Source organism: Peromyscus californicus, unplaced genomic scaffold, assembly GCF_007827085.1.
Source record: "Peromyscus californicus insignis strain IS unplaced genomic scaffold, ASM782708v3 Scaffold_2__1_contigs__length_46816999, whole genome shotgun sequence".
NCBI lineage: Eukaryota > Metazoa > Chordata > Mammalia > Rodentia > Cricetidae > Peromyscus > Peromyscus californicus.
The window spans coordinates 1,372,193-1,489,818 of NW_026294540.1; the positions used below are offsets into that span (position 1 = coordinate 1,372,193).

Genomic DNA, 117,626 nt, shown 5'->3' on the forward strand with positions numbered 1-117,626 from the left:
TTCCTAGTGAGAACTTACTCATGGTCCAAGGATCTGAGCTAACCCAGCAGGGCTGCATAAGGGGATGATTTGACCACGAGCGAGCGTGGTTACCAGGTGTTTGTTTGGAAGGATCTACACTTGGCTGTGCAGTGTGCTTTGATCTAGCAAGGGGGAGGTCTTTTGCCCGACCCTTGGCATTGTTATAAAAAGTCCTTTTGAAGAGCCAGAAGGGGCTGGTGGGTTTTGACCCAGGTCCTCCTGAAGCTGTCTTGTGTTTCTGTCTTTCTCCTCTCTGCTATCTTTCCATCTAAAAGTTTCTTATCCTTCTCTCCTCCTCCTCATAGGAACTCTTTTAAAAGGTGGGAGCTGGCCTCCCACATCCAACAACAAACACACTGGGAAAGAGATCAAGGACACAGAAAGAAAATAAAATATCTTAGAATAAACATAACCAAGATGACATAATACTATAATAAAAACTTTAAATCTCTGAAGAGATTGAGGAAGATTGTAGCAGGAATCTTAAATGGTCTTATTAATAAAAACAAACCCAGAGCCAGGTATTGGGGTGAATGCTGGAAGATCAGAGAAGAAGAACAAGCCACAGCCACCTCACCTTGCCAGTTCCTCAGCTGATCCTGTTTCCTCAGATTGGAAGCCTCTGAGTCCTCATCCAAAATGAGTCTCAGCTGAATTGCTGCTCAAAAGTCTAAAAGCTTAACCAGACTAATTCCTGGTTTTCATGCCTTTTATATCTTTCTGCTTCCTGCCATCACTTCCTGGGATTAAAGGCTCTTGTTACCACGCCTGGCTGGTTCCAGTGTGGCCTTGAACTCACAGAGATCTGAATGGATCTCTGCCTCTAGAATGCTAGGATTAAAGGTGTTGTGTGCTACCATTTTCTGGCCTCTATATCTAGTGGCTGTTCTGTTCTCTGACCCCAGATAAGTTTATTAGGGTGCACAATATTTTGGGGAACACAATATCACCACAGAAGATACTAGAAAATGGAAAGACATCCCATGCTCATGGATTAGTACAATTAATGCTGTGAAAATGACCATTCTACAAAAGCAATTTACATATTCAATGCCATCCCAATAAAAACATCCACAACAGTCTTCACAGAAATAGAAAAAAATCCTACAATTATTATAAACACATAGATCTCAGATAGCCTAAAGGATTACCATTCCTGACTTCAGGATATATCACAGAGCCATGTGGCATGGGCACAAAAACAGACAGGAGAGCAATGGGACAAAACAGCCCGGCGGGACAAAACAGAAGAGCCACACACGAGCATACCCCAGTACAGCGATCTGATACTTGACAAGCACGTCAAACACACACACTGGTGAAAAGACAGCATCTCCAACAAATGTTGCTGAGGAAACTGGGTGTCCACATACTGAAGAATGAAATAGACCTCTATCTATCACCTTGTGCAAAAATTAGCTCCAAAGGGATCAAAGACATCGTTAAAGAAACCCAAAACCCTGAAACTGCTAGAAGAAAATGTAGGCAGTACCCTACAGGTCATAGGTGTAGGAAAGGACTTTCTGCAAAGGATTCCATTTGCCCAGCAATTAAAGCCAGCAATTAACAAGTGATACTTCACACTAAAAAGCTTCTGTATAGCTGAATACTTAACTGAGTGAGGAGGAAAGCTACAGAACGGGAGAGAATCTTTGCTAGTTATATATCTGATGGAGGATTATATAAAGGATACATAAAGAGCTTTTAAAAAATCAAGAAAACAAATAATCCAATAAGGGAAAAAAAACTAGAGTTCTCAAAAGAAAGAATAAAAATGGTTAAGAAATATCTCAGTAAGTGTTCATCACTGTGGGGGGCAGGGAACTCTCACTCACTGTTGGTGGGGCAGGGACCCTCACTCACTGTCGATGGGGAAGACACTCTCACTCACTGTCGGTGGGGAAGGGACACTCACTCACTGTCAGTGGGGAAGGGACCCTCACTGTCGGTGGAGAAGGGACCCTCACTGTCGGTGGGAAGGGACCCTCGCTGTCGGTGGGGAAGGGACCCTCGCTCACTGTCAGTGGGGAAGGGACCCTCACTCACTGTTGGTGGGGAAGGGACCCTCACTGTCGGTGGGAAGGCAAACTAGCACAGCTACTCTGGAAACCAGTGTGGAGAATCCTCAAAACACTAAAACTACATGTATTATATGACTCAGCTGCACCACTTCTTGGCCTATGTCAAAAGGACTCAACATCCTGGTCCAGAGACACTTGGCGAACCATGTTCCCTGCTGCTCTCTATTCACAATAGCCAGGAATCGGAAACAACCTAAATGTCCTTCAACTGACAAACAGATGATGAAAATACATAGTGGAATAGTATTCAGAAGTGAAGAAAAAGAAAAATCATGAAATTTGCAGGTAAATGGATGAACTTGGGAAATACATGAAGTAACCCAGACCCATGTTCTCTCTCACCTGTGGTTTCTAGACTCATCTCTTCAGATAAGTAAATAACATGGAGTAACCACGGGGGAGGGGGGGATGTAAAGGGACCACAGGAAAGGGAGGGGGCTGTAAAGAGGGGACTAGCAGGAGAATACAGGTGATTGGAGGGGGAAATAGAAAACACAGGAAGAAGGCTTTAATTGGGGAGGGAGGACCATACAGCAAAGGGAAGGAGGAGGGGCAAAAAAACCCACTAAGGATGTTTGAAAAAGACCTAGAGAATTGTTATTTTCTATTTATCTAAAATTACATATAATACACATATGTGGCTTAAATGAAATTACCTCAGTTAGGGCGATAATACTCCCCCTCCCAGGAGCGATAGACTGTCTAATAAAACCCCCAGTAGACGGTATGAGAAACCTTTTGAGTTGTTGGTCAGGGAGTCCAAGAGACTCCCCAAACACTATAGCCTGTTGCTATTGCCCTTGGTTGCCTCCTATATACATGTGGTCATGCCTGAGCAGATCCTGAAGGCAAAAAGCAAGTTACATGAAGAAGTTGCCTAAAATGCCTATGGTTTCTACTTGTTATAATGCTGTCGGCTGCCAAGCATGCAGCTACAGCCTCAAGGGGAATGCCCTGACAGGCTGACAGAGGAAGAGAACGTGAGGGCCTGGCTTACTGATGCTTCTACACGCTATGCAGGCACCACCCAGAAGTGCACAGCTGCAGCATTACAACCCCTGGGACAGCCCTCAGAGATGCTGGTGAAGGAAAATCTTCACAGTGGGCAGAACTGTGGGCAGTATATGTGGTTGTACATTTCTGCTTAGAAGGAGAAATGGCCAGAGCTGTGATTGTTTACTGATTCATGGTCTGTAGATAGTCAATGGATTGGCTGGATTGTCAGGGATTTGGAAATAGTATGATTGAAAAATTGGTGGGAAAGACATCTGGGGAAGAAGTATGTGGATAGACCTCTTTGGATGGGCAAAGGATGTGAAGATACTTGTATCCCGTGTAAATGATTATCAAAAGGTGATTTCAGCAGAGGAGGAGTGACCCATCTGTGGACAGTCAGTGTCTTTCCCTAGACTTCCCTGTCACTGCCCAGTGAGCCCACAAACAAAGCGACCATGGTAGCAGTGATGAAGGTTATGCATGGGCTCAACATCATGGACTTCCACTCACCAAAGCTGATCTGGCTACAACCATTGCTGAGTGCCAAATCTGCCAACAGCTGAGACCAACACTATTTCCCAGGGTGATCACCCAGTGACCTGGTAGCAGGTTATTACATTGGACAACTTCTTCCATGGAATGGACAATACTTTGTCCTTACTGGAGTAGATACTCATTCTGGTTATGGGTTTGCCTTTCTGCATGTGATGCCTCTGCCAAAAACTACCACCCATGGAATTACAGAAAGTCTTACTCTGTGGAATAATCCTTTTGTGCACTGTGAAGATTTGTCACTGTGATTGATTTAATAAAGAAGCTGACTGGCCAATAGCAAACAGGATAATGTTAGGCAGAAGAGCCAAACTGAGAATGATGGGAAGAAGAAGGGCAGAGTCTGGAGTTGCCAGCCAGATGCAAAGGGAGTAGAGATGAATGTGCCATGTGGCAGAGTGTAAATAAGAAATATGGGTTAACTTAAAATGTAAGAGCTAGTTAGTAATAAGCCTGAGCTACTGGCTGAGCATTTATAAATAATCTAAAGTCTCCAGTTGGTTATTTGGGAGCAAGCAGTCAGGACATATATATGTAGGAAAACTCCGCCTACATCTTACCCACCATCATGGTATTTCACACAGCACTGCTTCTGACCAAGGAACTCACTTCACAGCTAGAGAAGTTTTAACAATGGGCCCATGCTCATGAAATCCACTGGCCTTACCATGTTTCCCACCACCCCGAAGCAGTTGGCTTTATAGAATAATAGGATGACCTCTTAAGATACAATTACAATGCCAAGGAGGGCATTGTAATTGCCCTTTAGCCAAGAGGCTAAGAAAGGAATAACAGTGTTAGGAGGAGTGATTGATGCCGATTACCATGGAGAAATTGGATTGCTTCTCCACAATGGAGGTAAGAAAGATTATGTCTGGAGTGCATGAGATCCTTTAGGACATCTCTTGGTGTTACCATGTCCTCTGATTAAAATCAATGGGAAACTACAACTCAATCCAGGCAGGATGACAAAAGGCACAGACCCTTCAGAAATGAAGGTATGGGTCCCTCCTCCAGGAAAAGAACTAAGACCTAGTGAGGTGCTTGCTAAGGGTGGAAGAAATACAAAATGGGTAGTAGAGGAAAGTAGTTACAAATACCAGCTAAGGCCATGTGACCAGTTGCAGAAACAAGGATTACAATTGACATGAGAGTTTCTGTCATATTTTGTTAATAATGTGTTTGTAGAGATATTTATGCTCTCTTTCCTTAATTTCCTTATCATGTAATGTAACATCAATTGAGATAATATCAGTGATTATCATACTAAGTTTTGAGATATTAAAAAATGTCCCTCAAAGGACACTGCTACCTATTATAAAATATATAATGCATTTGTGGTTGTATGTGGATAGTTACATTGTGGTAGGTATAATCATGACCTGGTTATTTTCATTTGGAAATTAAGCATGGCATAAATCATGTGATTGTGTGCCAAGTTGATAAGGGGTGAACTTGTGATGGCTATTCCTGGTTATCAACTTTACTACACCTGTAATTAACTAAAAACCCAAGTCACTGGGCACACCTGTGAGGGATTTCAGTTAACTGGATCATTTAGTTAACCATTCTTTGCATGTCTGCTCTGGCTCTCACTTCAATGGCATTAGAGCGAGCTTCTTCGCGAATCCAAAATATACTGAAGACCAGCGGAGATATCCAGTCCCATGTTCTGAACCACTACTGGGAACTTTCCTCTGGGAGACAGCCATTGTTGGACTAGCCAGACCATAGCTGGTAAGTCATTCTAATAAAGCCTATATATATATATATATTATATATATATATATATATATATATATATTCATATTCTATCAGTTCTGTTCCTCTAGAAAATCCCAGCTAACACAGTAGCCAAAAGCTGTCTAACTGGATGAAAGGCCTGATTAACAGGAGGGAAATCATGTCAGGTACTGGAAACACAGCCAATTACATGTGGCTAGTGAAGCCATAGATACTGGAGGAGAACCTACAACTGCCAATTTACTAAACCAGCACCATGCCTAACTGCATTCTAAATACTTATCCTTATACCCGCATATAAATGCCTATCTCACCCCTCATCAAAAATCTTTTCTGCAGCAGCAGGAGACCATTACAGAAAGCCACAAGTGGTCAAAATGCAGAGAACACTGGCCATGGGTGCCCAAGCCCCTGCTGATACATCTACAACACAATTCTTGCACTTAATACTCAGGGAGCATGATAGAAGAGGAGGTGGAAAGATCGTAAGAGCCAGAGGACCAGGAAGTCGGCCTGGTGAGATAGTCCCTTCACCTAAATCTCAACAACATGGCTGCCTAAAAAAGACTAGAACAATTCCAATGACATCTGACATCCCAAGGTTATGGGGAAAATCTCACCCCCACCCCTAGCTGAAGATCTATGGGCAATTAACAACTGGGCTCCAGACAAAGCAAGGGGAGAATTAGTCTTCCCTAGGGATGAGTCCCCTGACTAGCTATCTAAATACTGAGTGGTCAGTCCTAGAAACTTAAACATACAGGCAAAATTGAATTGATAAACAAGTTGTATTTATATGCTCATTTTTTATGTATGTTTAATAATAATGGTTAAATAAGAGAAAGCCTTTGAGAGGGGAGAGTGTGGTCAGATATGGGAGGGATAGAAAAGGGTAGGAAAAAGTCATGTTATTATATCTTAAGAGTTGTATGAAGTTCTCAAAGAATAAGCAAAAACATTATTTAATAATAAAAAATTTTATGTGCATGCTTATATGCACACCTTCATGCACATGCCCTCAAAGACCAGAGGTTTCAGATGCCCGGGGCTGGAGTTACAGGTGGTTGTGAGCCACCTGATGTGGGTATGGGTCTTCTGCATGAGCAGTAAGCACTCTTAACATCTCTCCAGTCCCCTTTCTGGCTTTATATTTTAATTTACTGTTGCCAGTCCCTGGAAGTTTTTATATGGTTCCCATTTGAAAAACATTAATAGCCAGGTGATATGTTACATAGGTGCTTCATCTAATTTTGTTTTTGCTGTAGTGTTGAAGACTGAACTCACTTCACTGCTGGCACATGTTAGGCAAGTACTCTGTAATCTGAGCTACCTTAGTCCTTTTCGTTTCTTTTATTCTCTAAAATAAGTCAGTTGTAGATGGTAATCACCTATTTTTGGTTGTGTAAATGGAGTCGCTGCAAGATTCTTTACCTAAGGTCTCTTGAAGTCAAAGAGCCAGGACTCAGGCCCAGGTCTTCTACTCTCAAGACCAATCCAGTTTCTCAAATCGGTACAGCTGACCTGTGCTCTGATACTTAACAAAATTAAAGAATGCTTGGGGCTATTTCCAGTTTTCATGAAAATATTCTCAAGATCATTCGGGAAGGGGAAAATACGGTTTGACAGAGTACAGAGTAAGCAAAGTGACATGAAATTATGCCTATCATGTCTACAGTTCACCAGTTCCCTGGGAGTCCCACCAAAAGGCCCCTGGATCCCAAGTTATGAATCTCAGCGAGTGGAGGTAGTCAGAAGGAAAAGCTATCTACAAACGCAGTATTCAAGCGATTGTTCGAAATTGTTTGATCAGATTTGTACTAGTGTACAAAGCCCGTGATGGACACAGTGTGTGTGTGTTCAGGAATCTTCGGATTAGCCACGGTAAAATCTAACTTTCATTCTTACTGTAACAAGCTCTGTGCCCTGGAAGTACCTAACGATGAAACCAACGCCTCAGGCTGGCAGAATTTGTCTAACCCAACTGGGTCTCTGTTGTGCAAATTTGCATTTGTTGAGGATTAAATGTTTGGACAGGGGCTAAGCTATTAAAAACACTGGCTGCTCTGGCAGAGGACCCGGGTTTGGTTCCCAGCACCCGCGTGGCATTTCACAACTGTCTGCAACTCCAGTTCCACGTGATCCAGTGCCCTCTTATGGGCTCAACAGGCATCAGACACGCACATGGAGCAGACATGTAAGGCAAAACAGCCATACACATTTTTAAAAAAGTTTTTTTAAAGTCAGTACGGGGGGGGGGGGGCGAACACATCAGCGTTAAAACACTGGTCTGGGTTTCTGGGAACACTCTCCTGTAAAATCTGAGGCGCCAAAACCTGGCGTCGTCGGCTTCCACACCTGTGTGAAGTCTCTAACGTGCACGACGGAAGCGCGGGGCCTCTCAGGACGGCGGACTTCCTCTGCGAGCAGCGAGGGAAAGCAACACCAGCCACAGCACAACGCCGTCTAGTGCCCCGGACTCGAGAACTCACTCGAAAGCAGCCTTTGGGGTACGGAGGCTGGTGGGAGGCCGTCGGACAGCACGCAGCCTCAGCGCTCGCTGAGTGTGCGCAGGCGCCGACCCAACCTCACGCGCGCGCCAACGGGCCGCGCAGCCGCAGCGGAGGGCTCGTGCGCCGAGGGTGGGGCGTGGACTGGGCGGAGCTAGCCCCCAGGCGCGCTGACGCAATGGCCCGCGGCGGAAGGGTGCGGACGCGCCTGCGCGGCCGGGGCTCAGACCATTGGGGAGGCCGGGCTGCGCATGCGTCCTGAGAGGCCCGGCGGTGGCGGCGGTGGCGGCGGCGGCGGCAGCTGTGAGGGGGTTCCCGGAAGATGGTGCTGATTAAGGAATTGTGAGTGGGTCGGTGGGCTGGTGGGAGGCTCGGGGACGCGAGCTGGGGAGGGTCGGTTGGCTCAGTGTCGGGGGCGCTCCCGGGACCCTGCGAGCCCCTTACCGGAGCCCCGAGGCCCTGTGCGGAGACGCCGCCCTCCGTAGCCCGCCCCAGGCTCGGCGGCGCGGCCGGAGCTCCCATGGGAGCCGGGAGTGCCCGGCGAGGGGTCGCCCGAAGTTCATGCCAGAACGCCTGCGGGCTCGGTGGACCTGACCCCTAGAACATCTCCCTGCCATCGATCTTCAGATGAGGCGACACCGGCCCCACCTGCTTTCCCGGGGTACGATGCTGCCTTAAACACATGGCGTGGCAAATGAACACATCCCCAGGTGCATCGGACTGGCCCCGTGACTTATTTTGTTGGAAAGTTGTGCTTCCCCACTCCTTAGAGCCGTGAACATCATGACAGGAAACTGTGGTGGCAGGGACTGTTCCGCCTGTCACACCTGAACCAGTGGTCCTTGTGCAGTTAGGGATTTCAAGTATGACCCATTTTGTTGTCGCTCTTCTCCCCCACCCCAATTTCATTTCAGATTCTTTTTTTTTTTTTTGACAGACCCTAATTTAGCTGTGTAGACAACTTGTTTGTGTTAATCTCAACGGTGTAAAAAAAAAAATCACTAACACAGTACCTCTACTTAACACTGCCCAGATTCTTTTTTCTGCTTATATCTAAATTTTCTCTTGCCCATCACAGCATCGCAAGACCCCTTGTTGATCTGCAAACAGGTTTAACTTAGGGCAGGTCTGTTTCCTTTTCTTTCTGCTGCCCTGTATACTTTTTCCGCCAATCACTAGCTCACCTTCTCGAGGAGTTTGTATTGTTTGTCTTTGACCATGTTCTCTGCATTGCGCTGTACTCCCTCTGATACCTCCAGCTCTTAGAAACAGTCTTTAGCACTTAGAAGATACTCCGCAGTGTTCTTGGAGGTAAGAAGAGGGAATGGAGAGGGGGTAATGAGCCACTACGTGGGTCTGTCAACTGAACTCAGATACTTTGAAAGAGCAGCAAGTCCTCTTAGTCATTGAGCCATCTCTCAGCCCCTCAGCAAACATTTGCTAATGAACTGATGACATTACTTTTTGGAAAAAATTTAAATTTGTGTGTGTGTGTGTGTGTACACGTACAGGCAGGTGCCATAGCATGCTTTTCGAGATCAGAGGACAACTTGAAGGGGTCAGTTCTGTCCTCCCATTAGGGTCCTGCAGTGGAATTCAGGTCATACTTGGAGGCAAATGCCTTTGCCTGTGGAGCCATGTCTGGCCTGAAAAAAATCACTACTTCTTGTTAGTGATGGGGAACCTGAAAAGAGGCATACTTTTGCATTCTGCACAGAGCAAAGATTTGCATTTAAAACATAATTCATAGCACTGAACTTTGAGCCTGTGTGAAAACTTTCTTCCAAGTAATTTCAATGTATCTTGCAAGCATTGCCTCATTTATTATTCTAATGGCAGATATTAAGACAGAAGGAGACTCTGAGACAGACAGAAATTGACTTGTCCCAGACCACCTAACAAGAGAGTTGCAGCCCGGATTAAACATGAGTTGTTTAGTTGTTTTTAATATATTAGTTACTTGTTTTCAAAATGAGAATTAACTGTTGAGTAGCCCTATTTGACCGTTAGGTGAGTAGTCTTCAGGCAGATTAGTCCAGAGTAGGAATTTATACACTATGCATTTTGCAAATCCTCTAAGATTTGTTTTTATTATTTTAAGTTGTGTGTTTGTTTGCATGTGTTTGCCAAGCACAACCACTGTCCAGGGCCCTAGAAACATCAGACTTGGGGCAAGGGTCCTCTCGGAGCTCCCAATCCCTTCAGACCTCCCTTACCTCCACTCACATCCTCCTAACTCACACTCTGGCCTCCATGGGCATCTGTACTTACTTTTGTCTCACTAAACTTGAATAATTAGGTTGTAGAGGTACTTTTCTGGAAACATTTATTCATGGACTTCAAGGCATGTTTGTATTCTGAGAGAAGTATCAGAAAAAAAATAGGCACAGGGTTATCGAAAGCTCTATGGCTAAGAGCACTGACTGCTCTTTCAGAAGACCTATGTTGGGTGGCTTGTGACCTCCTGTACCTGTAGTGCCAGGTGATCCCATGCCCTCTTTTGGCTTTTGTGGGTGCTCTCTCGTACACATAAAAGTAAACCTTTAAAATGTATAGCACATAAATGATGAATGCAGCTATACTAAAAATTTCATGAGATTGTCCTGACCAGAGATTCTACAGAGGATGAGCTTTGTCAATGCTTGCTTACCCTAACAGGACTCACACCTCTGTATCTTCGGTCCTGTGGCAGTGAGGCTGGTAGCCCTCCAACGTCAACAGTGGCAGTCTTAGTCTTGTAGCTGAGACCTTAGGGTCCTAGGCTTATAAACACCCTCTCCTGTAAATAGCATTCTTGTCTACTGTGTCACTAGATATAAAGTTCCAAGACAAGCGGTGGTGGCGGCGCATGCTTTTAATCCCAGCACTCGGAGGCAGAGGCAGTTGGATCTCTGTTTGAGGTCATCCTGGTCTATAGAGTGAGTTCCAGGACAGCCAGGACTACATAGAGAAACCCTGTCTCGAGAAAAAAACAAAACAAAACAAAAAACCAAGAAAAAAAATTATTAAAGTTACATTGAGTCTAGAGATCTGTGTTCTAAAGCCATATCAATATGTAATGTGTATTATTTTCTTTTTCTTTTTAGTCGTGTGGTTTTGCCGTGTTCTGTTCAGGAGGTAAGTTTTTTGTTTCGTTTTTTTTTTGTTTTTGTTTTTTGTTTTTTTTTTTTGTTCTGCGCATTCATTGGTATGATTTATGATATGTTAATCTATGCTGTTTTTGTAATATGCATTTGCTTTTGTCTTCTCTCTTGGTACAGTCCTGGGATTTGGACCCAGGGCCTCACACGTGCTAGGCAAGCAGTCTGCCTTCATTTGCCTTTCCATCCAGTTCTTGTGACAAAATGAATTGTGTGTTACAGATAATTGTAAATAAATTTCTGTTATATTGTCTCATTTGGAAGAATCTGTAGAAAATAGTTTAATCAGTGTAGAAATTGTTTCAGCGTTGTCCCAGAAAAATGAGGTTCCAGCCTCAAGGTGGCCTCCTTTACTACTGACATTTGTCTATCCACAGAACTTGCTTTTCTGTAACATGTGTGAGTTAAGCCTTCTCTGTCTTGCCTGTGGTAACACTGGAGCTTTTCTGGTGGTAGCTCTGCCTGCCAGCCTCACCACCCCCAAGACCTTCTGTTCCACTTTAGCAGGTCACAGAGTTAAACATTCCCAGCACATCCATTTGTGCTAATATGATGTGACCTCATGACTTTACACAGCTGGCCTCGTCACTACATGCGCTGTAGCTGTTGCTGTGCACTGAAATGGTGTTCCAGATGTGATCTTACCGTCAGCTCACGGTGAGATTATGATGGAGACGGCGGACAGGGAAGACAAAGCAGAGGGGCTGTCTGAGAAGTTGGCTTGTGTAGCCAGGGTAACCCCCAGGGTCCTTCTGAACGTGCTCACAGTAGTTCTCCAGCTGACAGTAGATCCTGAGCAGAGAGTTGGAAGTTGAACAAAACAAACCGATAAGCTAAGAAGTGACAGATGACAGAAGGCAGGAAAAGCAGAACTGAGGAAAAGTGGTGGCTCTCTCCTGTGTGGACTTGAGTGCAGCTGCATCACTGAGCAGGGCAGGGCTTTCACCACAGTGCTCAGAACACTGGGCACACCAGGCCCAGCTATGTTTGTACAATTGATTAATTGAGCTCAGAGGAGGGACTTGACATTTATTTTTGTAGGGTTTATTTTCGGGGGGTGGGGGGTAGCTGATTGAAACAACTTGTTGAAATCTGGAGTCTTGATATTGTCACCCCAGATCTTTTCAGCTTGTTGTTATTCTCAGATTTAACAAGCATGCCCCCTTCCCTGAGTCTTGAGTTACTCATTTTTGTTTTTCCGAGACAGGGTTTCTCTGTGTAGCCCTGCCTGTCCTGGAGCTCACTCTGTAGACCAGGCTGGCCTCAAATGCAGAGATCCAATCGTCTATGTCTCCTGAGTGCTGGGGTTAAAGGTGTGGGCTACTTACTACATCTGACCCTGAGTTGTTTTTCAAATAAAACCCAAGAGACAACCTAGTAGCATGCTTCAAGTTACCAATTCATTAATCTTTTGGGGAGTCTAGCCATTTAGTTTCTTCATGGATTTTGTGAAACCAAATTTGTCCTCTGTTTTAAAGACATTTTAATCCTGTTTGGAAATCTGACATGTTGAAAGGAGATTTTGAAGGACTTTTAAGGACTATGACATTAGCATTAGACTAACCCAAGAAACATGTTGGAAAACAGAGGGAACAGCCTCCCCGGCCATCCAGATTCTTTTGTTTGTTTGTTTGTTTTGGATTTTGAGACAAGGTTTCTCTGTGTAGTGGCCCTGGCTGTCCTGGAAGTCTTTGTAAACCAGGCTGGCCTGTCTCTGCCTCCTGAGTGCTGGGATTAAAGGTGTGGCCCAGCACGCCCTGCTCAGTCCAAAGCCTTAAGTAGATCCTTCCTCGGGAGCACTTTTTTTAGTTCCAGCCTTTCAGACCCCTCCAAATCAAATTGAGTCATGCAGGGTAGGGGTGAGGGCTATTAAGTTAGCCAGCATAATGTTGCATCCCTGTGAGCGTTTCCATGAGTATTTCCTGAGCTTTTGATGATGCTTTTATTCTCTCAAATATAATTTTAGCTTTGAATTATGAGTTCTTAGAGGTAAAATTTTGTGCCTTTTCTTTGAAAATGAGCTTATAAAGAAGAAAAATGCTGCTTCAAGCTGTCTTAATCAAATTTGAAGAGATTGGCATTAGTCCCTGGAACAATTGAGAGCCTAAGAGCCTCAGTTTTGCCCCTTATGGTGACTGTTAGCACAGTCCAATACTGCTGACGCATTGGAAACTGCCCTAGCCCTGAGAGCCCTGGTTCACCGTGAGATAGGAATGACCTCGCACTCACCAGCCTTTCATGCTAATCCTCACATGCTTACGTTTCCAGAACGTTTGTGCTTATTGGAGGATTTTGTTGAAAAGTCCTGATCTTGGGTACCCAATACTGTGTCTTTTCAGCTGAGCAAGGGCCAAATTGTCACTTGCTTCATCAGTCACAGAAGAGATCCCAGAGCTGTGCTATAAGGTCCTGAGGCTTTTCCTACCACACAATGTACTCTTCATTCCTCAGAGAGCTAGCTGGTTGCTCAGCCTTAAGGTTATACTCCTAAGGTGTAAGAGAAGTAAAAATGTTTCACAAGGTACAAGTTCATGGTTCAAAAGTTGATCTAAGTGCTGACATTTTCTTGATACATGTTGTTATACAAGTAAAATATTAGTAACTTTTATTTGTGAACAATGGAAATCATTCGATCATCTGGCATTTGTCACTTGAGTTCTGTTTTCATGGAGAGTACATGCTGAATGGTTTGCTTGGACTTTTCTGTATCATCTTTATTAAAGTTTTAGCGTAGGAAAGTTCTGCTGCTCTTATTGACTTAGTAAAACTCTGCTCTCTGGAATTTCAGTATCAGGTTGGACAGCTTTACTCTGTTGCAGAAGCCAGTAAGAATGAAACTGGTGGCGGAGAAGGAATCGAAGTCCTGAAGAATGAGCCCTATGAGAAGGATGGAGAGAAGGGGCAGTACACACACAAAATTTACCACCTGAAGAGGCAAGTGGGGTTTGCACCTGTGACCTGCAGTACCTACCTGGCAGCCTCCTTATGAGTAGGCCTGCTGAGCTATGATATACAGTGACCATGTGTTGTGCTTCAGTTTATTGTGGGCCCCCTCATGTTTTATACTAAATTATAAAGGTGATACATCTACCTGTAACAGAAGTTCAAACAGTAGGAAGGACTATAAAATTAAACCTTCATCCTCAACCTGGAGAGAGATGGTTAGCGGTCAGGAGCACTGGCTGCTCTTGTAGAGGACCTGGCTTTGGTTCCCAGAACTCACATGGTGGCTCACAGCCGTCCGCCACTCTAGTTCCAGGAGATCCAGCACCATAGGTACCAGGCACATACATACATACATGCAGGCAAACCACTCATACACATAAAGTAAAAATACATAATTCATATCACTCCTTGCCATCAATATCCTTAAGAAGAGAAACACTTGAAATACTTGAGAGTTTATCCTTCCAGATCCTAGTTCATCCATGTTTTTATGTAATATCTATAGGAGTCTTTTTTTTTAATGTGTGTGGGTGTGTAAGTTCTTACTCAAGTGTGTGTACCAGTGTTTGTGGGGGAGGCCAGAGTACAGCTCAGTATTGTGCTCAGGATGATGGTCTCTTCTGAGGTAGGGTGTGTGTTGACCTGGAACTCACCAGTTATACTAGACTGACTGGCCCTGGGAGTGTGGGTATGGGTCACTGTGCCCCCAGCACGCTGACGTGGTTTTGGAGATTGAAGTCAGGTTCTCGTGGTTGCAGGATAATAACTTCACCAGCTGAGCAGCCCTCAACCCCTGTGTGATTCTTGTAAAGCCAAGTGAAATTCCCTGATGTGGGCCTAGCATAGTTAATTTACCTGTTCTCTACAGGGTAGGGAATGAAGATTCACACGTGTTAGGTAATTGATAGTTTAGTGTGGTTTTTGTAGTTACAGCATACTTTCTGGTTGTCTTAGATGCTGTACCTTTTAGGACAAAGAAGGATCTGCTGGAAAGCCACGGCGGTTTAAATCGTCCTTCCATATACTAATCTTCCATATTCCTCTGTTTTGAATTTTTGCCAGTTTCCATTTGTGATTTTTCAGGAGTGTGGTTGGATGTGTGATGGTGGGGAGGTCTGTGTGACTGACTGGTGGGTTTTCTTTTGTTTTATTAAGTTCTTTGTGTGTTCCTCTTGAGCTTGAGTCTTATCCATGCCTTTTCCTTTAGCTATTTTTCAGTAGGAAGTGCATACCAAGAGTAGAGATGGCTCTGAGTCATTTTGTGGACCACCTCCCTGTCTGTTAAGGTTGGGAGGGCATCTCTGCTCATCTCGGTTTTCTTCTGTGTACATTCAAGTAAATCTTACTTGTATTCTTAAAGCACCTTGAAATTGTAGATGAGTTTAGGTGATTAAGCTTAAATTTTTTCATCACTTTCTTTTATCAAGTTATATTTTCACGTACGTGTGTGTGTGTGTGTGTGTGTGTGTGTGTGTGTGTGTGTGTGTGTGTGTTGTGTGTCGCAAAAGTAGAGTTGCCTTTGGAGGCCAGAGGAGGGTTGCAGGGTATAGTGATCCATCAGACGTGTGTGCTGGAAACTGAACTCTGGCACGTGCTCTCACCCACTGGGCCGTTTCTGCAGCCTCTCTTTCACTATAATTTTTGATCATTAGTTCAGTTCTACAAACAGCTAGAGTTCCTTATTGAAAACACCGGGCTTTTCTGGGAGCGCTATAATAAGCCAGAGGGCTTATGTGTAAAGTTTTATATTGGTCTGTGATATCCCTTTATAGATCACTATTCCAGTGTGAAAACATTAGCTTGTTCCATTGCTGTGACAAAACACCATGACCAAAAACAACTGGGCGAGGAAGGGTTCATTTGGTTTACAAGGAACAGTGTATCATTGAGGCAAGCGGAGGCAGGAACTGAGGCAGAGACCATGGAGGAATGCCACTCAGCAGTCCCGTCGTGTGTCCGTCCCCCCCCCCCACCCCCCCCGTCCGTCCGTCCGTCCGTCCATCCGTCCCTCCCGTCCCGTGTGTCTCCCCCCCCCTCCTCAGCCTTCTTTCCTGTAGCACCCAGGACCACCTACTTGGGTTGCATCTACCCCTAGTGGGCTGAAGGCCCTCCCTCATCAATCATTAATCAAGAAGACGTCCTTACAGACTTGCCTGCAGGCAATCTGGAGGAGGCCTTAGTTGACAGAAAACCAACCAGGATACCTCTTGAAATAAATGTGTAATACCTTTCGTTTGAAACCTAAAGGTGCCGGGCAGTGGTCGCGCACCTTTGATCCCAGCACTCAGGAGGCAGAGGCAGGCAGAACTCTGTGAGTTTGAGTCCAGCCTGGGCTACAGAGTGAGTTCCAGGAAAGATGCCAAAACTACACAGAGAAACCCTGTCTCGAAAAACCAAAAAAAAAAAAAAGAGAGAGAGAGAAAGAAAAGAAAAGGAAAAGAAATCTAAAGGTTCAGATACTAGAAAAACAGCTCCTGGTTGTGTAGAAAAGGTCTATTACTGGGCCACTAGGTATTCATATAGTGTTCTGTGTTGTTAAAACCTAATCAGATAAAAAGCCTAGAAAGTCATTAAAATGTTAGGAATGTTTATCACTTCCTGCTGAGATAGGGGTGATTTCACTTTTATTGGAAAGAAGGCTATTAAATACCATTTTTGAAACATCTGATTTAGGTAACTCTCCAGCCATAAATAATGACTCTTAGTTGAAGAGAGCTATAAATACGGTCACTCCAAGTGATACTGTTGCTCAAGAGCTTATTTGGGCATGTAGAACTTTCAGGCTTGGTAGTACGGGTCTCTGGAGGCAGCCTTCCTGTGTTCTTGGTCTCCTACAGCAGCATCTTTACTACTGAAGGGGTCATTCAGAGTCATCCCACAACGTCTTTTCTGTGTACCAGTCCTGAGACGTAGGTTATGAGTTTTGCGTAAGAAGACACGGGAATACACACTTGCCGTGGTCAGTAAGTGACAGAGACTTGTTACTCTGACTTTTAATTTCTCTCTTGCTCTGAGTATGAAGTCCCAGGCCTGAGGAACACAGTTGAGAATCCAGTGAGTGCAGGTCCCCGAAAAGGAGCAGAAGGGGACTAACGGGATGGTGAGGGCTGCTTGACTTTGTGCCCACTCTTATCAGGCCCTTCAACTCCTGTCCAGAAATGGTAACTGGGTAGAAATACAGGAAGGCATAAAAGGAGACGGGAGAGAGGGCAGCAGTGATGGAACTTCATGAGAGATGCCAGAAACCTCTCTACCTCCAGAGACCAAACGGGCCACTGCTACTGCTGCCTGGGAGCAAGAAAGACTCGGATTCATTACTAACACACTGACTGCTGATAAGCCACCGGATAACCACATTACACCACATTACAGAAGGACACAGATCACTTAGCATCAAGTGAGGCCTTGATTCCAGGAGAGGCTGATGTCAGGACAGGCCCTTCAGAGTTGGGTTAGCGTTTTAGACGGTGATCCACTCTCCTTGTTTGTATGCAGAGCATTTACTTCTTTAGTTAAGCCAAGCTGTGTACCCTGCTCCCACTTAACATCAGTAGAATTAAAGATTTGGCTGAGACCACCAACACCTTATTTTACGAAATTTGTGAAATTCGATGTTTCACTTTACCCACAGTAAACAAAGTCTAGACTCCTTGGCTTCTTGAATATAGCCACTTGCGTATGAAGAAGAAATACTGTTCAGACATTTTGCCCCTTTTTTGTCAGTCTCCTTGTGTAGCTCAGACTCTTACTTGTGATCCTCCTGCCTCAGCCTCCTTGAGTGTTAGAACTGTGAGCTGCACTGCCATTCCTAGCCTTTCTTTATTGTACAGGACTTCTGTGTGCTGGGACCCTTCAGAGAGGTGATTTGCAGGTCTTCCCCTATTCTGTAGGCTAAATTTCTATTTTCTAGGGAGTGCCTTTTGAGGTCTGAGCAGTTTATTGTTATTGTTATTCTAAGTGAACTTCCAGGTTACTGGTTTTGTTTGTGCTCACCCAAGTCACTGGCACACGCCACCCTGTACCACTAGGTCTTTGTCCATTTGGGATTGGTTTTGCTGCCATTCATTCTGCCACTCTGTGGCTTGGTTTAATTTTCCACACACAGCCAGAGTAATCTTAAAACTTGACCCAGGCTGTGTTGTTCTCCTTCTCAAAGCTTCCCGTGGCTTCCATAGACACAGAAAATGAACTTTATGCTCCAGCCTGTCGGCGGGCAGCCTGCCTAGTCTCCTGCTGCTCACACCTCGATGGCAGCCCTGTCTTGTCATAGTCTTCCTTTGGTCACTGCAGTTAGCCATGCTAGGAACTGCCATGGCTCAGGCCTCCCTGTCCTGCTGCCCCCTCTCTCCTGTAGCGTGCTCCGCCCTTGCCCTGTGCTGGGCTGCAGTATGGGTCTTGGTTTCTGTCTTCCTTCCTGGAAGGGCAAGCTGTGCTGGGATTGCCTGTTGGTTCATCGTCCAGGCCCCCCAGCAAGGCAGTTACAGTCATTTGAACCATGTAAGTCTCTTGGTTTTCCTCTTCTGTGACAGAGTTGCCTACCCCGGGCTAGAGAGACTGCTCAGTGGTAAGTACAGGTACTGTTCTTGCAGAGAACTTGAGTTCAGTTCCCAGCACCCATGTCAGGCAGCTCACAGTGGCATGTGACTTCAGCTCCAGCTCTGGGGAATCTTATGGCCACCATTCACATGCATACGCCAAAGTACCTGCAGTCACGTGTCACATTTTTGTTTTTCAGCTGCCCTGCCTGGGAACAAATGGGTTTATAACCATTGTTCCATTATGATCAGATCTTAGTATAGCCTTCTTTCAACACAGACTAAAACACTGCAGTTGACTTTGATCCCCAGGTGAATATTCTTAAAGTGCATGACAAGGGCATGCCCTCTGAGAGGACCTCCACGTTCTCAGGCTTTGTGCTATGGGAACTCTCATCTTAACCAGCCCAGATCTAGACAGGGTACCCTGAGGTGAGGCCTGCTAAGAACATCAGAAGGTGTCACCATCTCTAAGTGCTTAGGGGAGGAGAGAGGAGAAAAAGTGATTTTTATTAATCAATGTGATAGAGGAAAATTAAAAGATAGATTATTTAAGATAAATGAGATAAGAGATAGAGGAAAAATGATAGCCATGCTTCTAGTTGTCTTGTTAAGAATGTGGAAAATGTCTACTAATGAAGATTTCTCTTCTTAAAAGCTGAATTTAAATTACATTTTGTTTCTTCCAGGTGCACATTTCCCCAGGTTTAGTCATTTACTTAGGCACATGAAGACAGATTACCAGTGAATGTTCTCATGCTAGGTGCAAAACTATAGTAAGTTTGGAGCAACCAGCTCAAAGATGGAAATTTTATAACTTAAGTTTTTAAAAAAGGAACTTAAAACGGTAGAAGCAGTCTTTTGGAACTGTGATAGGAGACAGTTGAGGTTAGGATGGAGGAATTTTTGGAAGTGGGTGTGGGATGATGACTCAGTGGGCCATAGTGCTTGCTGAGCAAGAATGAGGATCTGAGTTCAAATCCCCAGCACCCGCATAACAACTGAATGTGGCTGTGTGCACCTTGTAATCCCAGCACTGTGGTGGACAGAGGTGGGAGGATTACAGGGGCTTGCAGCATCCAGTATAGCTCCAGGTTTCGTGGGAGACTTGCTCAAAGTAATGAGCTGAGGGTCATAGGACAGGCACTTAGCATCCTCTGGCCTTCTTGAGTGTGCACACTGTGGGGTCAGCACGTTTCATACTGGCTTATAGATGTTAGAGTTTTCCACTCTTGGACCACGTAGAATAAACTGTTTCTGATGTAATCTACGGGGGGAGGTGGGGTTGCCAGCCTTTTTTTCTAAGTTGACTTGCTGAACCATTGACAGGTATTTCCCATACTCTGAGATGAAGCATACCCTAATTATGCATAGGTATTGCGTTATGCTCTGTTGGACCTCACATTGCATAAGGACTGTTGGTTCTAGTTCGCAGCTGTGTGTTGTTTACACTGGATGTTCTTTGGGTGTGTGCATTGTATGTGTAGGTGAACTTGTACATGGATGTTCACATGCTCATGAGTGTGCATGTATGCCTTGGCACACATGGGAGGTTAGAGGACAGCTGTGGAAATCCAATCTCTCCCTAAGGATCAAACTAAGGTTGTCAGGCTTGGTGGCAAGTACCTTTACCCCCTGAGACATCTTGTCAGTCCCCACCCTGTTTTCTGAGGTATGCACTTGGAGCTTGCCCTTTAGGTTATACTGGCTGACCAGCAAGCCTTGGGGACCCTTCATTCTCCAGCTTCCCTGAGCTGGGAATACAGGCTCATGCTTGGCTTTTTACATGGGTTCTGGGGATGGAACGTGGGTTCTCATACTTACATGGCTAGAATCTCCCGACTGAGTTACCTCCCCAACTGCCTTTGACTTTAAGACAGCTTCTTTTTTCAGTTATTCTGACTTGCTATTTTCTGAAGTTGGTGCGAGTCATCCTGCCGTTTGAAAAGAAGAAATGCTCAGAGTGGGCCGTCCTTCATTGTTCTCTTTGCAGGACATGAAGGCACATGGGAACCTCTTTTTATCTGTTCTAGGATTGTTGCTTGCCTCAGTACTCAAAGTATATTTTTTTCCTGTGGTGTAATTTGTCCAAATAGTGAAACTCCCCAACTGTGTACCTGTCGTGTCCTTTGGGCCTGGCGTTTTGGGCTCTCCCTCTTCGTGCGCACAGCTTTCTGGTTGGTGTGAGGCTTCTCCCATCTGCTTGTTTAGCCTCTGGCATTGAGTTTAGGAATAGCTCTTACCCACTGCTAACCCTTAATTCAGTCAGAAGTCCTTCCTGGCTCCCATGTTTGCTTACTGAAGTTTGTTCTCTGTCTTACTAAATAAATAAGTTTGAAATTTAATGACCTAAAGTGCTTGAAATTGGGGGCATGATGTAGTTTTGGCTTATGTGATTTAATGTTTTAATTACTAGCTATCTGAGATGATGAAACAGTACTTGCCTTATGGTGCTCCTGGGATGTTTAAATGAAGAAAAGCATGTGGAAAGCACCTCCCTTTCTACCAGTTTAAAGTTTAACATCAGCATCCACAGTTTGCGACTGCTGGGGTGAGGGTGGGGGGTGCTTTCAGTGTTCTAGATACATCATAGACATTGTGTTTCAAGTTTTGTGACTTCAGGGCAGATAATACTAACTCCAAGTTAGAAGATCCAAGCAATGTGCCAAGTGTTGACAGGTTGGAAGGTGGAGCTTGGGAGTTGAATCCAGTCTGTGGTAGTGTATGCTGGAGATGTCCCTTACAGAAGTCTCTGTTCATAAGCATGTTCAAGTTGTTGGTATTTCTGTGTAAGCTGGGAAAAAAAAAAAAAAAAAAAAAAAAAAAAAGACCAGTTTTCCTTCTTGTTAACAACTAGTGCTTTCTTTTTATAAGAGTGGATCAGTTAGTTGTCTTTGGGGGGTTCTTGATGGGTAGTTTTCACAAGCTTGTAGATGTCAGCCATGTATTTAACCTTTCTATTCCGAGTATATTTGAGGGAGCTAGCAACAGCCATTTCTTGAACTTACAGAATTCCTTCCTTTTTTTTTTTTTTTTTTTTTTTTTTTTCCTGAGTCAGAGTCTGTCTACATAGCCCTGGATGTCCTGGAACTTGCTCTGTGGACTGGGCTGGCCTCAAACTCACAGAGATCTGCCTGCCTCTGTCTCCCAGTGCTGGGATTAAAGACGTGTGCCACCACATCTGGCTATTTTTGATGAGACAGGGTCTCACTCTACTCCATGCTAGCTTCAAGCTCATGGAGATACTCCTTTCTGAGCCTCCTGAGTACTGAGGTGACTGCTGTTGAGACACAGCCCCGCATTTATGGCGTGCTTCTGTGGTGGTGAAGCCTGACTACATGAGTGCCAGGTCGCAGCCGTCTGTAGGCTTGGCTGGGTTTCATTCTGGGGACGTTGATTCACACTTGGTAGAGGGTGAGGACCAACACCAGATTTGCCTGCTGACCTCCACATGGACAGTGGTGTACACACACACACACACACACACACACACACACACACACACACACACACACACGAAAGGGTGGGGATGAAGCTTAGTGGTACAGTGCTTGCCTACCATGCGTAAAGCCCTGGGTTCCATTCTCAGTACCACCAAAATATAAAACATACACACACACACACACACACACACAAAGAAAAAACCCAAAAACAAATAGTAACCCCTTATATAGCTAAACTTTCTTAATAATTTAACATTAATTTAGTACATGATTATTTTGGGATTGAAATAAACTGTTAGTGTTCTGTAGCTCATCAAATTTAGAATGTGATAACATTTTTGATAGAAACAAAAATGATTGTACAGTTGAAAATGTGTCCAATGTCTTTCTGCTCACAGCAAAGTTCCCGCATTTGTAAGGATGATCGCTCCTGAGGGCTCCTTGGTGTTTCACGAGAAGGCCTGGAACGCTTACCCCTACTGTAGAACAAGTAAGCTGGCCCCCAGCAGCACTGCACCTGCTGCCCCGCCCCCCCCCCCCCCCCCCCCCCCCCATCTTGAGGGTTAGACCGAGCAAAGCCTTCTATGGGGTCTCAGATAGTCCTTGGTTTACTCCTCAGACCTCTGTGTACCCCTCAGGTTCATTCCCAGATAGGACAGCCTTCAGGAAGTCCTGCTAACTGCTGGCTTTGGGGTGAACAAGTAAACACAGAAAGCGTAAAGGTCATATGTGCCCAGAGGTGCCTTTTGGTGTGCTCCAGCGGCACTCTAGGAGGATGTCCCAGATGGATTTCCCAAACCATCTTCATAAATGATGTTATGCTTTTGTGATATTCTTATTAGCATTACTTTGAATTAAGGTAGATTATTCTTCATATTGTCTTTGTAGTCCATAATCTAAATTGAGGCTCTCTCGGTGTCGCTTGTGTAGAGACCATTTTGAAGACGTAAGCTACTAAGTGTTGTGTGTTTGGGATAGCTTAGTCCACCAGATAGAAATACGGGGATGGGCTGTTTTGACTCCATCTAATTGAAGTTTTTCCTGTTTTGCTGCCCGCCTCTTCTCTCTGCCTCAGTTGTAACGGTGAGTAGCACACACTAAACTTTGTTTTTGCATCCTACTGATTCCCAACTGCTGCTCGCTTTTTGCTTAAGCTCCATAGCTTCATGGCCTGTCCCGTACCCTCCCCCTGCCGTCCCCACCTCCTGCGTCCCAGGCTTGCCTCACACTCCTGGTTGGTTCTGCTTTGCTTTTGCGGCTTGCTTTGAATGACGGAATTGCTCAGCAAACCTCACGGCCTTTTCTCTGCCCCTGTGCTGCATCACAAGTGGGAGTGCATGAATTATGTAAAAACATCATTTGCTGTACCCATCAAGCCTCTAAAAACTGGGAGCTGGGGCTGGAGATTCAGCTTGGCTATTAAGAGCACAGGCTGCTTTTCCAGAGGACCCACGTTCGGTTCCTAGCACCCACATGGTGGCTCACAACCATCCATAAATCAAGTTCCAGGGAATCTGATGCCCTCTTCTGACTTTGGCAGGTACCAGACATGTGTGACCACATACATAGATGTAGGCAAAACACTGATACACATAAGATAAAAATGAATCTAAAACAAAATGGAAAGCCAATGGCTCTGGATTTGGAAAGCCATCCACACTGGGGTGCTGTGCGGGGGAAAGACCCCAGAGAACTGTGAAGGGGGCATCACTTTCTTGTTGTGTTCTCTGCAGAATGAATATATGAAAGATGACTTCTTCATCAAAATCGAAACATGGCACAAACCTGACTTAGGAACGTTAGAAAATGTAAGTTTCCACCCTGCACTAAGAAGGCCGGGTATAGCTGCTTCATGGAGGGCTTGGTCCATGTGTCCAAGGCTCCGGGTTTGATTAGCAGCACCGTCAGGGTGGTACCAGCTCTGCCCTTGAGTGAAGAAGGCTGTGGGAGTAGGAATTACTGGAAACAGTCCACTCTTCTCAGTGCCCTGATGACCCTGGATTAAACAAGCTCCTGGCAGCATGGCTGCCATTGGGGTGAGACGAGCCAGCTAGACACAGATTGGCTTCCTCTATCAGTCCCGCCTCGATGCTTGAGTGGACTCTTGTGAGATCGCTGTTATCAGCAGCTCTCTTACTTGCAACAAGGAGGACATGGGTGACAGCACTCGCAGTTGGTGCTAGATCCCATTCTTACCTGGGGTTTGGGGTGGTTTTCCTCTGCTCACCAGAGCAGTCCTTAGCAGAACCGATCACTCTGATGTCTGCTTCCACTTCACTTGTCTGGGCCCCAGATTGATGTCAGAGAGATGAGCAGAGGGCAGGAGTGAGAAGAAGGTACTTGTTGCAAAGATGTTGTTGCCAAGCTCCTGACTTACGTTATGATAAGCATGTTAAGGTTCGTTCATGCCTGAGCTTCAAGAACACCTGCCAGGACTCTGGAAATAACCACAAAGGTTTGCTCAGGAGCTGGGGCGGCATCTGGCAAGCCCTGACACCCTTGGCCCCATGGGTCTCAGAAGCATCTGTAGCTCTGGAACACAGCATCTAGAAGTCATTAGGAGTGTGTGTGCTCAGTCCTCCAGCAGGCTGCCTTCCAGTGCACACCCACATTCAGGGTTCCTGCTCTCATCCTAGAGTGTGAGTTAGTGGAGGGCTAAATTTTAGTCACACTGTTCTGTCACTGTGCTGTTTCGTTATTGGTGCCCATTCATAGAACTTAAATTTCAATTTGTGTGCTTGTCAGTTGATCATGTGACACACCTGTTTTTCATAGAAGTTCTCTCAAATAAAGGGCCTAATGAAGTGATATGTAACAATTATGTTTTATACTCCGTGTGACTTTATCCTGCCATTTCTAGCTTTCAAATGGGCTTACCTATTATTTTAAAGCAGTTCCAGGGTTTGAGAAATGATCGAGTAACAAGTGTCAAGAAGTTGACACACTGGAAACAGGCTGTAGAGCAGTCTGCACCTTCTCTTTTTTAAAGAAGACTTGTTTTTAATTGTTTTATGTTTTTTTGTTTTTGGTGGGGTGGGTGCACATGAGTGCATGTGCCAGAGGAGGTCACAAACTTCCAAGGCCTTTGCAACTGGAGTTACAGGAAGTTAGTTGTGAGTCAGCCAGCATGGGTGCTGGGACCTGAACTCTGGCCCTATGCAAGAGCAGTTTGTGCTCCTAACCACTAAGCCGTCTCTCTAGCCCAGTGGTTCTCAACCTGTGACCACCTTGAGGTCAAAAGACCCTTTCACGGGGTTCTGCTGAGACCATTAAAAACACAGATACTTACATTACAATTCATAACAGTAGCAAAATTACAGTTATGAAGTGGCAGTGAAATAATTTTGTGGTTGGGGTCACCACAACATGAGGGGCTGTGCGGCTTGTTGAAGTCTGGTTGTCATGTTACCTTTGCTAGCATAGCATTTAAGGGTCCAAGCACTGTGCTTCTATCATTTGCATTAAACAGGCAAGATACATTTTGTTACAAAAATCACCTCTTAGTACTTCTATAAAACAGCCCTGACAGATTTCTCATGCATAAATCCACCCCTCTTGGGGGGAGTGATACAAAGAGTAAAAGCTGTCCAGATCTCAAGATGGCCAGCTTCTGCTTACTGAAATAGTAATGTCATCCCCATACTGTACCCTGAGGGACTCAAGCTAAGATGACATATGGAAATGGAGTGCTTTCCTGAAAAAGAACACACTAAAGTTTTCTGTTTCTCACAGGTTCATGGTTTAGATCCAAACACATGGAAAACTGTTGAAATTGTCCACATAGACATTGCAGATCGAAGTCAAGTTGAACCAGCAGTGAGTACTATTTGATGGCATCTTGATGTGTCCCCTTCACATCTCAAAGTTCTTTTCTGTCTTTACATAGTCTGCATTTCTACACTGAAATAGTCCTGGCGCTCAGGTCTGGTCTACGCAACAGAGGCCCTGGAGGAAGAGAAAGTGGTCCTTTTCTGAGCTGTAGGCAGGCCCTTTAAGAAGGGGAAGGGTACCTTGCATATGTTGGACAGTGTTTGCTCAAGAAATGTTTCCAAAAGTATTCTGTTTGCTGCTTTAAAGTCACACAGATCTGTTATACTTCCTATGTAAGAGTAAGAAAGTAAAAATCCTCCTTACATAAGTTTTCATTAGCTTAGTTAAGGCTAGTCTTGTTAGAAACGTGTGGTGTATGATCGTTTAACCAGCTAGCATGCTTTTTTGATGATTTTGTTTGCTAAGCTTTTTCAATTTTGTGTGTGTGTGTTTAATGCAATTGCAGAGCACACACAGAGGTCAGAGGACAACTTTCATGAGCTGGTTCTCTCCTTCCACCTACACATGGGTTGTTATGGGGTCAAACTCAGTCATCAGACTTGGGTGACAAGGCCCTTTACCCACTGAGCCATCTTGCTAGCTGTTTTGATTTTTACTCATTGTAAGTATCTGTGCCTGCCTCTTGTGACTCAGTGTCCTCTCCCCACATCAGGTGAAGACCCTCGTTTGTTTCGGTTTCATAAGGTTGGTAAAAACTAACTCAGGCCTTTACATAAAACAGAGTATGCAGGTAGCTCTTGATCTGCAGGTGCAGCTGTACACATTTTATAGCTAGGATAGCCAAGAATCATCCCCTGCTTTGTGGTACCTCCCTGGTTTGGTTTGTCATGGACTGTGGGGGACTAGCCCCCACACTTATTTACCCCAGGAACTCTTGAGGAATGAGGGATAAGACACTTAGTTAGAAATAGAGAGGAGAGAAACAGAGAGAAAACACAGGATAGACTCGGGTGGGCCTGGATCCTTATCCACCGGCCCAGAACTTTATTCTAGAGGTCTGTTTATAATAATGCCGAGGGGTGGAACAAAAGACCTCCAGCCCTTGCTAGTTACAGTCACCTGGTACCCAGGCCCATGGTCCTGTCAACCTCCCATGCAGTCCTGCTGGGTACAGCCACTAGGAAACCTAGTGAGCTCCAACCATGGACAGGGTAGGGTGTTCAGTGTCCTCTACCATTTCTCTTTTTAGTGCGTAGTTTCTGAAGTGAGCAGTGTTATCAGCTCAGCAGGACAGAAATAAATACAAAATGTCCAGGTTTACTGTGAAATTTAAAGTTAAACCTTCTAAAACAGGTCTCTGACCTTTATCAGAAACACTGGGGTTGAAATTGATAGTGACCAGGCTAGACAGAATGTGTGGGCACTGAATAGTGGGGATGATCCTGGGGTTTGCTTTGTTTGTTTTTAATTGTACTGCGATTTGAAGTTAACCTCAGTTCAAGGCTGTTTCCACCTTTGAAATTATGTAAAGGAGGCTGTTTCAATCAGTTCAAGTGAGCATCGTTCAGATGGCGTCTGCTCTTTTGTTGGGGTGTCTTTTAGCCATTGTTTACTGTGTGTCGAAGAATGGTGAAAGGAAGAGAAGTGTCTAGGGTGAGAGGAGTTGGTCAGCAGGCTAGCTGGTCATCGACAAGGTGGGAGAGCAGTGTGGCAAGCCAGGATTGGGTGCCCTGGGAACAGCATTAATATGTTGGTGTTTGAAGTGATGTGTTGGTCAGGCAGAATAGAATGGTGGTATCAACTAAACCTGGACATTCATGGTTCAGTAGAGCATAGAACATGCCCAACTTTGCTGGGAGCATGAAGAGTTTTTGCTCTTGTCCTGGGACAAAAGTAGACAGTGTCTGAGAGTGTGGCCAAGGCAGCCTTCTGCTCTGCTGCCTTGCAGGTGAGAAGAGCCTGCATCTGCAAAGGCTGCACAGGTGGTTCTGTGGGTCTTTTGGTCTGTGTGCTTTCTTAGCCCTGATAGTGAAAGTGCAACTGATATCGTGTAGGATATCAGACCTGACATGAGAACCCAGCTTGAGGGACTGGAGAGCTGCTGCTCTTGGAGAGGACATGGATTCAGTTCCCAGCAGCCACGTCAGGTGGCTCACAACTGTCTGACTCCATTTCCAGGGGGTCGGATGCACTTTGGCCTGCATGAGTGGCTGATGCACATAAACTGACACAGTACTCACACATACACATAAATACATAAAAGTATCTTTTAAAAGAAGGTATTTGCAGTTTTAAAAGGGCAGTGTTGTCACAGGCAGCATGTCACTGCACACTTCCCATCTGCCAGTTCCGCCGTGGGGTAGCTTCCCAAGGTCAGTGGGAGCCTTGCAGTTGGATACGACCAGCCCAGTACCATGATCTCGCTAAATAGTAGAGGTCCACAGTGCTGCAGGGACAAAGGGTCACCAAGGACTCAGGCCCAGGAAGGCAAAGATGGGTAGGGTTGCCGTGGTTGAAGGGGCTGTGTATTACACCTGTTTCCTGCCCGCATCGCTCTCTCACGTCAGTCTTGGTTCATGTGTCTGTCTTTTCTGCATAGAAATTGGACCTCAGGAGGAGTCCTGCTGTTAGCATGTTCCTTAGGCGTCTGCACTATGCCTGTGGTGATTGTATGGTAGGGAAGAGCAGGAAAGAAAGGGGGAGGTACCATTAAGATGAGCCTGTGCCAGCAACAGTTTTTAACTGGAATAAACATTCATCTGTTATCAGTTTGACCACAGTGGGATTTGTCAGGAAACATTCTCGTATTTGACCTATGGCCAAGTGCGAGAATCCGTAGAACTGATGTATCGAAATCACCACTGTGCATGCCCTTTGACCTGACTCTCTCTGTAGTGTGACAGGTCTTGAAACCTAGGACTGGAGACTGCAGTTTAAGTGTTCACTGTCAGTCAGGAGATGACTAAAGTCATTGAGGCACACATGAGAGAGATGGAAGGAGTGCTCTGTCCCATAGAGAGCCCTTCCTAAATAGTCTGGGGGGCGAGCAGGGTGAGGAGGAAGGGCCAGTCTGATAGGCTTCCCTGATATCTGAAAAAGGAGAGCAGGGTTTTGATACACTGAGTGCCTGTAAGACTCAGGGCAGGAAGACATGTGAAATAGATTTGGAGATGCCCTTTTTTAGCTGTCTAAGTTGTATTACAGTCTTACATATGGCCAGTCAGTGACCAGGTAATGTTAACGTCAGTGACTTTCCATCTTCGCGGTCATTTATCAGTTAGAAGTGAGTCAGGGGTTCCCTGAGGAACTGCAGAGTAGGACTCCCTGGACAAACAAGGCTGTCCTTAGAGTGCATTTCACGCCAGCCACCAGTTCTTAGTGCTTCTTTGGAGATGGAATGGTGATAGAGTTGAGAACCACTAAGACACTATGAGATGGGATGGGGTCCTGCCCCAGTGGGTTGAGTCACCACTGCCCCAGCCAGCCCTTGCAGCCTAGAAGCAGGCTTCATCCTCAGCTTTATAAGGAAGCACCTTTGAGTCTAGGCCTGTGTGGAACTTTTGGATAGCTGTAGGCTCTGCCTTCGTGGTTCTGAAATAAAACTCTTCTACTACCTTCATGGTCCCAGCGCTATATGTGGGTCAGATGACTCACAGATTTTTATCACCTTAGTCCCTGCCAGATCTGGCTACCTCTTTGGAGTCGTGGCCAAGGAGTTAACTCTGTACCGCAAATAAATGTATTGGTGGTGGCTTGGAAAAAGGAAATTCAGGCGCCCTTCTGAAGGCAGTGGGATTCTCCAAGTTGAGATTCCTGGAGAAGTTGGTCATCCCCACCGCCACCCCCAGCTCAGTGAGAGTTTTAAGTCTGGGTTTGTGCTTTACATTGAGTGAACCAGCTTGCTTCTTGCTTGCTTTCCCTCTTTCTCTCTTTCTTAGAAACTGCTTTTCAACTCTTTGTGTACAGTTTCTGGGCACACACAGAGAGCAAAGGGCATCAGATGACTTCTTTAATTCCCCACCGTATTCCTTTTGAGGCCAGAACTCTATCTGAACCCAGAACTTGGTGGGTTTGCTTTTGTTGTTTTGTTTTGAACTGTGCAAGCCTCAGAGATTCTCCTCTCTGCACCCCTCAATGCTGGGGTTACGGGTCTAGGCCTGTGTGTTACTATGGGAGACACACACAGCTGCCTGGTGTTAGGGTCTGAACGCTTCCTGGTTGTGCTGCAAGCGATTTCACTATAGACCCATCTCTTCAGCTCAGAGCACGCTCCTAACAACAAAACTAAACGGTTTATTTTCATTTATTTTCTTCCTGCTGTTTGCTTTATAAGAAACAAACCAGTTGTGATTTTGAGAAAATAGGTAGCCACGGCCTGTCAATCAGGGCAAATGTAAAATAATTAAGAGTAGAAGAACAAGAATGTGAAAGGAAGCTTGAATCTCTTCACTCCATCTGGTGGGAGTTCTCTGTCACTGCAGATGGGTTTGGTCTAAACATTTCATTCAGTCCATAGTGACTCCTGCTTGCCTTAGGGCTCCCCTTCTGCTGGGTTGCTAGGTGGCTCACATTTCACTCTTGTGGACTTGCTGTGTTTGCTCATTCTCAGGAACTGTATTTTACCATGTATTGGAGGGACTGTGATTTGACCCATGGTGTGCCTGCATGCTAGGCTGAGTACTTCAACATGTCCGTAGAATTGAAAACTCTAGAGGCGAAGACTTGCTGTGAAAGTCCGTCAGTGTGACTTAGGCTCACAGCACAGTCACTGTAGGAACCACCTGCCTGTCGGTGTGTGGGTTATCAGGGGCGTTTTGTTGGCACCTTTTGGGAAACTTCGGTAAGACTTGGTTTAGAGATATTATTTCTTAAAGAAACCAGTGGGCTGTCTGATATTTCTATATAAGTATCTCACTCAGTTTCTTTTGCTCATTAGATTGTATCCACCTTGCAAAACTGACTTCCTCTTTGAGAGAAAGAGGCATTGAAGTGGAGTGCCAGTAAGGGTTTGTCCCTGGAGTCCAGCAGTCACAGAGCACACTGTCCTGCAGAACACCTCTGTCCGCTCACACCGCAGCCCCTGTGTTCCTGCCCACACCCTTGGGCAGCACTGTGCTCACTTGCACTTCAGCCACTAGAAGGAGGCGAGTCCCGATGTGGAGGGGACTTTCCAGTGGTGCTTTGCTGGGTTTTCTTTTTCCTGTCGTCGTCGTCGTTTGCTGGTTTTGTTGTTGCTGGTGATATTTTTAAAGGAGGAAGTCAGGAGATTGAGGGACGAGGGCTGCTTGAGCTCAGGAGTTTGAGACCCCCCCATCTCAGAAAAGCACAAGCTACAAAGAAAGAAGGAAGAGAGACTCAGACAGGCTAGGTCTTACTGTGCAGGCAGGAATGTGCGCGCAGGAATGCACACAGTGCTGCTGCAGCCCTTTCCAGATCCTGCACCATGGGAAGTACACGGTGCTGCCTGCTCTGCAAAGACTCTGAGCTGCTCTTTGTGATCTGTTTCTGTTCAGGTTAAAAAGTGTCTTACTGGATTGTAAAGAGTCATGTGTGCAGCGTAAACATCCAAATGTCAGTTTAAAGATTGCCCCTTCTAAGGTTGTTGGTGGTGCATAACCACAGCGGACTGTTTGGTCTTCTCTAACGGCCCTGATGAGATGCTCACGCATAGCCTCAGCTTGGGTCCAGAACGTACACAAAGGCGGCACTTGACATCTGCTTCTGCTTTGCTTCCTAAGGTATGAAATCTGAATGTGGCCCTTTTAATCATGCCCAGCACTCTGTCTAAGTAGCTTTCCATGATTTGTATACAAAAGTCACTTCCCGGGAGAGGAAGGCTCATGAGCTTGAAGTGTGCACACCACTCACAGCAGAGACCTTCAGTTTGAAAGTCATTTGAAAGAAATGAGTTTTAAAAAAGAGAAATTGGAACCACATTTAAAGATATTTATGTGAAATGAGAAAGTTCGTCCGCCATTCTGGCTCAACACATGCTGTGTGACTATGACTTCCAGGATAGGTTTCTAGAAGTTAGTAATAAGCCTGTATTAGTAACTCAGAAGTATTAGATTGCTGGAAAGATAAGGTTTAGAAATAGTGTTGTAGCGCATTGAGATGGCTTTGCAGCTAATGGAGCTTGCTGACAACCCTGAGTTCAGTCCCAGGATGCACATGGTGTAAGGAAATTTCCACCGCCTGCAAGTTGTTCTCTGGCTCCCCACACATGTGGTATGGTATACAAGTACCTACGCTTTTACACTCACACACCGTATTTTAAAATATAAAAATGTAGCTCAGTATAGTGATACACAATATTTTTCCCCATCTTAAAATGCAGCAGGTTCAAAGAGGATAACGTTTTTTTCCCTCGTGTTTCAGTATAACTGTGATATTTTTATTTGTGGTCAAAGTGCTTTTTTTTTTAACATGAGGCATTTCAAAACCAAAAATGACACAGTTTTAGGAACATGGTGATAGATCACTGAAGATGGCATTCCTTGACAGGAAGAGGAACCTATTTCTGGGTCACAGGAAAGGGTACACACAGGGCCCTCCCACAGTGGTCCTTTGCAGAGCTTGGAACAGCTGTCCTTGTGGTTACTCAGTAAGTGGGGCTGCTGAAGTTTGCTGGGCTTTACTCAGTGCTGTTTGCTCGTTTGAGCCCTTCCTCCTCACCTGCCTGTGTGTCAGAGCTTCTTCCTTTCTGCCTTCCCCCTGCAAGCTCTCAGTGTGGTCCTGGAATGCTACTGTGCCCTGGTAGCACTGCCTGGACCAGGATCCTGGGGTCGTTGATTCTGGACTCTAGCTCACTGTACACATACATGTTTTTCCAGGAGACAAACTTCCTGTAAGCAGATTTTTCCACACAGGGTCTGGCAACAAGTCTGGGGGTCCTCTTAGTGGTGCCATGTCCTTCGTAGGAGGACACAGACCCCCCCTCCCTTGAAGTGCAGAGCTCACCGCTCCTCACAGTCTTGTGGAGAGTCCCATGAGGCATAGAATGCTCAGCTTTCCCAGGGACAGCTCCTGTTCACACACAGGTGAGAGACTGCAGTGAGTAGGAATCCAGGAGCAAGAAGAGTCTCAGTTGGAGGCCAAGGCCCAGTCTTTATTTACCCCAAGGCAGGCTGGCCGCTTTCCTTTCTAGAGCTGGTGGAGAGAGCACTGTTAATTTACTTAGGGCAGAGGAGCAGTTCCTGGTTCATTAGTCCATCTTCCCTGATTTTCAGAAGCAGGCTCTTTGGAAAGGCCTGGGCATTGTCTTTTCTTTAGATTTTGAGTTCCGTTAGACCATGTCTACACATTATGTATTTGATGGGTAGTCTTGGTAGCATGTGCTTTACTGCACTGCTTCTAGAGAGAGAGAAAAAAAAAAAACAAAACTGCATCATCTTGAAGAGATAGAAGAATATATTTCCTGAACAGTCTGTATAGGGTTTTCCCCCCTCTTAAAAATTACATATATAATAGTATAGAATCTGGCTGGAAAAGGTTAATAAATATTAATTCAAACCATGTGGGATCATTATTATTTGTCAGCTTTTGAGCTGACATTTTCTTCTGGGTTAGTTTACCCAAAGTTCCAGGTTAACCAGTGGGGGTGGCACCCTGATGGCCAGGATAAGCCATCAGTCTGTCCACATAGCTGCATTTGGCTCTGCGTGTGTGTGTGTGTGTGTGTGTGTGTGTGTGTGTGTGTGTGTGTGTGAGAGAGAGAGAGAGAGAGAGAGAGAGAGAGAGAGAGAGAGAGAGAGAGAGAGAACACGAACGAACGAACAGCTTGCAGGAGTTGGCTCCATTTTAAAAGTTTGTAGCTGATCACTGATGTGTATGAGCGACTTCGAGGAACTCTGCTCATGATTCACGTATGAAGGTGGGAGACTTATGACCCACTGTGATGGGTGCAGGGTGTATATAGTAGCTTCCAGTCTGAGGTGGCTGGTCTTGCTTGTTCATGAAAAACAGACACTTTGGATTTACTTATCCCACTCGCCTTTGCTGCACAGTGAAGCAAGCCCTTGACAGGATCTTTTTCTGTGCTGAGTAGTAAAGGATCCCCCTCCCCCTGCCCCACCATCTTCAAAGAGGATATAAATAAATGTAAGCATGGTTACCATTAAAAATAAATGTGAAAATATTTTCCCACTTTAGTCTGCTGCCTTACATGGTCAAGTACTTCCAGCACGGACTTAGAGAGCGCCTGGTGTGTTAGGAGACGTGGTTGGCAGCAGTGCCCTCTTGTGGGAAAATAACATAGTGCTTTTTTCCATGTGTACATTTCTGTTAAAAACCAGTGTGTGAAAACATCTTCACAAAGTGACTTTCTGACTGGATCCCACTACTAACTAGGTCTTAGAAGAAAAATAGTGGGGAGGGCTGGGGAGGGGAGAATTCTGAGAGCCAGAAAATGTTTTTGAGCAATTCCCTGTTAAAATCTTTTTGAGAAGTGTCACTCTATTTATTTTTTGTTTGTTTGTTTGTTTGTTTGTTTGTTTAAGGAGACTTACTCCGGAGCCCTGGCTGGCCCAGAACTTGCTGTGTAGACCAGGCTGGTCCCTGTCTCTCAGTCCTGGGATTGAAGGTGTGGTCATTCTGGCGGCACTGTGATATACTTAGAGACTGTTCCCTAGGCTGAGCAGGAGCAGAGGTCTTCCAGTCCTGTTTTTAGAGTGTAGTACTGAGGGCAGCAACCTAATTCCTGCTCTGGGGTCGTGGGTACCACGTTTAGGCAGAACACCCTTTCCCTCCCAGGGTCGTGGCTGAGAACACTGCTGGGATGCTGAGGTGCTGGGGTGCCTCGCTCATCCAGAAGTGAAACCGCCAGCACGAATGATGGTGTGTGCTGGAGTCTGCTTTTATAGAAAGGAAATGGCTTTATAGCTTTTAGTAATTTTAGTGCCAACAGACCACACAGGACTCTGGATTGAGGAGCTGCGGGGCAGGTAGAGCACACCCGGCCCAGCAAAGGGCATTCCCCATTTAGTTGATGGCATTCAATTTGGTGTCTTCTGCGATACGCCATCAGTTAGAAGGGAACAGAAGTGTTAAGGAACTGCCAAACATTTCAGGTGCAGTTTGGTTTTAAAATCAGTGTTTGAGGAGCACCTTTACTGATGTTGGCATGTTGATAATGTGTTAAAACTTATATCATTGGTATCTAGAGTCTTAAATGCCTGCGTTAAAATAATTATTACATACATATATATAGTACATACATACATATATGGAGATGTCGGGGTGGGGCACGTGGTGCACATGTGAATGTCAGGACAGCATTGCAGAGTCAGTTCTTCTCTTCTATTTTTTTTTTTTTGGTTTTTCGAGACAGGGTTTCTCTGTGTAGCTTTGTGCCTTTCCTGGGACTCACTTGGTAGCCCAGGCTGGCCTCGAACTCACAGAGATCCGCCTGGCTCTGCCTCCTGAGTGCTGGGATTAAAGGCGTGCGCCACCACCGCCCAGCTCTCTTCTACTTTTACATAGGTTCTGGGATTGCACTTGGGTCATCAGCTTACAGGGCGAGCATCTTGGTCTGCTGATCCATTTTGCCAGCCCAAATGCCTTCATTTTTGTTGGGTGTGTTTTCAGGAGTTGTTTATATATATACACACATATATATATTGGTATTTTCAGGGCAGGGTTTCATTGTGTGTGTAGCCCTGGCTGTCTTAGAACTCACTCTGAAGGCTGGCCTCTAACTGTGCCTCCCTCCGGAATGCTGGGATTAAAGGCGTACACCACCACCACCACCATCACCCAGCTGTTTCTTTCTTTTTTCTTCTTCTTTTTTTTTGGAGACAGTATCTCAATGTGAAGACCAGGCTAGCATCCAACTCAGAGATTCATCTGTCTCTGCCTCCTAAGTATGAAGGTCAAAGGCGTGTGCCATGACACCAGGGTCATAGTCTCTTCATTTTTAAGGGGTATAATAAATATATTAACATATAGTAAGGGCAATGTTACAATAATAAGTAGAGCCGGGTGGTGGTGGTGCACGCCTTTAATCCCAGCACTTGGGAGGCAGAGCCACTGTGAGTTCAAGGCCAGCCTGGTCTACAGAGCAAGATCCAGGACAGGCACCAAAACTACACAGAGAAACCTTGTCTTGAAATTCAAATAATAATAATAATAATAATAAATAACATGGTAATTCTGTACATAAAACATGCCCAAAACTGTAAACTCAGCCCCCTTGGGGGAAGGACTGGAGGGGACCACAGGTAGCTTTTCAGGCACTGTCAGCCCAAGCATCTGCACTGTGCACCTCACTGACATTCCTTTGGAGCACCGTTTGTTTTCCTTCCTCTCTTGTCAGATGTGTCACGTCCCACATTTCGTAGTAAACTTGTTTCCCAGAGCTGAAATTCTGACGTTGATATTTCTTGGGGGTCTGGCCTCGTAAACACGGCATTGACCTCCAGCAAGGAAAGGATAGCATTAGAAAGCAGGAAGAAGCCGCTGGCCTGGAGGTTCTTGAGCCTAGCACTGCCAGCGGTGACCCACCCCAGTGGCTATAGGTGGCTAGGCTGTGATGGACACCCGAAGTCCATCTGGGGTCATCTTGCCGCTCCAGAACTGTTGGGAGGGTCTCTGTAGAATTAGAAAGACTGACACAGTCTGTCCACATTTCTCAGCCACGTTCTGATTTGCATGTCTTTGATCTCCATACAGGTGTTTGTAAATGCAGTTTTTAGGATTCATTGGAAAGCAGGATTCATGGAGGGGCTGCATTATAGAATATTTTTAATGCACTTTTGTTCCTCTGAGGTACATTCAGTAACAGAAACTAGGCCAACAAGTTATTGACAATTAGTGGTCCTTTGGGACTCTGCTTTAATGAATAGATAAGAATGATTTGTAATTAGCATAATAATTATATGCAAATGAAGGCTTCTGAATTGCTCTAAAACACTTCTGAACTGTTTAAACAGCCCTCCTGAGATCTTGTTACTCTATTAATTTGTGTAGCAAATCTTTTTTTCATAGATCATGCAAAGATAAACTTCAGCCTGGCCCCTATGCCAGTGATTATGAATTCCAAGGTGGTAGGACCTGAATTAATGAGATTTACTTATTCTGTATTAATGGTACTCTGTGGGAACCTGCAAGGGTGAGGAGTCACTGGGGAGATGTAATTAAAAACAGAAAAGAACTGTTGAAATCAGTTTCTTAAACAAGTTAGTAAATGTTATTTCTTTCTCTGTTATTTGCTATAGTAACATTCAATGCAAACACTTTTTTAAACATGCCGACCTGGAGTATGGCTTGCATTTTTGTCAACTCCAGCATACAGTCAGCATTGGGATTAGAGACCTTTTCTTTTCTTTTTTCTAAGGGCCATAATATTTAAAAAAGGATGGAGTGGTGCTGATAGACTGAGTACTTGGTGCTTGTCTTCACATTTCGTGTAGCCTCCCCCTAAGCTTTGCTAAGTTGAGCAGTAGTACCCATGCATTTTAAACTTAGTGATTATCTCTGAGCTGTTGGAATAGACACCTAATTAATCATCGCATGCTAAAGTAGAACATTTGATAGCGGGCTGCAGGATCCTAATGTTTACTTTGTGAAACTCCCTGTGGGCAGCGGGTTATGTGGGCTGGGCTGGGCCTGGTCTTTATGAGCAGGTGTGTGTGGGGAGGGAGGTTGCTAAGGCTGGTGCTTTTGAGTAGCTGTTCCTGTTTCTGCTTACCCTCGCCTGTGCTAACCCAGGCACACTTTTAAGCAGTTTCTGGTGTCTGGGGCTCATCTTGATTTTCCACAAGCTGTCAAGAAACTCACCTCCTACTCCCTTCCCCATTCATAATCATGAGTTAAATCTGGGCTCAAGGACATATTTAGGTTGGCTCAGCAAAGGTTTTATGCTTACATTTGGGGGGACAGCCACTATGCTAAAAGATTCATAAAACTAATATTCTTTGTCTTCAAAATGAACCTGGTTTCTGTTGAGTCTCTGTTGAGAGTGGCAGTCAGTAACAGCTGTGTACCCGAGAGGTAGTGCCGCCTTCCTGTTTCAGGGCAGAACAGCTCCTTATACGAATTTAATGACTGTGTTCTGTGACTCCAGTGCGGAGACACTAATCCACTTATTTACCATATCATACTTTATTTTGTTCTCCAAGGGGATCATGACTCCATTCGCCTTCATTTTTACTTAAATAAGAGTCTCGGTGACACAGTGTTGGTTAGCACTAATGCAAGTGTGTCTCACGTCCTGTGCTTTTGTGTCACTCGGGCACTATTGCTGGAGGAGCAAGGACTGTTGGAAGGTGCACCTCGCTAGATAATGATGCTTTCACTAGGCCCTTATCCTGACCAGGCCTCTAGGCATTGTCTGGATAATTAAAATTATATCACAAAAAATGTTAAACAAATGCACCTTAGTATAATAAGATTTCACTCCATTTAAACCTGATTTTAAAACCTTTTTTTTTTTTTTTAAGTGTGTTTCCTTGGCCTAGTGAATTTGCTCTTTTTTCCCAAGGATTACAGAAAGTGCATAGCAGATTCAGCCTTCAGAATACCCAGGAGCTGAAGACTCAAGTAGACTGCAGCTGTCTTCACCCACAGTATTCTAAAAGAACTAATGAGATGAGAAGTCTGCAGCTGGTGGCAAGCACAATAAACCATGAGCCAGGGGCTTCTCTTCATCAGAGCCACTCTTTCCCCTGGGATCCCAGAGGAGACAGAATACTAACAAAGCCAGCAGGCTGTCTCATTCCACACTATTGCTCATTTGCAGCTGTAATTGGTAGCTGAGGTTGCATTCTGTATGCTGAAACTGTCATACATGAAGGAATATATTTGTTCATTGTGATATGGATATAAATCGACCAGTTTTCATATCCAGAGACCACATCAGATACCCAACAATAAAACTCAGCAAGAAGATGCTATCCAAAAAAGAAATTAGTGTTTATTGTAGAAATACAAAATTGAGGTTATGAAAACTACATCCGCTTCCTGGCTTTTCATATTATACTACTTAATTCAACTGATTAAACATTTACAGATTCAAACTAGCTAACGCAGAATGTCTAGATTTGACAAGGTACGTTGTCCTCACCTGTCAGAGTTAAGGTGCTAGTGTTGATAATTGGGTTATATTACGTTTTCAGTGTAATGTCTTTAATGTTTTCTGCTGTGCACTCCAGAGAAGAAAACAAAGAGGAAAAGGTTTCGTTCTGTGTCTCCACCTCAGGAAGACCCACTTGGACACCCCTGGTGTTGGGACTGGCTTCTTGGTCTTTTAAATGTTTACTTCCTTGGATGGCTGACACCTATAGCTGCCCTGTGTGATACAGTCATGTGAGTCAGGACAGACAGAGATCAAAGAGTTCAGTAGGGACTGGAGAGATGGCTCAGTTGATTAGCACTGGCTGCTCTTCCAGAAGACCAGGGTTCAGTTCCCATCACCCACATAGTGGTTCATAGCCTTCTGTAATTCCAGTTTCAGGGGATCCAGTGCCACCTTCTAGCCTCTGAGGGCAATGTTTGCATGTGGGGTACACAGATATATGTACAAGCAAAACACCCATACACATAAAATGAACAAATCTTTTAAAGAGTGGTTGAAGTCCAGGTATAGGGAGCCATGTCAGTTCCTCAGTGGATGGTAAGCTTGATGATGCGTTTTAGAAAAGCAGCCATGGCTCCCTCACATTGATGACGAAGGCTCGCAGGTGTGCCTTCAGAATTAGTGTCAGATCTTGAGTGGCACTTTCACAAGGTTTTCAGTCTCTTTCATTTCTGCATCTACTGCAAATGGGTTCTGTAGATGTGTGAAGTGTCTGCCTGGCATGAAGCTGGGGTAGAAGAGAGCGGGGTATCTCTCTATTCTGACCCTTCTCTAGCTGACACCTTTGCTGGTCTCTTGTGGCAGACCTGGAAATGATTGATGTGGTCAGAGTTTAAACCGAGTTCTCCCTTCTTCGTGAGTTGCTTGGCCCTGGTGTATGGACTGCCTTTATTTAATGCCATTGGTTTTATTCCTTCAACCTTAGAGGTGATTGTGTACACTTTATTGTGTATGTACTTACTTTTCCCATGGGTGTGGGCAGGCTTAACGTTCACAGCACCTCCACAATTCTCCATACTCAGTCCTGAAATCTTGCTCCCCTCTTCGCTTTCACAGTTGACTACGTCCAGAATCGAGGTTTGTCTCCCTGCTGTGATAACGTATTAGCCTTCTGCACCTTTATTATTAATGGCACATAAAACAATGATACAACCTATAACCACGTGCAGAAATGTCGTGTTTACTATTCATTTCCCTTACAGTTCAGGTTTTGTAAAAAGAAAAACATGGCTGGTATGGCCATAGCCACATCACACCCCAGTCCATAAGAGAAAGTGGGGGTGGGTTCTTTCTCAGAGAATAGGCTGACAAATCATGGCCAGCCTTTTGGGGATTAGACTGATGATTAGAATTTAATTGTTGAAATATTATAAACATGGTATGCCTGCCTTTCTACTTTTGTTTTTGTTTTGTGAGACAAGGTTTCTCTGTGTAGCTTTGGCTGTCCTGGAACTAGCTCTGTAGACCAGGCTGGCCTCGAACTTGCAGAGATCCTCCTGCCTCTGCCTCCCGAGTGCTGGGATTAAAAGTGTGCTCCACCACTACCTGATTTTTTTCTACTTTTAAATATGAAGGCCACTTGTCTTTAGGAAGGGGTGTGTTCTCGACTGGTTTTGTTTGGTTTTGATTCTGACTGAATGTTCTCTCTTCTCTTTTGGTAGTTAATACATACTTCTTGGGGTTTGGGTACCTGTTTTGTTTTGTTTTGTCTTGTCTTGTATGCCTCTTTCAAGTAGACTGATGCTAGGAACCCGCCCTGTGTTCTGGCCCTTATCATCCTGTGGTAGCTGTTCCATGGGGACTTTGATGGAGGGAAATGGTGCTGGAAGTGGTTGTTTGATATAATGTTGCTTTTTAATTTGGGAGAAAGATGGGCTTTAATTTTGAGCCTCTGTGCTAGAAGAGAATGGTCTGGAGACTTACAGATATGAGTTTGTTTAGGTAGCTTACTTCTGTGAATGCAAGTTTTGGGATCACCTGTTCAGTTCCTTCTTTCCTGAGTCTGGCATGCTAGTTTTTATGATGCAGGTGTGGGTTGGAATTTACAAATTCATCCTGGCTGGCAGAGATTGAAGTCAGTGCTGTTGTGCCCAGACAGATGGAGTGACTCTGGTTCTGGTTGTCCTGCCCCTCCAGGGCAGCTCATCCCTGTGCATCCTTCCTGCGTAATGCTGACTGGCCTCATGTCCTGGCCATACCACATTAACTATTCCAAATCATTGAGACAGGTTCAAGTGTTTAATAATTTCAGCCCTTTCTCTAGCTTCTGAGACCGTGTTGAGATGGCCTTCCTGTCCACAGTCATGTTTACCCAAGCATGCTTCTTAAAAGTTTAGTTTTTTCCTGATCCTCACTCTTTTTCTTTTTCACATGGCTTATTTATAGCCCTCCCTAGGAATTATTAGCATTTACTAACTGGTCACTTCCCAATAGCCACTTGCCAGTGTGCTTTCTTTGCTTTGGAAAAGTTTGTATTGTACTTTGGAGCATGCTCTGTGCATGCTTTGTTTGAACAGCTCTTAACCTAGGGACTGCGGTTTCTAGCCAGGGTTTCCTCTAGGCCTTGTCTGGGTACTTTTCTGCAGTGTTTGTGCCCTTCACCAGTGCTGTGAGGCACCTTGGGGCCTCAGAAGCTGGCCTGGAAGGAGCGCTGTCTCCAGGCTTTAGACTGACCCTGGGCCTATATCGTGACAGCTAGTGAAGTTCCCATCATTTGTGCATACTCCAAAAATAACTTTACTTCTGTTGAGAGAGTGGAGGATGGAGGGAGGAGGGGAGAGGGACAGGAACTTTGGATAAGTACAATCTGTCAGGCAGGCTGCACTGAGGAAAACGGCTTACGTGCATGAATCATAGATTTTGGGGTCATCTGTGGCTTGCTGTCACTGAAGATCCTCAGTCACCCGTCCCTGCCTCTCATGACAGTGAGGGACTTAGAGGACACAGATCCAGCTGGAAAAGGAGGAGGGAAGCCTAGAAGCTGGGCATCTGGTCTGTTTCCAGTGCAGTAGTGGCTCACAGTGGCAAAAGCAGCCCAGTGTCACCACGTGCAGGCATTGTAGACAGTGAGGTGGGCATGTTTTAGTTCTTCAGCATGTCTGCATATTGTCGGCTAAAACCATGAAACACTTAACAGCCCAGCAGCTAGTCTTGGTGGGCTGCTATCACTCAACAGTCCTAATTACATAGTTGAGATAAAAGTGTAAAAAGTAATGGGATGCGAGCTGCAGGTGCCGTGTGGGGACAGCACCCTCTGTGTGTCAAAGCACAGGGTCTCTCACTGCAGAAAGCCGTCTGGCAAGGTTCAAAGATGGCTTCTGGTTTTCTTCTTCATCTCCGACTCTGTTTTGCTTTACAGGACTACAAAGCTGATGAAGACCCTGCATTATTCCACTCAGTCAAGACCAAGAGAGGCCCCCTGGGACCTAACTGGAAGGTATTGGCTGCTGACCTTGCTGACAAGTGGAGTCTTGGCAACATGACAGTTGACAGGTCCCAAGTCTTACAAGAGGCGGTAGTGTTCAAATGAAAAATGAAAATTGCACAGAGGGTTTTATTTGCAGTGAGGACTTAGAACCACTTGCAGTTGGCCTGTGTGTGCTGCATTAGCAACAGAACAGAGCCATGCTGTGAGAGGCAAATGGTTTGCTTTTGGGGACTGTGACATCTTCTGACTCTGGACAGTATGGAAATCTGTGTTAGATGAAGGTTTGTAGTGGGGTCTAGTCGGCATCAGCTCTAAACAGGTTCGCTCCACCCAGGGTTTCCTGACCTTTGTGATAGTTATGGTTCTGGAGAGCAGGACACCAGAGCAGTCTTCATGGCAAGTATTTGTATGCAGTTAGAGCACACCTTCACTCCATTCATGGAGTAGGAAAAGCGGTTCCAACATAGTTGTGTGGTATAATGTGCTACACTAAATGAATCCCTTAAGCAATCCCGGTTATTCTGATTAGTTTGACAGACCAGGAGGCACATTAAAAACCCAAACCTGACCTGAGCAGGATTTTCTTAGCAGCCAACCTCTAACAGGGTGGTTACAACTTCAGGGAACAGTGCAGAGCTGGCTGTAGAGGATCACTGGACAGCCTGTTAAACTACTGTTAAAACTCTGTTATAAACTGTTGCACATCAGCTAAAGGAGGGATCTGACTTGTTTTATGTAAAATGAGTCATTGCAGGGTGTGGTGGTTCACAGCTTTAATCCCAGGACTCAAGCAGAGGCAGGCAGATCTCTTGTGAGTTCAAGGCCAGCCTAGTCTATGTCAAGTTCCAGGACAGTCAAGACTACACAGTGAGACCCTATCTTAGAAAGGCAAGAAAGGATCATAATTTGTCTTATTTTCACATTTGCTTCCAGGGTAGAGTTCAGAACTCTTCCAGCCTAATTACCATGACTAGAGATTAATACTCAGGAAGCGGTAAATGTAGCACGAGCATTGTCTGAATCTACTCTAAGGGTTTTCCAGGTTTGTAGCTATATCCTCGAGACACCCCTAGGTCGGGCTGGTGGCTCTCCCTGCTGAGGTGGCACTGCTCTCTCTGGGGCTGACTCTGGCTCGCAGTGCTTTTACAGAGGACGAAGAAACAGAAGGCTTATGACAAAATACTGAGTTCTCTCACCCAGTTACCAGTGTTTGGATGTAGATTTTTACACACCTGTTGCCTGATGGGCCTGTTCTGCTTGAATGCAGAGCTTTCCTCATGGGAAGGAACTCCTAGGAGGTTTTCCAGCCTGCTACAGAGTTACTTGATGTTTTTACTTTTGTTGGCTTTTCTGCTTCTTTGGAAATTAGAATGTGTGTTACTAACATTGCTTGTTCTTGCTTTGCTGCTGTGATGTGTGTTTACCCATGGTCCTTTAGCTCTGGTTGGTGATTTATTTAAAATTCTGGAGTAGCTTAAGTTTGTTTGGGGACAGGGTTCATGGTGGGGCCCATGCTACCTGGGGGTCACCACACAGCCGTGCAGTCCTTGAACACCTAGTGGTTCCCCTTCTCAGCCTCACGATGTTAAGATGACAGGTGTGAGCCGTGGGGGCTGTGCCTAGCAAAGAAGTCCAACAGTGACATCATATTGCCCGTGCAGAAAGCGCCTCCAGTCCACTTTCTTGTTGATCACTTATTCACTATCCACACGGTGGTAGATGCAGGGATTCTTAAAAAGCCAGCAGCTGCTAACTGAGCTGCCATGACCTAGGAATAATGGGGTAATGAAGAAAACAAGCCAAACCACCATTAACTGATGTGCAAGGACATGAAGGTCACATTTGTGACAACAGCTGAGCACACATGGGAATGCACACCTATGGACTTGATCAGCAGGTATGTGTCCTTACTCTGTCAGGTGGTGTTGGTGGCAGGCTGAGGACAGAAGTGTGTGTGGGCATGACTCTTGTCATGCTGCTGTGGCCTCTGTGCTATACCGTGCAGGCTGAGAGGTAGCCTCTCCGAATGAAACCTCCTTGCATCATCCACCTGCTGCTTCAGCAGCAGGCTGTTGCTTACCGATCCACATTCCAAAATGTGTCCAAGGCTAAGTGAAAACCTCAGGGTCTGTTGGTTTGTTTGTGTGCTTGTGAGTCTTTAGTTGCTCAGTGTCAGACCCAGGACCTGACACGTTAGGCAGGTGCTCTGTCACTGAGTTACACCCCAGGGATTGCCTTGACGCTTCCTTTACTTGATGCAGGGATACTTCCTGTTGTCTTTACTGCTTTTCACCTGAGTGGGGAGGGTTCCTTGTGGTCCTGGGGACTATAAAAGGTCACATTTAACTGTCCAAACTTTACTGTGGGGCAGACACAGGTGCTTTGTTTATAAGTGAGAAATGTGGCCAGAGAAACCCAGAGAAGAGTTGTAGGAGAGAGTGCCGTGCCTGCCGGGTCACAGGCCTGGGTCCAGGGCTGTTGACAGGTGTAAGGTGTGATGGGCAGATCCTTCTTCAGCCCAGTGAACCTGCCTCGTTGTTGTGTTGCATTGTAACAGTCGAACTCTGCTTAGACAGTTCTGCACAGAGGTCAGGGCATCTCCATTGATAGAGGTACAAAAGGAGAACCATTCAAATTCTGTGAGGTACATGGGTTAGGATTTAGATGGCGTAAGCCTTGAGCCTCAAGTTTCTACACCTCTAAAATGAGATGATTGTTAGCACCAACCTCAAAAGTTGTTGGGAGGATTAAATGACATGAGTAAGTGATGGGCACAGGAAGTCGTGTCAGAAGGTCAAGTTATTGAGCCTCCCCTCTCGGGTGTGTGTGGGTGTAGGTAAGTCGCACTGTTTACACCACAGAGTTCTCCTCTAGTACCAAGCAGCCCTGCACACTAGTAGCTAGGATTCATTTGTCCTGGGTCACCAGTCCTACAGTGTTTAATGAGTGTTTGGTGTGGGTCAGCCATCAGAGGGTCTTCCCCCAGCCGGTGGTGTTGCTGCTCAAAAGACATTCTCATTTCCCAAGCTTGTCATGAGCACAGGCTTTTATTTTTTCCCTTATGGTATGATACATATTTTTACTTAAACAAACAAACACACAAAACCAGGAATACACCACAGCCCTAGAGACACAAGCCTTACTTGTGTGCTCGTTTTCCCTCTGAAGAAGGAAATTAAAAGATCTGAGCACGTGAATTATACTGTTACTTAGAGTTCAACATGAAGTGACTTTGTGCATGCTAATAGAGCAATTTATAACCTGATTAAGAATTTTGCTTCAAGGCAGAACTGCTGACGAACATCTTATTTCTCTGTGGCACAGTGTGCATGCACACGCATGCTTATGTATGTGTAGGTTTTGGTTTCTATGGGGGGCGAGGGTGTGTCTGTGGCATTACCACAGCCGCCTCTCTTAAGGCTACCAGTAGTATTTTACATGTGTGTCCTCTGCTTGTGGTCCAGGGAGTGTCAGATTGAAGATTATGGTGTCATTCTAACCCATTGAAAGTCCTCATCTCTTTGTTCATTTAAGCCAGACACTCTTGAAGAGTAAAGCTTCTGTATCTACAAATGGATGATCATTAATAGCTCGGAGGCTGTGCCAAAGCACCTGGCTTTGCAGTGCTCCGTCATCGGAGCGTGTGGTAATCGGGTCAGGTAAAGGAGTTGGCCCAGAAATGACGGTGGTTTGATGTGTGCAAGTGTTTTCTTCCTCAGAGTGCTGGCAGTTGGAACTTGGCCTTTCAGACTCAGTCACACTCTAGAATAGCCCTCATGGCCATTCCGAGTCCTCAGGATAGAGGAGGTGCTGCCAGTTGTAGGTAGAAACGCCAGTTTGTCTCCTCCCTATCCTCATGATTGCTTTCTCTTTCTACCCCACGTGTGTGAAATGTGACACCAGCCTTGGCTGTTAGATGAAATGTAGGAACAGTGGAAGTGAGGGATGAGAGAACCAGCTATGAAAGTCTCCTTCCAGGTGGAGACTAGTGGGAAAGGGACCTAGAGCTTCCTCCTGTGGCTCAGATCAGGTCCTTTTCATGGCTCTCCTAAAGGAAGATACTACCTGCTGTACTCTCAGATCCTGACCTTGACATGCCTGAGGCCCAGAGCAGCTAAAAGCACGCTTCCTCCCTGAGGTCTCCTGTTTGAAACCCTGTAACTGGAACGTGCAGAACTCAAACTGGTTTCTGGTTAGCCCACATTTTGGATTCTGTGCAATAAAGCAGTCTACAGACATGACAGGTTTTCAGAGATTACACAGTTTGGTGACTTCACTTTTAGCTTGAAGTTTTTAAAAAATGAATTTAGCGCTTAGTTTGTACTATACAGGTAGAACTTCTCCCAAATGAGCAGGCCCATGTTTTCAAAAGTCTGGGTGCCCTGATCTGCTTGCTGGCCGTTGACTTGGTTTGACTGCAGAATGCCTCTGCCTCTAGGCAGACCTGCAGGACTCAGGCCTCTGGAACGTATGCTGCCTGGTGTGGGAGTAACTCGGCAGAGCAGGCCTCAGGCCAGGCTCTTCCTGAGTCCAGTGGGGTGGGAACTGCAGCCATACTTGCACATGGTAACTAACTTCCATCCTGATGAAGGGTATGGACTGTGTCACATGATTATAAGGGAGCATGGACTCTGTTGATCCCTTCACGAGCAAGGGCCTTCCTGTTTGAGTTTGTTTTCCCTATTTTTATGAAATTACCTATGAGTAGTTCACCCTTTGGGACTTTTTTGAAGTTAAGAGTCTCCCACCAGGAGCGCCCACCCCACCAGAGGCATGTGGGTGCCCCTATGGTACAGTTGGAGCCTCCGGTCAGAGTGGTCTCCTTGCTCCACCTCCTGTCTTGTGTGAAACTACCAAAGTGTGTGGCAGTGCCTGGCATAGATGTGCCCTCAGTGGGTGCTTAGTACAGTCAGTTGACTGTCATAAAAGAAATTCAGTGAAATAGGGTCTTGACATGTAGACAAACACCACGTCCAGCCCAGGCCTGTCTAGAAGACTCACAGAGTAAAAGCTGTCTAGAGAAGAGAAGACGGTATATGTTGGAGAATGAGGTTTTGCCTGAGATTGTGGTGCACATGCTTGGCATGTGTTTTGTGATCCTGTGTTGACATTTGCTGGTGCACACACTGGCAGCCCTCACAGCACATTTATTTTTAACTTTCTTAGTGAGATTTCGGTTGGAAACTTAACACTACGAATTCGGCCGCCAAAACTGAGCATTCTGATTGCCTACCACTGAAAAACTAAAATGCTGGGGGAGTGTGAACCGCACCGAGGACTGCTCTGCTGCTGCTGCTGCAGAGCGTTGACTCCACTCAGATGCAGTGCCCCCATCCCACACTCACCCACAGGACGAGCCTGTGAAGCTAGTGAGGCTGAGAGGACCAGGTCAGAAGAATGCCTCAGATGCTCTTTTCATTCTCTTACAGATTCAAGAAATTTGTTCTTGAGGCTAATGTTGGCTGATGGCTTACCACGCAGCTCCACATGCTGCAAGTCATTCAGTCACGATGTGTGGTTGCCGTGTCTGCTGCTTCCCTGAAGGCCTCGGCCACATGCCTCCAAGTAACCTAATATGTGCTCTTAAATTGAAAACATGATTTGACTTGGGAAGCTTCATTTATAGTTAGTAACATGAAATGTAAGGAATTCTGTGACTATACAAACTATTTAAATGCAATTTTAAAAACATTTTGCAGCTAACTAGTGGATGCTATATTATGGATGAAATTTAAATTATGTGGGGGGAAAACATAATGTGGGGTTCTTTTGTTAACTCAGGACTCTCATCTTACAGAACTTCTGGTTGTTCTTTTGTTAGCCAACCAATGTTCCTCCTCTTTTTAAAAAAATTTGCCTTTTAAATTTTTAATCTATATAGAACTCACTTACTGACAGAATAATGGTATTGTGAACTAGCAGAGTTATCCTTAGCTGCTTTGATGCAGGTAATGAAAAATCTTTAGTTTGAGCTGGATTGGAGCAATGTGTGAAAGACCTTCACTTGATTCCCACCCTTCTTTTGTTTTGAGAGGCAGTTGTTTTTGAAGCAATAAAGAGGAAAGAATTCTGACACATTCGTATTGTTTGTAAAGAACCAGGAAGCTGTGGCCTACAGCAGCTGAGCTCCTAGGGACCTGTACAAGCCAGAGCTTCTTTCTGTCACAGTGGGAATTTTCACACCTTTGAAAATTGTTTCCTAATTTTTTTTTTAATCGGGCTGAAGAGATGGCTTATCAGTTAAGAGCATTAGTTTTTGCAGAGGACCTGGGATTAGTTCCCAGTATCCACATGTTGGCTCATGACCAATTCCCCAGTTCCAGGGGATTTGATGCCTTCTTCTGACCTCTGCAAGCACCAGGTATACATGTGGTACCTATACATACATGCAGACACAACACTCATGCACGTAAAATAAAAATTTGAAAATTTTTTGTTATATTTACTTGTGTGCGGGTGTGTACATGAGCAGGCACTTGAATGCACATGTATTTCCCTGCCACAGCATGCATCAGGGGCAAAGGAAAACTTGCAGGAGTTGATTCTCTCCTGTCACTTGGCACCGAGAGGTTGAAGTGGAACTCAGGTAGTCAGACTTGGCAGCGGGCACCTTTACCTGCTAAGCCATCCCCGGTTACAAATCTCTTTACAGGACGGCTCTGGTAGCCCCACGAATGCTTGTGCTTTACTTTGCATTGTTTACTCTTAGGGACAATTAAACATGGGCTGGACCCACATTATCTATTAAAGGCCCTGACTGAAGGCCTGGAGAGACAGCTCAGCAGTTAAGAGCACTGGCGGCTCTTCCCGAGGACACAGGTTTAATTCCCAGCACCAACGTGGAGTCTCACAACTATGTGAAACTCCAGTCCCAGGGGATCCAGTGCCTTCCTCTTTGGGTAGTGTAGACACTCGTACTTACTTACAAATAAGTAAGTAAAATCTCAAAAAGTTTATGCCCCAACTGAACTTTCACCTCAATCTGTTTCAGTTTGATATATTAAACATCAAAAGGGTGTGGGGGAGCCCCAAAACATTTAGATTGTCATAGGCAGAGAAAAGAGGACAGTTTGAAATAGTGCCCATAAAAGTTAAGGCAAAGGAAGCCTTTGTCTTAAAATATGTGACTGAGAGCCACAGTATTTTAAGACTCAGGTTTTGTTGTTAAATAATGAGGTTACCACTTTCCCAGTGATAAAATCATGTGAGTTTTGAAAATAGTGTTGTACCTAAAAGGAAATAAGACTTGGTTATTACAAGCTGCATTTCTGCCATTCATTTAACTATTTGGTGTGTGCCCTGGTTCGTCTACAGGTGTCTGTCGCTGCCCATATGCATGTTGCCACTGGTTTTTCCTTTCTCCCATAGTAGTTGATCTTTGAAAGGTGTCTCCCCACAGCTATAGTGCAAGAGGCAGTGTCAGTCCTTAGTGGCTGTGCACACAGTAGCTGTTGTTAGGAGACCTAAAATGTGTACTGTGCTGTGGAGGGTCTTGACTACTGAGTGGGTCTGTTCTGAGTAAGTTAGCACATTTGTATTTGTTTCTCTGATAACAGGGAAATGGTAAGATGTTAATAGCTTTTCATCCCACCATGTCAGACTGTTCCCCAGAACAGTGGTGTGGAGATGTTTAAAGTCCTATTCCTTTGTTTTTTCAAGACAGGGTTTCTCTGTGTAGCCCTGGCTGTCCTGGAACTCTCTCTGTAGACCAGGCTGGCCTCAAACTCAGATCCCCCTGCCTCTGCCTCCCAAATGTTGAGATTAAAGGTGTGCACCACCACCACCTGTAAAGCCCTGTTCTCAATCACTAGCTTAAAGCCTGGATTAAAGGATAACTCCCTATCAGTCACTTTTAAACAGGAATGGCACTTAAATACCATCAATATGTTAATTGCTGAGGGAAAACGTCTAGCTCATGTGTTCTTGGTTACTTAGTGAGAGGCCGATGTCTACAGAGAAGACTGAGGCAGGAAGTCGAGGCAGCAGGCCTTTGTCTACTGGAACAGATTTGAGTGGGTTTGCATATTCTTCCCTCATGGGTGGCCTTTTTTATTTTGTTTTTAATAACTGCTTGTAAGTTGGATGGAAAATGAGAAGATTGAAAATAAATACACATCTGAGGTATGGGAAGATAGCTTCAAGAACTAGGATTTTTTTTTTTGTTCCATTTATTTTTTTTTTAAATAATTTTTATGGCCCAGTGCAGGCTCTATAAATTGCTGTGTTAATTGGCTCTAAGTAGCTTGCCAGCATCCCTAGGAAGCATGTGGGAAACAGCCTGGTTGATTATGGAGTCAGTGTGTGCTGTGTGCCTGGATCCGGCCTGTGGGGGGCGCCTGGGTTGCATTTAGCTCACTCTTCTGATTAGAACTGGGTTTCCCCCTTGCTGTTATAAATTGTGGGAGAATTCTGAAGGGCTGTTGTTCTAATGGGGTGAGATTTTGTGGAGAATAAAGTGTGCAGCTTAAGTTCCAGTGAAGCTGTTTGTAGCTTGGGGTTACCAGAACTTGTCCAAGCTTAGGGCTATCAGTGTTCAGGGGTTTGGGGGTTGAGCTATAGAAAAACTTTAGCCTGGGTGTGTGGACAGGGCCATGTGTAGGTATAGGGAGCTTCACAAGCCATTGGATGTAAAGGGCGTGCTTGGTTCACCATCTGCAGCCTTGGAGCTAAGCTTGCTCAGCCCTGGTTCACCTCAGTGGAACATGGAGTGATCTGATAGTCTAGAGGAGTGAGGCCAGGGAAGGTAAGGGTTCTGCACAGCTGGATTGACCTGGTGCCAGCTAGACCTGCCCGACCCTTGAGCCATCCTCTCTCACTCAGCAGCACTCACTGGATCAGCGGCCCCAGCAGGGGTTCATTTCTTATTGAAGAGATGGTCCATGGAAGGCTCGCCTTACCGTCCTTTCTGTAGAACATCAGAGACAGGGTGTCCAGTAGAAGCTGGCTGACCTCATCCACACCAGGTGTCCAGCTTAGAGCCAGGCTTGCAGTCACGGGGAGGGAGGCCCGTGTCAGTTTAACTGGCCTGGTAAAAATGAAGATGTTCTAGAGAGACGCTTGTATCTGTCTCAGTCACTTGAGATTATTGAAACAGTGGACTCAGCCGTGGGGATTTCCCCAGGAATCTCATGCTAGGAGAAGGAAAAAGTGCCTGTCAGAGGGGGAACTTGTCTCCCAGAAAGAGATTCCACGCAGTTCTAAGAGTTGTCACCACCTTCCAAGATGAGACTGGAGAGGACCACAGGTCATGGCGGGAGGACTGCACCTTGACAGGGCTCATGTGCATAGCCTTGGCTCTCTGTTTAAACTTCAGTTTCACTCTAGGACCCAAAGATGCACTTGAGGGCTCTGCTGCATATCTTTGTCCCTCGTCCCCAGGTGGCCACATTGAGTAGCCCTCCTCTTTCTGCTTCCCACAATTAAATCGATGCTTTTTATTGGCTTATTGAAGACGGTGGCCAGACCTGACTTGACATAACTTGTGACCCCCATGTCTAAGAAGATCTGTGTGTGCTATAGAGTTTTTGATGGATGAACAGTTCCCACCAAGGGCAACAGCATTGTTTTATTATTGAAAATAGACGTATGTGAGAGCTGGGAGAGATGGCTTAGCCATTAAGAGCATTGACTGCTCTTCCAGAGGTCCTGAGTTCAATTCCCAACAACCACATGGTGGCTCACAGCCATCTATAATGGGATATGATGCCCTCATCTGGTGTGCAGGCGAACATGCAGATAGAGCACCATATACATAAAATAAGTCTTTTTAAAAAAAAATTAAAAAGCTCGAAAAACCAAAAAAAAAAAATTAAAAAGAAAATACACATACATTCTCTGAGTCAGTTTTGTGTGCCCCCGACAGCACCTAACACAGTGTGATGGTCTCCACTTAATAATTGCTGAAGCTAGCTTTCAGAGTGAGGTACCCGGTGTATACACACACACACACACACACACACACACACACACACACACACACACCCAAGGCCGTGTGTCGTTAAAGCAGAGTTGCATACAATAGGTGGTATCTAGTAGCTAGATACTCAGGTGAATGTCTCATCACCCCAACCCTCCGTGTGTGTGTGTGTGTGTGTGTGTGTGTGTGTGTGTGTGTGTGTGTGTGTATGTATGTATGTACAGTCAAGCCCAGCCAGGGGGTAATTCTTTTGCAAGAGGGGTACACCTGAAGTCCCCAAGGTGGCAGTTACATGGCTCAGAGGACAGTTGCTGGCAATGTCCCCCATCTAGCCAAGCAAGACTTGATTTTCCATCTACATCCCTCGAATACTAGTGTGTGGATCTCTGTGCAGTTTGAAGCTGCGTGCACAGCGTTTGCATTGCTGGCTGTGGCCTTCTGCTCTCATGAACTCTTCTGCTCCACTTGGAAATATTTGAAAATACAGAAAATGGTGAAACTCTGTGGTGGGAGTTAGGAGAACTTGACCTTGTTTAAGGCTCGCTCTTGGTAAGAACTTCATACGTAGGAAATCCGGGTGGTGGTGTCATATACTGTTAATCCCAGCACATACTCAGGAAGCAGAGTCAGGCATATCTCTGAGTTCAAGGCCAACCTGGTCTACAGAGTGAGTTCCAGTACAGCCAGTGCCACACAGAAAAACCAAAACCAAAAAATCTACAGTGACACACCAGCTAACGAACTCCTCTATGAGACCTCACAGCTGGGAAGTGACTTGGTGTGTGGCAGGAGAGGAATACTACTCTTCTGTTCAAATGATTCCAAACATGAGACTGATTTTCCTTGTGTGTCTGTGATGTTGTTATATAGCAGTCAGTCGATCAAAACCTAAATACCGAGCTCACAGTTGTTCTAATTTTCTCGTCTAGAAGGAGCTGGCGAACACCCCTGACTGTCCTAAGATGTGTGCCTATAAGCTGGTGACCATCAAGTTCAAGTGGTGGGGGCTGCAGAGCAAAGTCGAGAACTTCATCCAGAAGGTAAATCTGCTCACAGAAGTGGCTGTTGGAAAATGGTCTCTGTGACCAGCGTTTTCCCCTCTATGATATGAAAGTTACTGTCCCCATGTGTCTGTCTGATTCCCTGCAAACACCAAATCTAAATAACGACGAGATTTTAAGAGACCTTTTTCTTTCTTTTTTCTTTGTTTTCTTTTTTAAGGTTTTACCTTTTGTGTATGGATGTTTTGTCTGCGTGTATATCTGTGCATCACATGCATGCGGTGCCTTTGGCAGCCAGGAGAGGGCATCAGATACCCTGGAACTGTAGTTGCAAACAGTTGAGAGCCATCGTGTGGGTGTTGGAAACTAAACCTGGGTCCTTTGGAGGAGCTACCAGGTCTTACCTCACTGAGCCACCTCTCCAGCCCTTAGGGGACTTCGTTAGGAGAAATGCAGTGCTTTATGTGTTCAGTGTGCTTTCCACAGATGGTTTTTCTGCACTCGAGCACAAAGCCCCTCCCATGACCAGCCTGTCCATGAAGACACCTGGTTTCCTGGCCACTTCTCTGGCAGTCTTGTCTGGAGTGTCTTCTGTAGAGGTCTTGCCAGGAGTAGATAGACCCTGAAATGGTGACATGATCTGAGGATCCCTATCCCAGTTCCTTTTTAAAAAAATGGAGATAGCATGAGCAGTTAGATAGAGAAGGGGTGTCAGAGTGGTGTAAACACATTTATGCATAGTGTTGCCCAACACCACACAGAACAACAAAATACCAGGTTATAAATGCACAGGAAGGCCAGGCAGTGATGGTACACGCCTTTAATTAATCCCAGCACTCGGGAGGCAGAGGCAGGCCGATCTCTGTGAGTTCAAGGCCAGCCTGGTCTACAGAGCAAGATCCAGGACAGGCACCAAAACAACAGAGAAACCCTGTCTCGAAAAACCAAAAAATAAATAAGTACACAGGAAGATGTGGGAATACCCTATGTTTACTCTTCCTATAGGATCCCTCCCGCCCCATCATCATCATTATAAAGATGTCTTTAGGGGCTGGAGAGACATCTCAGTGGTGAAGAGCATTGGCTGCTTTTCCAGAGGACCTGGGTTTGATTCCCAGCACCCACATGATGGCTCACAGCCATCTGTAACACTCATTACAGGGGATCCACACCACTTCATAGCCTCTACAGGAACTGCAAGCATGAGGTGCACAGACATGCATGCATACACAGAAGAAGTCCTAGGGAATAAGAGACGTCCCTGTTATGGGTTCTCACTGTGGTTCTTAGCCTATTCACAGCCAGCCCTTGAACACACTCTGTAGGTGCTGGCCTTCTCCCCTTGACATTGTAGTAAATAGATCGACAGTCCAGTTTCGATAAAGAGAAGTTAGTTGCATGTGTAAACATGCAGTTTTCTGTTCATGGGGGAAAAGTGGAGAATTGTTCCCAAAGTGTCAGTTGTTGTATGTACTTTGCTCTCTTTTTGGGAAAGTTGAATACAACTTAAATATCTGGGTATTTAAAGCCAGTATTTCTATACGTGGTTTTCATATATATGTTTGTGTCTGTGCATACACATGGGCAGTAATGTAGAGCACAAAAGAATTAATGCAGACTACCTAGTGCTTTCATCATTGTGTCTCTGAGCACTGGGGCTTTCCTTCAGTGCAGGGTGCCCTATGATACACAGTGAAGACTGAGTCTAGTCTTACCGTAGAAGAACCGAGTTGACCTTCGATCCTGGGCATTGAGAACAGGTGTCAGTATATGGGGCCCAGCAGGAGCATATGGAATTCAATTATGCATGCCGCGCGCTCTCGGCTTCCACCAGACCGGTCATCCTTTTGCCAGTGGAGATTCTTTCCCATTTCTCAGGGACCTTTGAAAATAAGTTTTGAATTATGTATGTTTGTTTGTTTGTTGTGTATGGTTGTGTATCAGCTGCATGGGTGTGGAGGTCAGAGGACAGTTTGTGGGAGTTGGTTCTCTCCTTCCACCATTTGAATCCAGGTATTGAACTGAAGTCATCAGGCTTGGAGGCGAGCACCATAGCCTGCTGAGCCGCCCCTTCACAGGGAATTTATTTTCCTCCTGTATAAAATTATGATAGGGTAGAATTAATATAAAGAATTCACAAAGTCTCTACATAGCCCTGGCTGTTCTGGAACTCCTTATGTAGACCTAGCTGGCCTTGAACTCTTGAGATCTGCCTGAGTGCTGGGATTAAAGGCATGTGCCACCACACTTGGCCTAGTTTCTGCTATTGTATAAAGTGGTCTTTTCAAACTAAGTTCAAGTTCATTTTATGTGCTGCTTGGGACATGTAAAGTTAATGTATCACTAATTGTATGTTTTTGCCACTTTGTTTGAAAAGCAAGAAAAACGGATATTTACAAACTTACATCGCCAGCTCTTTTGTTGGATTGACAAGTGGATTGACCTGACGATGGAAGACATTAGGAGAATGGAAGATGAGACTCAGAAAGAACTAGAAACAGTAAGACTTGCTGTAGCAGTTCTGTTTTCCTTCTCTAAACATTACTTGCTTAGCAAGTACAGACTTGGAGTTGGGGAGAGTGCTGCTGGAAGCCATTTCTAACTTACCATGTGTATTTTCATCAAAATGGAACATTTTGAACACTAATGCCCTTCAGCCTCCTGAAGGTGGACTAGAGCTTTCTTAACCTAGAATGTGTTCCTTGTAAATAATATCCCGGTGCTTTGTACTGGGTCTCGGGCATCTCTGCGACAGTACCTGTCTTGTTCTTTTGATCAGCATGCCTTTGGCTCAGCCTGCTCAGCAGTCAGCTCAGTTCCCTCTATAGCCAAGGTGAGGCTGATGAGTCCTCTGAGTCCAGTGATGCCATCTCCCCTCTCCCAACTAGCAGTGAGCTCTTCTTCCTTGGAAAGCTCTAGGCAGATTCCAGTGGTCCTTGGCAAGGGGTCAGGGGATAGTTCCATGGCTAAACTTGCCCTAGCTCCTGCCCATAGCCAGTGGGTGTCTACACTCTTCCAAGGCCTCCCACAAGGATTTGGTTTTGATTTTTCCCTGAACCATGCTTTTCTGCAGTTGGTAGTTCATTCCCAAAGTGGAAAGTAAATCCAAGGCATATCCAGGACCCTCAGGGCTTCCATATAGTCACCCTGAGTCCCAGCAGAGGTCCTGGCTCTGCAAGCCCTGCAGGTGTGGTATCTGATGCCCTGTGTGAGGCTAGAGCCCCATGTAGTCATGGGGAGTGGCAGGAAGTCAGGCTCTTTGACAGGGAAGGGGTACTGTCTCTGCTGTAGCACAGTGAAGGATTGTCTGCAGCTAGTTACTTGGGGTGATCAGGGCAGGCCTGCTTCTCATTACCTTATACCAATCTTCAGAAAGGAGTATGCTGTATGTTCTTAATAGGGCAATAGAATGTTTTAGCCTATCTTATATTTAAAGTAAACTATAGACAGACATCACCTTATAAATGGGTTTTGCTTCAGATTATTTTAGGTTGACTGAATTTGGAATGTACTTTCCCGTAGAGACAATATTATGAGGGGGTAGGTTTTTCTCTCACTGAAGCTCTGAGTTCTGGGTCTTTGGAGTAGGGTGATGGGATGATGGAATCGCAGGACTGGCAGGGTCTCCCTCTCCCCTTTGTTCTGAGGCTGGCCCTGGGTATTTAAGCAGGCAAGCACTGGTCATGCTGCTCCGGCCTTTGCACCTCTCACTCCCTGTGCTCACTTCTTCTCAATAGTTAGGTGCTCCTCCAAAAGCAGCCCTGGCACCACCCCTCCCAGCATGGACCCTTCCCTTGCCATACCCTCCCTCCTAGTAAACACTCACCCCTCCTACCATCAGCTCCGGAGCAGCTGCTCAAGCTGTAGCACAGCTGCTTCCAGCCAGTGTTTCCCAGAATCTGGAGAAGCCCAGAAAATCATCCTCAGCAAAGACCCCCTTGCCCTGGCTATGCATTTTGAGCTAAATGGTCAGTTGTGGAAGACTGATCACTGGTGACAGATGGTGAACTCGGGCCCCCGCATCCCGACCCCTTGGGCAGAATGTGGCTGAGGTCTGCTGCTCCCCACTCTTGGTTCTTTCAAGGTTCTCATCCTGCAGATCCCTGTCCACACCATGAGAGCCCTTAGCCTGGAGATGCCAACCCTTGCTCCCACCTGTGGTGTAGGCTGGATGATCAGCAGCTGCTCTGCCAGCTGTTTGGAAGTAGCACTATAGCAGCTCGGGGCTCAGAGTGAACGAGGTCCCCGTGAACTTGCTGCACTCTGTCCTGGGTTCAGGGTGTAGATGGCCGTTTGATCTGTGAATACTTGGGAAGTGTTTTAGGCAGGTCTCAGCGTTCATGCTGACCATCCTCATACTAGTTCCTCATACTAGCTTCTCCTTGTGAGGTCACAGAGTACTGTAGTACTGCTCGTAGTTCCATCGGTTGGGTTGTGCCAATCCTCAGAATCATGCAGCATGGGGCCTGTGGCTGGGAGCACCAGGAAAGCAGCTCCTTCCCCGTGAAGAAGACTGCAGTTCTGCAGGAATTTCTTCTCATGCCTAGTCAAGGACTCTCATACACTGTAATGTTCTTAATTCGCAGATACTTTAAGAATTGGCTTTCTTTTTATCAAATCTCTTTTAGACTTGAGAATGCCTGGCACCTTACATTGGGCATAGAAAAGACATGCACATCCAGGTGGTGGAAGAGAACTGGCCAGACCCTGGGGAGGATTGGGGGAAGGGATCGTTTGTTTTCTGTCTATTTCTGGTTTTCTCCTTTGAAGTATTTTTGGTCTTTTTGTTTGTTTGTTTTTTGTTTTTGTCTGTAGCTGTTAGACATGCCTGCTCTTCTGCTGGTTCCTTTTGCTGTGTGCTGTTCCTCTGTGTGTCTCTTCCTTTGACCCTTGCTCCTTTCACTAAACCTGGAAGCACTGAGAAACGGCAGCAGCACCTTCACAGCTTCCTGTCTGGTCGGAGACGGACTACGCCTCCCTCCCCTGAAGCGTTTTCTCAAAGCATATTGACAATTTCCTTGCAATTGTATCCCTGATAATTTGCTGCCAGACTGGAGACCTTGGTTTAGATGCTTAGTTAACTTTCCAGGCTGTTTAAGGAAAACCCCACACAAGTTTGTTGAAGCCAGGACCCGTTGAAAGCCTCAGAACCACATCTCTTCTGGGGATCCATGAGAAGTAGACAGTCTCTATGTAATCATTGCTAGATCTTTTTTCTCCACTTGCTTACTAACCCCTACATAGAATCATTTTAGCAGCTCATGATTTTATTTTACATTTAGATGCGTAAGAAGGGTTCCGTCCGAGGCACGTCGGCTGCTGATGCCTAGATGAGTCCCCTGTAGGTCAGAGACATTTTCAAACTGTGTAAGTGAAGACCTGGGAAAAGAATGTCTAAAAGCCTGTGCCTTTGGTGATGGGGAGTTAACTGCTGAGCCCTCCATAGGCTCTTGCCTGTGTTGACGAGACTCTACTTTTAGAATTGAAGAGGTGCCTGTTGTAGAAACTGTGAGCATGTATGTTTTGTGGATCACTCTGTGGGCCAGGTTGAATGTCACAGTCTTCGCCCCGCTGTCAGTGTCACTGTCCTGGAAGTTGGTTGACCTTTTGGTAGCCAGCTGATTAGTGGAACCGTTTCTCAGTAGAACCTTTTGCGGTTCCCAAGGAAATCCAGGATCCCTGCTGCCCCACTATCAGGCCAACTTCAGTAGCTCACTGTAGGTAAAATGTGTTCTGTGTGCCATAGTCTCCCTGGTTACTCTGTGGTTTACTTTGTAAGCCTAACATTTTTCTGTGGTGTTCCCTACCAAAGCCTATGGGCCCACATGACATTTCCATAGATGGAACAGAGTGTCCACCTCCACCCCACAGGCGTAGACAGAGAACAAGAGCAGCAGAACCTCCTCTTGTGTGCAGATGTGAGTAAGGACAGAGCAGGGCCCTGTACCCAGACCTGCACTGAGCCTCCTGGCTGCTCGCTTTTAACGGCGCTGCCTTCCCCCATGGACTAAGTAGAGGTGTTCGGTCATGAAGAGGAGCTGCTATGCCAAAAAGAATTGAGGAACACTTCTCAGATTGCCCCAAAGTTATTTATATTTCATTCAAAATAAAACAAAAACCGGATTTTTTTTTGTTTTTGGGTTTGTTTTTTTTTGTTGTTGTTGTTGTTTTTGGTTTTTTCAATTATTGCCACTTTAAGTACTAACTTTCTGTGATTTGTTCCTGCTTCGAATTTACTTTTCTCTGTGATGAAATAAAATGTTTTGCCTTTAGCATGGCCAGTCTTTAAACAGAAACAAAGTTTTAGGGTGCAGTAGTTTGGGGAACATTTTCTATCTGATTTTTTCCATATTGAGTGTCTCAGGAGAGCCTGGACCTAACTTGCTGTGTGCTTCTTTTCTTTACAGCTACGGAGTCAAGGCCAGGTGAGGGGAACAAGTGCGGCCTGTGACGAGTGAAGACACCACCAGTGTCTCTCAGTGATGACTCAAGCGCACGTGTGCACACACACACATACACACACACAGGTTTGTGTGTATATGTGTGTATGTCTGTAGCTGTATGAAAAACACATATGGCTACAGGCCTAGATACACAAAAGTGTATATATGTACATGCAAAACATTGAAGGGATCAGTACAATTTCTCCAAAGTACTGTACCGATCTTCAGCAAAAATACTAAAGAAAATATTTTCAATATATATACCTGGAACAGATTTTAATAATCATCAATGTGATGCCCTTGATGGATAAATGGACTGCCATGTGGTGCCATGTGGTGCTGGCTGGCGTGATTCCTGAATGCCAGGTGTGGACCAGTGTGTGTAGTCTTTGGTTATGTTTCTGTTTTCTCGAGTCACCACACATACACTTTTATTTTCATCCCATCAGCAACAGACTCCTACAGAACGATTTCTTCAAATTTTTAGATACTCCAGTGAATCTAGAAAGTCAGCTCTGGATGTATTTATAACTATTTATTTCTGGGTGGCCACTATCTTCCAGCCAAATCCAACAATACCCAACAAGTAAGGAGTCAAAGTAAAGCTCTTTACTAGTTTGCCCGAGGGGTGGGGAAATCCTTTTTTTAAAATTGCCACTTTTTATTGGATTTTTGTATTTTGAATTTCAAGTATTTTTCTACATCAAATCTAGCAAAACACAGTGATGACGGTTTGTGATTTCTAATAAACACTAGACGATATTCAGGCTCTGGCTAAGCAAACAAGGCTACGGTAAAGGAAGTGACCCTGCGACCCCAGGAGCCCTGCGGGCCGTGCAGGTCTTGTGTGGAGGCTGTGCAGACCGTCTGTGTTGCTCTGAGCTCACAGGTGGGAGAGCAGTGACGTTTAACTCTTTTCCTGTTGCAGTCCAAGCCAGGGGGAAATGCTGATGGAGCTAGGGGCAGTTTCCATGTGGTACAGGGCTGTCACTGTCCTGAGGCCCAGCTAGATCCTCAGCATTGCTGCCTACACTGCTTCCTCCTCCTCCTCCTCCTCCTCCTCCTCCTCCTCCCCCCTCCTCTTCCCTCTCTCCCTCCCCTTCTCTTCCTCCTCTTCTTTTTTTTTTTTTTTTTTTTAAAGAATTGTAGCTAGGTAAGATTTTTTTTTTTTTTTATCAACTTTTCTGTCTTTTCCCTTGTCAGTCCTAGAAGCCTGACCAGAATCATACTGTTGAAGCCTTCAGGTCACACACTGTCTTCTTAACACACTACCCCACAGTCCTCCATCCCCCCCCCCCAACACATCACCCCTGCAGTCAGCCCATTAGTAACCCCTTTGCTGACAGTCTTGCCCTCCATGCCCCTCCTCCCATGTCCTGTGTTCCCGTGGGAGCGATGACAGAGCTTCCCACTGCATTACAACAATTCCCTGTCATCCTCCGCAACAGGCCCTGGGTCCTGTGTGCCCTCTCTGTTCATTTCATGGGCACTGTTGGGAGATGGGCTTGGTCACATCAGTGGAACAGTCACCTGAAGGGTCATCGCCAACCCCAGGCACTGGAGAACCCAGTCTCTCCCCCAATGAAACTAACTCAAGCACATCTGCAGTCTCATTGGGAGCTTGGGCACACAAGGAAGTGAGAGCCTGGTGTGGACTCTAATGTTTTTGTAACAACTGTGGAGATTGAGGGGATGTGTGGTGAATGTAAAATACCCGTTGACTTGGCAGTCTCTTGTGTAAATTACAGTAAAACAAAGTAAGTGAAATTGAAACAAAAATAAATTTGATCACAAAATGCCCTTGTGTGCTTGAATGGCTGTTTCCCTGGTACCACTTGCTTGGGGCAGTGCAGGCCACTTGGACTCTGGCTTTCCAGCGGCCCCACTCTGAGAAGACGACACTGAGGGTCTTGGTGTTTTGCTGGCCCTGTGAGGTGGCTTGTTCTTGACATGGGCCTTTGCCGTCCGGTTGTCACATAGTTTCAGAGGTGATTTCCTGTCCTTACTGGAAGCTGGGTACTGTTAGCCTCAGAGTTTGTAAAAAAATATTTTTAAAGGAAAGAAAATACAGAAAACTTTGTTTTTAAGTGCTTTGTCGGGCTTTGCTGTTACGTCTTGACTGTCTCGACATCGTGGCTCCTAGATACTTGTCCTGTAGAACTTGGTCATTTCTGCTGTGCTCTGTTTTTGAGACAAGGCCTACTGACCGAGCAACTTAGTGTGCAGCGTGTTTCCAGGGTGTTTGAGGTTCCTTTCTTGGTGTTCTGTTCAGCTACAACATCAGCATGCGTGGTGACCTTGTGTCTTGTGTGTATCCACCTGAGTGTTTGTACACAGGCCCCTGGCGCTCAGCGGAGTTCTGGGGGGGTGGGGGTGGGGGTGCAGATGTGCAGTCCAGTGTGGGAGACAGACAGATAGGAACAGGTACAACACAAGTTGGTGTGATGCCCTCAGGAGTGGTGTTGGAGAAGAGATGTTACAGACTCACTGGGCAAGCAGTCCCAGCAGCTGCGACCCCAGGAGCCCTAAGAACTCCTCACGTCTTCTGCTCTGCCCTGGAGAGCACAGGCCCAGGCAGGTGAGACTTCGCACCCTTGTGACAGATGGCAGCCCCCTTCCCTGGCCTTCTGTCCATTCACTTTCCATGCTGCTGCCTCCTCGTGTGTCCAAGGCTGCTCACACCTCCTGTCCCCTCACCTTGATGGTGTTTCAGGTGTCCCAGCCCAGTCCCTGCAGACATGTCTCAGGAGGTAAGAGGTATTCAGCCTCTGTCTTGAGGACACACTGGAGCTCCCCAGCCATCCAATGGAGAACTTGCTGACCTTGCTCTTAGATCAGTAGAGCCACCGGAAGATTCACAGGAGGTGAATCTCAGAGGGTCTGTGGAGTTGCAGGATTCTAGAGCCTAGATTGGTGTGACTGGGAAGGAAGAAGAGCAGTGGAAACCAAGCCCCAGCCCGTCTTGTCTCTGGGATGCCTTGGGCAGACCCGCCCATACACTCTGGTCATGTTACCTGGCATGAAAACAATATGCAACTGCAGTTGACTTCACATCCCCTCGAGCAGGTTACATCAGAAAAGTGGGAAAGGTGGATGTTCCTGAACCTTCCTGTGGTGATCATCCATTCATCTGTCTGGTGTTGCCATGGTGCAGGGCTTCTTTGCTGGAGAGGCATTCGGAACAGCCTCATTCTGACAAAACCAGCCTCCTGCACTCTAACAGGCTTCCCCTCTCAGAGACTGAAATTTCACACAAGGAACCTTAGTGACTACCTTGTGTGTTCTTCTCTTCTGCTGAGTTAAATCCTGAGTTCAGATGTGACTGGATTAAGAATGTCTCCATTCCCACCACGGTCCTCTGGCCGTCCGAAAGCCAGCCTTTGCAACTCCATATCCTGAGTGAATGCTTCGTCATGCTAGAGGCCAACCTGACAATAGATGCACCCTAGACAAGAAAACCTTTTCAGATGCCACTTTCCCGTCCGTCGTCTTTCTATGCATCTGTCTTGGTGCACTCTCACTTGAAAAGCAGGAGAGGGCCCAGAAAACCCACGTCCTCTCCTTCAGGAAGCTGTTTATCGTGGAGGGGCCTCTCTGCCACAGTTCACTCCTGGTTGGCCATCACCATTGGCTGACGGATGGCACCCTTAAATCTCATATTTCACAGACTAAGTTAGTGTGGGGACTCCTCAGGGGCAGGTGTCATGCTGTGCCTCAAAGTCGCCTCTTGTAATGGAAGTTTCAATCATGAATGTCATTTTTCCCACAGCAGATGTCTGCCAGTCCAGTGACAAGACACCTTACTCTTGGGGTCTAGGAGAGGAGGAACAAGATCTAATCTCTTCCCTCAACCCGCAACAGAAGGGGCAGCAGCTCTGGCAGCTGTCCGGGGAGCACTAAGTCTACCCTTTCTCCTTCCTCCTCAGTTACCCAAGCTAGAGGCTTCAGAGTCCATCTCCAGAATGTGGGTGCATCACTCACGGCCTCCCTAGTCAGGAAGCCTAGCTGGTCCCCCAGTCTCAAAGAGTGTTCCTGGATGAGCCCATGCTGCCCTTGGTCTTTCAGTCCAAGCTGTGTTCTGAACGCCCTCAACTCAGGAAGAGGACCACGAACTCCACATGAGAGAGAAGCTCACTGGGTGTGGTGGTGCACACCTTTCAACCTAGCACTCGGGAGACAGGCGTGTCCCTCGTCAGGTCAAGGCTGTCTTGAGCCACATAGGGAGTTCTGTCGTCTGTATCCACCATAGCTGCACACTAAAACACTGCTTTGTTTTAAGGGCTACGCAGTATGTGAGACCTTGTGTCACAGTTTCTCTGACAACTGTATGTCTGTCTCTGCTTCATGCGGAAACAGCCAGTGGCCTTCATATAGTGTGACCCCCAGAGCCTTCATGGGAAGGCAGGTCTGACCAGTGGTCAGAAGTGTAGCACCCTGTATGGATAGTCTTGGGCTCTGCCACACGCAGCTCTCTAGAACCCCTGTGGTGGTGCTGTGTTCCTGACTCCATGAGATCCAGAATGCCAGTCGCCGCCAATAGGTGCCTCATTCTGGTGCCAACTGGCAGAGCCAATGGCAGTCGGCTTCCCTAGCCAAGATACTCAGAGGAATAGTTGAACGCATTTCATTTCCAGCCAGCACAAACCCAGGTGCAAGATGGCGCTACAGTGAGTTCACCGAAGGCGTTGAAGAGCATGCTGCTTAAATTCTTGAGGTGCACTGTCTTCTACTGTGGTGCCCCCAACTTGTTAACCTGGGCTTTGTGCCCTGGCTTCTGGTGGAGTCTGCCTTAGTTTCTGAGGAGCTGTGAGGTGTCTGACATGCTGCCCGTGTGTTGATCCTTTGTCGTATGTTGATAGCAAAATAGCAGTACAGTTCAGGCCGTGGGAGGCGTGGAGGAGCTCTACAGGAGTAGCTCACGGTGAAAACAAGCTTCCACTCTGGGTGGCCCATGGCAAGATGGCTCCCTGCATCCCTGAATGCCAATAGCATCGTTTTAGCAAGACTCTCACTTTCTAACCCACCCAGAGGTGCTGTGCCCACTTGCCCTCCAAGGTGTGTGCTAGCCTCCACTCCCATGTGCCCTTGCAGGAGAGGACCTGTGTAAGGCCCCAGGACAGCTGTAGTCCACAGCGGCTGTTCCTTTGTTTAGAACTGGGGCTGGCAAGGTAAAGGACCAGGTGTTCGTTGAAATTTGGGGGCTATATAGTCTTGGGCAGCTGCCCTGTGCTGCCCCTGTAGCAGGCAGGTAGCCTTGAGCATCACAGGGTGAGGGGTGTGGCTCCACATGGGCCGGGTGACACCTTGTTAATAATTGTCATCGTCTGATTTCAAAAACAATGCTAATGTCCACCAGCACTGCCATCCAAGTAGGCCTCGCCAGCTTTGCGGCTTGACAGTCGCCTGGAAGGCAGGTGACACTGTTTTTACATCTACTAAAAATGGAGGCAGAACCGGGTGGTGGTGGCGCACGCCTGTACTCCCAGTACCTGGGAGGCAGAGGCAGGTAAATCTCTGTGAGTTCCAAACCAACGTGGTCTGCAGAGTGAGTTCCAGGACAGCCAGGGCTACAAAGAGAAACCCTGTCCTGGCGGGAGAGGGGGAGATGGAAGCAGGTTGCCTTCTGAGCAAGGGTCCCGCAGATCATCTGCTTGTCCAGACCACAGTTCCCAGTTCAGAATTCTAAGCCTGTGGCAACAGCCTCAATGCTCAGCCTTTTTTTGTTGTTGTTGTTTTGTCTTGTTGTCTGGTTGGTTGGTTTGGTTTCTCTGTATATCTTTGGCTGTCCTGGAACTCACTCTGTAGACCAGGCTGGCCTCAAACTCACAGAGATCTTCCTGCCTCTGCCTCCCACCCTGGGTGCTGGGATTAAAGGTGTGTGCCACCAGCATCTTAAGAGCATTTGAAAAAAAAAAAAAAAAAACAAAGGCATTTGCTCCTAAAGTCCTCTGAGGCAGAGCTGAGCTTCCCCGTGGTGGCATAGAAACCCTCAGGCATATTCTGTAAGTAGAAGGGGCAGGTATGGGAGGTATGTGCTAGACACCAGAGCCCCTCACCCAGCATGGCCTCTTAGCAAAGTGTGAGCAGCCAGATCTGTTCTAAGATTCCACACTTAGAGGCCTCACAGGAAAGGTTGGGCAACATTCTCCCCCTGCTGAGGTCCCTGCCCAGTATCACCTTGTCTCCCTCCTCCCCTCCCCCTCCCCCAACTGGCTTTGTGTTGGTGCTGTGGGCCATGAGCAGTCTCCAGGAACCTGTTATGTGTCCCCTCTAAGTGTGTTTGACAGCAGTCAGGGGATGGGGGTGTGGTGGGGAACAACTGGCCTGTGAACACCTGGAGGGAGCAGTAGTGAGGCTGTGGGCAGGGCTGTCCCACTTTACCAAGGTGTTATAGCTTTACCTGTAACCACCCGAGGCCTGGAGACCCTCCCCTAAATGTCTGGCCAGCGTTGCCTTCTCTGGCTGGGGACAATGTCGGTCGGGCATCTAGTGGGCCATGAACTCAGTGTCCTGCTATGTGGGGTCCTGTAGCAGGAATCTTAAAAGGTTTTATTAATAAAAACAAACCTGGCTGGGCGGTGGTGGCGCACGCCTTTAATCCCAGCACTCGGGAGGCAGAGCCAGGCGGATCTCTGTGAGTTCGAGGCCAGCCTGGGCTACCAAGTGAGTTCCAGGAGAGGCGCAAAGCTACACAGAGAAACCCTGTCTCGAAAAACCATAAAAACAAAAACAAAAACAAAAAAAACCACAAAAAACCTGGGGGGTTGGGGATTTAGCTCAGTGGTAGAGTGCTTGCCTCGCAAGCACAAGGCCCTGGGTTCGATCCTCAGCTCAAAAAAACAAAAAACAAAAAACCTAGAGCTGGGTATTGGGGTGAATGCTGGAAGATCAGAGAAGCAGAACAAGTCACAGCCACCTCACCTTGCCAATTCCTCAGCTGGTCCTGTTTCCGCAGACTGGAAGCCTCTGAGTCCTCATCCAGGGTGAACTCAGCTGAACTGCTGCTCAAAAGCCTAAAAGCTTAACCAGGCTCTACTTCCTGGTTTTCACGCCTTATATGTATACCTTTCTGCTTTCTGCCATCACTTCCTGGGATTAAAGGCGTGAGTCACCATGCCTGGCTGTTTCCAGTGTAGCTTTGAACTCACAGAGATCCGAATGGATCTCTGCCTCCAGAATGCTAGGATTAAAGGTGTGTGTGCCACCATTTTCTGGCCTCTATATCTAGTGGCTGTTCTGTTCTCTGACCCTAGATAAGTTTATTAGGGTGCACAATATTTTGGGGAACGCAATATCACCACAGGGTCCAGACATCTAATGGGATTTCAGTCTTCCTCTTAGCCCTGCTTGAGTGACTGGCTCTCCTTTTGTGAGACTGAGGCCAGCACCTGTGCATATCAGTGCTGCCCATGGCTGGACTTCTCCACTGCCCTGGATTTCACATCCCACACTAGATCTCTCTCCCCCAAGACTGTCATGATGTATCTGGCAGCCACCGTCCCAGGGTGCTGGGAGGTGACCCCCACGTTTGCTCAGTGGGATTACTGTTGCTGCCCCTGTCCTGTTAGTGAACCCTGTAAGTGTGGTTGACACCATGGAGTCATAGACTGGACCTGGCCACTCATACTGCAAGAGATCATGCTGGGTCAGAGGCTTTGGCATTTAGCACATGCATCCCATGCCTGCCCCTCTACTTAACAATAGGCCCAGAATGAAGCCTTGGCCCCTCAGAGCCTTGGTGTCCTGCCAGTGGAAGTCTGAGTAGTCAGCACCAACATGGAACATGGCTCTGTGACAGGGAACATGAAAACAACCCTTTGTGCCCTGGTTGGGCTCTTAGCTAGAGTCACCAGCCATCCCACTTTACCCAGGACCAAGTATTCCTGGGAGGCCAGACTTCAGTGCTAAAACCAGGACAGTCCTGGACAAACAGAGGTCATTGGTCACCCTGTTATAAGACCCAAACACCAGCATTCTTGAATCCAGCAGCTTTTATTTAAAGGCAGATGTAAACACCGAGCCAACATTCTATAGAAGACAAGCAGTGTCTACAACCTGAGACTGCCTCCAGCCCACCAGGACACAGAGGGCAGAGCTGGGAGTAGGAGCTGGGGACTGTGAAGCCAGACTCACAGGAGGTCTCTGAAAACCCTTAGCTAGGTCAGGGAGAGCCCAAAGGGTTCATCCTCACAGTGCACTGTTCTCCCCAGGCTGCCCTGGACAGTTAGCTCCCTGGGTTTCCAGCAGCCCAAGGACCCTTCCCAAAGGAGTGAGTGCAGGGCCCCCTGGGCAGACGCCTGTCGTACCCCCTCCCCTTTCATTCCTGCCACTCACCCCTAGGCTCCACCCACAGTGGTCTCATTCCAGTTTCTGAGACCCGAGAGCCCATAGGTCTGTTTTGAATGAATGGAACAGAAGAGGCTCGGAATTTAACCCATTCCAACCCATTCCACGCTAGCCTGCCTCCTGCCTTTAACCGTTTCCTGCCCCTGCCTATGGCATGACCCGGCAGCGGCCACTCAGCTCTCTCCCATTTTGCAGGGAAACATTTCTGCTTTATGACTGCGTGTGCTCTCGTTTCTCTCCTGTTATCTTAATGAATTAACTGGGTGCCCGTTGCTCCCCGGTCCCCCGCAGTTTATGAGCTGTACAGCAATCAATGCGATCTTAGCCCCACACAGTTGTTGTACCGGTTCCTATTACAGTAATTGGCATGAACTTTATTCTTTTGCAGAGAGATTCTTTGGCCCGCTGAGACTGCATAACCATCTGCCATAAATTGAGACTAGTACGGCTTATTTTGGTGAATGCAAAATTGGATCCCATTCTTTACTCTGTGGCTTGATTCAACTTCCAGATGGTTAATCCACATGAAGTAATAGGAATGCACCACAGCTCTGCTTAGCTGAAGATGGAGACGTAATATTTATTTGCTGATGTGGAGGCCTCCAAACGCTGCCCTGTCAGGATGTCAATATATAACACAGCAGCACAGAAATGTCAGCTTGTTCCGCAGGAACGACAGCCTCCCCTGAGTTGCCATGGGGGACCCCTGGGTGCCCCCCCCACCCCCCGTCTGTCCTTGACCTAATCTCAAGAGGTTTTGTTCTCTCCCGGGCTGCTTCTTATCAGCTAGGTCTGCCCGTGTAGCTGGCTTCACATCTGCTTTGACTTTAGTGCCTGTGACATTTTCATTAATACTTCTCCAAGGTTGAGCCTTTATTCCAAATACCCTGCAGCTCACAGAAGCCTAAGCTCAGCTGTGCCCAGTTGGGGGCTGCTGGGAAACTTGGCCCCGAAATACCAACAAGTCTGCTGTCCCCACCCAGACAAGCTGATCAACACTTTTTAATTATTACTGATCATGATCACCTGCTATGCTGGAGGATGCAGAGGTAGATCTTAGGGGTGGAGGGAGTGGCTTCCTGGGGAATATTGACTGCCTCTGGGCTTGGCAGCATGTACTGCCCTGCCCCCCAAACTCCTCCTGGACCTCAGCTTGTGGTGGAGGAAGGGCTGAAGCCTGCATCTCACCACCTGGGAGTGCTAAAGCGGCGGGGGGGTGGGGTGGGGTGGGAGGCTACACCAGACGGGTCCTCCGACTCAGTTTGCCCAGGGCTAATCTGGTTTAGTCCCTCCTCCTGTACGCCACTCAGAGCTGGGCACACTGAGAGAGACAGTTGTCCGCCCTGTGGGCCCGTCTGTCCTAGATCTGCAAAGAGGACCTCTGGGACTCATTCTCAAGGTCCAGTGTTGTGGTTTGTTCTCTGGGTGGTTCCGATGGGCCCTTGAATTTGGGGACCACATCAGTGAACCTCGTGTGCCTCCACGGCCCACCATCATAACTATGAGCCTTCGGATGCAGAGGGCATTTTGCATGGATTTAACCCACAGTGCCATCACAGAAGTCTTGACTTCTTCCTGCCCCAGTTCTCATCTCTGCCTGCCTACCTTTTGCCACTCAGAAGACTGACGGAAGGAAGGCCAGGACACAAGCAAGTACTGGTGTTAGGGTTGTGGCCTACACCTACTCTCCACCTTCATTTTCAAAGTTCTTGGGTACACTTGATTAGCAATTAGATCACGGAGATTCTAGTCACATGGGAATTAGATGTAGACTTAAAAGAGCGTGGTGAGAGCCAAGTGTGGTGGCGCACACCTTTAATCCCTGCACTCGGGAGGCAGAGGCAGGCTGATCTCTGAGTTCCAGGCCAGCCAGATCGAATAGTGACGGCCCTTTCTCAAATAAGCGAAAGAAGTGAAAAAATAAAAAAACAAACACACTTGAAAGTTTCCAGATGGAACAAGTAAAGCGTAGATCCTTGGCGGAGTCGTGGGCCCCCTCTGCCCGTCACACACGAAGCTGTGTGCAGTTCCCAGTCACTCCAGGCTGCTGTGCCTCCCACAGCAGCCCTTGCCATGTCTGCTCGGGCTGCCTGTACTGTGCAGATGGAAAGACTTCAAAGTTGGGCCCTCGAAATGCAGAGTTGGCAAGAGAATGGGAACCAGCGAGGAGCTGTCCGAAGGAGCCCGTGTCCATCCAGCAGGATCAGAGCCTCTGGCTGGAGCCCCTGGCTCAAGTGGCAGGCCGCGTGTTTGTTCAGGTGGTGGGCTCACTGAAGGTCTGGGGGGGGGGGCAGGCTGCAGTGGAGGGGGAGAAAGGCGGAGCCAAGTCAGACCACGGCTCAGTCCAGCTCCCCGGCTGCGGCGGCTGCTTCTGCTGCTGCTGCTGCGTCAGACGCCTCCTGCACCCACATTGGATGCAGCAGTGCAGCATCCTGTGGTCCCCACCTTCAGGAAACTCAGGAAGCTGCCTTCTCTCGCTGCCTGGCCAAGGCTCCTCTCCCCCTCCGAGGAGCCTCCTGACTCTAGCAGAGGCCACACCCCTGTGTTCAGTGCTATCCCACAAAACAGGGTCACGTGCAGATTCCTTGGTGTCTCTCCAGGCCCCTCTGCTCTCATCCTGCCCCCATTCTCTTCCAGCAACACTGCCTCCTACTGGCTACTCTGTGTCCCACCACGCAGGTCCCTTCGGCCATGGCTGACCCCATTCCCGGGAATGATCACCACATCCCCTCAAGGGTCCCTCCGTTGACTCACTGGGTCTGATGGCCTCTCTTCAAATGTCTTCCTGAACCAACATTTGAACCCTCTTACAGCCAGTCATAGCTTTCTTTCAGCACTTACTACAGGGTAGGGAGAGAAAGGAAGGGGGGGGGGGTATTTCCCACTGGACCAGAAGTTTCAGGAGCCCCCTGCCCTCGTGGCTGTTACACATGGCATGAGCAGCCACTGTCTTCAGTCTTAGGATGGGCTGGCAGCTCTCAAGGAGACCCAGAGCGCAGAGATCACATGCAGCTGAACAGGGCTGTCCAAATGTAATAATGGCCGTCCCTGTTGCTCTGCCCAGAGCAGCCGTTCTGGAGCATTCTGTGTAATTGGAGCACAATTAAGCATCTGGCAGTGTTTCCCCGGGCCGAGATCTGATTCCGAGCTTACTCGACGTGAGCTCCGGTTTCTTTTTGCTAGAACAACAAATCTGGATCCCCTCCCAAGGCAGACCCTGTGGTCTGGACTGCAGGGGAATCCTGGGGAGTAAGGCTCACACTAAAGGAATTTTAGTCTCCAGACAGTGGGCCGTATACTCGGGGACAGTTTCTTGGACTTTGCGTAATATAAATGAAGGTTCCACTATGAGCCACGTCACACTCAGCTGGGGCAGGAAGCTGCCCAGCCTGGGCTGCTGGAGAGGACCAAGGCAGTGTGATGGAGTCATCTAGGGTGCACCTCACCACCCTCTCCTCCCAGGCAGCTCTCACTGGCCTCACTTGTCCTTCCAGGCCCGCTTCCTCCATGGCCATGATCTCCGGCTTTCCCAAATAAAAGCCGGTGACTGCCTGAAAGGATGAAGCTCAGAACAGAGAAGGTAGCGGTGAACTTCAGGGGATGATGCCATCTGTGTTCTCGAGAGCCAACCACCAGGGGTGTCGGTCACCCTGGACTACGGACGGGTGCACAGGGCATGGCAGGTGGCAGTGGAGGGAACAGGCTAGAGTATCGAGCTGTGAAGTGACGACACTGGCCCACCCATAGACAAGTGCCCTTGAGGAAAGTGGTTCAGTCGGGTCCCTGGTGATAAAAAGAGTGAGGGTCCCATGAGCCATAACCTGCCTCCCCAGTAGGTCCTAAAAACAACACGGCAGGGGGCGGCTGGAGAGATGGCTCAGGGGTTAATAGCACTGCTCTTCCAGAGGACCCAAGTTCCAAAGGACCTGAGTTCAGTTCCCACACCAAGCAGCTGAAACTCCAGCTGGCCTCCAAGGGCACCCACATATACTTGCACAGACAGATATAAAAATAAAATCTCAAAAACACCACAAATGACAAAAATAAACAAACAGACAAAAAAAACCACTCAGATACTCAGGATTTCTGCACTCATTGAACCAGCATACAGGTATGTATAGTGTCCCGTACTGGAAATAATATCTGGGACCAGAGGTGCTTCTGGTTTCAGATTTTTCAATGTTGGGGTGTCTGCACAGCCACACCTTTAATCTGGAAATGTCAAGTCCAAAATCCTAGGAACCTAGAACTCTTCCCACCTAGAGCAGTTGTTTGTGTCTCCTGGACACCTAAGTATTTGCAGAGTTTGGATCGACATAAGCGTATTCAGAGAGTGGGTTTCCAAAGTAAAGGTACTTAGCCAAGAAAAGATGAAAGTCTGCATCCTAGCATAGTTCCCCCTCTCCTGAGATTCTAGAACATCCTCTAGTTTGTGTGGAGCGTCCTGTGCTGGGTTTTTCTGTTCTCCAGTCCTGGCACCCCTCCCTGAGGCTTTTTCCATCATAGGCATCCCCTTTCCATCTTTCCTGATTCCTCTGCCAGCGCTGCTGCAGGAGATGGAGATATTGAGTAAGGTAGTTCCCCTAAGAGGCCTAAGAGTCATCGCTGTCCCTACCAAAACAGGTCATGAAGTAGGAAGCAAAGCCAGTGTAGGGGCCCAGGGACCCCCAAAGCAAGAAGTGCAACACGAACTTCAGAAACATCTCGGACCCACAGATTTGTATGCAGAGGAGGGCCTGCAGAAGGAGGGATTTGGAAGAGCCTAGAAAGCCTAGAAGGCGGCATTCCATTGCAGAGGGGCTCCCTGCCTGTCCATAGCCCTGCAGGATCCATTCAAGAAGGCTGGGGGAGGAGGGCCCCAGCTGGGAGTCCACAGGCTGAGACAATTAGGGGATAATTGGGGCTGAATCATCTTGGTGGAGGCCCAGGAGGGTGTTGGGTGGGTGTGGGCCCTGTAGTGATTGCTCCAGACCAGCACTGGCTGAGTTCATTCTGTGGCTCCGGCTCCTGCAACCTGGCATTCACGGCATAAGTGCCTGGTCTTGACACCAAGGTGACCTGCTAAAGACAACACAGGCCTCAGGAATGCCTTGATCTAGTAATGGAGCTCAGTAGTAAGTACTGGCCTGGCACACGTGAGCCACAGGTTCCATCCCCAGTGCCATGGACATAACAAAAATAGTGTCTTAGGCCGGGCGGTGGTGGCGCACGCCTTTAATCCCAGCACTCAGGAGGCAGAGGCAGGCGGATCTCTGTGAGTTCGAGGCCAGCCTGGGCTACCAAGTGAGTTCCAGGAAAGGCGCAAAGCTACACAGAGAAACCCTGTCTCAAAAAACTAAAAAAAAAAAAAAAAATAGTGTCTTAACCTGGGACAGTGCCATAGCCAATCAAGGAACAGTACCACGACCTATTTATTCAGAGAAGTGCTCTTTTAGTATCTCTAAAGTCAATATGGTTTTTGCAACTGATAATGTCCTGGCTGTGGTGTGCTCTCAGGGTCATAGAAAAATAGTAGACTGACAACCATTTATGTAGGGCTCAACACATGTCAGCTGTCTTCCATCAACCTTGCCGTTGAATCCTCTCCACAACCCTGTGCGTTTGGATGGAAAACCCAGTTTCAAGAGGGAGTCTTGTGCCCCACAGGTGGGGACTCCTGGTGACACATTCTGACATGGGCACACAGACTTTGAGAAGGCGGGATTACACTTTCAGTTTGGCACCTGAAGCATAGTGAGTGCCCCTTGGCTGTGGGAAGGTAGGTGGGTAGAAGGAGTCTGTGATTGGGCAGACAGACACCCAGGCACCGTTGCTCCACCCACATCCCCGCCACCCTGGCAGCCACCCATACACAACTCTCATTCTCTCTGGCTGCCTAGCACGCACCCTATCCCACTCCAGGAGCTACCATCCGATGGAGAGAGATGGATGTTGGTAGATAAATGGCCCAGCTCCCTAGTCCCCATTAGGGTATCTGGAGTGTAACCCATACAATCTCCCAAGGTCCCTAGCACGCCTGCACCGGAGTGTCCCAGGCAGCCTCTCTGCACAGCTTTCCCATTACTTCTTGGCCCCTGATTCAACTTCTTGGAACCTTTCTGGCACAACAATCCTGCCCCAAATCTCTGCCAGAAGGCCTGATTGATACAGTGGTGAAATTGGCCACTATGCCAAAGGAATGGGTTGTGACAGAGGTTAGCAGGAGGATGAGAGTGGTCTCACTCCAAAGGACCCACAATGCTGCCCGTCCATGCTGGTTCAGATCCTGCAGTTAGGGGCTGGTGGATCTGCTGAGCCATGGATCAGCTTGATGATGAAGCCTAAGAAACCACACATTGTGTGGCAGCCATGAGCCAGGGTGTGGGCTCAGAGAAGCCGCAGGACGCAGCGAGACTTTAGGCTCAGAGTCAAGTCTGTAGAAGCCCTGTTCCAGGTCTCCTGGTTTGTGGGTTACATTGCTTTTCTGAGCCTTGTCTTTCTCCTCTGAAATGAACCCTGTGCCACAGGTCACAGAGGGGACTCACTCAGGAAGTAACACACAGCGAGTTTGTCATGTGAAGCTGGGCCCAGAATCATCCCCTTCAGGGGCCCTGCAGGCTCACATTCCCCTTTTACTGTAAATGGGGAAGATATCCTCCCCAAAAGCCCATGTGTACAAGATCCCGTGTATAGGAACTCGGCCTCAATGTGCAAGTGGCCTTCTTGCAAGCCATAGGAGCCCCCCAAAGAGACAGGTTCTGAAGTCAGAATCTGGGCTCTGGCCTCCTCCACCTCAGCTGTCTAGGATGGCTGAGATTAAGTGCACACTCTGTTCCTGAGACACTTGGAGGACTGTTTCCTGCTGTAGTGCCTCTGCACAGACTGCCTGGAATGCTGTTCTCTTCTCAACCCCCTTCCCTACCAGTGAGCCTTCAGGGAGGCCCATCTCAGCCTCGTGCCTAAGGCCATCATGCCACTGTGGACTCCAGCAGGTGGGTACTGCCTCTCCCTTTCCAAGGGCAGAGGCTACCCCTGTTTTGGCCAAGACATTCTCCCTGGCCACGTACAGTTCGGCACACAGTCAGAGCTCTATCCCCAATGGATGTTTGTTGAACAAATTCTAGATGGGGCTTCTGGCGCATAGATTGAGACTGTTTCAGCCTTGTCTGGGGTCAGGACGTGTGGTGAGAGTCCGTGTGCCCAGTCCAGCCCTACCTCAGTTGTATGGTTCCCAGAGCTATCTAGCCTGTGCAAAACAGTGAGGACAGCACCCCAAAACCTGTCAGGAAGGTAACAACAGCCTTGCCCATGAAAGGCTGCCATGTCTGCTTTCCTCAGAGGGGTTTCTATCCAGTATGGGGTGATGGGGGTTCCCTGGCTCCCAGTCTAGGGATGTGCTGTTGTTACAAGACCATTGCCTTTTGTGAAGTTTTGACCGTGTTTTATGTGTATGAGTGTTCTGTCAATACGTATGTATGTATACCTCTCGCTTGCCAACCTGTATGTGTGCGTACCACGAGCTTGCCTGCTGCCTGAGGAGATCAGAAGAGGGTGTGTGATCACCTGGAACTGGAGTCATGGATGATAGTTGAGAGCTACCGTGTGGGTGCTGGGAACTGAACCTGGGTCCTGTGCTCTTAACCACTGGGCACCTCTGCAGCCCCAGTTTCTATTCCCTATCAGCAGTGAAAGTGCGTGTCTCTGGCTCCTTCCGAGCTGTCCCTTTGCCTCCAGCTGTCCTTACAACATGGCTGCTGGGCTAACAGCTGGAGTCACCTCTTCAGTTACCAATCTGACCCTGTAAGTGCTGTGTAGATACTTACGTGTCTCCCCGCTCCGCCCCTGTTCCTTCAGGGTGAAGTTCCAAACCCTTTAGGCTCTTGCCTGACCACAAGGGCGCTTTGTTTCACTACCATGCTCCTGCTATGTCTTAGTGTCCTTCCTGCCTACCCTACATTCAAAAGCCTGTCCCCATTGAAACAGACCATCCCCAACAATGTAAGTCTGGGGTTGTGACACTGAGGCCCCTTGCTGAGAGCACCCTTGGGAATGTGTCCTAAACGGAGGCACCTCAAAGGAGAAGCCTCACTCTCGGATGGGGCTGAGGGAGCTCAGATTTTTACCAGGCGCACACCTATGACTCCAGCACTTACAAGGCAGCAGCAGGAGGGTCGTGAGTTCGAGGCTAGCCTGGGCTACATAGACAGACCTGTCTAAAACACAGAAAAAAATATATTAAAAGACAACATATCTTCCTTCCCTCTTGTCCCTACACATTTTCTTTTTTTTTTTTTTTTTTTTTTTTTTTTTTTTTTTTTTTTTGGTTTTTTGAGACAGGGTTTCTCTGTGTAGCTTTGCGCCTTTTCCTGGAACTCACTTGGTAGCCCAGGCTGGCCTCGAACTCACAGAGATCCGCCTGCCTCTGCCTCCCGAGTGCTGGGATTAAAGGCGTGCGTCACCACCGCCCGGCCAGTCCCTACACATTTTCAAACCTCAGTTGCCCACTGTGTAAAATGGGCATATGAAACCTAGCTGGAGAGGCAGCCAGGGACCTTGTGATCATCAGGGACACTGTTCCTTAGCTGCCGTGACAGACATTGTTCTCTCTACGGGGTGATTAACTGTCTCCATTTGCCCTGGACTGAAAGGTCTTCTTGAAGGTCAGGCTCAAAACTGGGGCTGCCAGGCCCAGCAGGATAAGTTGGTAGCCTCCATCTCCTGCATTATTGGTTCTGCAACAAATGTCTTGCCAGACCAGAACTTGGAAAATGCCAAGTATGTCCAAAGTCTGACCCAAGGGCTGCAGGTTTTGCACAGAAGCACAAGTTGGCTTTCAACACATGAGGAATTGGCTGTTCCCTTTCAACGGAACGAGAATGGTGTCAATCTTCACCGCTTCAAGGGCCACACTGTGCCACCCCCCGATTCCTATCATCCCCGCACGCGATGGCCAGACCTTCTAGACTGCACATCTAAATATTCCCTCCATCAGAATCTCGTGTTGTTGGTTTTTTTCCTCCTGCATTGAGTTTCTCGGTTTATTTTGAGCCAAGCAGCTCCTCACCCAAACTCCTCTGCCTCCTTTCAAAAATCCAAGGCTGTATTCAACCTCCAAGTCCAAACCGCACTTATGTAACCCATGGTGATGCTGAGTGAGTAAGGTTGGCTAAGAGGTGGGCCCCTTGCACTCCCAGCACAGGGGACATTCTGTCCTGTAGAAACGGTTCTGGGGTGTGTGTGTGTGTGTGTGTGTGTGTGTGTGTGTGTGTGTGTGTGTCTTTGTGTCTGTGTGTGTGTCTCTATGTCTGTGTGTGTATCTGTATGTCTCTGTGTATCTGTGTGTATGTCTATGTGCATTTGTGTGTGTCTCTGTATGTGTGTGTCTGTGTGTCTATGTGTATCTATGTGTGTGTGTGTCTATGTGTATCTGTATATCTGTGTGTATGTGTCTGTGTGTATCTGTGTGTGTCTGTGTGTGTGTGTCTATGTGTATCTCTGTGTGTGTCTGTGTGTGTGTGTCTATGTGTATCTGTGTGTGTGTGTGTGTGTCTGTCTGTGTATGTATCTCTGTGTGTTTCTCTCCTGAAATAAAAAACAAAAAACAAAAAACAACTCCTTCTGCTCAAGATGTCAAAAAGAAGACTTAGAGAAGGGAAAAAGCCTGGAATAATTTCAGCATTGGGCCCAGATCAAGAACGGCAAACGCTGGAATATTTTCCGAAGTCAGGCTGTGAGTAGAGTCACCCTTACGGGAAACTGGAGCCTGACCTTGTGTAGCTCCAGGGGTGTGTGCTGGCCACATCCTCCACCATAGGAACAGCAGGCCCTGATCTCTGCACTCCTACTCCATGCCCAAGCCACCTCTCCCCCATCTTGGCATCATCTCACAAGTGTGTTGTTATATTAATCCATTAAATTAAGAGGTAAATCAAGTTCCAAAAAACAATGATATCTGAGGGGCCTCGCCGGTTCTGCGAGAACAGGGCTTGAACTAGGTCCATGTGTCCATCACCACGTGGTGCCATGTGCAAACACCTACTCTGTGAGGCTGACGGTTCATCTTGCCCGACATCCAGCTAAGGCTCAGCTTGCAGTTTCTCACCAGCCGTCTAAAGACGGGAGTAACACTAAAGGTTACTGCAGTAACACAGTGTCTGGATGTTTGGGCCTCTGACAACTGTTCCTAGAACCAAGCTCTTTACTGGGGATCCTTAAGACCTTGATCAACTCCCAAGGGTAGCATAATTCAGAACTGGCCTCCACCAAACAGCCCAGAGTCCCCAAAGGACTGTCAACACCTATTATGCATGTGAGAGACTTCGTCTTCCCTCTTAGAATAGATTCCAAAGTGGCTTCTGAGGCAGAGCTGGGTGGAGCCCAGGCTCATCCATTCACTTTGCTCAGCCGGAGCTCTGGTCCAGACCAATGACTTCACAACAGGGCAGTCCACGGTCCAGGGAGCCATTGAGGAGGGCTTCTTGGCAGTCTACCAACCAGAAAGGTCCAGGATAGCAGAGGCTGGGTGTGATCTGGTCACTACAGAGTCCCCAGCATGGTGCTTGGGACCTGGTAGACCCCAAAACATGTCTCTTGAATAACCAAATGAGTGGATTGAGTCAAGCTTAGGGAGGACAAGACAAAGGCCCCCAAATGGCACACCTTTATCCACAGAGCTTGTGAATGTTTCTGTCTGCGGCCAGAGACATTTTGCAGTGGACTGAGAGAGCGCTAGCTAACAGACCTGAGATGGTGAGGTTGTCCTGCATTAGCCTGGAGCTCCAGTCTGATGAGATCTTAACATGAACAGAAAGCCTTTGGAGAGCACAGTCAGTGAGGCAAATTTGTAATCCTAGCCCTGGAGAGGCTGAAGCAGGGGAGTCACACACTCCAGGATAGCCTGAGCTACAGAGCAGAACCCCATCTTAAAAAAAAAAAAAAAAAAACAAGCCGGGCGGTGGTGGCACACACCTTTAATCCCAGCACTTGGGAGGCAGAGCCAGGCGGATCTCTGTGAGTTCGAGGCCAGCCTGGACTACCAAGTGAGTTCCAGGAAAGGCGCAAAGCTACACAGAGAAACCCTGTCTCGAAAAACCAAAAAAAAAAAAAAAAAAAAAAAAAAAAATCAGGACAGCCTGGGCTACAGAGCAGGACCCCATCTTAAAAAAAAAAAAATCAGGACAGCCTGGGCTACAGAGTAGGACCCTATCTTTAAAAAAAAAAAAAAATCAGGAAATGACTAGTCAAGAGAACGTTCCTGTGTGAAGGAAGGGATGCTTCTGTAAGGCAAGAGGTTAGGGGCAGACCAGGAGCCACCCCAGCCAAGGAACATGGCAGCCTCTGGAAGCTGCAAGAGGCAGGAGGCAGCTTCTCTGGTCTCCAGGAAGGATGTTAGCCCAGTGAGACCAGTGTTCCAATGTCAGACTTTTGATCTCCAGCACTGTGAGAGAGAGAGAGAGAGAGAGAGAGAGAGAGAGAGAGAGAGAGAGAGAGAGAGAAAAGCCAATCTGTATTGTTTAAAGTTAAACGTCTGTGGGGGTTCGTCATAGCAGCCGTGAGTATCAACTATTGCAGAAGGGAGCTCCAGGTGGTGAACCAGCACCTGCCAAGGCCCTGGATGAGAAAGGACCTGGCTGTGCCTTAGTGTGCTGACAGGGGTGATGCTGTCACTGCTCCTGTCCTTCTAGCCCAGGTCGGGGGCAAAAACAGCTTGGAGAGCTCCTGTCTTCCCGACTGGTACTTCAGGAGTGTGCTGGGCAAGGTCAGGCAAGGATGAGGCACTGGCCCATGAGATGTGAAGAGTACCTTTTTCCAGAGGATTCATAAAAACCACCAGAGGAAGGGCCCTTGACAGAGGGAGGAAGATTAGCTGTCAGAGCATGCTGCCTGCTGTCTTCAAAGTCTTGTCCTGAGCTCACTGCCAGCTCACTGGCAGTCCAGGAAAGTCCAGAGAGGTTCCCCTTGCCCCTGAGGTGAACCAGCATGTGGAGTGGGACTTGGCTAGAGCCTGCCTGTGCCTGAGGATGGCCTTCCCAGACCCCCTGCTGAGTTATTTTCTCAACCATGATAAACAGAACGTGAAGCCGCGTTAACCATTGTCAATGGCACGGTTTTGTGTCACTGGCGTACAGCTGCTCGGCCACCATCGGCATTCACGGACATTGTTTCCTATCTCTCTGCCCTGCTTGCTCCCTGTGCTGGCAAGAGCTCCATGCCTTCCTGTGTCTCTGGCTTGGTCTGTTCTACTCATCACCTCTGCGTAGAACCACAGAGGAAACAACCTGCACATCTCTCCTCACACAGCGCCTCAGCATTGAGTGTTGGGAGTGTCGGCACACTGGATCAGAGCTCCATCCCTTTCCATGGCTACATACTATTCCGTTGCATGGGTGGAGCACATTTTGCTTACTCATCCCCTGTGGGTGGAAGCGTGGGCTGTTGTGGGGGAGTTGTAGGGACAGTTGAGTGTGGGTTTTTTTTGGAATACCTCTTTTCCTTTTGTGGAGAGGGTCAGCAAGAGTGGAAAGCTAAAGCTTTACTTCCCGGGGAGTCTGAATTAGTTTTCCAAAACCGAGATTGAGTAGGCCTTTCCAACTCTGGTCCTGAGGTTTAGGGAGGCACCCCATGTCATTTCTGCAACCCAGTGTTCAATGGCGGAGAGGACGGCAGATGGGAGAGACATGGGACAGACATGGAGGCCTTGGATAGGTGTGTGTGGGTGTTGGATACCTGCCTGTGGCCATCAAGTCAAGAGGAGGACCATCAGCATGAGGGTTAGACAGGCCTGTGCGTGAGCCATTTTCCACCTGTGAGGTGGCTCTTCCTCTGAACCTGGCGCTGGGCGGTGGAAGGAGCTGCCAGCAGCAGTACCTGGACACCCCTCTGTGGCAAGCAGAAGAGACCCTGAGGAGTTCTCAGCCAGGGTTGCCTGGCCACTCCCTCCTGTGAGAACTTTCTTCACTTTCTGAAGGTTTTGCAGGTGAGTGGTCCGCGCTGCTAATATTGACAGGGTTTTAAAAAAGTAGATTCATAACCAAAAGGCCTTCGCCAGCTTGTCCACCAGCCTGGTGGGGATCTTACCCTAACCCTGATCAGCAGCCACTGGCCACAGACCTCTCCCACTCTCAGTGGTGGTGGCAATGGCCCTTTGTCTTGGAGGGAAAGGCCACCAGCTCCATGACACAGCTGTCCTCAAGCCAGCAACTCCTGCCCCACCCTCCATTTCCTGAAGTGGAGTTCCTCGGTGGGTGAGGAACATGGTCTGGGTCACCCACGTGGCCGTGGCCAACCCACATGCACTTGTATTTGAACCTGTGCTCTCACAGCACTTATGACTCTGCAAAGGCTTGCTGAATGCATGCAGGTATCACCTCCTCATCAAGGACAAAGACGATTTACACAGTTGTTCATTCCAACTGTTGAGCCAAAGGTTGGGAAAAAGGGAATTTTCTAGAAAATAGTAGTAGTGAGGCTCATAGACTGTAAAGACAGCCTTGGTTAAACCTCAGTAGGTTACAGAACAGCATGAATGTGGGAAAGGGACCTGTAGGGACATGGGGTGGGGGTGGGGCTGACGGAGTAGGGAATGAGAATAACCAGAATGCATTATACACAAATAAGAAGTTGTCAAAAAAAAATCACATCTAATAAAAACCAAATATTAAATTAAAAATGAAGAGCAGTGTTTCACAGCATCTCCCCAGCTTCCAGCTTTTACATTTTTCCCATGTCATTTCCTTAGAGAGGGTGTGGCCTGAATATCCTGTTTAGGGCTGTGTGCTCAGCTGTCACTTACTCTCAAAGACAGGGTTTCCTTGTGTAGACCTGGCTGTCCTGAAACTAACTCTGTAGAACAGGCTGGCCTTGAACTCACAGAGATCCATTTGCCTCTGCCTCCTGAGTGCTGGGATCAAAGGTGTGTACCACCACCACCCAGCTAGTTTTATTCTTTTTTATTATTTAAAATTTTTAATAAGAAGAATTATTATTATGTATATGTATGTTGCGGGGGGGGGGGGCAAGAATTATTATTATGTATATGTATGTTGTGGGGAAAACAATAACAATTATTATGTATATGTATGTTGCGGGCATGGCATGCATCTATTACAATTTTTGTGTGGAGGTCAAAGGACAACACATAAAAGCTGGAACTTTTCTTCCACCATGTGGGTCCTAGGGATTGAACTCAGGTCCTTCGGCTTGGCAGCAGACGCGCTTGCCCACTGAGCCATCTTGCTGACCCGCTTTACTTTCTTTAAGCTACTCCATTTGCCTCACCGTCTGTGACTGTGGAACTCCGACCTGAATAAACACTCAGTGCTGGCACAGGACTGGGCTGCAGAACTTACCTTTGCATTTGCATTCAGTTACTGTAAGATGTCATTAGGAATACCATATGATTATAGTAAGGCAATTCTAATTATCTTCTAATAATAATTGTTGCTAAAAAAAAAAAATGTGAGCCGGGCGGTGGTGGCACACGCCTTTAATCCCAGGACTAAGGAGGCAGAGGCAGGCAGATCTCTGTGAGTTCGAGGCCAGCCTGGTCTACAGAGTGAGATCTAAGACAGGCACCAAAACTACACAGAGAAACCCTGTCTCGAAAAACAAACAAACAAAAGAAGTTATCCTGAGCCAGGCAGTGGTGGCGCATGCCTTTAATCCCAGGACTAAGGAGGCAGAGGCAGGCGGATCTCTGTGAGTTCAGGGCCAGCCTGGTCTACAGAGCGAGATCCAGAACAGCGTAGGGCTACACAGAGAAACCCTGTCTTGAAAAACCTAAAATAAAAATTAAAAAAATGTATCCTGTTATGAACTGAGCCCATGATCAAGTTTAAACTGAAGTCAAACATGTGTGGTGTTGAGACCTTCCGTTAGCAATCAGCCAGCTCTTTTTTGACTGACAGGGGGTTGGGAGGTGGGGGTGTGGGGGTGGGGGATGGGGGCTTTGGGGATGGGGTTAGAGGGTGGGGTGAGGTGGGGGGGTATATGCATTAAAAATTGTCCAAGCCGAAGGGCAGACCCACAGTAACAGGAATGAAGTGTTTTGTGATGTTATTAGAGAAATACATTTGAACACCAAACTGAATAGCAAAAACCAAACCTGAGCAAAATGACCTGACATTTTTGCCATAGATTTTATGTAGTGTTTGTTGGAGAAGCTGGTTCCCCCGGGAAACATTCTAGGGCGTTTAAAAGAATCAGCAGGTGCTGAACTGAATGGTGTCCACAGAGAACCTGTGAGTATGGCATTACTTGGAGATGGGTCTTTGCAGATGGAGTCATGCCAAAATTCGGCCACAGGTGGAAGGCGTGCCTCAGTGGGTAGAGTGAGTACCTTCTTTTTTTTTTTTGGTTTTTCGAGACAGGGTTTCTCTGTGTAGCCTGGCTGTCCTGGAACTCACAGAGATCCACCTGCCTCTGCCTCCTGAGTGCTGGGATTAAAGACGTGCACCACCACTGCCCGGTGTAGAGTGCCTTCTTAATGTGCATGAAGCCCTGGGTTCCACGGCCCAGCACCGCATAAGCCAGGCGTGGTGGTGTACACCTGTGAGCAGGTAGAAGCGGTAGGGGCCAGAAGTTCGAGGTTGTTCTCAGCCATCCTGACTTTGTGGCCAGCCTGGGCTAATATGAGGCCCTGTCTTAAAAAGAAAAACCTTGAATTAGATGTGTGCGGGGCAGAGGGCGGGGAGGGGGAGGCTTAAATCTAGGGTGCCCTTAGGAGGGAAACAGAGGCTCCAGGAGACAGGCACAGGGTGACGGGGGATGAGTCAGAGCAATGTGTCTGTCCATCATCCTGGAATCCAGGGCTCACCGGGAGTCTCTGGTGCTCGGTCCCGGTGGGCTCAGAGTCTGTGAAAACAACTGGCCTTCTGCGGCAGGCCTCTCCCCTTGGCCTCAGTTTTCCCTCCTCAGGACCTAACTAGGACCCAGTTTGCATCCGGTCTTCCCAGAGCTGTCTGGTGATGGTGGGCTGTCCAGAACTCAGGTCCGGGGCGGGGGGGGCGGGGGGGGGTAGTTCAAAGCCGAGGTCAACCGTAGGGATGTCTGAGGATGTGTTACCTATGGGACAGGGGGCTGCGTCTCAGCCAGGCTTTTTAGAAAAAGCCCTTCAGTGTTGGGCAGGAGCCTCGAAAAGACGGAGGAGCTGAGCTGAGGTCTCCGGGGCCTCGTAGACTACACTGAAGAACCTTGATTGTCGTTTCCTGGGATGTCACCGGGACGTGCAAGTGCTTGTGTGTGTGACCTAACTTGAACACACTTATGTCTTGCTTCTGTCTAGGTGTGAACTGGGGAAGAGGGTTCAGGACATGAGAATGGGGGGGGTAGCATTTGTGTGTGTGTGTATGTGTGTGTGTGTGTATTCGCACGCACGTTTGGGCACGTGAGACACATGTGTGCTGAGACACATGTGTGCGTGTGAATGCACACCCTGCAAATGTCAGAGTGGAGAAGCGTCCCAGGTTTCTTTCCCTCCATCTGAGACTCCCCTAGGGTTGGGGTGGTGGCTGGAGCCGTGGTGGGAGGAAGCCCAGGGCCTGGAGCACCCTCCTCCACAGTCCTCCCCTCTGGAGCCTCTCTGTGTCCCTGCACCCTGCCCCCACTTTCTTCTGGCTCCCTGTGATTTAAGAGGCATTTTCCTTTAGGGTGATATAGATTCTGAGACGCAGCATCCATCTCCGGCTTGGTGAGGCCGTCTGAGTTATAGCAGATTGCTTTCTGTGCGGGGGAAGGGGCGGAGGCCGCTGGTTGCTTTCTGCTCCCTGAGCCTGGAACATTTGAGCAAACATTCCTGGCTGCTTTAGAAGTTACCAGACCCAGATGAGCTCATCGCAGCCAGAGGTGGGGGCAGCTGGCGCCTGGAGCCCGCCCAGAGCTCCCCAGGTGGCCCGGTGGCAAATGGTGGAGGCGGCTGGGCCTCAGCTGGGAAGAAGGCAGCCAAGACAGGGTGGGCCCCTGCACAGCTGGGTCTGCCTGAATCGGGTGGGTTCTTCGCTTAGGGCCCTTCCTCAGAGCTAAGGAGGCACTGGCTAGGAGCCTCTGCAGCGTAGCCAGCATCTGGGGGGAGCCATCCTGAGCAGCCTGGCTACAGCCCTTCCTGGGGCTACCCCAGGGAGCTACCCACTCTGCAGGGCCTCAGGGCCTCCCTCCAATGCAGTAGCTGCCATTTATTGAGTGTTAACTATGTGCAAAGTGCCTGGGCCCCATTCATCCTCCTGATGTTTTTAAGAACTCTCACTCTTCCCATTTGACAGATAGGGAAACTGAGGCCAGGAGAAATGTGGTGACTGTGAGTGGCTATATGAAATATGAAAGCCATACCGTCTTTGTTGTTGTTGTTTTGTTTTTGAGACAGGGTTTCTCTGTGTAGCCCTGGCTGTCCTGGAACTCGCTCAATAGACCAGGCTGGCCTCAAACTCACAGAGATCCACCTGCCTCTGCCTCCCGAGTGCTGGGATTAAAGGTGTGCGCCACCACTACCCCTCTATACTGTCTTCTTGCTGGACACAAAACCGCATTCAGAGGATGGGTGGTCATGTCGCCAGATACCTGGAGGACCCAGGGAGTGAGCCTGGCCCTGACTTTCTGGGCTGCTTCTCAAAGCCAGCAGGCTCCTTCCCACCCCGTCCCATCCTGGCAGCCTGACAAAGCAAGGAGTGTTTCCAAGCCTCCCCCGCGGGGCTTCCTTTCCTGCTGAGGCCCTTGGGTTTGTCCTGGGTCTTACATGTGTGAGGCCAGCACACTGCCATTGAGCTGTGCCCAGCTCCTGTGGCCAGGTAGAGGGAGGTACTCCCCACTGTGGGATACTGTCCCCTAAGTTCCCTTCTGTGAAATGGGCGCATGTACATCCCCTGGTGGGATTGGCGTGGGACTCAGGACTGACCTCACAGAGAGGAACACCACACTTCCCTCCAGCTTTCTCCCAAGAGGATGCCCAAAACTGCCATCACTTCCACACCCTCAGGAATCCCAAAGAGGCAGCCACTAGTTTCTCCACACTCGTGGGGTGACACAGGACCACCACACCCTACCATCTCATTCCATGCTCCAAAGAACACTTCCCGTAGACGCGGTTGAAGCCAGGTTTACAAGGGAAACCAGGTTTACAAGGGAAACCGAGGCCCCATGGGGGGGGGATTTATTCTAAGCCACGCAGCATTTCTTCCCTGGTAGAAGGAGGCGAATGATGTTGCAGAGCAGGGAGGGGTCTTACCTGCCCAGCCCCCACTGCCACCTGCTGCCACCGCCCAGAGTCTGGAGAGGACCAGGGGACAGGTGGCCTGGGGAGCCACGGAGATGAGACGGGGGACCTCCCTGTGGCCGTGGGGGACTTCTCTCTGCAGCTACAATTAACCTCAGCACGGGAACGACACCACAACCTCCATGCCTGCGGCTGCTGCGGAGGTGGAAGCAAAGGAGGGTCAGTGACAAGGGATCCGAGAGGACGTGGGGAGGCTGTTTAGAAGCCTGCTTGCCTCTCTGGGTTCTAGTCGTAGGGAGCCCTATTGCCTCTGGGCGGGAATAGAAGGTGAGGGGGCCGTGACCATGCTAGCTGGGTTTGCTGTCTTTGCCTTCACCGTGGGTCATGTGACACTTGGCGCACAAGGTCTGCTTTATTTTTTATTGCTGATTAGGAGTTCTGAGGGAGGCTAGGCTGGGCCCCGGAGCTGTTGGGCTTCATTTCCAGCCTGTGGGGCTGGCGTGAGTTATTTTGGGACAGGAGCCAGGTTCATCACACTCGGCTTACAGAATGGAAAAATGGAAGCTCCTGGCTGGTAACTGTCTGGGGAAGAGAGAGGCATCCGTACAGGCAAAGCTTCAGGACCCGAGGGCCTGGGTCATCTGTGATGACTGTGAGCAGGTCACCACCCCTCCCAGAGCTAGGGTGCTGAGGATGAGGGGGTGCTTTCAAGATTCAGGAGTATCCAGAAGATCTGTATGCTCAGAAAAGGGGCCCTATCCAGGTGGTGGTGCAAGCTTGTGATCCTGGTATACCAGGAGGCAGAGGCAAGAGGTTTATCGGAGTTCATTGCCAGATGGGTCTATCTAGTGAGTTCCAAGTCAGGGCTATTTTGCAAGACTCTTTCAGAAAACCAAACAACAACCACACAAAATAAAAATAAAACAAACAACCAAAACCCCAAAGAAGTGACTGGCTGTGGTTGCTATTGGGATCCCGTCTCTGAACAGTAGTCCCCTCCTCAGCTTTCTCCTTCTGTGAGTGTGGCGCCCAGGGCCTCTGTGTGCCCAGGGCAGCTCTACCCCGGTGCCAGCAACATGAGCTTCAGTGCCAACCGTCAGTCAGCTGGGCAGCTGTGATGTGGGCAGTGCTGAGCTGCCCTTGTGCGGCACAACCAGAGGCCTGAAGCAGCTGTGGAACACCACACCCCTAGTGGCTGCATAACTGTGCCATTGAATGGCCTACAAGAGAGCTTCTGCAGCACAGGGTCCACCGGGCCCCAACAAACGTCCTCCCGAGTGCCATCCGAGGGGACCGTCGGCGGGTTCCCATGCGGAAACACTGAGGTCAGGCTGCCCAGAAGGAGAGTGGAGGGTCTCTTTCTAGGCTGAGGGTCCCCAGGATGTCAGGCTGTTCCCTGCAGACCACAGCTTGGGTTCCAGAGGAGCGGAGCAGAGTGGAGCAGAGCCTTGGCCCCGGAACCAGCTGCTTAGCTGCTAGCTCTGGTTCGTTTGCTTTGTGAGCTCGGCACATTGCTTCACCTGTCTGTGCCTCAGCTTTTCCTCCTTTACAACGTGGAGGAATGTAATGGAGACTCTTGAGTGTGTTAACAGATAGAACACCTGTGTGTGTTCTACAGAATGTGACCTACAGATAGAACACCTGTCTCCTGTCAGTCACCTGCCTACCTATAGTAACCACCCATCCTACCTATGGCTTAGCCTTTTATCATAATGTGTCTGTCTATCTGTCTATCTGTTTATCTATCTGTTTATCTATCTATCTATCTATCTATCTATCTATCTATCTATCTATCTATCATCTATCTTCCATCCATTCATCCATCTATCTACCTACCTAGCCATCTATCATGATCCATCCATCATACATTCATCTATCTATCTATCTATCTATCTATCTATCTATCTATCTATCTATCATCATCATCCATCCATCATCCATTTATCTATTCACCATCTTTCTTTCTTCCTTTCTTTCATCCATTCACTTATCCATCCATCCAATCTGTCTTTGTTTCTTTCTCAATGATCTGTCTATTCATCCGTCCACCCTGTGAGTCAGGTTCTTTGCGCGTTTCTCCCTCCTGGACACATTTGTGGACAGATACTGCTGCCGAGTCAGGGGCAGTGGCTCTGAACCTGAGATTTATGACTCTCACACCCAAACTGCTCTTAAGAGGGACAGGTGGGCAGACCTGGTCCCCAGGGAGTGCATCTTGTGCCGCAAGAGGGAACTCTTGTCTGTACAAACAGTATGGCATGCTCTGGGCTAGCTGCTTAGGGACAAGCACAGGACTTCCTCTCTCCCAGGCCTGGTTTCCAAGGAAACCAGGTGAGGATGACTTCTGGGACCACCTTGAAAGACAAAGAAAGGAATGACTCTCAGGTCTCAGGGATTTGCTTCTGATCTTTCATGGTAGTCACAAGGCCTGTACACGTCCACCTACCCTGGAGGGCCTCCTGATTCAGGTACTGATCATTTTTCTTGCTACCTGAAACTTCCCACACCCTTCTAGCCTGGTTCCTACATCTGGAAAGGTCCTTTGGCCTCATGTGGTTTTCATACTCCTCTTCTACCTTCAAAACCCACCTTTGTGAACCCTTTTCTATTTCCTTCCCCGCTCCGCCCCCCCCACCCCCGCCCATCACAGCAACTTTAAGCCCTTATTGATAGAATCCTTTTCACGTCAAATAATGGGACTCCTGTGATCCGATTTGACAGTTGAAACTGTTTTCAACTTTTCCTTTTCTGAGTTTTCAGGTGGAACCTTGTAGGCATCCAGTAGGCATCCGGCGGACATCTAGAAGAAGAGGCACCTCAGAAGATATCAGTCATCACGTGTAGAGAGGTGGGAATTGCTGTTGCTTAGCAACCAGCAGCCTGTGGCTGCAGGAAAGTCTCATCCCTTCCACCCACTAGTTAGCTCCACTGTCTTCTCTCCTGGCCACACGAGGCCTCCCTGGAGGTTTCTGCCTAGGGTGCCATCTAGGTGCTCCACGGGCACCAGCGTGGAGACCGGAGTAAGGCACCCCTCATGATAGCTGGGCTACTGAGCAAGGCCGAGTTCAACCGCTGTTTCCCCTGTCTTCTTGCATTCAAATGCAGGAGACACGTTGATGACCGCAGTGACAGGGAGAGGAGCGAGCGCTTAATCACGGGCTGCATGTGAGGTCTGTTGGTTCTGCAAACACAATCAATCACCCTTGCGCTCTACACAAACCGGCCGTCATGCCCCTTTGCCAACAAAGCAAACAGAGGCTCAGAGAAGGTAGTATGTTGCCCGAGGAAACACAGCCCATGAAGGTGAAGAGAAAATTTAAATCCATGGGCCCCGGGAGAATGTCATTTGGGGGCCACTTCATGGCAAGATGTTGGAGGAGTGGGCTGGCTACTCTAGGCCTTTCAGAGGACTCCGCGAAGTGTCCAAGCTCCAGAGTGCGTGGGAGACTTGGGGGAAGGGGAAGAGCATTTGTCGGGGAAGAGCCCTGCTACTCCCGGCCCCCCACCCCCCCATTCCCCTCCCCCTCCCTGCTCCCAGCACAGCCACGGGCAGCTATGACCATGGTAGCACACAGGCCTAGCCGTAGCCCGGCTGTCTGTGGACTGGAATTTGGGATCTGCTGTTATTTGGTTCTGGGCAAATTCCTTGACCATCAGAGGCATCTGTCCGAATGGGTCAGGTCTGGACCTTGAAGGGCTGCCATGGAGATGAACTAGGACCTTAGATGGGAAGCCGCTTGTACTCAGCCAGCTGAGAGGATACCTCGCCGCCCCGTCTCTAGGGTTCTGACGTGCCTGTCAACTGTGGGTGTGCTGACAGGTCCCCTTTGTGTGTGTTGTATGGGCCTGATGGGCAAATGTGAGCTCTGTGTCTCCCGCTTGCAGGGCCGTGGGTTTTGAGTGTGCGCGTTTTTTGTTGTATGTAGACGGCACAAGCCCCTCTTCAGCCCCAGCTGGAGGCTGTTGGGAGCAGCTGGGGGTGGGGGGACATTCCAGGCAGCTCCTCCACATGTTCCCCCGCTCAGAGCACCCTCAGCAGCCCAAGGGCCCCAGTCTATCTATGTCCCTTCCTTCCTCTGCTGGTACCAACATGCTCGGTGGTGGTGGTGGGGTACAGGAAGGGGGAGAGGAAGGGGGAGGCCCTGACGGATGCCCGAGGCTCTGCAGCTCCTGGCTTGCTGCCGGGAGGGACTCTGAGTTTGTTTGAGCACTAGGGGGCAATGTGTCTGTTTGAAAGAAACTCAGAAGCCGGCTCCAGAGGTGTGAGCACACACAGGCACGTCGTCCGTACAGGGGTGCCCACACCACAGAGGTGCACACTCTGATGCACAGAGGGCCCAGGCGGAAGAACTCATCCTCACCCAGCAGGACGAAAGACACACAAGGGCAGAGGTGAGGACACTCAAGGGGTGATAAATAGCTGCACACCCAGAGAGATGGGCGGGTGGTGGTGGTGGCGGCTGGGAGCAGACAACACCCATGTGAGTGCGTGCACACACACACACACACACACACACACACACACACACACACACGCCCCACAGTGACCTCCAAAGATGCATGCACCTGCCGTATACAGAAACCACATAGATGCCAGCCAGCCTTCCAGGGCAAAGACAAATGCAGGCACAGTTCATTTACAGTGTTAAGGAAGGGGTCCCCCTCCAAACGCTCTCTTCAGACACTCACACCCCCCAAAGTGCTGACTCTGGAAAAGAGCCTGGGAAAAATACGCCTCTGCCGCCTTCCTTGGGTGCAAACAGGAAATCCAGTCAGATGTTGGGGGCTCCACCCAAGGAGCGTCAAGTAACACCCCAACACCTCAAACCAGTGCTCCTCAGAGAACAGGCCCGTGCGAACTTCTTCCCAGCTCCTGCCGTCCCTCCCTAGTGCTCCACACAGTTTCCCCCACATCCCTGTCCCTTCCTGACAAGATGCACAAGGTATTCCATCCCTGCCTCTTGAGAAGGCCACTGTCCCCAAGATGGGCACAAGGTCAGCCGTCACAGCTCTGCTACCTGGGGCATCCTCCTGAGATCTATCCCCGAGCTCTCCCCTTTCTGCCTGGAAGGTCCAAGGGCCCCTCGCTGTGGGCCTGGAGGGTCACTTGGGGGTGTCTAACCGGGTCCTTATTCCTTTGTGCCTACACGGGCCAAGCCCCTGTCTTCTCCCTGGCTCTCCTTCCCTGTCACTTTGCTAAGTAATAATTTCCATGTCCAATTCCATTTCTTTTCTAGTTCTGAAACCTCTAAGCTATCAGCAAGAGGATAGTTCGCATGAAAACTAATTACACAAAATCAATATTTAATCACAGACCAACAACCTGATCCTGCAGAAAAATCCTTTTAAAACTCCACCACCCTGCACAAATACTTCTTCCCAATGCTTATTTATGGGTCCCGTTTTTTTTTTTTTTTTTTTTTTGGTGGGGGTAATTTTCATTTTTAATTTCAAAAGGGAAAAAAAAAATCTGTAGACTGCAGGAAAGGCCTGAGCTTGTTACAGCTTTCTGAGCTTTATTTCGAGTGCGTGTGGGGGTGGGGTGAGTGAGTGTGTGTGTGTATGGGGGGATGAATGGGGGGGGTGAAGGACTGGGGGTGGGGTGGGTGTGTGGGAGACGGGGGGGGGGGGTGAGTGTGTGTGGAGGGGGTGATTGCTTCAGGAGTCCTTTGGGGCTTCCTGCTCCCCCCTTTCCTAAACCGAGCCCATTTTCCAACTAGAAGCTCCAGGGAGTAATGAATCGGCCACGAATGACACGGTAACTTTTAACTCATGCCCGCGACAGTGGAGTGCTTAATCTGAGGTTTTTAAATAAAAAGGGCTCCGGGTTGGTTTTATTATAACGTTTATTTCATTTCAGATTTCATGCGTAATTTAGCAAACGCTAGACAGACTTGGGCGATAAACACTTTCTTTTGTGGGGGGAAAAGGCATTTTTATACACCATGCTTAATTTTATTTAGATTTAATAGCGATATCAGGGCACTTCAACGAAAGTTTTTTTTTTCCTTTTCCCCCTCCTCTTTTAAGAATCCTGGCCAGCCGGGCGGTGGTGGCGCACGCCTTTAATCCCAGCACTCGGGAGGCAGAGCCAGGCGGATCGCTGTGAGTTCGAGGCCAGCCTGGGCTACCAAGTGAGTTCCAGGAAAGGCGCAAAGCTACACAGAGAAACCCTGTCTCGAAAAACCAAAAAAAAAAAAAAAAAAAAAAAAAAAAAAAAAAAAGAATCCTGGCCTGCCAGCAAAATTGCCTCGCTTTATTTCATGGCAAGGAAAATTAAAGGCCTTTCTGCCCTCCTCCCCTACTTACGCTTTGAGAGGAAAACACGCACACGCGTGCTGGCGCGAGGGTGCGCGCGCGTCCACATAATAAACACCTCCACCTCCCATCACCTCCAACTTCCAACTTTTAATTGCAAGACAGATTTCAGCCTCCGTGAGGATCAGGAAGACTTAAACATTTTAACTAACATTATTGGGATAAATATTTCATAGGAAACAGGGCAGATATTAAATTATTCCTATTGATTTTAGTATCACAATCCAATTCCGTCCCTTGACCTCTTCAGTTTAATTGATCTCTTAAGGAGTCCGACTTCGCGCCCTCCAGGGCCTGGGCCTGTGGCCGCCGCAAGGTGTCGGGCCCCCCCTGTGTGCGCTCTGCGTGTCGCTCCTTCTCGGGGTTCCGCATTGTTTCGCTTCGCTGCTCCCGCGCCGGGCTCACCCAAAGTGTCCTCAGAAAGCGGCCGAATGTGCGTGGCTTCTTCCCGGTGGAGCCAGAGGCAGAGAACCGGAAGCCGCAGACGGTGGGAGACTCGGGAAGGAGCAAACCAGTCCCGGCTCCCGGAGACAACCTTACTTCGTGTTTCCCCCTCGGCGATCACATCGTGAACTTCCCAGGGCCGGCTCCCCGGGGCGCCGCCCCGGGCTGCAGCACAGGCGACACTTAGCGACTTTCCCTGGCGAGTCCCGGGGCTCTGCCAGGCGACCCCATTGTCTGTGCGCCCCGTACAGCTCGCCGCCCACCTCCCCGCCCCCTGCCCACCCGGCAGGTCGCGCTGGCTCCGGTTGGGGGTGGGGAGTTGGGAACAGTGTGAATGGGAAGGGGCGGACAAAGCCCGGCTCCCGCCGTAGCCCTCTGCTCGCGCCCTCCCCAGCCGGGGGCACTCAGGGCGCACCCCCATCGCCGTAGGCTGGACCCGGTGTAGCGCGGGTCGGTGGCCAGGCCTGCGCAGCCCGGACCCGGGACCACCTTAAGAGCGAGCCCCGCCCCCGGGCCCGCTCGGGCGGCGCTGATTGGTGCAGAGGTAATGGCTGGAATGGATTGCTGAAACGCAAAACTTGTTGCTGCTTCTCCCGGCGCCGGCTAGAGGCAGACGCGGAGCGGGAGCCCGGACCTCGCAACGCCCCGCCCGCCCCGCGCGCCCAGCTCGCCCGCGCGGCCCCTTCCCGGGTCCGAGGGGACCCGCGGAGCGCGGAGGCGGGAACCGCAGCCTCGGAACCACCGGCCGCACGCCTCCCCGCCCGCCCGCGCGCGGCCCGAGACGCCCGCGAACTCGCGCGGCGACTGGCGGACGAGCCCGAGCCGCGGAGCCGCGCGTCTCCCGCAGCCTGCGCTCCCGCTCCGGCGCCCGCATCTCCTGCTGCGGGGCCAGCACCGGCGATGAGGAGCGGAGCCGCCTGTCTTCCGAGCCGCTGAAGCATTCGCCGCCGATCGCCCGGAGGTGCGGGAGCCCGTGCGACCCGGGCGCGGGGACTCGGGGCAGGGGAGGGACCAAAGGGCTCCCCTACGGCCCCAGCCGCCGCGCCGCGGACTCCAGAAGGTGATCATTCCGCTCTCCCGCCCCTTTCCCTCCCCCCGACTTAACTTTTTGTCTCAGCTCGTCGGCCGCCAGGTCTCCTTTCCGCATACCCACCCGCGGCCGTGCCATCCGCCCGGGGCATGGGCCCCCCGACCAGGCTCCAGGAGGCGCCGCGGCCTCACAAGACGTGAGAGGCCCGCTTGGGTAGATTCCGAGGTTCCGGAGAGCAGCGGAGAGCTCCCAGCCAGCGCCCGCGCGCCTGGCCGGGTGGCGGTGAGCGCTGCGCCCCGCGCGCGGTGCAGAACGTCCCGGAGCGCCGGAGCCGCGACTGAAGCGAGTAGCTGGCCCGAGGCGCGCGGCGGAGCAGGCTGTCATGCCCTATTGATCCCCCCGCCCCCCGCCAAGTATGTTTGGGCTGGACCAGTTCGAGCCCCAGATCAACAGCCGGCACGCTGGCCAGGGCGAGGGGAACTTTAACGAAGCCGGACTGAACATGAACGCCCACTTTAAGGCTCCTGCTTTCCACGCCGGCCCCCCTCCTGGCCCTGTGGACCCTGCCATAAGCGCTCTGGGTGAACCCCCGATCTTGGGTTTGAACATGGAGCCCTACGGCTTCCACGCGCGCGGCCACTCCGAGCTGCACGCAGGGGGGCTGCAGGCGCAGCCTGTGCATGGCTTCTTCGGTGGCCAGCAGCCTCACCATAGCCACCCCGGAGGCCACCACCCGCACCAGCATCACCCCCACTTCGGGGGCAACTTCGGTGGTCCGGACCCAGGTGCCTCGTGTCTGCACGGGGGCCGGCTGCTTGGCTACGGAGGTGCAGCGGGCGGCCTGGGCAGCCAGCCGCCCTTCGCAGAGAGTTATGAGCACATGGCGGAAAGCCAGGGGCCGGAGGGCTTCGGCCCGCAGCGGCCAGGAAACCTCCCGGACTTCCACAGTTCGGGCACCTCGGGCCACGCCGTGCCTGCCCCGTGCCTGCCGCTGGACCAAAGCCCTAACCGGGCCGCCTCTTTCCACGGCCTGCCCGCCTCCAGCGGCTCGGATTCTCACAGTCTGGAGCCCCGGAGGGTGACGAACCAAGGAGCTGTAGATTCGCTGGAATACAATTACCCGGGCGAGCCGCCCTCAGGACATTTTGACATGTTTTCGCCCTCTGACTCCGAAGGGCAGCTGCCACATTATGCGGCGGGTCGCCAGGTTCCCGGGGGCGCCTTCCCGGGTGCTTCAGCCTTGCCCAGGGCCGCTGGCATGGTGGGTTTGTCCAAAATGCACGGCCAGCCACCGCAGCCTCCACCACAACAGCAGCAACCTCAGCACGGAGTATTCTTCGAGAGGTTTGGCGGGGCCCGGAAGATCCCTGTGGGTCTGGAGCCTACGGTGGGCTCCCGGCACCCGTTAATGCAGCCTCCCCAGCAGGCCCCACCACCCCCGCAGCAGCAGCAGCCCCCGCAGCAGCAGCAGCAGCAGCCGCCACCACCGGGGCTTCTGGTCCGACAGAATTCCTGCCCTCCTGCTCTCCCGCGGCCCCAGCAGGGCGAAGCTGGCACACCCAGCGGCGGCCTGCAGGACGGGGGCCCCATGCTGCCCAGCCAGCACGCGCAGTTCGAGTACCCCATCCACCGGCTAGAGAACCGGAGCATGCACCCGTATTCTGAGCCCGTTTTCAGCATGCAGCATCCCCCTCCTCAGCAGGCGCCCAACCAGAGGCTGCAGCATTTCGACGCGCCCCCCTACATGAACGTGGCCAAGAGGCCGCGCTTTGACTTCCCGGGCAGCGCAGGCGTGGACCGTTGTGCCTCGTGGAATGGCAGCATGCACAACGGCGCCCTGGACAACCAACTCTCTCCCTCTGCCTACCCAGGCCTTCCCGGCGAGTTCACACCGCCTGTGCCGGACAGCTTCCCCTCGGGACCGCCCTTGCAGCACCCAGGTCCCGACCACCAGTCTCTGCAGCAGCAGCAGCAGCAGCAGCAGCAGCAGCAGCAGCAACAACAGCAGCAGCAGCAACAGCAGCAGCAACAGCAGCAACAGCAACGCCAGAATGCGGCCCTCATAATTAAACAGATGGCGTCTCGGAACCAGCAGCAGCGGTTGCGACAGCCCAACCTAGCCCAGCTAGGCCATCCTGGGGACGTGGGCCAGGGCGGCCTGGTCCACGGAGGTTCGGTGAGCGGCTTGGCTCAGACAAACTTTGAACGCGAAGGCAGCAGCGCGGGTGCGGGGCGCCTGGGGGGCTTCGAGCAGCAGGCGCCCCACCTAGCGCAGGAGAGCGCGTGGTTCCCGGGTCCACACCCGCCGGGAGACCTGCTGCCCCGGAGGATGGGCGGCGCGGGGTTGCCGGCAGACTGCGGCCCGCACGACCCTGGCCTGGCACCTCCCCCTGCTCCGGGTGGCTCAGGGGTGCTCTTTCGAGGCTCTCTGCAGGAGCCTCTGAGGATGCCGGGGGAAGGCCACGTGCCAGCGCTGGCTTCACCCGGGTTGCAGTTTGGGGGCAGCTTGGCTAGCCTAGGCCAGCTGCAGTCGCCTGGGGCCGGTGTGGGACTGCCCAACGCTCCTTCGGAGCGGCGGCCCCAGCCTCCGGACTTCCCTGCGCCAGCTCTCGGGGGCCAGCCCGGCTTTCCATTTGGCTCAGGGAGCCGGCAGGCCACGCCGCACAGCGCTCCGGGCGTGAACTCGCCCCCGAGCGCGGGCGCGGGCAGCGGCAGCTCCGGCGCTGGCGGGGCAGCTTACCCGCCGCAGCCGGATTTCCAGCCCAGCCAGCGCAACTCGGCCAGTAAACTGGGCGCGCTGTCGTTGGGGTCCTTCAACAAGCCCAGCTCCAAGGACAACCTGTTCGGCCAGAGCTGCCTGGCTGCGCTCTCCACCGCTTGCCAGAATATGATCGCCAGCCTGGGTGCTCCCAACCTCAACGTGACTTTCAACAAGAAGAACCCACCCGAGGGGAAGAGGAAACTGAGCCAGAACGAGCCCGACAGCGTGGCCGCAGCCGGCAACCCGGGCTCGGATTACTTCCCTGGTGGGACTTCTGGGGCCCCTGGACCCGGAGGCCCTTCCGGGGCCAGTGGTGGCGGCTCTAAATCCTCAGGACCGCCCAACCCACCCATCCAGGGGGATGGCACCAGTCTCTCCCCCAATTATACCTTGGAGTCAACATCGGGGAACGATGGCAAGCCTGTCCCAGGGGGCGGTGGCCGGGGAAGGGGACGCAGAAAAAGGGACAGCGGTCACGTGAGCCCCGGGACCTTCTTCGACAAGTACTCCGCAGTTCCTGACAGTGGGGGAGCACCAGGGGTGAGTCCCGGGCAGCAGCAGGTTCCCAGCTCGGCGGCGGCGGCGGCGGCTGCTGCTGCTGCTGCTGCTGCGGGAAGCTCAGTGAACGAGGCCCGCGGGCCCACGCCCCACGAGAAGGCCCTCACGTCGCCGTCGTGGGGAAAGGGAGCCGAGCTGCTCCTTGGGGACCAGCCGGACCTCATGGCGTCCCTGGACAGCACAGCCAAATCGGACGGCAGTTCCCCGCACGTGGGCGAGTTCGCCTCCGATGAGGTGAGCACAAGTTATGCCATCAACGAGGACGAAGTGTCCTCCAGTTCCGACAACACCGCCGCCCTGGCCAAAGCCAGCCGCAGCCCCCTGGTCACCAGCTCACCCAAACTCCCTCCTCGAGGGGTGGGTGCTGGGGAACACGCACCGAAGGCTCCCGCCCTCGGCCTGGGTATCCTGTCTACCTCTACCTCGACCCCTGACAGCTACGGTGGTGGCGTGGGCACCGGCCACCCTGGCACTCCAGGCCTGGAGCAGGTCCGGACCCCGACGAGCAGCAGCAGCAACAGCAGCAACAGCAGCAGCAGCAGCGGTGCGCCGCCCCCCGACGAGATCCATCCCCTGGAGATCCTCCAGGCCCAGATCCAGCTGCAGAGACAGCAGTTCAGCATCTCGGAGGACCAGCCCCCCCTGGGGCTCAAGGGTGGCAAAAAGGCTGAGTGTGCCGTCGTCGGGGCCTCAGGAGCACAGAATGGGGACAGCCAACTGGGCAGCTGCTGCTCCGAGGCCGTCAAGAGCGCCATGAGCACCATCGACCTGGACTCTCTGATGGCAGAGCACAGCACCACCTGGTACATGCCTCCCGACAAGGCCCTGGTGGACGGTGGCGATGAGGACAAGACGACGCTGGCGCCCTGGGAGAAGGCCAAGCCCCAGAACCCCAACAACAAAGAAGGTATATGTACCCGCCTTCCTTGTTTTCTGGGGCCGGCCCTAGTGTGGGCCGGCCTTGCTCCATCTCCACAGACCCAGGCACCCTCTGGCTGCACCCTGCTGGGCTGTCAGGTAGATTTTGGTTTTCCTGGTGACAGGATCTTAGATGTCCCCTCTGGAGGAGGATCACCTGTAGTTATACCTTCTCACCTCCCGATTTTAGCCGAGTTTTTCAGGGTTCAGGGGCCTTGGCGAAGCTGTCCTCCCTGTTTCTAAGACTCCTGCTGCCCCCCTGCGTTCAGCCCCACTGCTTAGGTGCTCTGGGTCCCCTCTCCGGCAGGACACCTGGCTTCACCGCCCCCACCCTTCCCTCCGAAGCCTTCAGCCGGAGTTGGCTTAGGTGGCAATACTTTCGCAAAGTCCCCTCCCTGGTATAGGCAGCGTCACTCAGAGGCCAGGCCTCCTTGGACATTGGTTTTTAGAGAGAATAGCTTTCACCTGGGGACCCGCCAGGGTGCCAGGGTTCGAGGCAACCACCACAATCCCAGGTGTGTCTCTGCTTGACATCGGGCAGGAGGGCTGGGGCTGGCTTCCTCCTGGCAGTAGTGACCGCATCATTCCTTCAGGACATCATTTGTGTTTGGGGATATGACGGTGTATTCCTAACACACAAAGGACCTTGGTTTGTCAATATCTCGCTTGGCGATGGTGACAGATGTCCAGTCTCAGGTCTGTCTCGTTTACACTCTGAGCACCCACCCCTTCCCCACCAGGCCTGGAGGCCTGTAAGGTGGGAGGGGCAGAGCCAGTCAAAAGTCCAAGGGCTCTTAAATCTAAGGATGAGCAGGCTACAGTAAGTTTACATTTTATAGCAATGGGGCTTCCCCCTCCCTTTTTCTTTACAGAAACATAGCTGGTAGCTTTTGAAAATTGGTAACATCATTTTGCCTCCTTTCCCCATGGTGCTTCTAAGTCCGAGGTGGCATCACTAGGTTTTGCTGAACAGAATATTACCATGGTGCCCGTGGCGTGGCTGGCAATTTTAAGCCCGTCTTTAAAAAAAAAAAAAATAAACCCTTGGTTGCTACTCTCCTCCTCAGTTCTCTGCTGAGCCTCTCACAGCCTACTGCATCTTAAGTATGGATCCGGGAGGGTAGGTTTTCAGAAAATATGACAGGCCCCCTTCGGAAGGAGGAAGGCGGGAGTCGTGGTGGGGGGTGCTGGAACTCTGTCTGGGTAGTCTTCCTTAGGTTTCTGGTTCACGAGTGTGGTCTGGCTGCTTTTCTCTTTGTTCCTTGTTACTGCCCGGCCTGGGATGCCCAGACGCACGCTCTCATTTGAAGCCGGGTGTTTAGCATGCACGGCAGACACCGAGGCCGGCATCAGCATTCTACAGACTCCTCCCGGGCAAGGCCAGAAATTGGTTAGTTTGGGACCCTCAGCTCCCCCCGGCTAGGGCTTTTAAAATGAAGTTGAACACAGTTTCCTGCCACCCCCTTATTTTCTTGTATATAACATCCCGATCTAGCCCAATCGATAGTCCGTCAGCACAGAACTCAGTACTAGCGCTTCTCTTGGTCCAGCACGGGCCACCCTCCATCCCCCCCAGTAATTAAAAACGTATTGGTCAGAATGGGGTGAGAAAAGTCTTTAAAAATTAGAAAGATAATAAAGAAAAACAGTATTTCTCCTTCCAGTCTTTCTAGAAGGACCCTATTAGGTGGAGAAATATTGGGGTTTTAATGAATTTTTTTTAATATATCTTCCCACCTCATCCTGAATGTGAGAGGTGCAGGCTGCATGCTGAATCTTCATTACAGAAATCTTTTTTTTAGCTTGTTTCAGTGTCCCGGGTACCATCCATAGATCAAACATGTGCCAGTTGTCTTTGGGTTGATTCCCCCTGTAAACTGGAGGAAAGCTCTCCTGTCTGTGAGGAGACAGACTTCCTCGGGGCCCGAAGGGCTGGCTTTCTCCTGAGCCTGGTGGGGGATACCCACTTGACCCCCTTTGTCCCGCACTCTGATATGGGAAGGACAGTCCCCTAGATAGCTCGAGGAAATGAGGCTTGTGAATGTGCTGCTCTGGCTGCAAGCTGAGGCTTCATAGGGACACTCCGGTCTCCCTTACCGGCAGTAAACAAGGATGATTAAACTTTTCATTATGATAACACCCCACAGTTCCATCTGTACAGGTTGTACAAATAAATACACACAGCTTTCTGTCAGTCTCTGAGAGCCCTGGCTGACAACCCGCGAAAGAGCCACTTTGAAATAAGCCAGAAAAAAAAAATGGGGGGGGGGGGATAATAGAAAAAAGTAAAAAAAAAAAAGTCTGTTTTCTTAAAAGTCCCGAGGTCCCATTAACTGGTGTGGAGATATCCAGTGAGGCTGATGGGCCTTGAACTTCCAGCCCAGAAAGTGTTTCCCTCCACCACCCTCTCAGGCAAAGGCCATTTCTGTAATGATATTTTATTTTGTCTCGCTGTAAAACATGCCAGTACTAATGTGATTAAATATTAACTCCGTTTCTGGAATTCCCTGCTCAGATGACAGACGACTAGTCAGTGTGTTACAAAGTGATCCATGCTGGAAGGAGAAGTCTCGGGGACGTCACAAGTACGGAGCCGCAGGGATGTGTCTCGCTTGTTATTTGGGCTGTGGATGGTCCCTGGGAGGGGGAGAAAGTTGACTGGACCATGGCAGTTCCTAAAAAGGAACTAGGCCAAAGGTCATATGGTGATGAGGAGCGCAAGAAGCTTGCTTCTCCAGATGACATGGCTCTAACTTCTCAACCAACCAGACAAATACCTTTTCATAAGGAAACTCCACTTCTCTTCCTGCACAAAGTTGGAGAACAGGGCAGGGTGAGCCGACCTGAGTTTGAGGTGGTTCAGACATCTGTTATGTCAGCAAGGATAACATGGCTTTAAGATCGTTGGCCAGACCTCTACCTGTGTGTAATAGGCATAGTGTAGATCTGTAGGAATTTCAAGGCACACAGGAAGGAAAAATTAGTTGGTACCGACTTGGAAAAACTTGCTTTCTTTCGTCCTTTGCCCCACACGGTTTTCAGGACGGGAATTTTCCATGATCTTAGTCTGTTCTCACCAAACTTCCTTCTTTATGCTGGTAGCCCTGCAAATTAAACCCAGTGGCCAGAGGGTCTTCCACACACGGTGAGGTGGAGCTGCCCCTGCCTGCACTTCCCACCCCATCCTTGCCCCCCACCCCCCAACTTTGGAAGTCGTGTGTTTTACAGAGACTTGGGAGAAATCTTTGGAATTGCATGCTCCTCTGTGTTCCTGTAGGAACACAGGCAGGGCTGAGAAAGTACTAGGTAGGCGGGAACGGGATGCTAGGTTTTGTTGGATGTAGGGTGGACTTGAGGCAAGGCTCGTCCTGGCTAAGCCCTGGCTGATGGAGTCCTGGGTCCATCATGCCTGCACTAGAGAGAAAATTTTGAAGTCTCATCTAGACTTGCCCTGGGAAAGTAAGCCGGCATGGCGGTTGCCGTTCTGCAACATCACCCAGCACACTTTGCACGCCTTCACGTGACTTCTGTGCCTTCAGAAGATGTGACCCCAAGCTCCTCAGGTGCTAATCAAGGGTACTGTAAACGGATAGGGGCCCCCTTTGTGCGGCCCGTGCTCTGGCTGCCCACTCCTTGGCTAGTGAAGGGCATATAACTACTGTTCTTCCACGCTTGTTTAATATTTCATGGCCGTAATAAACCTGTCTTCCTTGCCCGCCTCCCAACATAAAACCCCAAGTAGCACACATCTGCAATTATACATTTCTACTAAATATTAATAAAGGACAACGGATTTTTAAGGCGCTGGAGCTCAGTAGAGTTGAGCTTGCCATGGTCTCTGCTCCTGAGTTTTTCTGTTGTTGTTTTTCAAATTTATTTTTTTATTTTAAGCACCAGTGCATTCCAGTAGGCACCGTTTACTTACAGTTACACACAACTCGTGCTGATGGAAAGGCCATTCCTCGTGATAGCCTTCTCTCACATAAATTCATTTAGATTTCTTGCGAGGCCCCTTCAGACCGGAAGTGAGAGGCTGTTGAAATGCACTCCTGTTTTATTGAGGGCTCTAGGAAAGGAGCGTGGGTGGCTTAATCTCATTTCTCTTTCTAGCAATGAAATTCTATGATTCCTGATATGATTTGGTTTGCCTGACAGAGGTATTTAAATTTCTACAAAGAATCTTAATCGGTCCTGAGAATACAGCTGCCCTCACCAACAAGCTACTTGATCCACTCTCCTGATATAAAATATGCATCTTCAATACACCGTGCTGGAGGACCAGGTGAAATGAGAGGAGGGAAATTCTCCTCTGGGCGGAAGGGCTGGCTGGAGGGGATCAGGGGCTCTTCAGCGCTGTGGAATCCAGCGAATCGCTAGTGGCCCGCTCCTCTCCACTCGAGTGACAATAACATTGGATTGTGTTCCTTGCCCAGGGAGCAATCTGCTTTGCCAAAACCATTTAGGAGATAAATACTGTCAGTTAGGAATACTGTATTTACCTCTGTTTGGCTAATTTTAGAGATGAAAAGCCTGTAGCTTTGTATAATGGGATCAAATGTCTGGGGAGTGTGTGGGGACACGCAGGCAACAGGAGAAACGGCCAACTCCTCCCTTGCCCAAGGGTCCTCAGCTAGCGTGTTATCCCGTAACCAGCACGCCTGCCTGCTTTCCAGCCTGTTTGACTAATTCTCTTGTTTGTTCTTTGGCCAGGAAGAGCTGGAAGAGTCCACCTTCCTCACCTTCACTTAAGTCGGCGTCTGTCTGGTGAGGGTAGGTTTGTTAGGGAGCAGCTATTTTTAGGTGTGTCTTGGGGAGATAGATTTGAGTGTAGGATTTGATTGCGCGTGGCAGACATGCTGATAGATCCCTTAGCGTGTGATGGAGGGGAGTTTTCCTGGCCTCCTCATACACACGGAGACCAGATGAAGTAGTCTGGGGGCTTGCTGGAGAGAGTTTAGCCCGAGTGGGGTTCAGTGTGTGGTCCAGTCTTGGGGGCGGGGGTCCTCTGTGCAGCGTCTGCCCATACCCTGATAGGCACACATTTGTCTATGTGTGCTTCCCTCAGATCTGTAGCAGCTTGTCTGCTGTCCCCAGTCTACTTTCCCAGAAGTGTGCTAATCTGCATCTCAGTGGCCACAGCTGACAGGTTCCGATTCCGTGAAGGGACGGACTACATGGGCACAAATCTCAAAATCAATCGTGTCGAAGATCCTGATTACAAACCCCTCTGCCACTGGTCTGTGGGTGGCCTTAGACCCGTGTGTCTCAGCGTTAGACACCTGCACCCTTCCCTGGGTCTTGTGTATGAGCATGTGGTGTGGGGAAGAGTCTTCCCAGCTAAGTTCAGCCACGTCCGGTTTCTTGTGAGGGGAGGAATCTTTGAATCAGTGATGCCTCCCCCCCCCACTTCCCCAGTTGTGGGCACTATACACTGCTGGTTGTTTAAGGGAATTCTTCTCCTTTATTGTGATCTTTTGGTACCAATGATGTGGCAGAGACGATGCCTGGCTTTCAAATTAGCCATGGTTCAGCCTGCAGGGACCCTCTGTGTCCAAAGGCACAGCAGTCCCTTCACATGCCCAACACTGAGCTGCTCTGGGGACTGTGAAGCCCAGGATGAGGCTTCAAGCACAGGCAGCTGCTAGGATCCTGACACATCTGTCTGGAGGGGTTGCCAGCCCAAGGTGGCCAGCATTTCCTGCCATCTTCCAAGGGTCTGCATGTAATACCCAGTCTCCTCTGGGACAATGGCCTGCCAGTCTCATTTGGGGACAATTGGTTGTTCTTTTGGGTATGAATGTCAGGACGCCTTGTGGGTGTGGCCTTCCCAGGGCCCAAACTCTACAGGGATGTGCCCAGAAGTGAAGAGTGGAGTTGAGTTTTATTTTTTTGGATGAGGAACAGGTTTAAAAACTGTCATTTTCTTGTGACCAGAAGGAGCTGAGGCCTGCTGTATTTTTTTTTTTTTTATCTGCATTTAAATGAGCAGGGTTGAGGTTTGGGAGGCCAGCTGAGTGCCTGCTATAGGCAGTGGTACCCTCCTGGAGCACCAGGTCCAGGAGGCACTACAGGTTCTCCCGAGTCTTGTCAACTGTTTCAAGTCGCCGGTCATTTCAGCTTCGACCTAGCAGTCTCATTGAAGACACCCTTGAACCTACTGAGCAGGGCTCCATCCCAACTCCAGCATCCAGGGCTGAGAAAGCTGGGTGGTCTGTATTACCGCTGTTCCCTTGCCGAGCTAGATCAGAGAGAGACCTTTAGGGTGATCGTCTGCGAGTCCTTCCACGCTTTATATACATCATCCGAGGGACCCAAATGCCCTTTAAACTGAAGGCGATTGAATTGAACGGTTTTGGAGGTCTTCACACATTCCTACTCGCTTGCTGGCTCTCTCTGAATGTCCCGGAAGAGACATCTTATATGAAATGAACCGCTCTGAAAAAGGATAAAAACACCCGGTCAGTTTAGCCCAACGTAGCCCGCATCCTTGGCGGCAGAAGTAGGACTCTCACAGTCTTGCCCTTACAGCGTCGGGGTTCTGCATGCCCGCATGCCACGTTCCCTCTAGCTTGGGGATCAGCTGTGTGACTGGAAATCTCTGTCTTTCTTCCCATTTTTTTTTTTTTTTTTTTGGCCTTTCTGCGGAGAGTTCTGGGCTCTTCACAAAAAAACGCTTATGCTAGGGTTCAGATGGCCCTGGCAGCCACTGGTTCAGGGTTTGTAGCCTCCTCTACCTGGGCTGGCATTTGCTCTGAGTAAGCTGAAGTAAGTTGGAAAAGCATGGTGGGGACATGTTGCCTTTGAGGGTCTTTGGAAAGCTCGATGCTTTCAAGACACTCAGAGAAGAACTGTGTTTCAGAACCTCTCCCAAGCCCCCCCAGATCTCAAATTCCTTTGGAGGAATTGTGAACTGACTTTGGAGGTACTCAGGAGCCTCTCGCTCTGGCCCCTCATCCCACAGCTGGCCTGCAACAACCCAGTGGCCCATCCCTGTGTTTGAGTTCCAAGATTTAAAATTACTTTTTCCTCTGTGGTGCTGATATGTATGTAAAGAGTCTTTGGGCAGAAAGGCTTTCTTTGACCCTAAGGCATGGGAAAGGCTTTCTTTCCCCCCCGGCTGACAGGATGTTCTGGCTTTTCTGATGCCTTGGGCTTCACGTAGAGTGACTGGGGCCATGAGTCTGTCTTGAAGTTGGGGACCCCAGCATGCTTTGTCTAGCTCTCCTGGTTGTATTTGGGAGTTCTTGGAATGTGAGGTGACAGTTAATGAATTCCTCCATGCATATGCTCATGTCACCCCCCCCAACACACACACACACACACACACACACACACACACACACACACACACACACACACGCACACACGCTCCTTTAGTCATTCAGGGCACAGGGCATAGGACCTTTCTTAGTTACTGTGACGTCCTTGGATCTTGGAACACAGCATTGTTAAATGATTGACAGTGACCACCAGGAATAAGATACTTCTGACAATCTCTTAGATCAGCGGAGGTGGGTGAGGCTGCAGAGACCTCCAAGCAGCCTACAGAGGAAGCTAGGCTAGGCTGAGAATCTGCTGAGAAGTTGATGGGTCCTTTCCTGCCTGAAAACTCTTAACTGTTTTAAGGCTTACCTGATGTGGGTGCCCCCCTGTCTCAGGAGCCAGAAGGCAGAGAGAGAAAGAAACAGCCTTTCCCAATTTGGAAAACTGGGGTACAGCTTATTTTCTTAGGTGGGAGGAGTGGCTACTGTAGAGATGATGGGGAGGGGGGAAGTGTACCCTAAGAGTCCAGTGTTATTTACTGTATCTCAAGATTTAGATGTGGAAAAGAATTTCTAACAATGGGAGTCACTTCTGCCTCCTGGACAAGGCAAGGACGTGGGGATTGCTTGGAGACTGCCATAACTATCACAGATGACAGAGCCGAACTTTCCCCACAGGGCCATAGATGTAGGAGGACATAGATACAGAGGGTCTTGCTTGGAAGGTCTATTAGCAGTGAGCAGCCAAACCAGCACAGGGTGGTGATAACCGCAGACAGGCCTTGGGTGGGTTGAGCCACAGAAATGTCTATCTAGCCAAGACTACAGATGCAGTGAAATTTGAGGATGTGCTGGGGTCGTTCCATAACCCCGGGACAATGGGATGGGGGTGGGTTGTGCCTTTTCCCCTGGAGACCAATGAGCTGGTCTTGCCTTTCCAATCCCCATGGCAAGTCCATCACAGTTTGAGGAACCAGCACACCCTCACTGGCTTCCCACTCGGTAGATATTTTCATCCTTTTTCTGAATGGTAAGGCAAGAGGGAACGCAAATTAGTGACAGATTTAGCAGAAGGGACATTTCCTGACTTGGGGTAAGCCAGGCATAGGAAGGAGCCATGGCAGAGAGACGTATGCTCGGCCTTTCAGGGACTAGGAACCGTCATGCCCTGGTGAAAGGCCTGGCTGGTTGGAACAAGTGTCCTTTCATCTCCGCAGCCACTCTTGCTTAGCTGGCTAGTGGCTGAGGCAAGAGAGGCTGGCATCGGGTTTTTTTTTTGAAGGAGAGCGATTGCATGATCCTTATGCTGTGACTATTTCTAAATGATCCAGGCTCTGGGCATCTTCTGCGGGTTGTGTTTTGGGCACGTGTATGTGTTGTGTGTGTGTGTGTGTGTGTGTGTGTGTGTGTGTGTGTGTGTGTGTTGTATCTGTCTGTGTCCTTCTGAGCTCAGGCCTGAGAACTCTTACTAAGGAAACGAAAAGATAATTTTTGCCCCTCGAAGCTCAGACAAAGTTTTGGCCCCATTCAGTGTGAGGTAGAGGCTCACCGATGTTGTTGTGATCAGGTTTTGCTGAATTGGCTATGTGCTGGGCCTCTGGGAAAGGGCTGGTGAATTTCCTTGTGTATTTCATTATTTTTGGCTCAGTTTAGTTAATAATCATTTATTTTGTTTGATTTATGAGAAGCATTTGTGTGAGGTTAGAAGTGTTTGTGTGTGTGTGTGTGTGTGTATGTGTGTGCATGTGTGCATGTATGCATTAATGGAGGAGACCAGTCACTGGTCACAGAAGAATACCCCCCATCCCTTCACAAGCTGGGAAGAGGGGACAAGTGGCCCTCAGCTGTACCCTGTTGGAGAGAAGGTAGTTAGCTATTCGGTTGTTTCTGCTACCCAGGGCCTTGGAGACAGAGGCAGCCATAGAACCTGGCCTCTTCCGATGCTTCCAACCTGGGACCCTGGGAAGTTTTCTGAGCATGCATTCCTAAAAGACTGGGAAGCGGAAGACGTGACCCTGAGCCGAGGCATCTCTCGGTGCTTTGGGGCTCCCTGTATCACCCCGCTGCTGTGCCAAGCAGTGGGGATGGTGGCGTGTGGGCCTCGGTGCGTGCGTGTAACTTCAGAAACGTGTGGGTCGATTTCCAAAGAAGGAAGGGAAAAACCATGCCAGAGGCCTCGTAAGCCGGGAAGAGAAGGAAGATGGCAGACTGACCCAGAGCCCTTCTGAACACTGACTCCACAGGACGCACATGTCATGCTGGTGGTGGGTGGTTCACCTGCTGCCCCTCCCTCTCTTTGTCCGCAGGCTCCCCACGACCTGCCTGTCTCTAAGATGGTGTTTGAAAACTTCACACTTTAAAAGCTGCTGCCACTGTGAAGCCAGGTTAGGCGATGGCAATTCTCGAGCCAACATCTTCCTGAGGGCGCCCCCCCCCCCCCGCCCCAGCCAGGTCCCCGCTCGCATTAACTCTCACCCGACCGACCGACCGTCCTTTTCCTCCAAGGCCCCTCTTTGCACAGCCAGGCCCAGCCTGAGTGTTCTTGGCACTGTGCCAACCTTCAGTGAACTTGAGGCTCTGAGAAAGCGAGCGTTTGGAATGATGAGGACACGATTTCTTTTTTATGTGGGTCTGTTAAAATCTAATGGACATTGGTGTCTGGCTTTAAATTTGGAGAGGGTCTTTATCTAACCCTTAAAAACCAGAGTCATTTCCTGTGATTACAGTACCTATCTCCCTTGTTTGGGGTGCTGTGTCAGGGTGGGGGGGCACACCTGTTACCTTTCTCAAATGTGATTATGACATTTTAAGCTCCTGGTTGGTAGTAAGAATTTATGGGCCAGGTCTTGCCAGAAGACAGCAGCCAGAGGCGCGGCCACGCAGGAGCCCCACGCCCAGCTCCTGCCCCAGCCTCACGTCTCTTTAATGAATTAATCTAGCTCCCCACACTTGGTATTCAGTAGTTATTTTGGGAATCCAAGGGAGAAAGAGCTGGAAGATTAAAAAGAAGGAGAAGGAGAAGGAGGAGAAGAAGTAGTATTTGAGAAAAAGAAAAGAAAAAGTGTTGCTTTTGAAGTTTGAATTGGCTTGACATGAGATGCTGTGGAGACTGTGTGGACAGGCCGGTGCCACGAGGCCCAGGATGGCCCCACCGATCCCACTTCTCTCAGTGGAGTGTTCTCCGTGGTTCAGAGCAGCCCGGCACCTCCGTGAGGCATTAGGTAGTGCTGTTTGCACACCCTGGCCTTCCAAATCTAGAGAAACGTGGTTTAATGGGAGACGGCAGTGTTACCATCTTGCTGTTTGCTCGGCGTTTAAAAATAGTTTGTTTTGATCTTCTGAATTTCATCCTATCCTTATTTGCTTGTTTGATGGAGGCGTGCATACTGTGGTGCATCGCGCACAGACAGGGAGTGGTTGCATGGTTAGAACCACACAACCAAGAAGCGGTGGTGATTTGGCATGGCCCCTGGTGAGAGGGAGCCAGGACATTTGCTTTTGGCTTAAACTATCTCCTCCCTTCCCCGGCACCCTCTCCTCTGCTCAGCAGTATTTTGTTTCTTCCTTTAAAAGGATTTGGGGCCCGTTTTGCCGAGTACCCCTCTGAATAGCATTTCAGGGGTTAGAGTAAATGTGTTTGAGGGCGATCTCAGCTCTCAGCCTGGGTGTCCCGGCACTAATGGTTAGCAAGGCCTATTACAGAGACGCGAAGTACATTGTAAATGGCTTATGCAGAAAAACCATTTAGATAAAAATGCAATTTTCCCTTCTGCATGGAGTACTAAGAATTAATAGCACATTCCTTCTCAATGGGTATTTTCATATTATATTTTTCCCCCCTAATGAAATTCTTTTCCCAAACAGGAGCAAGTTTCATTTTGAACTTGGGGGTAGAACGGACATGTTCGTCGGCAGCAGGCAGATTCGGTACCCCAGCCCATCCCTGCTGGGGAGCCCGGGGGATGACTGTGCCTGTGTAGGCTGAGACAGGTAGCAGAGACTGCATCTGCTCATCTGTTTCCTTCCTTTTTCCTGCTGTAGGCCTGGGGTGTTCGGTGGTTCCTGTGCATAAAGCAATCAGCCCTAAAGCCTGAGTTCTGGAAGCTGAGCTCTGGCCTGGCCCTTGAGAGTGGCCTCACCGCCCAAGGCCCCCTCCCATCACCCCCCAGTCCCCCTGCCCGCCCCGCCCCCAGCTTGGGGAGTTCCCATGATTCTTTTTGATTGTGTTTGCCTGCCTGCAAGGCAGGCCAGCTCCTTCCTAGGTGACAGCTGGGAAGGGGACTGTTTTGTCCTGAGTACCCAGCAAGGGGCTGCTCTAGGGGCCAGGTCCAGCAGCGCCTGCCTGAATGACTGATCTGGGCAGGGGATCAGGTACAGGGTAGGCAACTCACAGCGACAAGTGTTGCGAGCTTGTCACAGGCTTCCCTAGGATTGGTTCGTGGGCTTGTCTTGTTGAGGTGATCCTGTTGGGAGGTGTTGCTGCTACTGAAGAGCACCTCAGAATACACCTCTGTGCTGCTCCCATGTGCGAAACAGGGTTAAACCAAAAGTTCTAATGTGGGAGAAACTTATTCCTGTCTTTAATGTCCCTGTCCTGAGACATTCCCCCCCCCCCCCCCGGCTGAGAGAACTGCCCAGAGAGGGCAGGCAACTCGGCCAAGGTCACACAGCATAGCTCCCAGTGGGTTTTTCTTTTTCCCTGGGGAGCTAGGCTTTCTCTCATCCAGCTAAATGTTGTACAGCCCAAAGCCAGGTTTCGAACTAGAAATTTCCAAACCTTTCTAGACTGCCCCAGGACACCCTCCTGGGATGGGGGAGGGTAGGCATTCAGCATTTTCTGCCCTTGCAGATGGGTGTGGATCCTGGGGAAGCAGTAGGATACCTCATCCTCCCAGATGAGAGACTGTGCCTCAGGCCTGGATCTCTGGCTTTTCTGAGCCGTGTTATCTCAGACATTCAGTTCCTCGCTCCCTGTCTGGCATCGTTGACACAGAGAAAAAGGAGAAAAGGAGGTATCCCCCCCCCCCCCCGCCAGAAATCCTGTGGGAACCATCTAGTGTGATGGGGACAGGTGTTGGGATAATGTCGAAGCAGAGGCTCCAAAGCCAGACCTCCTGGGTTCAAAACCCAGCAACCCTCCTTCCTGTCCGTGTGTCCTTGGGCAGGTTGCTCAGCCTCTCTGTGCTTCTATTCTCTCGTTGGCGAAGAGGCTAATAATAGTTCTCCCTCAACGAGCGGCAATCAGGAGCCGTCCACACAGCGCCAGCCTTTACTGATGTCCAGCTCGGCTCGCCGCTTCCCGTTTAAGACCTTCAGAGATGTAAGGCATACACAAAGCGTTGCTTTTACTGTTTGTCCGATCTGAGGGTTGGGGAAACTGAGGCCGCAATAATTCAGCCTCACCGTCAGGCTGGAGAGTGGGAGATAAGCCCTGTACAGACCCTCTCGTTCGAGGCTGTTGGACAGACCCCATGCCGGCATCGGCGGGCTGGCGGCCGCTATCAGGGGCTGTCAAGCACTGTTGGCCGCCGCCAGCTGGGAGCATGGAGGTGTTTTTCTTCCTTCTGACAGCAATACCCGGCTGGGAAGCCGTCCCTGGTGTGCATAACGGTCACCCTTCCTGTTGGAGGAATTCATGAGCTACCCCGACCCTAAGCCTCCCAGTTCTGGGCAAGGAGCCAGAGCCAGCCATAAACAGTCTGGGAGCTGACAGTACACCCGCAAAACCCTGGTGTCTAGCACCTCAGGTGGGGCCTCCGCAACCTGCAGAACTGGGGCTGAGCAGAGAGAGTGACCTGGGGGCAGAGTGCTGACAGACAGTGAGGTCTCTGCTCCTGTTGGGATCAGGGTGTTAGGAGTTGGATTTCCCCTGTGCTGTGTGGCTTTGGGTGGGAACAGCGCCTCCTCTGAGCATTGGTTCCTTCCCCTGTAGACAGGCATAACTCCTGTGGTCCTCTCAAGGGTGTGGGCTGAGTCGCAGAGAGGTGGCGGAGAGCTTGGGGTGCTGAATTTAGAGGGATGGTTCTCTGACCCCCAACCCAGTTATGCCTCTCTCTGATCTTCAGTGTTTGTGGCTGCAGACTGGGCTGTAGTGGTGGTCTCACCCAGGGTGATGTCCCCCAGGGGGATTTTCAGAGCATCTAGATACAGCTCTGGTTGTCACACCGAGTCTGGCTTCTCTTGGAGTCTAATGGTCAGAGGACTGGCAGGCTGTGAAACATGAGGTGTGGCCCCTTCCCCACAACAATAAAACCATCCAGCTCCACCCGTCAGTAGTGCCCAGGAAACCAAATTCCTGGACAGCAGCAAGTGGCCTTGGGTTAGAAAAACCTCAGATCATTCGACAGGCACACCCACCCCAAGCCCTCACCGTTATGTCAGGCTGAGGGGAGCCGCAGGGACCAAAGCCCCACTCTGGTGCAGTCTGCATTCTAGGAGATAGACCACAGATAGCAATAACGACAGTGTCACAGGGTGGGCCAGCCTGGAAATGAGGAGGGGACATGCACAAATCTAGTCTGGGCTGCAGGGAGGTCTGCGGGAGATGTAGACACAATGCTGAGTTCTGGATGGTGGGAAAGAGTGAACCGTGGCATTCTGGGGGTAAAATCGAAGCTGCTGATGCCTGGGATGTACATGCTCTTTAGCTGATGTTTCAGCCACAGAATTCCTGGATCTGTAACATGGACTCCTGTGTCTTGAAGTCAGTCATGTCTAATTGTGCAGGTTCAGGGGTATGATGGCAGTGTCCAGAGGATTTGTGGACATGGTCAGTACAGCCGTGTTATTCTGTGAGCGTTGTGAGCTGGGGAGGTTTGGGGCTCTGGAAGGTGAGAGCCCATGTCACCATAGATTTTCAGTTAACCGGGGTTTATTTGCATTCAAGATGACCCAGAATGTTCTCCTCGTTCCAAGCCAGGCCACCAGTTAGGGCAGGGGATATCCTTGCCACCCCTAGGAGGAGGAGCTGGGGCACCAAGGTGAGGCCCAGCTTGCCTCTCCTGGGGAGTCTGTGGTCCTCTGCTCAGGGCAAGCTAGAGTTGATCTGCTGGTCCAGGGTGTCTGTTTCCTCTGTCCCTTAACCATTGTTCTTGAGGCCCACAGAGGTCACCAGCAGGGCGGCACAGCATCCACCCAGGTGACTGCCCTGCCCTCTACCTTCTGGAAACTTTTCTTTCGCTTCCTCCCCGTGTGGCAAAGGAATGCGGCACCCTTGGCCTAAACCCCAGTTTACAGATAGGAAAATGAGGCTCAGTGATTGAGTGTGACCTGCCCAAGTCCATGTGTCTTGGAGGGATGGTGTGCAGACTCACACTCACTTTTATGAGCCATGCTGAGGCAAGGGCACAGGAGGAGGCTGTACTTCTTCTTTTTTTTTTTTATTTAGGTTTTTTGAGGCAGGGTTTCTCTGTGTAGCTTTGTGCCTTTCCTGGATCTCGCTCTGTAGACCAGGCTGGCCTCGAACTTATAGAGATCCGCCTGCCTCTGCCTCCCGAGTGCTGGGATTAAAGGCGTGTGCCACCACCGCCCGGCATGTGCCACCACCGCCCGGCGAGGCTGTACTTCTTTAGCATGTACTGGAGGTAACACTGCTCTCCTACACTCCCTGCCCTGGGCTAGTCCAGTTTTTGTTGAGTATTCCCCCCAGGTGACAGAGCTGGGCTCAGAGCCCTGGGCATCAGTGTCATTATTGGGTGTGACTGGGGCAAAGACAGTCTTATCTCCTCATTGGGCCTCTGGTATCCAAGACACAGATCCTGGCCTCTCCTAATGAGCAGGGAGCTTTTTGTGTGTCCAGGGGCACAGGGCCATCCCGGCAGGGCTGCTTCCTGTTGATTTCAGGTGGGCCCAGTGTCGGTCACAGATAATACTGAGCACAACGACCCCAGCACTCTGCCATCTTTGACCCCCCCCACCCCCCCGAAGCCAGAGAGCTGGGCCAGAGCCTAATGTCATCCATCTCTGCCAGGGAGGTACTCTCCATCCCAGCCCATCCACTTCTCTATCCCAACCTTGCCCCTCACGACTCCTCCTGTGATAGGCCATTTTCCACTTTGAGCTTCTTACCGTCTTTGGGACTTGGCTGACTGTGGTGGGATTTCCTGTCTTACCTGGAGCCTGCTGGTCATCGGCATTGGCTTGTGTGTCCCACCCAGACCTGGGGGAGGAAGACAGTGAAAGAATCAAAGGCTGTGGCATCCCACTGGATGGATCCTTCAGCTCTCCAAGCCTCAGTTTTCCCAACCGTCTTTTGGGTTACGTGGAGTACGGTGATGTTCTAATGCCTGGCATGGCTCATCTGTTCCAGGGCCTTGGCAGAAACATGGTTTCTGTCACTGACGTGTAGAATCTGGAACCTGTGGGCACCCCAGGGATGCCACAGAAAGAAGGGAGCCAGTGATCTTGGGCAGGACCAAGGGGGAGACCAGTCTGTGGTTTCAGGTTGGGGGTGATCCCAGGTGCTGGGGCTGTGGGACTCCCCAAGTTTACTGTGTGTTTTCAAGTGCAAGCCAGTAAGAAGATGCATCTGCCGAGGCATGGAAATTGGTGCTTTATTTTTGTCGTTCATGTATTATTTGTGTGTCTGTGTGTACATATTTTACAGCGGTGTACCTGGAAGTCAGAGGACAGCTTTTGGGAGTCAGTTCTGTCCCTCTGCTGTTTGATCTGGGCATCAAACTCAGGTCACCGGGCTTAGCAGCAAGTGGCTTTACCCACTGAGCCGTCTTGCTGGCCACATCCGTGAGTTTGAAAACTCTCTGCTCCATGTAGCTGCTTTCTTCAGTGCCTGCTTGTGTACGGCTCTGGAAAATCTGCCCCTTGCTAATTTGAGGAAACTGTTGTAGAAAGTCCCTGGGAGACTGCTAAGAACATCTCACAGAATAGTGTTGCCTGGGTGTGGGCAGTGATGAGACAGGCCTGTCAGCCCTTAGTCACAGGGCCTCCCTGCTGCTCTGTCATCGGCTTTGGCCACCGAGGCCGGATGGGAGAAGCACCCTGCAGATCTTTCCCTCTATTGAGACATAGCCCAGGCTAGCCTCAAGCTCACACTCTCAAGGCTGGGGCTGAGCCGGCCGACTGGGTGTCTTTGATGCTCCCTAGATCCCCACCCTGACTCCTTCTCTCCCTCCTGCAGCAGCCATCCCAGCATGCTCTTCTGGGCTCCTCCAAAACCGATCTGTATTCCAGATGACCAGGCCTGTGTCGTTGTGACGGTCATGATGGCTTGGAAGAGATCAGGGCTGTTGAGGAGCCTGGAGCCATGCAGTGTCAAGAAAGAGGAGGCTGAGCCCAGTGATGCGCAGCCCAAGGACTCGGGGTACTGCCATGCTTTCTTCCACGCCAGTAGTTCTCAACATGTGGGTCACGACCCCTTTGGGGTTGGATGACCCTTTCACAGGGCTCACCTAAGATCATTGGAAAACACAGATCTTGACATTGTGATTCATAACAGTAGCAAAATTACAATTATGAAGTAGCAATAAAAATAATTTTAGGGATGGGGGTCACCACAACATGAAGAGCTGTATTACAAAGGGTCACAGCATCGGGAAGGTTGAGAACCACTGCTCTAGGCCCTGTTTCCTGTCTGCCCTGGAGCTGGCCAGCCTCCTCCTGGATGTTAGACTTCCCTGTGCGTTTTATTGGTTATTATTATCTAACAGGGTCAGGTTGAAATCCATGTGACCGGGCCTGCCTGCCTGCATTTGAAGGCAATTAAACCAAAACCCGTAGCTTAATCGGGGTGTGGGGGGGGGGTTGGGTCCCCTGCAGAAATCACTTTTGATGACTTCCTCATTGTCTTTGGTTCTAACTGGAGATGGCCCCGAGCAGAGTGAGCACCCCCAACCCTAGGACCTCGAGCTTTCTCCATCAGAAGGGCCATCTTGGCTTGCAAAGGGGTATTCCCTGTCCTGGAAGATCCAGGGGAAAGGACCCTGCCAGGGTGAATTCTTCGAAAGCACACCAGCACCGGCTGATCTCAGAGGACACCTGATACCAGATATTCCTTAAGTTTGCTTGGGGCAGGTCATTGAGCTCTGCTGAAGGAAATCTGTCGCCTCTCTTCCTTTTGTCCCCCCACCCCCACGCTCCGCTTCCCTTCTCCCCAATATGCTTGTGTCTATGTTGGCCGTTTTGGGTATGCCGGGAGAGAGCTCAGCCCTGCTGGAACACAGGGTCCTCCTCCCTAGTCTCTGTCCTTCAGCACTGACCTGAGTCTGAGCTGTCAATCAGTTTTGCAGTGGGAGTGTCAGGCACAGCGGCTCACCTTAGCAGAAGGTTCCCCACATGTGCTGGGCACCGTTGGCCACCGCTCGGACTCAGTGGCAGCGGTGCAGGGCAGGCATGGTCACATCCGATGCTTCAACCTGTCGGGCCACATGCATGGCTCAGGTGAAGTTCACCCCTCACTGGAAGATGTGTTGTGTCTCGACTTACAGGTAGGGAAACTGAGGTCTCGGCGGGGTGGTGCTGGGCTCAGTCTCCCGGCAGGTCGCGTGAGAGTGGGACAGAGTGAAGCTTCCCCGGGTCTCGATCCGCAGACCCTCTCTTGGACTGCCCCACCCCCCGAATCCCGTAAGAGGGGGCATGACTTGCAGACGGACGCCATAGCTCTTCTGTAGCCACTCAGTGGGCAATCGGCCAGTGTGGTTACAGGACGCATGGCGTTGCCCACAGTGTCCTCGCTACCAAGACCCATTTTACAGATGAGGATGCTGACCCAGTGAGAGGACTATGGCCAGCCTATGGCAGTACTAAGCTCTGGCCTGCACATGGCACCAAAGGGAAATTGGAAGTGGGCGGTCTAAGAAATGTGGCTCAGGGGAGAGTTCCTGGGGGGGGGGGCATTGCCAGGGTGAATCTGGGGCGGGCTTTGCCAGTGGCTTAGGCCAATATCTGGTAGAGCCACTCTCTGTACAGCAGCCTCTATGTGATTATGGATGCTGTTTCTCAGACCTCAGTTTTCCCATCTGAGCACTGGGAACACAGCAGTGTTGGGTCTCAAGGGAGGAAGGTCCTGTGGGGATTAGCCCCTCTGTGGATAGCCAGAATCATAAGGGACCCAGTGGGAGCCAGCGAGAGCCGAGATAGGGAACTCTGACCTACCTCGTCCAGGCTTTGGGCTGGTCTCTAAACTGGGGCTGTGTAGCCCTGGGTAAATCACTTCACTGCCCTATTTTTCAGCGTGGGGAGGAAATGCTGGCTTCCTTGGTGAACTGGTGGTGAATTTGTGGTAGAGGGGGGAGGGGTCTGCTTTGAGTCTCCACCCTTTACTATGGGCAGTAGCTACCCTATAAGCTGGGCCTCAGTTTCCCCATCTACAACGGAAAAGCCACAGTAAAACACCTAGACATGCTTGCTACCTTCAGGTAGGCTAGCTGGATGAAAGGGCTTAAACTTTAAATAACAGAGTGCGGGGGGGGGGGGGGGGGGGAGTATGCAGGAGGCGCCAGATTTAGCAGTTCAAGGTCTGCAGAGAGGTGTGTCAACAGAAGGACCAAAATGGTATTTGCAAGCCTGGGTTTGAATCCTGTCACTCTCCTATGAAGCGCCACGCAAATCGCTTGTTCCCTTCTGGCTCGATTTCCCCTCCTGTGATGTGGGCCCCATGGATTTCCTACCCAGGAAGCTAGGAGGACTGGGTGAAGTGTGGCGTGTGAGAGGCCAGCCTGTGCCCTCCCAGGACGCAGTCAGTCTCTGGCCTTGTTCAGCCTGGGTGGATCTGGAGCACCAGAAACAGAACCGAGTTCTTCCCTGGCTCATCTGTGGTTTCTCTTCCTCTCTCCCTCCCTCCCTCCCTCCCTCCTTCCTCGCTTGCTCTGAAATCAAGCTCAGCACGTTTCCCTGGGAACTGCTTAATATTCTACTGTGGTAAAATGAACTCATTGGAGCCACCCGCAAGCAGCTGAATGAGCCCCAGCAGCCTTTCAGAGTGGCTCTAGACACCCCCCCCCCACAACCCGGGCCTTGGGGAAGGCTGGCAACAGCGGTGGCTCTGGGACAAGGGTCCCCTTTTCTTCCTGGTTCCCCAGGGGACCTGTTTCCCCAATGGAGTTCCTGGAGGGCCAGAAGGGGTCTGCAGCTTGGGCTGGGCGGCCTGTTTGGGGGCTTGTTTGGGCTACAGGGCTCTGTGTGTGAGGCCTCCTGGGGCAGGCTGAGAAAGCTAGGCTTTCCCCAGTCTCAGGATTTTCCCTAATCCAGCCTTACACTG

At 49.3% G+C, this 117,626-nt stretch overlaps 3 protein-coding genes across 3 annotated transcripts in view; all 3 read left to right on the top strand.

The window, feature by feature from the left end:
• Positions 1-8,133: 8,133 nt before the first annotated feature.
• Positions 8,134-61,392, top strand: Pitpnb (phosphatidylinositol transfer protein beta). Its single transcript, XM_052754920.1, has 11 exons — positions 8,134-8,242; positions 10,987-11,017; positions 13,829-13,974; positions 22,363-22,454; positions 23,040-23,047; positions 23,698-23,772; positions 25,697-25,780; positions 42,166-42,243; positions 53,080-53,190; positions 55,529-55,651; positions 59,559-61,392. The coding sequence occupies exons 1-11, from the start codon at positions 8,223-8,225 to the stop codon at positions 59,607-59,609; spliced, it is 819 nt and encodes a 272-aa protein (XP_052610880.1). The 5' UTR covers positions 8,134-8,222; the 3' UTR covers positions 59,610-61,392.
• A 29,663-nt stretch (positions 61,393-91,055) lies between these two features.
• LOC128120720 (brain acid soluble protein 1-like) lies at positions 91,056-93,819 on the top strand. The gene is made up of 3 exons (XM_052754926.1): positions 91,056-91,064; positions 92,708-92,926; positions 93,313-93,819. Exons 1-3 carry the CDS (start codon positions 91,056-91,058, stop codon positions 93,817-93,819), a joined length of 735 nt encoding a protein of 244 aa, XP_052610886.1.
• The window catches only part of Mn1 (MN1 proto-oncogene, transcriptional regulator), a 43,608-nt gene continuing 19,659 nt past the window's right edge, over positions 93,678-117,626 (top strand). Inside the window, exon 1 of the mRNA XM_052754922.1 lies at positions 93,678-98,139. Within this exon, the coding sequence (XP_052610882.1) occupies positions 94,329-98,139 (3,811 nt within the window). The 5' untranslated portion in view covers positions 93,678-94,328. The remainder of the gene's footprint in view (positions 98,140-117,626) is intronic.

Coding starts and splice junctions, on each gene's coding strand:
- LOC128120720 (XM_052754926.1), top strand. Junction 92,927..93,312: donor AGAACCGGAAGCCGCAGACG/GTGGGAGACTCG, acceptor CCATCGCCGTAG/GCTGGACCCGGTGTAGCGCG.
- Pitpnb (XM_052754920.1), top strand. CDS start 8,223: ATGGTGCTGATTAAGGAATT. Junction 11,018..13,828: donor TGCCGTGTTCTGTTCAGGAG/GTAAGTTTTTTG, acceptor CTGGAATTTCAG/TATCAGGTTGGACAGCTTTA. Junction 25,781..42,165: donor GAAGTCAAGTTGAACCAGCA/GTGAGTACTATT, acceptor TTTGCTTTACAG/GACTACAAAGCTGATGAAGA.